The 144,179-nt window shown below is 42.6% G+C and overlaps 3 protein-coding genes and 2 long non-coding RNA genes across 10 annotated transcripts in view; 4 read left to right on the forward strand and 1 right to left on the reverse strand.

Annotated features, from left to right (window-relative positions):
* Positions 1-2,385: 2,385 nt before the first annotated feature.
* On the forward strand, positions 2,386-12,644 carry LOC138951943 (RNA-binding protein lark-like). Of its 2 annotated transcripts, none has more exons than XM_070323507.1 (6): positions 2,386-2,516; positions 4,264-4,390; positions 5,599-5,682; positions 7,196-7,239; positions 8,265-8,687; positions 10,980-12,644. In XM_070323507.1, the coding sequence occupies exons 2-6, from the start codon at positions 4,268-4,270 to the stop codon at positions 11,374-11,376; spliced, it is 1,071 nt and encodes a 356-aa protein (XP_070179608.1). In that variant the 5' UTR covers positions 2,386-2,516; positions 4,264-4,267; the 3' UTR covers positions 11,377-12,644. The 2 variants fall into 2 exon arrangements, with proteins under 2 accessions (XP_070179608.1, XP_070179609.1); XM_070323508.1 differs by lacking the exon at positions 2,386-2,516 and adding an exon at positions 2,726-2,750.
* A 6,499-nt stretch (positions 12,645-19,143) lies between these two features.
* Positions 19,144-86,652, forward strand: LOC138951953 (RNA-binding protein lark-like). 4 transcript variants are annotated; one of them, XM_070323518.1, is made up of 15 exons: positions 19,144-19,303; positions 23,209-23,335; positions 33,846-33,929; positions 35,445-35,488; positions 36,186-36,312; positions 53,955-54,038; positions 56,108-56,151; positions 56,849-56,975; positions 64,191-64,274; positions 65,782-65,825; positions 66,523-66,649; positions 77,106-77,189; positions 82,165-82,208; positions 83,229-83,641; positions 85,042-86,652. In XM_070323518.1, the coding sequence occupies exons 2-15, from the start codon at positions 23,213-23,215 to the stop codon at positions 85,053-85,055; spliced, it is 1,443 nt and encodes a 480-aa protein (XP_070179619.1). In that variant the 5' UTR covers positions 19,144-19,303; positions 23,209-23,212; the 3' UTR covers positions 85,056-86,652. The 4 variants fall into 4 exon arrangements, with proteins under 4 accessions (XP_070179619.1, XP_070179620.1, XP_070179622.1 ...); XM_070323519.1 differs by having other exon boundaries at positions 19,144-19,261; XM_070323521.1 differs by lacking the exon at positions 19,144-19,303 and adding an exon at positions 22,906-22,983.
* LOC138952893 (uncharacterized) lies at positions 40,715-44,538 on the reverse strand. 2 transcript variants are annotated; one of them, XR_011451452.1, is made up of 5 exons: positions 43,821-44,538; positions 43,434-43,583; positions 42,923-42,983; positions 42,303-42,455; positions 40,715-41,922 (listed from the first exon to the last, which is right to left on the reverse strand). It is a non-coding gene; the product is annotated as an uncharacterized lncRNA (long non-coding RNA). The 2 variants fall into 2 exon arrangements; XR_011451451.1 differs by lacking the exon at positions 43,821-44,538 and having other exon boundaries at positions 43,434-43,796.
* Positions 86,653-105,270: 18,618 nt separating the features above from the next.
* LOC138953096 (beta-1,3-galactosyltransferase 1-like) lies at positions 105,271-108,160 on the forward strand. Its single transcript, XM_070324879.1, has 2 exons — positions 105,271-105,955; positions 106,993-108,160. Exons 1-2 carry the CDS (start codon positions 105,344-105,346, stop codon positions 107,755-107,757), a joined length of 1,377 nt encoding a protein of 458 aa, XP_070180980.1. The 5' UTR covers positions 105,271-105,343; the 3' UTR covers positions 107,758-108,160.
* A 30,547-nt stretch (positions 108,161-138,707) lies between these two features.
* LOC138952673 (uncharacterized) overlaps positions 138,708-144,179 on the forward strand; it is a 6,401-nt gene continuing 929 nt past the window's right edge. The window contains exons 1-3 of the long non-coding RNA XR_011451404.1: positions 138,708-139,082; positions 141,677-141,762; positions 142,328-144,179. The exon at positions 142,328-144,179 is cut by the window's right edge and continues 929 nt beyond it. This is a non-coding gene — a long non-coding RNA (uncharacterized lncRNA). The remainder of the gene's footprint in view (positions 139,083-141,676; positions 141,763-142,327) is intronic.

The following is a 144,179-nucleotide window of genomic DNA, read 5'->3' on the forward strand; positions in this document are numbered from 1 at the left end:
TATTTGCGATGTCTGCTTCGTTGCCGAGTCTTTGGTTTTGTCGTCTGCTGTGAAACAAGAGAGTTGCTTCCCTTCCTGACAAATCGAAAATGTATTTTGATTCGCGAAATTTGATTGGTCCGTACTTGGAATTTAGCCAATGAATGAGCTGTTTACAATTATACATCCGGAAGGAGGTCACATGTGTTGTTTGCAAGAGACGCGTTTGCAAGGATTTTTATGTGATCGTCTTTCTGTTTTTTAGTGCGTCGTGTGATTGTAATGTCGTTAATAGAAAGGTTCGGATTCGTGAAAACGAACAGAGGGAGTAGTGACTGTAGTGCAATAGAAGAACCCTGCAAAAAACTGAAAAAAGATGAAGTGTACGACCGAGAGAAGCGATCGAGGCAGTTTCTCCCTTCATGGAAGGATGAGTTCACGTGGTTGGAATTTCGTGAATAGTTTTCAAGGTGATTTTTTTCGAAATGTACAGGAAACCTAAATATTTGGGGGGGAATGTAGAAATTGGATTTACATTTCCCTGGGAAATACAGAAATTTTAAAATTTGGCAAGCCCTGGTCATCATACCAAACTGTCATACATTTTTATTCCTACATTATTCTGATTGATCACAACCAAATCTACTATCATTGGACATATCCAAATGCAAGCGCCTGTTTTTGACAACGTGCAACTTGCTTGGATCTCTTGTTTGGCCTGTAGGTAAAATGTACAATGTATTTTCTGATTTGTGCACAAAAGCTTTTCTTTTTCTTCTTTTTTTTAACATAACAATGTTTAATGTCACTGTATGTTTGAAAGACCATGGTCAAATTTGTAAAACAAATGTTAAATTAGAAAATAAATACCATTTTGGTTCATGATTTTTCCTACACCTGTGCTGAAAATAAGACATAAAAATGTTCGTATATAAGTCACTCAAATACAGAGTAGTACGAATGCTTTGAGTTTGTTGCGGTTAACCCTGCACAGTTCGGCCTATGATGTTTTTGTTGAACAATTTTGCCGTCACCCCTCCCATAGAGTGACGTATTTCACAACTTCCTGTGTTACACAACCTCAGTGATGACCAATTTTGCCTCCACCCCTCCCATAGGATGACGGATTTCACAACTTTCTACTGATGAACAATGTTGCCTTCACATCTCCCATAGGGTGACGGATGTCACAACTTCCTGTGTACACAAACTGATGACGTATTTCACAACAAAATGACGCTGCCCATGGTCAACCTCGAAACTATCCGTATAGAATGGGGGCCTCCTGGCCCCCATAACAAACGTACCACACCGTCTTTGGACTTCTGAAAGAGAAGCTTGCAGAGACCGACGTGCGACTGACTAAACGCAAATCATTTCCGATTTCGAATCGGGCGGCTTGCAATCGCGGCACTCGTCGGGTTCTCAACTGGCAGTCTAGAGCTAGGTGCTCCATGGCCGACTTTTCGGTTCTCCAGCTATGGTTTTGTTATTGTTTTTGTTTGTTTCGACAAAATCAAGTCTAAATAAACTGACAAACTTTGTTCTTTTGAGACTTTCAACAGTATGTTGGGTGAAACGTGACTCGGCCGCCGGTGTAACACGAGAAAATTACTCCCACGAGATTTTTTACTCCGGAGTAAACATTTCGTACAAAAAAGTTACTCTCTTTACGAAAAAAGCACTCCCCCATTGCACGAGAAAATTACTCTCAAGACAGGTGAGTTCCGAGTAAACATTTCGTTCAAAAATGTTACTCCCCTGACGAATAAATAACGAATAAATTACTTCACCCCAACACGAGCAATTTAACTTCCCATGCCAGGTGTACGAAATGTTTACTCCCTTGTCCCCTGTTAGTCTTGGTGGTGGAAGGGGTTGAAGGAGGGTAGCGCGACATTCGTGTGCGCGAGATCACTTCAGTATTGGCATTATCCCTTCGCCCGCATCCCATTTTCGCGTACGAGATTTTTACTGGAAGTAAAAACAATGGGGAGTAAAAATTTCGTGGAGGGAGTAATTTTTTCGTGCCTTGGGGAGTTCTTTTCTCGTACGAAAAGTGTACTCGGAGTAAGAATTTCGTACGAAATATTTACTCCGGAGTAAATATTTCGTGGAGTAAAAATTTCGTGTTACACCGGGACTGGTGGCACACAGTTTGGCAGAATGCTCAGTGAGGAGTGGAAAGTAATTATATGACGTCATCAATTTATCTGTTTATGTTCAAAGATTTTATCGAAATTGCGTGGACGTCACAAGCATGGCGTCAGTTTATAATTTGATGGAAAGCCTGAATGCCCTCAAAGAACAATGAGCTATCACGGACCCATTTGGGGTCCCCGATGTCTCAGAGGAAATAGTCTGTATGACCACGTGATTCAGTAAAGCTTTTCCTTTGTGAGCTTACGGTGAAACTGATTGGCTGGTACCAGCCAATGAAATTCTATCTTCTTTTCATTTTCCATTCTGTGACGCCATTTTCATTCGATAAGGTTGACGACCGGCGTGTGCATCAGCTTTCAGTTTCAGCAAACAAAGTAAGGATTTGTTTTGTAAAATGTCATTCTTTAGTCGAGAACGTTTTCATTTATGAGTGGAAGCTGTCGGAATATTTGAGTTAATCATGTGAAGTGTAAGCAGTAACTGTGATGGCACTGGAGTGAAGTGGTTCCTTGACCTTTTCTTTGTTCGTTTTCCTGGACCACGAGCAACAAATTCGAGTACTACTAGTACTACTACTCAACTACTACTAATCATGGATCACGTTTTCGGTTTCATTTCACTCTTTTGTTTTACCTCGCGGTTTCCTAATCTTATGAGCAGAATGAACTGTGTGTTAGGTTATGTGCGAGTGACTCAGTGAGGTCCTAAAATTTTCTTCCTTCTTCATTCAATCATTGTCTTCAGCAATGTATTGGATTACTAATACTACCCGATTAGTCCATTCTATCTAACGTCTAATTTAAGTAATATGTATAAATTTAGTATACATTAGTACATATGGTAGTAATATAAGACCATGTCGGATCACAGGCGGAAGGTATCGTCCACTGGACGACTACTATCACAGAAAGACTACAAGGTACGTCACTCACCTTCGAGTCTTCTGTGTTCTTGGAGTCGCTTCCTGGGGAAAAATATTGTTCAAGACGGTTTGCCTCTTCCTACAGTCTGTGTAAGGTCAAATAAATACAGTTGAATGATTGTTTGAACTGTATGTACCTTTAATTTTCAGCTTCCGTCCGTTGCAGGTTGTTTTTAACCATCATTTGGACGAATCTTCGTTTGCGAGCCGCTAACATCCACTTTGCGTCAAATCATGCATCCGCACCGAATATGCATACCAGCGCTCATTGGTTAATAACAGGATATTCGATGATTATTTTCCCATGGGTAGCTTCCCTTTGCTGCACAATATTTACATATATATGTTTTAGACCAATGAGCGCTGGTATGCATATTCGGTGCGGATGCATGATTTGACGCAATGTGGATATTAGCTGCTCGCAAACGAAGATTCGTCCAAATGATGGTTAAAAACAACCTGCAACGGACGGAAGCTGAAAATTAAAGGTACATACTGTTCAAACAATCATTCAACTGTATTTATTTGACCTTACACAGACTGTAGGAAGAGGCAAACCGTCTTGAACAATATTTTTCCCCAGGAAGCGACTCCAAGCACACAGAAGACTCGAAGGTGAGTGACGTACCTTGTAGTCTTTTTGTGATAGTAGTAGTCCAGTGGACGATACCTTCCGCCTGTGGTCAGATGTGTGTTTAATGTTTAAATCCGTTGCGATGTGCTTTTTTGTTTGTTCGTTCATGGGCTGAAACTCCCACGACTTTTACGTGTATGACCGTTTTTACCCCGCCATTTAGGCAGCCATACGCCGCTTTCGGAGGAAGCATGCTGGGTATTTTCGTGTTTCTATAACCCACCGAACTCTGACATGGATTACAGGATCTTTTTCGTGCGCACTTGGTCTTGTGCTTGCGTGTACACACGGGGGTGTTCAGACACTGAGGAGAGTCTGCACACAAAGTTGACTCTGAGAAATAAATATCTCGCCGAACGTGGGGACAAACTCACGCTGACAGCGGCCAACTGGATACAAATCCAGCGCGCTACCGACTGAGCTACATCCCCGCCCCTTGCAATGTGCTGATCCTGATGATCCTGAAAATCATTTTATGATTATACTCATACTAGTCAATAGTCATCGTGTTTGTCTTTAGAATTAAGATTTAACACTGTTCTTATTCTTCTTAATCCTACTACAGAAACATGACCATCAAAATTTTCATTGGAAACCTCAGCGGGGATACAAAGCCTGAAGATGTAAGAGTCCTGTTCGAGAAGTATGGAGAGGTGGCAGAGTGTGATGTCCTCAAGAATTATGGCTTTGTGGTGAGTCTGTTAATGTTATACTTATGTTTACTGCCTTTAGTTTGAAAGGGCATTTCCCCCCACCCCATCCCATCCTCCCCAATAAAGAAACAAAGCAACAACAAACAAAACAACAGCAAAAAACACATGTGAAAAGGTTACATTTTTGGAACATTCAATTCACGTTCACAAGAACCTCAGGCTAACAGCCTTTGAAGAAGACAACATAGAGACACAAATAAAAGATGTGTGTGCGTTGATAACTTGATTATCTTGGGCTGTGTCCAAGATGGTCGTAGCAATGACAAGACAAGGCACTTTTTCCAGGCTCCAATTTTGTATGTAGTAATGTGTACACTCACAATACTGACCTGTTGTATTTCTGTTATTGTTCATGTTAGCTACAAGATCTATACATGCTGTGGACAAATTATTTGCTCCTTAGCCATAAGTTTCCTTTACCTAGGTATCTTTTACCTTACTTTGCCTAGGTAGTAGGCAGGGTTCCACATCACGTAGAATTAAGGGTATAATACCCTTTGACCTTCCAAATCACGTACGAGGTGCTCTCTGAAGAGGTATAAATACGTAACTGTTTTCTTCCAAAGAGGTAAAAAAAAAACGTACGAGTCAAACGCTGAAAGGGTATAGCCTTTGCTAGTTTACAAGCACAGCTGAGTAAACTTTCAAAGAAACATTCATCAATTCAGACAGTTCATCATTTTAATTTTACAATCCAAAGAAAATTACACGAAAACTCGCGACATAATAGAAAAAGAGGTATCCATTGAAGTAAAAAAGAAAGAAAAAAGACTTGAATGCATTGATACACTATGATATACATGTATTGTCACAACGTCAAAATGGGAAAGGTGATAACTACCAGACAGGCAATCATATGGGAAAAAAATGATATTTCATGGATACACCGATTGTCACTCATACCCTGTGAAAAATCTGGAAGGGGTATAAAAACCCTTTACTTTTTTCCTGAAAGGGTATGAATACCCTTGACTTTTGGGGTTGTGTGGAACCCTGGTAGGTATCTTGGCATGGTGTGCAACTGCAAGACTGATCTATTCAATTGTACACCCTCAAAAGTCAAATATAAAGCCAAAATCAAATCACATTGATTTTGCACTTTGACGAAAGCCTCTGGACTTCATTCGTTATTGTTGCGAAGGATTAAACAACGGCAAATAATTCATCATCACTTTTCTCTTGTGCAGCATATGGAGAACATGAAAGAAGCCAACACTGCTATTGCCAACCTGAATGGCTACAACATCAAAGGACAGCGAATGAGGGTCGAGGTAAGGGGGTACTTTGTTTAACATCAGTTTAACTTTAAGCGCAGCCCCACGTTTTTTGCATTGTCTAGCAGTTTTTTTTCTGTAAATACGTCATTAAGTAGGACTATGAGGACGATTCTTCATGACACCCTTCTTTAAGTTTAACTGAAAGGATTATTATCACGTTGATCGGCACTCGTTTTGGACTGATCGGTTGATTGTTTCTCTCTTTCCGTCGAATGATTTTTATGAAATGTTAGTTGGCCGGCAGGTGTTAAATAGATTTACAAGGTTTATTTTTCATTCTCTGTCCGTTGGGTGCTTTTTATAGGAAATGTCCGTGTGTAATATTTGCCGAAGTGGTATTTCGGATGGGGACAAGCATCTTGCTGGTCAAATGTAACTTTTTTTATTTCCAAATGCGATACTTTTGCAAAAATGTTCAGGTAGCATACGCAATTCATGTTTCTATTTTCACACCGGAAACCGTCGGGCTATCTTTTTCACATTAAGTCCAGTAATGTAGTGATGTAAAACCGATAACCAGAGAAGTTTGAGATGTACGTTATATTTTTCCTTGGACTTTAAAAAACGATTGTTACTTGGTGTAAGAGCAGATCAATCTGTGTTGTACTAGCGATGGATGTTTGCGTTGTGTTTGCCGTATTAATGCGTGTTTTTTCTCTCATGTAGTTGTGTGAGTTACAGGTCTGTTACAAGCACAAGTTAAAAAGCGAAATCAACATCTTTCCGAACATGGAGAGGGCTTAGACCACAATAATAACATCTTTGGTTACTGTTGGTGTCATAAAAAATAATCCTTGTGCGTGGAGATGAAGTCCTACATTTTTGTCACAAATAATTTTCAATCAAAAACAGATCTCTGTTTTTCAGTTAGTTTTTTTGCTGAGCAATATCTGAATAAGGCATGCAGTTTGTCAATGTCATTGCAGTCAGAATTGTCTTTGAAAAAGACTTGAAGTTTTCTCGTATTGTTTTAACAAGCTTAGAGATTGGAGACAGGTATGATTGTTTTATTACCACGCTCATGAAATGCATTAGTTTAGTTTACAAACTTATCCGTTCCTTTTTTGTTTCAAGCGCTTTCTGAAGACCAGTTACCATTTGCCAACCACTTGTAGGTGTGCTCTTGCTAGAGATTTTGTGCCGCAAAATTTGATTTTGATTCATCAGCTCTATTTGTGTCAAATCTGCTAAGTTTCTTCGGCTGTATATTTTTGCACATGGGAAAGGGGGGGGGGGGGGGGTAAATTTTATTATGTTTTGGTTCCGAGAGCGCAACATGAAATCTGAGAAGAAAGTTTGGGAACTGCGTAGAGAAAACATTCCTTTGGTAGTTTTAACAGTGGTTGGCAAAGTCTGCCTTTGGTGTGGACGTTCCAGTGGCGAGTAGCGAAGACGAGGTAAATTGCACTCCGTCGTGTGCTTTTGCCGTTCAGCTTGCGTTACCCAGCTCGTGGCCGTTCCTGACCTTGACTTCAATAATGCTGTATCCCTCCTCGTCCTGTTGCAGCTTTCGACCGGCAAAAAGGGAAATCCGAAGGGAGACCGCAGAGGGTAATTTTCACATTGGCCATTCCGTAACCTAACCTCATAGTGTAAACCCATATTTTGTGCCTGTAGCTGAACCCGCACACATTTTTACAGAGAGTAAGGTATTACTATAAACCAGATTGCCAACAAAATGCGAACATTTCCTGCGCAAAATCTGTACGCAGTTGTTGATTTATTGTTGATAGTCTCCGAATTCCTATTTTATCTCATGGAAGTTATTGTAAGCATCCTTATTTAAGTCGAAGTTTGACTCTTTGCCTCAAAGGGAACTAGGCTAGAAAATTATGCAGTCTTCGAGATTTTTAGAGGTTTTTAGAACAAATCCTCAGATTAAACAATGTTTTGAGTGAAACTCTGTTCCTCTGCAAGGTTACAGCCAGAAAAGGTAAGTGCTATTTTGTAGGTTAGAATTAAAGTTTATTTTTGCAGTCAAGTTAATGTTGTTTTAGATAGTTGATAACGTTTGATCTTGGGGAGGAAAGATCCAGTTTGTCTTTATGGAAAAAAAAAGAACTGTTCTTCTTGTGCAAGTGATCATGGTTACCGTTACACTCACAGATCTGTTCAGACTTTTACATGGGATAAGAGCATCGTTCAAATAAAACACATGCTAAAAATCAACAGTTTGGCTGGTTACTGTGCAGAGTTGAATTTTTGTGGGAATGAACATCAGAGTGAAACCCATGTAACTGCTGATTTAATAGTAATAATACAGCAAAACATTTCCACTTAGCAAAGAACGCAGCCAGGCTATTGATTTTTGTATTTAACTCTAAGACTAAGAGATAGGATGCTGCTCTTCCATGTAAAAGCCTGGACAGATCTGTGGCAGTGAACATTATCATGTACGACTAACGAATGAAGAGCTGTATCTTTGATATGTGTAATTCTTTGATATTCCATACATTTCCTCTGGTCATTTAATCGCTTGCTGAACAGAGGTTTGTAGAAAATTCAAGTACTTCAAGTAGTTTTGTCAGGGTATTGGATTTTGGGCGGCTCTCTAATCTTCACTGTACAATTTCCAGACCACCAGAACGAGGAGGCTTTCGATCGAGACCTTACCCCCCTGGTCCCCCACGTAGCCGCGGAGGAATGCCCCCAATGCCGGACTACGACCGATTCGACCCATACTACCCCTACCCTGAGAGGGACCCCTTCTACCGCCTGCCACCAGTTGACCGCTACCTTCCATCTCGTCTTCCACCCCCGGGAGATCGCTACGCACCTTTGCCGCGAGAACGCCTGATGCCAGAGGAGAGGGGTCTGTACCCTCCCCCTCCCGATCCTCGTGATCGCTTGATGGCCAGGGATCGCCTGCCGCCCTACCCGGAGGAACGTGCAGCTTACGGCCGCCTGCGAGCCCCGGAGAGAGCCCCCCTGGCTGATGACCCCTACTACAGGGAGAGGTCTCCCCTTCAGGCCAGGCCACCGCCCGAGTACTATGACAGGTAGGCATTGAGTTTGTGTTTCACAGGATTTCTCCCCTGTCAGGTGCACTATGTATGGATTTTTGATTTTGCTCATGCAGTGTGGTGCTGATTTGGATCATGCTCCATGATATCTGCCAACAAATGGTAATGAAAACGCTCTAAAGCAATGTTATATTCTTGGTCAATGGTGGGGCTTAGGTCTGCAGCTCACAGATTGAGATGATACAAAAGCCTGCATGGTCTCAGGCTATTTTTGTTTGTTTGTCAATGAGATGTGATTATTTTGCTTAAAGGCACAGTAAGCCTCCCGTAAACCATCACAGATACGGTCAGGCTTTTACACACAGTACAAACACCCTTTCATTTAAACACTCACCCAGACCTGTTTACCAGTACAATTTGGGCGTATTTTGTACGCCAAATTATTATCGGTACGCAAATACGCGACACACGCACAAAATACGCCTAAGAAAAAGTCTAGAATACGTTTTCCGGTGTTTGTGTGCTGATTACGGAATGGTACAACTGATACCGGTTTCGGTCGAAGGGAGATAACCATGACAGCGAGTCTTTAGCTGTGGAAACCTTGTTCAGTTGTTGGCACGTGCGATCGTCTGGACAATCGTGGCAAAATGAAGCGGAAAAATGTGCCCGTTTCGGATGACTGTACCAAGTATAAACAGCAGAAGCAGCAGATTTTCTGGGAGAAATATAAGAAAGAGCCAGGAATTGTGGAGTCTACTATGGGAAAAAGTCATGCACACTGCAAGTATTGTAAATCAGATTTCTCCGTTGCCCATGCTGGGAAATATGACATCGAACGACACTGCAGTTCCAAAACTCACCTGGACAAGATTGCTGCAAAGAAATCCGCTGAAAGCTGCCAAGGAATTATGAAGTTCATTCCCGAAAAGCAAATCCTGCCAGAAGAAAAGGCTAGTCCGCGCTGAAGCAATGTCAACCGCAGATGTTATTTCACGAACTTCATCTTTTCATTATCAATCTGTTTGGTAGACACTGGTTATAATGCTATAAACTGACAGGTAAATAAAATTGTTTTATCCCTGTTGTATTGGAAGGAGTTAAATTCTGAAGGTGTTCACAAGACATGCTATTCTTACACAAACACGTTTGCACCCACGCGTACATTTTCCCTAGCCCATATGGCTTTGCTTGCAAAGTACACCAACTTTTTGAAAAATACACTCAACTTTTTTGGAAAGTACTCTTGCCTCGGGTTTAGGGTAAACAGGTCTGCTCACCGATTGAGAACATCCTAGGTGCCCTCCGTAAAGAGCGAACAATTTTCAAAGAATTTATTTTTGCGTGGTTTATCTTACCCCTGAGCCATTGTGAACCTGTGTGATCCAGTTTCCCTTTTTCACAATGTAGTCGTCAGTTAGTCATTTGAATGCGACTCGATGTGAGCTTATCTACAATAGCACGTTTTTATGCACGAAACAAACGGCTGTGGTTCACAAGAACTCTAGCGATGGCTTTTGACTGTTGAGAGGAACGGCGATATGCATAAACCGTCGTCTGCTACGACCCTTGCGTGACCCTGCTTCCGGGCTTTTCTTTTTTCAAACTTGCACAACTTCGAATTGTACTGATCTTGTCTTGATGAAAAAAGAATTCTTTTATGATTAAAGAATGTTTGTGTAACAAGCTGTCAATTTATTATTTAGATTTTAAAAGTTAGGTCTAGCGCAAAAACGCACCACGGTCAAAAAACATTCTGATAATCATCGATCCACGGCTATCGCCAGTTTACATCGATAGAATGAGACCCGAAGGGAAGTAACTCATTTTTGACCTGAGTTCAGGATGGGTCCAAAAAGTGTTCGAGACAATCTGCAAAATTAATTCTTTAAAAATTGCTCGCTCTTTAAGTAGGGCACCTAGGATGTTCCCGTTTGGTGAGCGTTCAAATGAAATGGTGTTTGTACTGTGTGTAAAAGCCTGACAGTATCTGTGATGGTTTACGGGAGGCTTACTGTCCGGGCGTGATTTCCGGTATTGAATATTCATAACAGCCGTCCAGCACCAAAACGAGGCTCCATTGTTGTAGAGGAGCAAGTCCACGAAAATAATTTTTTTGAAAATTTCTCACGCTTGACAGAAAGCAGCCAGGATGTTCCCGTTCGGTGAGCCTTCAAATGGAAGTATGCTTGTACTGTATGTAGACGCTTAGGGAGCTCTGTGATGGTTTACGGGAGGCTTACTGTGCTTTTAAGAATATATGGGGGTGGGTGGTGGTCTTTGCTGTCCTTGGTGGGTTTTTTCTGATGCCTATACTTTGTTGTGCAGGAAGCCTCCTCTGATGAGAAATCCCCAGGCTGCTGAAGCCCCAGCCTCTCGTCTCAACACCACCGCATACCCGTCAGCCAATGGCTACGACTACTACCGTCGACCGGCTGCCGCAGAACGCTCCGACTACGGTGCTGCTGGGGCTGGCCAGGACTACTATGGTGCTCCAAGCAGAGGGGGTGGCGGCTTAGGCCGCCCGGGCCAGCAGCAGCAAGGAATGGGTGGTGGGGGAATAGGAGGTGGAGGGGGGATGGGTGGTGGAGGGATGGGTGGTGGAGGGGGGATGGGTGGTGGAGGTATGGGTGGTGGAGGTGGCTACGGCATGCAGCAACACCAACAGCAGAACAAAGGCTATGACAGCCAGTCGGCGCTTCAGACACAGCCCATCTTCTTCTGAAAGACTTGACTTTTTAACTGTTCTTGGCCGAAAGCACTTTCCCATGTCACCAGTGCAGATGAGTTTCTAGTAAACCCTCCCCCCTGCACAGTTGTTGTGAAAACAAATTTGGGAGGTTATCTTGAACTGGTCGACCTGTATGTCTTCCCTGTTCTTGAGACCAGAAGTGTGGTGAGAGAGTGTAGCCCGCTCTCTGAGCGAACATACTTCTGTCATTGTTGTGTTACAGCTGTTGTGGTTGAGTGCGGTGTGCTTGTCACATTCGATGTCAGTAGTTACGTGTTGTCTGTTAAATGATAATTTTTGTGGGGCGTTTTTATCAAAAAGCCAAAATGTGACAGAAGTGCTGTGTGGCGCATACCGAATGAAATGACAAATTTATTTGACCAGTGCAGCACGTAGGAAGGATTTTGGAACTGGAGTTGTAAGAAAGACATTCTTTTTTAACATAGCTTTAACTCATCATCCAGCACTGATCACATAGTATACTTTTAAAGTTTTATTTGGTTTTTTTCCTGTAAATGTATGCTTGACAGGTCAGGATATCTGGGGCAGCTAGTGCTGAGGAGGGAACAGCAAGGTTAGTTCTCTCTCAGCATCGTGAGGTCATTCACCAATATCAATTTTGTCATATGTGGTGGAAAAAAAATACTCAGTTTTCCTCTCCCATGCTGGGTCATTTTCTGTTCAATATTGGAAAATAACAGCATTATATGACATGGTTTTACAGGCTTATTCTGATACCTGTGTGTGTATGTTTTCTTAATTTAGAAATTTTTACAAATGAGATTTTCTGGTTCAATCAAATACAAGTTTTGGGTAAACTGACAGATAGGTCACCGAGATGAAGATAAAGATGTCGCCTCTCATGTGCTGGTCACAGTTCGTTATTCAAGAGGCTAATTGTAGCTGTTGGGGTCCTTGTCTGCGGATCATGATCATCACTTCGCTCTTTTATGTTTGACGGGTTTTTACGTTTACCTTTTTTCACTTGTTGAACAGCAAACTCTTCGTGTTGGAAATCATGTTTGATTTTTTTTGTTACTTGTAGAAGAATACTTAAATAGCAATAGTTTGGGAAAGTGCTAGATTTTTATCATTTTAAAGTTAAGTCTTGTTTGGTACTTAGTTTGATCTGAAGTCAGGTCTTCGGCGAACAAATCATCCTTGCTTTGTACAGTTTTTACTCATTATCATTGTTCACTGTTGTTTCATTCAGACTGCCACTAGTTGTCAACTAAAATCATGTCACTTTGCGAAATATCTTGTTGAACAAATAAAATATGTACGAACAGTCAACTGTTTACGTATTTTTTGTGTGTGTTCTTTTCTTTCTTTATTGAGAATGGACGTTCTTGGTGTGCGACTGAGAGTAAGAGACCAGACAGTAGAAGTATGCTGCAGAACATTACTTAGGCAGTCACAGTGAACTGAGCTGAATTTTCTATAAATCCACCACCCTTATACATTTATGTACTTTGAGTTTTTGAAATGTAACACATTCAGCGATCCTTGCCTTATATTTTAGGTGATGTTCTGCAGCATGCATTTTTTTGTACTGAAGGAGAGCTTGTGTGTGTGTTTAAATAAAAAGAAAACACACCAGTAACCAGGTTAGGTACGTTTATATACACTACTCAAAAGAATTCAAGGGCCAGTGTCATTTTTGACGTGGTTTGAACAAAAAGTGTAGACTGAAGAAAATTTAAATGTGTTTTTTTGCCAAATAAGCAACAAACAGTGTTACGCAATGTTCAAGACAATGTGTTTTTGAAAAGGGTTCAGATGAGCGTTTATTCAAAGTGTTACACGGGGCCACAGAAGAAACGCAAAATTGACGTGAAAATGCCAACTTTTTAAACGCGTCTAGCTGACGCAGCACACCTGCGCAGACTGAAAACTGCAATGCACGTGCAAGCCGTAGCTTTAATGAGCAGACGTCAACCAGTTTTGCAGACCAACGGGTATTTAAGGCCACGTTTCTTGAGCATTTTTAACCATGCCCCCAAGATGCCGACTGAGTGATGCTGACAGAGCCTGAGAGGGATGGCCGTGGCCTGGCTCCAGGAAGGCGTAGCAGTGCGGGAAGTTGGCAGGCGACTGCAAGTGACACATTCTGTCATACAGAGGCTGAGAGACCGCTTCAACAACACCGGAAGTGTGCAAGAACCAAGGAGGGCTGGGCACCCACGAATGACGACCAGGAGAGAAGACCGCTACGTCATCGTGTCAGCTCTGCGTAACAGAACCGCCACTGCAAACACGCTCAGGGGGTAACTGCGAACAGCCACCAACATCCTGGTCAGTAACCAAACTGTTCGCAACCGTCTGCACGAGATGAACATGCGATAAAGGCGGCGAGCGGTACGACCTCCACTCACTAGGGCTCATCGTGCAGCTCGTCTGGCCTGGACCCGGCATCATCTGGCCTGGACAAGGCAGCAGTGGTCCAGGGAGCTCTTCTCCGACGAGTCTCGCTACACGCTGTCCTTCAACGTCAGCCGAATTCGCGTCTGGAGACGTCCTAGAGAGCGCTTCAGCAACGCTACCGTTCTGGAGCACGACAGACATGGTTGCGACTCCCTGGTGGTGTGGGGTGGATTTAGTCTTCACTACAGGACACCCCTACACCGTGTCCAAGGCAACCTGACTGGCATCGCGTACAGGGATGACATTCTGCGTCCCATAGCCATACCAGTCCTTCAGGCCATCGGACCAGGTGCCACACTGCAAGACGACAATGCGCCTGCGCATAGAGCTCGGGTCGTCAATAACTTTCTGCAGCAGCAGCAAGTTATCAGGATGGACTGGCCCTCCCGTTCGCCCGATCTGAACCCAATCGAGCACCTTTGGGATGTCCTGGGGCGACTGATTCGAGCGAATCCTCCTCCTCCACCAAACCTCACGTCCTGTTCCACACTCTGCAGCAGGAGTGGCAGGCGATCCCTCAGAACACTCTTCAGACATTGGTCAGGTCCATGCGTCAGCGTTGCCTCGACTGTATCGATGCCAATGGAGGTCACACTCGTTATTGACTCTTGTGATTCCAATTGCTCTCTGTTCTGAATTTTGAAAATGGGGGTTATGTCCATTCAAATGAAATTTTCTCGATGAATAATTCGTGTTGGTTAATGAAATTGTAACCGATCGAACAAGTGAATAAATTAAACTTCTGTATATGTTTTCTGTTGTTTGCTTTGAATGGTGAATGACCAACTGAGTGGCCCTTGAATTCTTTTGAGTTGTGTATATAGAGAGAATACTAGGGGAAGGGCCCCTAATACGGACCACTTTTTGTTTATTGCTGATAACTAGCTTGTTTTCTTGCGAAGAAGTTTCATTTTGTGGTTGGTAGTCCTTCTCTCTTAGTTTAACCGTCAGGCCTAATTAGAGTGAAATAGCTTTGATATACATTCAGCAAAACTTAAATACAGAAAAAAAATCACAAATGGTCCGTATTAGGAGCCTGGGCGCCCAATATGGACCAGTGAAGCGGCCTTCACGAATCACTGTAAAAAGCCCCCTATACTTCAAAATAACATGATACAACTTAGTGTGCAAGTCAGACAAATTCAAATATGCTTTAGATTTAGCTGTTTCGGGTTGATGAGAGCATTATTTGAAGCACACCAGGAAACTGAAGAAGCTTATCAAAAACAGAGTGAAAATAAGTGAAATTATCAACTTCCACAAAAATGTGTTGAAGGTGGTCCATATTAGGGGACTCGCACATACTTTGAGGTTTTGCTATTATTTTTTGTTTGCAGTAGAAACCCAGGGTACACACTGCTAAAATGTAACAAATACGGTCTTAGCTGTCATGTATAGCCATTTTTGTGTGATAAAAGCTTTGGCTGTGGACAGAAACGAGTTCGTTTTAGGCGGCAAATCAGTTTAGAGTGAACGCTGCCAAAAGTAAAAAAAAAGCGAAAAAGCCTAACGGGTTTGAGGTTTGTGTTTCTGCAACTGTTTTGACATGTGCAACTTATCCAGAGAGGGGGAATAAAGCGAATGAAATTGTTTTGAGCGCTCTAGCGCCGTTAGTTTGTCAGAACCGGAGGTGGTCCATATTAGGAGCCGGTCCATATTAGGAGCCTTTCCCTTACATGGCTTGCTGTGTCGTACCAGATTTAGGCCTACACGAGTGAGTTGTTTTTTTGAGTCACTTGAGAAAAAGTGACTCTATGTAATCGGTCAGTGTTAGTCTGTCCGGCCGGCCGGCCGTAGACACCACCTTAACGTTGGACTTTTCTCGGAAACTATCAAAGCGATCGGGCTCATATTTTGTTTAGTCGTGACCTCCAATGACCTCTACACTTTAACGATGGTTTCGTTGACCTTTGACCTTTTTCAAGGTCACAGGTCAGCGTCAAAGGAAAAATTAGACATTTTATATCTTTGACAAAGTTCATCGGATGTGATTGAAACTTTGTAGGATTATTCTTTACATCAAAGTATTTACATCTGTAGCCTTTTACGAACGTTATCAGAAAAACAAGGGAGATAACTAGCCTTTTCTGTTCGGCAACACACAACTTAACGTTGGGCTTTTCTCGGAAACTATAAAAGTGACCGGGCTCAAATTTTATGTGAACGTGACTCATTGTGTTGTGAATAGCAATTTCTTCCTGTCCATCTGATGCCTCATATAATATTCAGAACTGCGAAAGTGACTCGATCGAGCGTTTGCTCTTCTTGTTAAATATTGAACTGCGAGCTGTTCACTATTTGAAAAAGCAACGAGTGTAAATCTGGTACGACACAGCAAGCCATGTAGTATTCTGTTTATCCTACATACTGTACTTACGTGTATTTTACTGAAAATGTCCTGCAGTCGAGGCAGCTAAATTGAAGACGCTTGTTTTGGAACCTCGATCTCTTCTAAAGCCTCGTGCAATCTATTACGTCAAAGCAAAGAAACGACGGTCACTCTGAATGTGTGGCGTGACGTGTTAGTTCTAAAGATTCATCGAGGGCCGGTAATTAGCGAGCGCAATTTTTGTTTCTATAATGACGTTTGTCTCGGTGACTTTGGTATCATAAGCAGTGGAAAAAACAGGTCCCTGCCAGACCATGACCTCATTTACGTGATATACACACGTGTGATTTGAACGATTATTATCTCACGGGTGTCTCTTTCACGTATGTAGGATAAATCAATATGTCGGCACGTTACTGCGGCTTCTTCAGGATGGTAAGCTTATGGAAAGAATGGAATGACGGCACGTGACATACAGTGTAATGACTTTTGATGATGATTAATGACGTCATATTGTTTCTTGCGCGTTCTTTCTTTCTCTCACGCACACGCATACACAAACACATACACACACTCACACACACGCGCTCACACGTACGCGCGTACGGGTACACACACCCCCCCCCCCCCCCACTGACACACATATGCATATTCACTGTCCATCTCTCTCTCTCTTGTGTGTGTGTGTGTATAATTCATGGGCGGGGATATAGCTCAGCCGGTTGGTAGCGCGCTGGATTTGTATTCAGTTGGCCGCTGTCAGCGTGAGTTCGATCCCAGGTTCGGCGGAAATTTATTTCACAGAGTCAACTTTGTGTGCAGACTCTCTTCGGTGTCCGAACCTCCCCCCGTGTACACTACATTGGGTGTGCACGTTAAAGATCCCACGATTGACAAAAGGGTCTTTTCTGGCAAAATTGCTTAGGCACAGTTAATAATTGTCTACCTATACCCGTGTGACTTGGAATAATAGGCCGTGAAAGGTAAATATGCGCCGAAATGGCTGCAATCTACTGGCCGTATAAAATTTCATCTCACACGGCATCACTGCAGAGCGCCTAGAACTGTACCCACGGAATATGCGCGATATAAGACTCATTGATTGATTGATTGATTGATGCACAGTAACAGTCAATAATGCCAACAATAAACCTGTTTAGATGCAGGCGGCATATCATAATGAATTTGATACTGAATGCTGTTAGTGGCTTTTGTATTGACAATAAAATATAAAGAACGCAAAAGTTTACGGAATACACAGAAATTATCAAGCGAGTTTGTTAATGGATTTTACTTTACAATGATATAACATACTCACTTTTAGATAAAACAAAAGAATTAAGTGCAAATACAATTTCCACTCAGCAAGTTACATTTTTGTGTAAATTAAATGTTGGTCCCTTGACTGCTACTTATACAGTTACCAAATACCTACCCTGAACCCAACTATATACATGCATAGATGTTTGGCATGATGATGATGGTGTGCTTGGGGTGTGTGTGTGCGTGTGTGTGTGTGGAGGGGGGGATGCATAAATATACCCTCACACATACCCAAACCAAGTACTGTTTCAACTTTAACACAGTACATTGAAGAAGAAGACAATCAAGCTCAGATACAACCAGGTTAGGTAAACCATTGTGGCAATTTTGTGTGTGAAAACAGTCTTGAAACGTAAAAAGGCAAGAACAAAATTTCCCGGGGCCAATAGGTAGAAGCGCTGCTGAATCAATGTACTACACCGGAAGGAAAGTGTGTAACATAACGCCGGAATTAATGCTTTCCTCGTGGTCGAGCTACATTAATTGATATTGACTATTGTTATACTCAAAATGTGACTCATTTTTTTTCCATAAACATGATCATTATAAATAAAGGGAGCTGGCAAATGCAAGAAAAGACACATCCCAAAGGGTAGATGTGTATTCGAAATGTAGAGAAAAAGGAACATACATTTAAAAAGTACTTGTAAGTTGTAACTGCTATATATATAAGTTAATCAGATACACACAAAGGAACAGTACATACATGCTGGACACAAAAAACCTTCATCAACATGTATAAATGTTCAAATTTTGTGAAGGGCAAAGCAGGCTGCCAAGCTAAGGACATTCATATAATTATATACTTGTGTGTTTCACTGATTTCTCTGTATCTCTTTTTCTCACACACATGCACATACGCACGCACACCGGCTGACACATACACACGGCATATATACACACACCCACACTGACACTGACACACACACCAGGGTGTGCACACATACACACACACACACACACTGACACACGCACACTGACACACCAGGGGCTGCACACATACACAAACACACAATTACAAACACACCACACGCACTCCACAGACCTATAGGTCCCTGCATATACAGATACGTCTCAGTCTCTGTGGGTTTTTTTTTCTTGAGATATTAAATGTTAACTTAGCGTCAAATTTGTACATGTATACCAAATGACCTATCAAACCTTAAAGTTATAGTCATAACAAGCTTACAACAATTCACATTCGCATTTTTGTGTGATAATTAAGGGCCTGGAGTAATTTTGTCAAAATGAATCATGTTGTTATGTAACAATTACGTTACGCATGAGTGTTGTCAACGTTACTCAAATTGTAAGGGTAAACTTCACTAGCACCAGTTAAAATGGCAAACTGAAGCGCTCGTTTGTTCAGAACGACGTCAAAAAGATCTCAGCCGGCCAGGTCAGTGTTTATTTTCGCCAAGGTTCGTAAGTAAGAAAAATAGCAGTTGGTATGATTTTGTCTGATGCATCTGTTTTATTACAACCAACTATTGATATTTTAAACATACGCTGATCATTGTAGTCCATCAATTATCATTTAATCATCGCATTCTTAGAAAGAGCAAAATTCTCACTCTGCGCGCGCTTTATTTCCAGAATCGCGTAGCGCGAAGTTGGAATTCCAACAATGGCGGCCATAGTTGGAATTCCAACAAAGCGCAGGTCATTTCCGGAAAAGCGCCGCTGACCAGATGGGACGCAACATAAGCAGTAACTAGTGTGATGGCACTGGAGTGAAGTGGTTCCTTGACCTTTTCTTTGTTCGTTTTCCTGGACCACGAGCAACAAATTCGAGTTCTACTAGTACTCTTACTCAACTACTACTAATCATGGATCACGTTTTCGGTTTCATTTCACTCTTTTGTTTTACCTCGCGGTTTCCTAATCTTATGAGCAGGATGAACTGTGTGTTAGGTTATGTGCGAGTGCGAGTGACTCGGTGACGGCCCGACTAAACTACGCGCCAGCACGCGCTAGCACGCGCCAGCACGCGCTACCTTGAACCATAGCACTTATATACTTTATTTTTTATATTTCTAGTTAGTTCATCGTCCATTCTCACATAATACAAAATTTCAAACTTCAATGATGAAAAATACGGAAGTTATGACGAGTTTAAGGAGAGCTAATGCACTACTCTCAAATCCGACGATTTCCGCCATTGACTAAACAGCGCGCTACCACTTTGAAGTAGACGGTACCCGGTGATCCATAACACTTACATAATTTATTTTTATAGTCTATATAGTTAATTGTCCATTCTTACATAATACAAAATTTCAAGCTTGAGTGTTGAGCATTTCAGTAGTTATGACGGGTTTTAGGCGAGCTAATGCGCTACTCTCAAATCCGACAAAATCCGGCAGTGACTAAAACTGCGCGCTACCAATTTTAAGTGGACGCTACTGAGATTCATAGCTGTTATATAATTTATCTGTATGTTTCTAGTCATTCCATCGTCAGTTCTTACATTATTTAAAATTTCAAACTTCAGTGATAAAATTTACGATAGCTAAGACGCGTTATAGGAGAGCTATCCTAAGGCCGTGGCTCCATGTCCGACAATGTCGGATACGGAGTCATTCGTTCCAACACAGTCAGTCGGATGCGGAGCCAGTCATTCCTGTGTGTGTGTGTGTGTGTGTGTGTGTGTGTGTGTGTGTGTGTGTGTGTGTGTGTGTGTGTGAACGCTACCCGTTTGGCTGCTTATTCTGATTCGCAGCTAACCCCCCTGGGACCGTTCCCCTACCCGCTCGGTTGGGGATGGAAGCCCCGACGATACACCCATGTCACCCATGGACACGAGGTGCAAATGAGCATATCGCCATGTTCCGAGTTAAGCATATCAAAGTTAAAATTAAATGACATTCTGCACTTTGCAGCACAGAACAATGGACATGTTCATTACTTCACAGGGCAAAGAAACAACATACTTTTCAGCATGTATTTATTTGGACAAACTTGAAGTCTTGCGTCCTCACAGGATGAACAAGCCTTTTTAAGCCGAATGTTGTTGATATGCTACCGTTCTAGTAAAATTAATTAAAAAAATGATTAAAAAATAAATTAAAATAAGTTGTATAGCATGACAAAACAATCAAAAAGTGCAGGAACAGTTGTTTGTTTGTTAGCTAGCTTTACTTCCCTTTATCTTGGTGTAGATGTAAACTGAGAAGAGAGAGAGGAGATGTATTTGTGTGTGTGTGTGTGTCTGCAGGGGGGTGGGGTGTGGTTGGTGTTATTTGTGAGAGATGGTGAAAGAATAAAGTAACATAAATGATACAGGTCAAGGCAGTGCCTGCTTCAAAGTGGTTGTGCAGTTGGTATGCATTAATGTATGTATTCAGTCAATGTCGAAGTTTTGTCATAACTTCCGTAATTTTCATCATTGAAAATTGACATTTTGTATTATGTGAGAATGGACGATGATCTAACAAGAAATATAAAAATAAAGTATGTAAGTGCTATGGATCACACACACACACAGAGAGAGGAATGACTGGCTCCGCATCCGACTGACTGTGTTGGAACGAATGACTCCGTATCCGACATTGTTTTTTATCACTGAAGTTTGAAATTTTGTATAATGTAAGAACTGACGATGGAATGACTAGAAACATACAGATAAATCATATAACAGCTATGAATCTGAGTAGCGTCCACTTAAAATTAGTAGCGCGCAGTTTTAGTCATTGCCGGATTTTGTCGGATTTGAGAGTAGCGCATTAGCTCGCCTAAAACCCGTCATAACTACTGAAATGTTCAACACTCAAGCTTGAAATTTTGTATTATGTAAGAATGGACAATGAACTATATAGACTATAAAAATAAATTATGTAAGTGTTATGGATCACCGGGTAGCGTCTACTTCAAAGTGGTAGGGCGCTGTTTAGTCAATGGAGGAAATCGTCGGATTTGAGAGTAGTGCATTAGCTCTCCTTAAACTCATCATAACTTCCGTATTTTTCATCATTGAAGTTTGAAATTTTGTATAATGTGAGAATGGACGATGAACTAACTAGAAATATAAAAATAAAGTATATAAGTGCTATGGTTCAAGGTAGCGCGTGCTGGCGCGTGCTAGCGCGTGCTGGCGCGTAGGTTAGTCGGACCCCTCAGTGAGGTCCTAAAATGGGGTCCGACTAAACTACGCGCCAGCACGCGCTACCTTGAACCATAGCACTTATATACTTTATTTTTATATTTCTAGTTAGTTCATCGTCCATTCTCACATAATACAAAATTTCAAACTTCAATGATGAAAATTACGGAAGTTATGACGAGTTTTAGGAGAGCTAATGCACTACTCTCAAACCCGACGATTTCCGCCATTGACTGTACTAAACAACGCGCTATCACTTTGAAGTGGACGCTACCTTGACCCGTTATGCCCCTCAGTTTACGTCAGAATGGACGATGATCTAACAAGAAATATAAAAATAAAGTATGTAAGTGCTATGGATCAAGGTAGCGTCCACTCCAAAGTGGTAGCGCGCTGTTTAGTCAATGGCGGATATCGTCGGACTTGAGAGTAGTGCATAAGCTCTCCTTAAACTCGTCATAACTTCCGTAATTTTCATCATTGAAGTTTGAAATTTTTTATTATGTAAGAATGGACGATGATCTAACAAGAAATATAAAAATAAAGTATATAAGTGCTATGGTTCAAGGTAGCGCGTGCTGGCGCGTAGTTTAGTCGGGCCGCTAAAATGTCCTTCCTTCTTCATTGTCTTCAGCAGTGTATTGGATTACTAATACTACCCGATTAGTCCATTCTATCTAACGTCTAATTTAAGTAATATGTATAAATTTAGTATACATTAGTACATATGGTAGTAATATAAGACCATGTCAGATCACAGGCGGAAGGTATCGTCCACCGGACTACTACTATCACAGAAAGACTACAAGGTACGTCACTCACCTTCGAGTCTTCTGTGTGCTTGGAGTCGCTTCATGGGGAAAAATATTGTTCAAGACGGTTTGCCTCTTCCTACAGTCTGTGTAAGGTCAAATAAATACAGTTGAATGATTGTTTGAACTGTATGTACCTTTAATTTTCAGCTTCCGTCCGTTGCAGGTTGTTTTTAACCATCATTTGGACGAATCTTCGTTTGCGAGCCGCTAATATCCACTTTGCGTCAAATCATGCATCCGCACCGAATATGCATACCAGCGCTCATTGGTTAATAACAGGATATTCGATGATTATTTTCCCATGGGTAGCTTCCCTTTGCTGCACAATATTTACATATGTTTTAGACCAATGAGCGCTGGTATGCATATTCGGTGCGGATGCATGATTTGACGCAAAGTGGATATTAGCGGCTCGCAAACGAAGATTCTTCCAAATGATGGTTAAGAACAACCTGCAACGGACGGAAGCTGAAAATTAAAGGTACATACTGTTCAAACAATCATTCAACTGTATTTATTTGACCTTACACAGACTGTAGGAAGAGGCAAACCGTCTTGAACAATATTTTTCCCCAGGAAGCGACTCCAAGCACACAGAAGACTCGAAGGTGAGTGAAGTACCTTGTAGTCTTTTTGTGATAGTAGTAGTCCAGTGGACGATACCTTCCGCCTGTGGTCAGATGTGTGTTTAATGTTTAAATCCGTTGCAATGTGCTGATCCTGATGATCCTGAAAATCATTTTATGATTATACTCATACTAGTCAATAGTCATAGTGTTTGCCTTTAGAATTAAGATTTAACACTGTTCTTATTCTTCTTAATCCTACTACAGAAACATGACCATCAAAATTTTCATTGGAAACCTCAGCGGGGATACAAAGCCTGAAGATGTAAGAGTCCTGTTCGAGAAGTATGGAGAGGTGGCAGAGTGTGATGTCCTCAAGAATTATGGCTTTGTGGTGAGTCTGTTAATGTTATACTTATAATGTTTACTGCCTTTAGTTTGAAAGCGCATGGTACATTGGGCATTGAATAACCAAGTTACTGATAAGGGTATCATCTCAATCTAATTTTTAATAGGTCCAGAAATGGATGGAGAAACATATGTTAGATTAATGAAAGTTTGATCTGAACATAGGTTTTGGATTTTGAACGTTCTTTTTTAGCTGGTCAGTATGTTACATTTGGTGTAAATAATCATGAAAAAAGGGAAACTATCTTAAAAAAATGTTTCTGGTCAAACTTACTTAAAAATCATTGCAGAGGAAAGTCATTAGGTAGGATGATTGTATTTTTTTTTAAATTGAGCGAAAAAGTTGTGTTTGATGTAATTTAATTGTACTTCTAAGTTAAAAATATGCGTTTGGTGTAAATGAAATTGTATCTACTTGCCCAAACAAGTTTTGTCATAGTCTTTAAATAATGCCATAATACACAAAAGTGTGTGTTTTATTATACCTCAGACACCTGGTAGTTAAACTATGGTCACAGGATTCCTAGTGCTTGCACCTGTTGGCTTGTAGAGAGACTTAAGTGAGGCCATCTGACAAGGGTGTAAATGTAACTAATACTTGAAAATGACAATGAATTTGTTTTAGAGACAGAAGATAACTTATCAGTGCTTAAGAACAACCAGCAAGACCAAACCTTTGTTTCAACATGAAAACAAGCACACTGAATGACAAAATTTACCTCAGAAGGACCACTGTTGGGACATTTTGGTGTAAATGTAACATACATCACTTTGGTTCTTTACTGAGACCATATGCAGCACATAATAATGCTAAAAACAGCACATAACAGTCTGTTGAGGGTTTATGAGCGAAATAAAAAACGCTCGCGCTGGACCCGAGTACTCTTCAGACTGGTTCGCTCCCCCAGTATGAAAGTTTTTGTCTTGTGCACGTTTAAGACCAAGTGATTGCTATGTGTGAATTACAGGCACTAACACATGTGCACAAAATCTTGAACACACACACCGCGCGAGAGAGAAAATGCTACAAGAGGTATGAAGCCGGCTGGCTTCCCTTCGCTCGTTCATAAAATTAGGTCGCGCAGCATACGAACTCAGTGGCACACGCAGCGTATGTGTGCTCAGGCCCAGTGACGCTGTTCTATTAGCCGAACAGCAGTTCTATCCCACCGCGAATTGCGCCCACCGCCAAGAGTCGTTTTTGACTCGCATGCGAAGCAAAAGTGAGTCTATGTACTCACCCGAGTCGTCCGTCTGTCCGTCCCGCCGTCCGTCCGTCCGGAAAACTTTAACGTTGGATATTTCTTGGACATTATTAAGTCTTAGTCTATCAACGCCTGATGTGGCATGGTTACAAGATCTCAAAAAACATGTGCGGCAACTTGACCTCACTTCAAGTTCAAGGTCACAGGGGCCGTAATTGTTGTCTTAAAAACGACCATTTTTCACATTTTCGCATTTTTTTCTGAAGTTATCGAGAATGGCAACCTTAGCTATGTATGCTATACAGGGCAATGTAAGCCCTATCTTTGGACACCAGTTTGGTTGACCTTGCTTCAAGGTCAAGGTCGCAAGGGTCCTTTAAAGTTGGATTGTATACATAGTTTGAAGTGACCTTGACCTTGAACTATGGAAGGTAACTCTTCCAAATCTACATATGTGTGAGGGAAATACATTATACTTACAAAAGTGAGTCTATATACTCACCGACATCGTCCGCCTATCCTTCCGGGCGTCCGGGCATCCGTCCCCCCCCCCCGTCCGTCTGTGAAACCTTTAACATTGTTTATTCCCCCCTCTGCTTCTTTACCTCTGTAAACTTGTAGAGCTAGTTATTTTTCGATAATGACCCAGCAACCAAACAAATAACGAGCCAGCAACAGCCTGAATCCTCGATAGTGCAATGGGTTGAGAAGCTGTTCTGTTTTGGTACTACTTTTGCGACTGAAAAGTTCCGAACGCTCTATACGTACGAAATATACATCTCTGGAGCAAACAATACAAACATACCGCATTTAAATTAACAACTACAGGCCTGAACACATGAATCTCCATATAAAATCCATGAGTTAGGTTGTTTTCTGAATCTAGATCTGCCGTGCACAAACCGTTCATCACAAGCAAATTCCCAAGGCAAGTAACTCATACTCTAGCCGACAAGAGTAGTTCCCCTTCTTTTAACGCAGTTTCTTCGACAACACTGACTGCAATCCGACGGTCAGTTTTCAACAATATTTCATTTTATAAACAGATCACACGCAACCAAATGCACACATCTCATCAATTTAAACAACATAAAGCGGTTTCATACACTATTTTCCCCAGAAAACTGAACTTCATACAGTAATTAACGTGGGAACACGGGTGCAAAAGTTCGTCTGCTAGTTCCATTTGACGAAAGAACATTATCCTATGCGATACTAAAACATAAACAGAACACACAATATCTTCCTTTACCGCCACAGCAGAATAACAGCATATCTGTGTACTTGATTTTAGTCTAAAACAGGGAAACTGACAAGAAGTGTTAACAGAATGGAATGATTTGCACGGAACTATACAACCGCGCATTAATCGATCGCCTGCGCAGGTTGACTGGTTGAGTGATTCGGATTCGATCAAACTTTCGCACAAAAACTCCTGTTTTCTTTGAATAACTGAAGAAAGGAGGAATAAAGAGGTTACACACCTCGTCTCAGTGATTATTAAAAATAATGGTCTCAGTTCGCGGTCATGAAAAAGCTCGCTGAAGCTCGCATTTTTCAGGATCCGCCAACTTCGACCATTATTTTTCATAATCACTGAGACTCGGCATGTAACCTCTACATATTTCTTGGACACTATTAAGTCTATCAACACCAATTGTGGCCTGATGGTGTATGGTTACAAGATCTTCAGAAACATGTTTGGCAACTTGACCTCACTTCAAGGTCAAGGTCACAGGGTCCTTCAAAGTTGAAATGTATATATTTTGAAGTGACCTTGACCTTGAACTATTGAAAATAACTCTTCCAAAACTACATATGTGTGAGGGAAATACATTAGATCTTCAGAAACATGTTTGGCAACTTGACCTCACTTCAAGGTCAAGGTCACAGGGTCCTTCAAAGTTGAAATGTATATATTTTGAAGTGACCTTGACCTTGAACTATTGAAAATAACTCTTCCAAAACTACATATGTGTGAGGGAAATACATTATATTTTCATAATAACTCACATTAGGTTACATATCTTCAAGTTCCAGGTCAGTTTGAGTTAAACTGATATTTGTCAAAAAGAGAAAACAGGCGCCAGACTAGAGAGAAGTCGGAGAACTGACGTTCCTTGTTCGACTCGATCCCCTAATGACCAGCGATTAGCATTTTAGGATGGAGAACCTTTTGACACAGTATGCACCATAACTTGGATGCAATTACTGAATGTGCAACTCACAATGACATTAGTTTTCTGTAATTATTTTCTTTACTGAATAAATATTGTTTTTCTCAGTTTTATTGTAAAATTATTCTGAAAGAAAGATCAAGGTCTGTTCAGCATGTGAGTCGTGTGGGCTTTGCCCTTCTTGTTGTGGATTATTTCGCATTTGGTCACGGCTCAGAAATGGCGTCGAACTCCACCCTTACCCCATTCAAACGCCCCACACGCTCAATTATGGTTTATTCTACCTTTGAAAGTACTGACACTGGGTGCAGATATGAATAAAGTTACTATTCTGGTAGAAACCGAAAGGTTTGATGACTTTGTTTTCGAGCAAGGCGCAATCGTACAGTGAATTTACGTCGATTTTCGGGCCGGAAGTTGGGACACTTTTTTACTTGGTGTCGAAACGTCGTATTTGCGCGTCCTACACACACTGCTTGGATAAAAACTTGATGGAGATGGAAAGAGAAGGTGTTGGTTATTGTTTACATACTGCACGATAACCTGTACCTCACCCCAACAGTCGGCTGAGATCAAGTTTAGACTCCAACGGCCAGTGTGTTACTTTTCGTGTTAGGAGTCACGTAGGCAGTTTTGGCTTTTGCCGCGCTTTTAATAATGATGACAGACGTTGAACTAAGCGATAAACTTGGACAAGAAAGAACAATCTACTACTAAAAAAAAAAAAATATGCACAAACACAGAAGACAAAGCAATGAAAATAAGTCTTAAGTTCGTTGTTGTGTACTATCGTGTTACCGCGAAAAGTAACAACGTAAATCAAAGTTATTTATCGACATGTTCCTGACTTCCTCCGGTGGAAACAACTGTTCTATCGTCTGCTACAAAGTTGCATTCACTGTCTCGAACTCAGAACTCAGTGTGGCATGGAGGACATGGACGATAACGGCCAAGTTAAGAACCACTGGTTTTTCGTTTTCTGTAACACACTCACCTGCAGTTTGAAACACTGATATTTTCACTAAATAACAACTTTCTTCCTTTTTTTTCATCTGAAAGTTAGAAGTGTTATTGTGATTTGTTTTGATAAAATTTGCATTTTTTAGGACAAAGATTTTTCTTTATTTTGATTTTTAAAGACATCTGTTTGAGACGATTCAACCAATTTCCCAAAGTTATTCAGCTTTCATGTCATTGCATGTGTTTTTTTCTGGCCTTTTCTATTGTCTTTCCATACAGTTCACTTTGTGCTTTGTTTTCATACCATTTTAATGAAATGAATGACAGGAAAAAGAAAGATATGTTTTTTTACGTTGTGTGTGTTACTCACACCACTCGCACATCGTGAGAGGTAACACACTCAAATAGTTTGTACAGTTATCTTGAAAATTATTTAAATCTTGCTGGAACAAAGTAAGGAATGAATCAAGTAAACAGAAAATGATGTCTGCGTTTATTGTTTTGAATTGGTTTTTTGTTTTTAGGAACAGTGTTGAGTGCGTTACACACACTAAAACATCACAGGCACAATTGTGTTAAGTAACCTACTCCCAATACCTTGTCTCAGGATAAACAATATGTTTTTTTTATTACCCCTTCAATTTACTAGAGAAATATAAATGTTGAAGTGAAAACTTTTCAATATTCTTATTAGCATTTTTGTAATTAATGGCTGTTGGTGTATAAGTGTGTTACTTACACCAATATGTCAGCTGCAAAGTTAGTGTTAGTAACTCACTCAGTTCTGAAAGTAGGAAAAACGTGTACTAGAGTACCATATCAATTAATCATCACTGAAGTGTGTGTTGTTAAATGCATATTAACCTGACTTTGACATTTTTCATGATGTATTCAAGTTTTACTTTTGTTACGGTGAGTTTGTGTTGGTGCTTGTAACACAAATTGGTGTTGTGTAACAAACTCAGAGACACTTTCTTTGCTGATATGAATTTACCAGCATGCTGAATGTGTCAACAATAGTTTCAATAGTTGTGTAGCAACCATGGTGTCATTCTTACAATTAATTTCACAATTAACTGAATGCACTGAATAGGGACAACGTTTTGTTCATGTTATGACAGTGTTTTGTAACACACTCATTGGCGAATAAACAGCATTTTTCTTGATAACTTCAAAATCCGCCTTCAACCTGAAGATTTTTTGTTGGGTTTATCAAGTTTTTTTTGTACAGTGTGTTGTTTTCATTACCAAGTGGATGGATATATGCTTTATACCCTACAAAATAATGTGAAGTAACACTTTTTTGGTGAAATGTAACACACTCAGTGTCAAAAGTGAGACAATCTTCTCTATGTTGTGAATTGGAGCATGGTAGAAGTCATAATACATCATTGTTAGGTTGTTATGGTTTTGCTCTTTCATTTTTCATTCTTTTGCATGCATTTTTCATGTGAATATCTTGACAGTGTCCTAAAGTTTGATTTTTTTGGTGAAATGTAACACACTCATTGGAAACTTTTAGGAATGACTTGACAGATAACTGATAATGGGAATAACTGGTCCGGTATCATTGATGCATTTCAACTCTTTACTATTATGTACTTGTTTCTCTTCCCATTACATGTATTTCTAAGGTTTTGTGTGTAAAATAAATAGGAATTTTGCAGTTTTGAATGTCTGTGTTGTGAGACACAGAAAGTTGATTTTTGTTTGAATACATGTTCACATCTTGTTCTGATTTGATTTTGTTTGCAGACTGTCCGTATGAAGTGTGTGGAACTAAGAATAGATTGACTGCTGAAACAGTAATCTTTTCAGTTCTTTTCAGTTCTTTGAGTACTTGTTTGATCGTTGTTTTGTTTATTGGTGTTCCTGTAACACACACACATTCCTAGGGTACCTAGATATGCAGATTATTGCTGTCGGGGAATGCCACTTTTCACAAATGAAGATCAAGGTAGATACTAAATAATGCAGTTAACTTTTATTGTGTAATAGGTTTACTGTTAACTGTGTATTAGAAAACAATGTGTGACACTGTGTTATGTAACACACTCCAGTTAAAATTTTAAATGCAATTCATTCCGCAGTAATTGATGAAAATACATTGTTACTGCCCAGACACAAGTAAACACATAAACAGTTTTGCTGGACCCCAAAATGGAAAGTAATCCAAGAGTTTGTATTTGTGACTCAAGTGTCCCACAAATTCGACACCTTTTCTGAGCCATGACCATTTAGGTCCCAGGTAACATTATGAAGTTTTAATACGATCAATCGGACCTATTATCAAGTTAGTGTATCAACTTTTGAACGAACTGCGCCCAGTAGTTTCCCAGCAATAAGCTGTTAAGTCGAGACAGACAGACAGACAGACACACAATTAAAGTCTGTTGGACCCTAGTACTGCGTACTCGGGGATAAAAGATAAATTACCCTTCAAATGGACCTGCAGATCTTCGGAGCCTTCTGTATGTTACTTTACACCATCCTTTTGTGTAAAGATGTACACACAACCAAAAAGGCACAACCATTAATTTAACCCTTTATTTTGACTTGAGACAGGTAGCTTAGAACAAACAAGTTAGAAATACTGTTTAACTGATGTGAGCATAGCCCATTAAATGTAAATTCAGTACCTTGTACTTGCTGTTTGGTGTAAAGTAACGTACAGATCATGGGTAAAATTAACATTTGGTACCGTAGTGGAGAACCAACCTGACTATTCTATCGTGAAAAGGATTTGTTATGATTTCTTGTTTGTAACTCAAAAAACTGCAGACCAAAATAGTGTAAAAATATTTAAAGAGGGTGATTTGATAATAATTTCTACACCGCTGACCGTGCTTTTTTCAAATTAAGTAATAACCTGATGATTGAGGTTAAGGTTTGCAAAACAAATGACATGAAAATTTACTGGAACCTTTTCTGCACTTCCATAGAGAATTTCATTGTTTTAAAAACAGTGTAAATAGGTAAATGTTGAATTGTAACTTTGATTCTGGGCTTTGGTGTAAAGTAACTAACGGATAAATGATTTTGCTTATATTGAGACAGGAGAAACTTTTTTCAAGTGTTGCTTTAGTACAGATCAACTCTACATTCAGCCATCAAGCCATTGGATAGTGAAACAGTTGCCTAAAGCTGAACCTAAGAAAATGACAGCACCTTGAAATTATGTTATGGTGTAAATGTAACATACAGTCATTTGTGCTTTATCTGCAAATATTTGATAAACCGAACACTTGACTGGAAAATAAAATGCTGCAATTGAAGGACAGGAATACCAAGATGTTTATTCATGTAAATTTAAGGAGGTTTAAAAAAAGTCTAAAAATTGTAACACTTTTTGGACTCCTTGACAGATTCTTGGCCATGTAGTAATGTGTACACTCACAATACTGACCTGTTGTATTTCTGTTATTGTTCATGTTAGCTACAAGATCTATACATGCTGTGGACAAATTATTTGCTCCTTAGCCATAAGTCAAGAGTCCTTTTCCTAGGTATCTTTTACCTTACTTTGCCTAGGTAGTAGGCAGGGTTCCACATCACGTAGAATTAAGGGTATAATACCCTTTGACCCTCCAAATCACGTACGAGGTGCTCTCTGAAGAGGTATAAATTCGTAACTGTTTTCTTCCAAAGAGGTAAAAAAAAACGTACGAGTCAAACGCTGAAAGGGTATAGCCTTTGCTAGTTTACAAGCAACGCACAGCTGAGTAAACTTTCAAAGAAACATTCATCAATTCAGACAGTTCATCGTTTTAATTTTACAATCCAAAGAAAATTACACGAAAACTCGCGACATAATAGAAAAAGAGGTATCCATTGAAGTAAAAAAAAAAAAAGAAAAAGACTTGAATGCATTGATACACTATGATATATGGGTCATTCTCAGAAATGGTGGTCCAGTGAGAGTGAGTAGGGGTGACACATTTGAAATCATGAAAAAGTAAATTAAAATTATTTCTACCACGACTTTTTTCATCTGAATCTATTCCTGAGACATTAAAGCATTGTTGTATGTCAATAAAAATGGTTTCTATACGTTGGTGTTGTTTTTGTGTGCTTTTCAATTGCGAAGTTCGGCCGTTTCCGGATCGCCGAAGCGTTACACGACTTTCGTGATCAACAATATGTTCAGTCTCATGGCTAAATGCAAACATGCAAACACCAACAAATTACTGCAATCGACAGTCAGGAGTTCAGTCTTGGACGTAGCAACACATCTTTGCAAAAACTCACGCTGAATTTGAAGTTACGGGCTTCGAACAAAAAATTCTGAATGTCGTAATGCATCGTATCCAAACTCGACGCGCGAACATCGGACAGCAATGTGCTCCATGACTTTGCCACATCACGGCTATTTTTAGCTCTTTGGCGCACAGGAAGTTCGAACAAGAAAATAGTCCTTTGAATCACAGCCAAATATTCACAGAAAACACCAGAATCATATCATTTGCTGAAACTCATGGCGTCGTTTCCCGACCTACGTTACGACTGAAGATAGTTTTTACTTAATTGTCGAGCCTGCAAAGCTTTGTCACAAACTTACACACCGCGGATGGCGACAACGTAGTGTCGGAAGGATATCGAGTGCAAACAGTCTCTCAAAGCGCGAAGTTTAGCGGAACAAAGCAGCCAAGAAGTTTTCGTATCCTCTGATTGTCGATGTTCGACATTCATCAAGTACTTAAAATGGGTAATCTGAACGCAACAGGAACTTTCAACAAATACAGCAAACTCTGACGTATTGTGTTTTGTGTAGTTATTTTGGGTCAGACGGGTTTTGCCGGCAGGAAAGGCCAAACAGTGCAGATTCATGTCTGTCGCACAGGAACCGAAAGTGGTTCAAGCATTTCGTTTCTGTGTTGCGACATTCACCTTAGTCAGTTCCAAATGTCATTTTTTTACCAATATTAGTTGAAGTCCTTACCTTTCATAACTAGAATGTGTTGGGTAGAACACAAAAATACTGCAGAACTGATAAAAAATGCACAAAGGATTGAAGGCTTAGGTGGTTTAAAGTTGGAATTTGGTTTCCATGTTACAACATTCATCACGTAAATACAACACTTTAAAACGTCTCTTATTCAGCAACCAATTACTCTTTTTGTCTAATTTTTGCATTATTATGTATAGCAAACAATAGACTTCATAGTAAAAACAATTATTTTGTATTTCTTGACACTTTATTTTTTACTTTGTATGTAACACTTTGGACCACCATTTCTGAGAATGACCATACATGTATTGTCACAACGTCAAAATGGGAAAGGTGATAACTACCAGACAGGCAATCATATGGGAAACAAGAGGCGAAGCCATCAAGGCTCACGTAAGAAATCGACAAACAGTAACACAAACTCAATCACTCCGTCACACACACACACACACACACACACACACACACACACACACACACACACACACACACACACACACACACACACACACACACACACACACACACACACACACACACACACACACACACACACACACACACAGAAAGAGCATAGGTGAAACTGTGCAAGAAAGCGAGACACTAGATCTAGATCTGTCTGTCTGCATGTAGCCTACTTACAAGGACACGACTGCCAACTAGTCTCGGCGCGCTCAAAATAATAATGACCGAGACTGTCAGTACTTCCTTCGCGTGACGTCTAACCCTCTTACGTCATAATGTGACGTCAATGAAATGTGACGTCTTCAAATGTTAGAGTTTCTACCACAGACATACACACGCACAGACGCACGCACGCACGCACGCACGCACGCACAGACAGACAAAGTTACGATCGCATAGGCTACACTTACGTGAGCCAAAAATGATATTTCATGGATACACCGATTGTCACTCATACCCTGTGAAAAATCTGGAAGGGGTATAAAAACCCTTTCCTTTTTTCCTGAAAGGGTATGAATACCCTTGACTTTTGGGGTTGTGTGGAACCCTGGTAGGTATCTTGGCATGGTGTGCAACTGCAAGACTGATCTATTCAATTGTACACCCTCAAAAGTCAAATATAAAGCCAAAATCAAATCACATTGATTTTGCACTTTGACGAAAGCCTCTGGACTTCATTCGTTATTGTTGCGAAGGATTAAACAACGGCAAATAATTCATCATCACTTTTCTCTTGTGCAGCATATGGAGAACATGAAAGAAGCCAACACTGCTATTGCCAACCTGAATGGCTACAACATCAAAGGACAGCGAATGAGGGTCGAGGTAAGGGGGTACTTTGTTTAACATCAGTTTAACTTTAAGCGCAGCCCCACGTTTTTTGCATTGTCTAGCAGGTTTTTTTCTGTAAATACGTCATTAAGTAGGACTATGAGGACGATTCTTCATGACACCCTTCTTTAAGTTTAACTGAAAGGATTATTATCACGTTGATCGGCACTCGTTTTGGACTGATCGGTTGATTGTTTCTCTCTTTCCGTCGAATGATTTTTATGAAATGTTAGTTGGCCGGCAGGTGTTAAATAGATTTACAAGGTTTATTTTTCATTCTCTGTCCGTTGGGTGCTTTTTATAGGAAATGTTCGTGTGTAATATTTGCCGAAGTGGTATTTCGGATGGGGACAAGCATCTTGCTGGTCAAATGTAACGTTTTTTATTTCCAAATGCGATACTTAAAAATGTTCAGGTAGCATACGCAATTCATGTTTCTATTTTCACACCGGAAACCGTCGGGCTATCTTTTTCACATTAAGTCCAGTAATGTAGTGATATAAAACCGATAACCGGAGAAGTTTGAGATGTACGTTATATTTTTCCTTGGACTTTAAAAAACTATTGTTACTTGGTGTAAGAGCAGATCAATCTGTGTTGTACTAGCGATGGATGTTTGCGTTGTGTTTGCCGTATTAATGCGTGTTTTTCTCTCATGTAGTTGTGTGAGTTACAGGTCTGTTACAAGCACAAGTTAAAAAGCGAAATCAACATCTTTCCGAACATGGAGAGGGCTCAGACCACAACAATAACATCTTTGGTTACTGTTAGTGTCATAAAAAATAATCCTTGTGCGTGGAGATGAAGTCCTACATTTTTGTCACAAATAATTTTCAATCAAAAACAGATCTCTGTTTTTCAGTTAGTTTTTTTGCTGAGCAATATCTGGATAAGGCATGCAGTTTGTCAATGTCATTGCAGTCAGAATTGTCTTTGAAAAAGACTTGAAGTTTTCTCGTATTGTTTTAACAAGCTTAGGGATTGGAGACAGGTATGATTGTTTTATTACCACGCTCATGAAATGCATTAGTTTAGTTTACAAACTTATCCGTTCCTTTTTTGTTTCAAGTCCTTTCTGAAGACCAGTTACCATTTGCCAACCACTTGTAGGTGTGCTCTTGCTAGAGATTTTGTGCCGCAAAATTTGATTTTGATTCATCAGCTCGATTTGTGTCCAATCTGCTAAGTTTCTTCGGCTGTATATTTTTGCACATGGGAAAAGGGGGGGGGGGGGGGGGGGGGGTAAATCTTATTATGTTTTGGTTCCGAGAGCGCAACATGAAATCTGAGAAGAAAGTTTGGGAACTGCGTAGAGAAAACATTCCTTTGGTAGTTTTAACAGTGGTTGGCAAAGTCTGCCTTTGGTGTGGACGTTCCAGTGGCGAGTAGCGAAGACGAGGTAAATTGCACTCCGTCGTGTGCTTTTGCCGTTCAGCTTGCGTTACCCAGCTCGTGGCCGTTCCTGACCTTGACTTCAATAATGCTGTATCCCTCCTCGTCCTGTTGCAGCTTTCGACCGGCAAAGAGGGAAATCCGAAGGGAGACCGCAGAGGGTAATTTTCACATTGGCCATTCCGTAACCTAACCTCATAGTGTAAACCCATATTTTGTGCCTGTAGCTGAACCCGCACACATTTTTACAGAGAGTAAGGTATAAACCAGATTATGCATACCAGCGCTCATTGGTTAATAACAGGATATTCGATGATTATTTTCCCATGGGTAGCTTCCCTTTGCTGCACAATATTTACATATGTTTTAGACCAATGAGCGCTGGTATGCATATTCGGTGCGGATGCATGATTTGACGCAAAGTGGATATTAGCGGCTCGCAAACGAAGATTCTTCCAAATGATGGTTAAAAACAACCTGCAACGGACGGAAGCTGAAAATTAAAGGTACATACTGTTCAAACAATCATTCAACTGTATTTATTTGACCTTACACAGACTGTAGGAAGAGGCAAACCGTCTTGAACAATATTTTTCCCCAGGAAGCGACTCCAAGCACACAGAAGACTCGAAGCTGAGTGACGTACCTTGTAGTCTTTTTGTGATAGTAGTAGTCCAGTGGACGATACCTTCCGCCTGTGGTCAGATGTGTGTTTAATGTTTAAATCCGTTGCAATGTGCTGATCCTGATGATCCTGAAAATCATTTTATGATTATACTCATACTAGTCAATAGTCATAGTGTTTGCCTTTAGAATTAAGATTTAACACTGTTCTTATTCTTCTTAATCCTACTACAGAAACATGACCATCAAAATTTTCATTGGAAACCTCAGCGGGGATACAAAGCCTGAAGATGTAAGAGTCCTGTTCGAGAAGTATGGAGAGGTGGCAGAGTGTGACGTCCTCAAGAATTATGGCTTTGTGGTGAGTCTGTTAATGTTATACTTATAATGTTTACTGCCTTTAGTTTGAAAGGGCATTTCCCCCCACCCCCCACCCCATCCTCCCCAATAAAGAAACAAAGCAACAACAAACAAAACAACAGCAAAAAACACATGTGAAAAGGTTACATTTTTGGAACATTCAATTCACGTTCACAAGAACCTCAGGCTAACAGCCTTTGAAGAAGACAACATAGAGACACAAATAAAAGATGTGTGTGCGTTGATAACTTGATTATCTTGGGCTGTGTCCAAGATGGTCGTAGCAATGACAAGACAAGGCACTTTTTCCAGACTCCAATTTTGTATGTGGTCAGGAATCTGTCAAGGTGTCCAAATGCAAAAATCCTGTTCTGGATACTTTTATTACTTTGTATTTTATTCTGTTTTTAAATGACAATAATTATAAACAATACAGTTATGAAGTATTCCTCATGCAGATTCTATCCATACCAAATTTATGTCTGTCAGTCGTCTGGATGCTGAGAAAATTGACTTTGTTCAAGAAAAAAAGCACCTTTTTGGGCACACAAGGCGTTACGCGAAACGCATGGTACATTGGGCATTGAATAACCAAGTTACTGATAAGGGTATCATCTCAATCTAATTTTTAATAGGTCCAGAAATGGATGGAGAAACATATGTTAGATTAATGAAAGTTTGATCTGAACATAGGTTTTGGATTTTGAACGTTCTTTTTTTAGCTGGTCACATAGGTGTCAACCTATACGGTTTGGCCGTATTGCTGTACGGGAAAAATGCATTTTTTACCCAATACGGTGTATAGGAAAATCTATACGGGCAAAAGAAGAATATACGGCGAAAAGAAAAAATTACAGCAAAGTTAAAATGAATGATAACAATGGAGATTGAGAGACAACGATCGACGCTTTCATGCAGACGACTCTCAAACGTTGTCATTGCGCATACTCAGACTCTTTTTCCACTTGACTTCCTATAAATCACTTCCGGTTTCCGGTACATTCTATCAAGCGTCGATCAACAAGCATGGCATCGCAAAGTTATCCTCCAGCTAAAAAGCTGAAAACTACATCGCAAAGTGGATCCGGACGACATCTTAAAGAGTGGGAGAGCCCAATTTTTAACAACGGTGCATACGCTGGATGGATTAAATCTTCATCAGAAGGCCCAGACTACTCGTTTTGTGTCCCATGCAGGAAACATGTGAAAGTGCGTGCCTCTGGATTTTACGACCTGAAGAGCCATTTTTCAACACGTGGGCACAATACAATTTTATAAGGTCTTGAGCTGTCTAATAAGGTTTTGGAAGGCCTCATATAAGGGCAACACCAATGATAGGTTGACACCTATGTGGTCAGTACGTTACATTTTGTGTAAATAATCATGAAAAAAGGGAAACTATCTTAAAAAAATGTTTCTGGTCAAACTTACTTAAAAATCATTGCAGAGGAAAGTCATTAGGTAGGATGATTGTATTTTTTTTTAAATTGAGCGAAAAAGTTGTGTTTGATGTAATTTGATTGTACTTCTAAGTTAAAAATATGCGTTTGGTGTAAATGAAATTGTATCTACTTGCCCAAACAAGTTTTGTCACAGTCTTTAAATAATGCCATAATACACAAAAGTGTGTGTTTTCTTATACCTCAGACACCTGGTAGTTAAACTATGGTCACAGGATTCCTAGTGCTTGCACCTGTTGGCTTGTAGAGAGACTTAAGTGAGGCCATCTGACAAGGGTGTAAATGTAACTAATACTTGAAAATGACAATGAATTTGTTTTAGAGACAGAAGATAACTTATCAGTGCTTAAGAACAACCAGCAAGACCAAACCTTTGTTTCAACATGAAAACAAGAGGCGAAGCCTTCAAGGCTCACGTAAGAAATCGACAAACAGTAACACAAACTCAATCACTTCGTCACACATACACACACACACACACACACACACACACACAGTAAGCGGCATAGGTGACACTGTGCAAGAAAGCGAGACACTAGATCTAGATCTGAATGGCCGATTTCGAAGAAAAAACTAGTCTCGGCCCGCTCAAAATAACAATGACCGAGACTTTCAGTAATTCCTTCGCGTGACGTCTAACCCTCTTACGTCATAATGTGACGTCTTCAAATGTTGTGACGTCTTCAAATGTTAAAGTTTCTACCACAGACATACATACATACATACGCACGCACGCACGCACGCATGCACAGACAGACAAAAGTTAGCATCGCATAGGCTACACTTACGTGAGCCAACAAGCACACTGAATGACAAAATTTACCTCAGAAGGACCACTGTTGGGACATTTTGGTGTAAATGTAACATACATCACCTTGTTTCTTTACTGAGACCATATGCAGCACATAATAATGCTAAAAACAGCACATAACAGTCTGTTGAGGGTTTATGAGCTAAATAAAAAACACTCGCGCTGGACCCGAGTACTCTTCAGACTGGTTCGCTCCCCCAGTATGAAAGTTTTTGTCTTGTGCACGTTTAAGACCAAGTGATTGCTATGTGTGAATTACAGGCACTAACACATGTGCACAAAATCTTGAACACACACACACACCGCGCGAGAGAAAAAATACTACAAGAGGTATGAAGCCGGCTGGCTTCCCTTCGCTCGTTCATAAAATTAGGTCGCGCAGCATACGAACTCAGTGGCACACGCAGCGTATGTGTGCTCAGGCCCAGTGACGCTGTTCTATTAGCCGAACAGCAGTTCTATCCCACCGCGAATTGCGCCCACCGCCAAGAGTCGTTTTTGACTCACATGCGAAGCAAAAGTGAGTCTATGTACTCACCCGAGTCGTCCGTCCGTCCGTCCCGCCGTCCGTCCGGAAAACTTTAACGTTGGATATTTCTTGGACACTATTAAGTCTATCAACACCTGATGTGGCCTGATGGTGTATGGTTACAAGATCTCAAAAAACATGTGCGGCAACTTGACCTCACTTCAAGTTCAAGGTCACAGGGGCCGTAATTGTTGTCTTAAAAACGACCATTTTTCACATTTTCGCATTTTTTTCTGAAGTTATCGAGAATGGCAACCTTAGCTATGTATGCTATACAGGGCAATGTAAGCCCTATCTTTGGACACCAGTTTGGTTGACCTTGCTTCAAGGTCAAGGTCGCAAGGGTCCTTTAAAGTTGGATTGTATACATAGTTTGAAGTGACCTTGACCTTGAACTATGGAAGGTAACTCTTCCAAATCTACATATGTGTGAGGGAAATACATTATACTTACAAAAGTGAGTCTATATACTCACCGACATCGTCCGCCTGTCCTTCCGGGCGTCCGTCCCCCCCGTCCGTCTGTGAAACCTTTAACATTGTATATTTCTTGGACACAAAAATACTGCAGAACTGATAAAAAATGCACAAAGGATTGAAGGCTAAGGTGGTTTAAAGTTGGAATTTGGTTTCCATGTTACAACATTCATCACGTAAATACAACACTTTAAAGACCAACCAGAGTGCAAACTTTTTATTGTGCCACTGGAAAGGGCTTTATAACAGGACCGCAAAAATATAATTATATCAAGTTCCATCTCCTCCGATCGCGCGTAATTGACTATTGAAAGTGCTCATTCTCACCTGTAATTAACTATAAGGGAAACAATCTTAAAATTTTGCCATCGCTTAACTCCCCTGGCTAGTGACGTCAAACGTGGAACACACTGAGCGAGTAAACATGGCGTCAAGCGTAGCAGAGAGAGACGTTGCATTGCAACTCTCGTGTGAAAGCAGCGATTTCGACTCGGATTTAGAGATGAACGTGTTCCAAACACAATCACAATCTTGTGGAGCCCCTCAACCATACCAGTTTGAGCCTCAGATTTCGAGTAGCCACGATGATGGCAGTGAAGGAGAAAGACAGGCACATGACCAAGTGCCAAGTGGACCCAAGTCGTCTGAACTCGATGGATTGGTAAATTTCACACTGTGCGATTACTTACCATTTTGTGACACTGTTTGCTTACATTATCAGAGATTTTGAAGATCTGAACACAACAAAGCTAGGCATAGAATACCAACTATTGAAAGTTAACAATCACTGTCAACAATCAACTCAGTGTTCATTTCATGTGTTTATTTTTCATCAGTGCAGAACTTTCAATATCATCTCCTCTGTGAATAGCAACAGCATCTTTTTTTTAGTTTGTGGAATTGTAGTACTTGAGTTTGTTTCTTTTTTTCCATAGGATTGTCATGTGTGTGTGTCTTTGTATCACCAGGATTGAATGTGTTTTTTTTGTGTGTGTTTTTTTTTAAAGGAAAGTTGCATGTGAATATTGAAGAACTGACAAAACACATCAGTGTTAAATTGAGCAACATGATTGGAATCAAATTTTTGCACACAGATGGGGAAAAGAATCAAACACAAGTGAAGTTGATTTGATTAAAAGAATATTTTATTGATCAAAAACCAAAACGCAGACTGACAGAGTAAGTAGATTTGTGCAAACAATTTTATTTTCCTCTCCTCTCCTCTTCTTATGCACTAGGTGTCATTGTGACAACTGTGAGCTCATGGACACAATCAAAGAATGTCGCTGTTGCACAGAAATGGAGCAAATGGAAGCCTTCATGAGAAAAGGTGTGAACTGCATAACTCATCACCCAGGATTCCAGTCAGTGTGTCAGGATATCTACTACTTCGTACTTGCTACAGATGGTGCCAGCAACAGTATGGAAGAGATATAGCTGATGAAAACAGGTATATATATAATATATCAAGGAGCAAAATTACAAATCATGGTTCAATGTAATAGATTCATTTACATATGTCGCGCTACTTTTCCTATACTGTCACCTGGTTGTCACGACATATATATGTCGCGTTACTGGCTCAGTCTGTTTGGTCGGTTCCGATTACCTCCCATGAATGCGAAAACCTATATGATCATTTTTCTTTATTTTTCTCCCTGTTAATTCACCAGTGGCTATGTAACCTGTGTTGCAGAATTGCACCAGTGTAAGGGTTTTAAAATAACATTTACACCCAAACCAAATATCTTGCTGCAATGGAAATTTTATCATCGACACCATGTGATACAGTATACATGGGAAAGATGTCTGCTGCCTGATATTCATGCATTTTTAGTTTACTTGGAAAGTACTATGTACATGGACATTACATAGCATGCCTAATTTTGTCTGTGTGCAGTCGCTACCGCTACACTGCATACCGTATGCTGGCAAAGTTTGCATGGGGATGGCTGGGCAAGGATGTACGAGTAACTCTCCCTGCTTCTGCTGTCAGGAAGATCCGGGAAACCTTTCCTAACGCTACAGGCAATTACACAGGATATTTGGAACCCGAAAACTAGTTCTTTTAACAGTTTACTATTGTGCCAGTAGATATTTTGAAGCAGTTGTGAAGGTTAACCATTCACATCTACAGGTCCTGACTACATGTGGTCGTATTAGCACCCCTTGTAGCTGTACCGAGACTTTAGTGCTCTGACTGCCTGTTCTTTGTTAGGCTTGGCATATTGTTCACAAAGGGGCGGAGGCAACTGCTTGATGGACCGTTCCATGTCTTGGATGCTGTGTGTAGAGGCCAAGTCCACCACTCGTTCCATCAGTCTCCCCACATAAGCTGCAAACAAATGAGAACTTTATTAAGTGACCCTCCACCAACTTTGAAATAGGCATAATCTTCTGTGGCTGTTAGTGTTACCTTCCCCTGCACTGTTGTATGGATTGCTCCTGTATGAATGTGTATAAAAATGGTTTCTCTTTATTTTCTTTGAGCAGCCAAAGAAAAAAAAAATGTTGCAATACATTTGTGACATTGATTGCTATTTGTCTTCTTCCTTACTCTCTGATCTCCATTAACTTAAATGTTTGGAAGTTATTCTTCTACCTCTTTCATGCTTATCCAATGGGCCATTATTTTGTATGTACTTGCAAACCGAACAACACAAAAATAACTTTTGTACCAAAAGTCTTAGCTTGTGAGAGCAAAAGAACATTTACCAAAGGTGCAATCCACTTTCACTTCCTGGATGGAATAGTCCTTCTTTGATTTCCTGTAGACCAAACTGTAGCGTTCCTTTCCGGTCTGGTCAGAAGCCTGCAGTCTGTTGTTGTTTTCGTTAAAATGCTGCTTGCAGAGCAGCTATGATTGTCCTGAAACAGTGTTTCATTTGAAAGGTACAGTATTTTGTAATTGCAAGTTCCATATCTCTATTGCCTACCTGCTTTGACACAATTGTGGTAATTATTGACAGAGCACAACATACTGCAAAGAAATTCCTCTTAGTATCTCCAACTGAAATGTGATAGGATGAGTGCACAATACCAACCCCCACACATACATGTACATTTTTGCATAGTGCTAGCAGGTATAGTGCTCATTTTAAGGCTTACTATCATTAAGCAAAAACTATCAGTCTGCTAAAGACATATCATCTCAGCCATTAAAAAACTGCAGATTATGACAGTTGATACTTGATATCCAGAAATAGTCTAAAGTCTAAAACTTTCCTGACTACTCTTGTGACGTCTTGTCTGAAAATAATTAATTGACCCACCACCCATACACACACACCTAAACAGGACCACCACCACCACTTTTTTTTTAATAATTTACTTACTTTTCTGTGCAGCCTTTGGGGTGACTTGAATTTTCTTGTTTCTTTTTATCCTGCGGTGTGTCTGAAGTAAAATATTGTCACCAATTTATGCAAAAAATCTGCTAGAAAATGATGATAATACAATAACAGTTGCTCAATGGATAAGTTAGTAGAGTATGTCACTGACAGATCTAGATATATTTACTCATTCACATCAATTTAATTCGGAACAGCATGTGACACAAAGTGACAATATATATGTACATGAATACAATTACAGGGTCTGCAAGTGCAACACATGTATCCAATGACTTATCAATAAACACTGCTAAAATTACAAACTCTGAATCAGATACAAATGTGTGCCAAAGTGGATCAGCCTCACATTTAGTAGTTACAGTGTCAGCTATAATATGCTTGATAAGAAGTGTGAATGACTAAGTACTGCAATGAATGACTGTGGGATTGGGAACAAGCAGATCTGTACTGTCTATACAATAAAAAAAATTTAAAAAATGCAAAATTTGCCTACCTCTGTCTGAGTGCTTGCATACACTGGCGAAGGTTTGTCAGTTTCACTAGCTCCATCACAAGATCCTGACAAATCAGCTGTATGATGGTCAGATGGTTTAGGTTTTACATCACATTCACAAGGCCCAACTGCCAAAGCATCTTCCAGAATCTGCAAGCACAATGTTACAATCATTCTTTAGTCCTCTATTTCTGTATTTTTGTAAGTTAAAACAATTTTAACACTCAAGAAAACAGAATTTTCTACTCAAAGCTTACAAATGTACTAAGTTTTATTCAGTGAAAGTTGACAAATGCAGTGCCCTTTTATAGAATTTTTCAATAATGGCATTGTCAGTGTCACTGAACCTATTAGTATTCTTCATAACAATACAATTTTCCACCTTACCCTTTGGTGTTCCCTTTTGGCAAAGGCTCCTCTGACTCAGTCGAACACTCTGCTTTGGAGCCACAATGGCAGAGCAAATTGGCGCTGTAACTGCCGTTGTTACTTGTGTCACAGTGCTGCTGGCTGTGGAGACGGATGCCACGCCCACGGCACTCGAGCAAGTCACCGTTGTGACTGTTGTTGGCGCCAGACGATGCGGTTTTTGCACTGTTGGCACTGGTTTATGGTTTAAAACCATCTTCGCTTTAAGTCCAAAACTTGCAGCCAGTGCAATCTTTCTTGGATAGCAATCCGTAGTGAAGTGCAGACTGCATATCCGTGAGTTCTGGTTCGGCGTACCAAAACTTGGTCTGAAATCTGCTCGGCAAGTTTGAACGAATTTAATCCACTGTCGCCGAGTTTCTGCATCAGTAGGAAACTGATGCAATGTAAAACCATCAGCATGCTTGCTGTTACACTCCGCAACTGCACAGTAGTAACCGACTTTCCTTCGCCGCTTGAAAGGGGGAACGTCTGTTTCGGTAGAAGATACAACCGCAGAGTTACAACCGTCCGCCATGATGTTCCACGAGTGACGTCACTGGCCTCAGGGCCGCCCGGTGCAGTTTGATCAGGTGCGCGAAATCGGATTTTATTAAATAAAAAATCAGCAACACAAAATTTTGCAAAATCGTTTTCGGAATATTAACCTGGGTTGTGACAACAATGTTTTGAACAGAAAAAAGTTTTGCTCTCTGGTTGGTCTTTAAAACGTCTCTTATTCAGCAACCAATTACTTTGTCAATATAACACTTACCTCGACAGTACTATTCTTGCACATTATCTATTATAGGCCGAAAAAATTGGACAAAACGCTGCGTGGGTACAATTATCTCCCATAACCATGCGCCACCGTGGATCCCAAGCACTGTCTGAGTGCTTCCCCCTTACAGGATGTAGGTGGCGCGTCCTCTTTCTTTTTTTCGCACGTGACAGTAGGCTGTGTTTCTGCTGCGCTCCCGGATTATTTTGGATTCTAGAGTCTTCTTTTCTGTGTGGATTACCACCTGTTGGATTTTTGTGTGTTATTCCACTTCTGGCTTGAGGCTACGTTGTTTTTCTTCCAACTTGTGCCTCCGTTGTTGTGTGGCGGACTCGGCGTGCCTACCGTCCTACTTCGTGGTGACCGGTCGTCTGCTTCTCGTTTCGCCTCATTCACTTGAGTATTGACCTAATTTTCTTTGAATTTTGTTAATTCTCGATTTTTTAAGGGTACGTACAGGGCGAGGTAGGATGTCTCGTCTTGTTTTGGGCTCTGGTTCTACGGAACCAGAGTCTGCCGGGGGCAACCCTTCTCCGGGCGCACAGCGTCATGTTTTGCGCACGGACAGGGGGACCTTTCGGCGCTCCGACTCTCCCTCCCCAAACGCTTTGCGTTTGCGGCGAGGGAGGGCGGAGAAAGCCTGTTTGAGCAAGCTCAATGCGAGCTTGCTCAAACAGGCTGGGCTTGAACCTGGGACTTCGGGCGGGGCTGCGCCGTCGAAGGTTCGGGGAAGGTCGAGGGGAAAGAAAAAGCTTCTTTCTCCTTCTCCTTCCGTGGAACACGCTTCCCCCCCTTCGACGCCGTTGTCCGGCCCTCAGTCTCAGGCTTCAGCTTCTCCCGGTTTCAAGCCTGGGGGGAAGGTTTCCTTCTCCTCCCTGGCTCGAATCCGGGGGCGGGTCGATTCCCAACCCTCTTTGGGGGTTGGTGAATCTGATCTAGGGGCTACGGGAGAGACTCAGGTTTCGACTTCTTTCTTTTCCGGTGCCTCTCCTGTGCCCTCCTCGGTTTCCACCGCTGTGGAAACCAGGAGGGACACGGGTCCTCCTCTGAACTCCCTCGCTGGGTCGTCTACTGCTGTTTCGACAGTAGTCTCGGACTCATGGGGGGGGAGATCGGAGGAGATGACGGGGTCTATGAATTCCCTCCCCGCTGGGGTTGGGATGCGAATTGACCCCGTTCAGGGCGGTCCTGTGGGGGCAGGGGTTTCAGGCTTCGTGCCTACGACCACTGCTACTACGGTTCCCTCTGACGTCCGTGTGACTGGTGGCTGTCCCTCTATGAAACGCTCCGGCCGACTAGTTACTGGACGTGGAGGTGTTCGACAGAACGTGGTACTTCTGTCGAATGGTCAGGGCGACGGGAACATTGTTTCTGTTGCTCAGACCGACACCTCCGACCGGACCGTCTTGACCCCACGCCATTCCTTAGCGTCTGGTGTTCGGGTGACGGATGGTCCGGACCAAGGGTCCGGAACGGTCCAGGCTTACGGGTCGGGATCGAACCGGACCCACGGGTCCCGACTGGACTTGACCTCCGGGTTTGGTCCGGACGGGACCCATGGTACGGGACCGTACCGGACCTTAGGGTCCGGTGCGGGACAGTACCTCTGGCCCTTGCCGGACCCCCGGACCTACGGGTCCGGATGGTACGGTACGGGACCAGTGGTCCGGTCGGGACCGGACCACCCGACCACCTCTGTTGGTCCGGGTGGTCTGGCACCGAACCGGAACACACCGGACCACCGGACCTACGGGTCCGGATGGTACGGTACGGGACCAGTGGTCCGGTCGGGACCGGACCACCCGACCACCTCTGTTGGTCCGGGTGGTCTGGCACCGAACCGGAACACACCGGACCACCGGACCTACGGGTCCGGGTGGTACGGTGTTTCCACGTCCGGACCGAACCACCCGAACACTTTTGTGGGTACGGATGGTTCTGTGCCGAACGGGACCTCCGGATGGTACGGGACCGGACCGAACCACCGGACCGGACCGGATCACCGGAACACCGGACCACCCGACCGGACCGGATCGGCACCCCCGACCGGACCGGACCATTTCTTTTCTGATCAGACCCGATGGGTCCCTGTTCAGTCTATAAATGGCGGGGGTTCGTTGGCTGGACTGACCCAACAGTCGCAGGGTTTTTGTTGTTCTCTCCCTTCGGCTGCTGGAGACGTTTCGTCTTTGGGGCAGGGGTCTTCGCGGCCTCTTGCTTCAGTGGGCGTTTCGTCACAGCCTACTTCATCACTTTCGGCTCCTCCCCCTCAAGCTTCCTACACTCCTGCTGTTGAGGAGTTGTCGGGAAGTGAAGAGGAGAGTGAGTCAGAGGAGGATGGGGAGGAGGATCAGGGTCGCCCTGAGGTTAACACTGATCCTCTACCCTTGCCGGTTTCTGATGGAACTTCCGAAGCTATGCTTCGTACTTTCCAACAGTACATGACAGACATCACGCGGCGTCTTGACGCCACGGATGCCTCTCTTAAGCGTCTGTCGTCTAGTGTTCCCAACCCTTCGGTTGACACACAGGACGTGGAGTCTGAGGACGAGAGGCAGGAGGCTCTCCCTCGCACAGCTAGAAGGACGTTTGAACAGTTTCAGGACGTCCTTCCCTCCGACGCCCTCTCGTCCTTGGAGTCCGCTTCGGCCCGGGCGCGGGAGGCACACGCCGCGTCTGCTGGCGGCTCGTTTTATGAACGATCCGGCCGCCAGCAATTCGCGTTCCACCCTAGTCTTAGTGCCACGGTGGAAGCGGCAGCACATCGCCTGAGGAGTACAGATTCACGTGCGAACGCGACCTATGTTCCTCGGGAGGACGCGGATTCAGTGCCGTGCTTTCCTTCGGGAGGCGCACCTCCACTGTTTCCTCGTGTCCAATCTGTTTCGTCCCTCCCTTTTCCCTTTGACTCTCGAACTCTCCCTTTCCAGACTTCGAGTGTTCAGGGTGGGGCTGACGGTGATGTGTTCGTTGGGGAGGTGCCTTCGGTCAAGAAGGTGGAACTGAGCTCTGCTTCGTTCCACAATCTTGAGGCCACCGTTTCTTCCATTGTCGAGGCCCAATCACAGGCCTTGACATGGATGAGCACGCTGTCCACACTGTTGGACCCTCCCGATCGGGCAGAGTCCGATTCCACTCGGGTCCTTGACACGGTTCGAGTGGATCGGGCTTTGCATGCCGTGCGATCGTGCGTGACGACTGCGGCAGAATTGGCCATTGGAACACGGGTCCACTTGTTGGCCCTGTTCCGTGATCATTTTCTGGCTACTTCTTTAGTGCCTCCGGATATGAGGAAGAGTCTGAGGAACACGTTTCCTCAGCCTTCTTCCCTCTTTCATCCGGGCACTGTCCGTTCTGTGGTGGAGTCCACACGCCAGAGGAACACTGATTCTCTGATGGTTGGCCTCGCTGCTTCGGCGACGTCGGCGGGGAGTAAGAGAAGTGCTACAGTCACCTCCAGCTCCCAGCCTCAGAAGAAGAAGAAGAAGAAGCCAGTTTCACTGCCTCCTTCTTCCTCCTCTCAGGCGCCTGTCGCGTTCCCCCCTGCGGCCCCGGCTTCTCGTGCTCCCAAGCGCAAGAAGAAGGGTGCTCAGACAGGTAAGGGTAAGCAGCACCACCAGGGGGGTGGTCGCAAGCCTGCGCCTGCCCGCCAGCAGAATTTTCAGTGAGTCCCGGCCCTACGTTGACGCCCCCTCAAGTTGCCCCTCTTTCGTCCGTCGGTTCCCTTTTTCGGGCCCGCGACATGTGGGGCAGACTGGTCTCCAACCAGTTTATCTTGAGGGTGGTGGGGTCGGGGTTTTCTCTACCGCTGTCGTCACAACCTCCATTGTCCGCTCTACCTTTGACGTTCCCCCCTCCTCGAGACCCTGCCAGATGGCAGGCTCTTCAAGACGAGGTGAACTCGTTGGTCGAGAAGAAGGCTGTCTACCCCCTTTCTCAGCCTTCTCCGGGGTTCTACTCCCGCCTGTTCACCGTCCCCAAAAAGGACGGCAGGTTCAGGCCGGTGTTGGACCTCTCCACCTTGAACTTGTACCTTCGCAGGTGCAAGTTCAAGATGGAAACCCCTTCGTCGGTCCGGTTGGCCATCCGGCCAAACGATTGGGCCACGTCTGTGGACCTCCAGGATGCTTACTTCCACATCCTGGTGGCCCCGGGGTACCGACATCTGCTCCGGTTTGTTTGGGAGGGCACAGTGTTCGAGTTTCGGGCCCTCCCATTCGGCCTGTCCTTGGCCCCGCTGATTTTTACAAAGGTGGTCAAGGAGCTGGCGGCGTTGGTCAGAGCTCAGGGTGTGCGTCTGCGTCAATATTTGGACGATTGGCTCACCCTGGCCCAGTCTCGCGATCAATGCCTCCAACACACCCGGCAGGTCCTGGACCGGACCCATGCCTTGGGGTTCCAGATACAGTGGCACAAGTCGGACCTCGTGCCAGCCCAGCAGTTTTGCTACTTGGGGATGGCGTTCGACACAGTGCTTTACACTGTGTCTCCCTCCCCGGACAGAATCCTCTCCCTGAGGCGAAAGATCCTCTCCATTCAGGCTTGCCGCGCTGTTCCTCACAGACGGCTGGCGGAACTGTTGGGTTCCATGGAGTCTGTCGCTCTGCTGCTGCCCCTTGCAAGGCTACACAAACGTCCCCTGCAACGGGCAGTAGCAGATCGGACTTCCAGGCCTCTCGATTACACCGAGTTGGTCCAGATCGGGCCTTGGTTTCACGAGGCTGTAGTCCAATGGCTGGACCCGATCTGGCTCAACTCTGCGGTGCCTATCCAACCGAGACGGCCGTCTCTCTTCCTGTACACCGACGCTTCTACGCGGGGTTGGGGGGCCCACCTGGACCTGCACGAGGCCCAGGGGGTCTGGACCCAGGAGGAGTCCCTCCTACACATCAACTTTCTAGAGTTGGAGGCGGTTCGTCGGGCTCTGCTGGAGTTTCGCCTCCTGATTCGGGATCAGGATGTGTTGGTCCACGGGGACAACACCACATGCCTAGCTTACCTTCGCCACCAGGGGGGCACCAATTCTCGGTCCCTCTCCCTGTTGGCGGAGGAGATTCTGCTCTGGTGCCAGACCAATCAGGTCCGGATGTCAGTCCAATTCGTTCCGGGGAAACTGAACGCCCTGGCCGACATTCTCAGTCGGGGCGATCAGGTTCTCCCCACAGAATGGACCATCGCTCACAACGTTCTACGGCGTCTGTGGGCAAGGTGGGACCGTCCTCTGATCGATCTGTTCGCAACTCGATTCAGCGCTCGGCTTCCCAGGTACGTCAGCCCCTTTCGAGACACGAATGCGTTCCACGTGGACGCATTCACTCTCTCGTGGAGGCTCCTCGATGCTTACGCCTATCCCCCGACATCTCTGATTCCGAGGGTACTGGCAAAGTATCTGCAGGAACGGCCAAGACTGATTTTGGTCGCGCCTTACTGGCCAACAGCTCCGTGGTTTCCAGATCTTCGCGGTCTCACCCACGTAGACCCTCTACCTCTGAATCTGGACGGGGGAAGTCTGCTCCAGCCTCGATCAGGCCTCCCTCATCCACGTCCAGAGAGTCTGTGCTTGACCGCATGGCTCTTGTGCGCTCCAAACTGCTTGCACTAGGATTGCACAAGAGTTCAGTAGAGTTTTCCTTGAACGCTAAGAGGCGATCAACTAATCAGCTCTACGACTTACGCTGGAGAGCTTGGGCCTCCTTCGCCTTGTCCAAGGGGATAAAGCCGCTTTATCCCTCAACACAGGACTTGGCCAACTTCCTGGTGGAAGTGTATCAAAAGAAGAGTCTTTCTTCTAAGACTCTTCTTGGATACAAATCTGCCATCACTTCCACGATTGCGGCTGCTACTGGTCGCAGACCTGAACACTTGATCAGTTCCTCCCTCATCGCTAATGTCCTTTCGGGTATTAGCAATGCAGCGGTGTCTAAACCTCGGGTTTCATTTCCCAAGTGGGATGTCTTCCTGGTTCTCAAACTCCTGCGTAGCAAGGAGTTTGAACCCCTGGCAGGCATTAGTATCAAGTTCCTGACTTTTAAGACTGTGTTCCTCATCGCTTTAGCCACTTGCCGTAGACTCAGTGGTATTCAAGCTTTGAGTGGCCTGGAATTTGACATTGAGTTCACCACACATCAGGTGACGTTGGCTTTCCTACCAGACTTTCGAGCCAAGAATCAGAATGCCTCGGAGTTGTCCAAACCAGTAGTCATTCAAGCCTTGGCTCCCACTCTTGAACATGATGACCCTGATCGCTTCCTCTGCCCAGTACGTGCCCTTAGAGTGTACCTGGATAGAACACGTAGCTTTCGGTCTTCTAAGCGGTCACTGTTTGTCTCGCTTAATCCGAAGTACCAATCGGATATTTCTAGACAAACTTTAGCTCGTTGGCTGACCTTGCTTATCAAACAGGCTTATGTTCATGCTCAAGTGGATGTGGTCCCTGACATCAGGGCACACGAGATTCGGGCTATCGGCTCCTCGTTGGCGCACGTGCGGGGTGCCTCGCTCCAAAGCATAATGGCGGTCGCGTTCTGGAAGACTCCAGCCACGTTTATTAACCACTATATGCGAGACTTTTCCAGTCTCAGGCTTGACCAGTCGTATGGCATTGCCAAAGCAGTGGTTGCCAGCATGGTCACGTCAGTCTAAGGTATTTTTCTTGGGTATATTTTCTTTTACGGTAGTACTGTTCGAAAATTGCCTGGGTATCTTAATCCTTGGATTTAAGTGATTTTGATTAAGGAGTTTAATACTCTACATATCACCCTCACACCACTCTGGTATTCTGTGCAAGAATAGTACTGTCGAGGTAAGTGTTATATTGACTGTAAGGCTTCTTTTTAAGCCTACTGTCTATATGATACTTACCGAGACAGTACTATTAGAGTTTCCCTCCCGCCTCCCCTCTTGATATGTTATGGGCTTTTTGAGGGTCTGCAGCTCATAAAGAAAGAGGACGCGCCACCTACATCCTGTAAGGGGGAAGCACTCAGACAGTGCTTGGGATCCACGGTGGCGCATGGTTATGGGAGATAATTGTACCCACGCAGCGTTTTGTCCAATTTTTTCGGCCTATAATAGATAATGTGCAAGAATAGTACTGTCTCGGTAAGTATCATATAGACAGTAGGCTTAAAAAGAAGCCTTACATTTTGGCTCACGTAAGTGTAGCCTATGCGATGGTAAACTTTGTCTGTCTGTGCGTGCGTGCGTATGTATGTGTGTATGTCTGTGGTAGAAACTTTAACATTTTTGGCTAAACACCGAAATACTCATTTCACGTGGTTAATTTTCAAGCACCATCTTCAAATTATTGAAGCAATGATCAACATTGTGTCGGCATGTGTGTAGTTAAAGCGTGTATCCAAAGAAAACGGGTGGTGGGGGGTTTTGAAGGGGTACAAGCAGTTGACTGATTTGTGTCGTGTTTGGCATGTAGACGGCAGGTCAGGTGTCAAGATCAGGTCAGGGGTCGCGCGAAGGATTGTGGTCCAGTTCTCACCTCGCCGATTCGCCGGGGAAGACGATTTCATGTTGTTCGGTTTCTAAGCTCCAGAAAAGTAAATAAAGAAGATACCAAAGGGAGATTTCCTACAATTTGATCTGCACAGCGTGTTTCCAATGTCCACGCGAGGAAGAGCTGTCGAAAGCGCGGCAGTCAGTGTCGATCTTGCAGCCGTATCCCGGTAAGTTCAGAGACAGATCTAGTGTCTCCCACTCTGATAACGTGTCACCTACTGTTAATCCGTTTTGTTTTAATTTCTTTTTATTTCAGCAGACACAGTGCTAGGCAGTCACCTCTAGTGAAATGAGTTGATCTAAAGTGCCTGTAATGTTTGGATGTCTTTGCTCGTGGTTCGATTTATGTGAATTTCAAGACTTGCAGTAGAGTCTCAAGTTAAGTTTACTCTGCCCGAAAAAAACTGTCCACCATTTACTTGAACATGCAGATATAAGGAAACGGAATGAATCTGTTCTCAAAGTCAAAATGATCACGATTTTTTCCTCAGATTCAAAACATGCACTGTCATGGTTTTGTCTGTACAATTTAGTAAGTCTTAAGTACTTTGCAACAACTTCCTTGAACGTGAAAGACAGTTTTTGAATGCTAGATCTGTATCGCGTTTCATTCCAGACTCGATCCTCTCTTTGATTGTAGATCTACTGTTTGCTGTTTACGCACTATCATATGATTCGCTATGTAACGTTTGGTAAGCTTACCTTGCCACAGCTTTCTTGTCTTTGTTGGCATTTCTGGCTGTGTTGACCGTCAGAATTATTTTAAGAACCAGGCTGCTGCAGTCGACATGTTTCGCATATTGTAGGGTTACCATGCTGCATAGGTAAAGTGGCTTGTATAACCTGACTATTCTGTTTCAAAACACTGTTTATATTTGTGTAGGTTGTAGTCATCATAACTAATCGCATTTTGCCATTTGTTTCAGAAAGGAGGTTAACCTACAACAAGATCGACGCTATGTCAGATATATGCCTCAGCCACATGAAGACTTCCGAATTTAGATCTACTCGGCATGGTGACAAGTCTTGATGAAAAGTATAGGACTGAGGACAGCAGTGGAAAAAGTGCCCACATGGCAGGTACCTAACCTATTACCCTAGTCATTTTATCTGTTTGCCTTCTTTTGAAAATTATACATGGAGTTGATATGATGCGTTAGTTTTAACTGTGTGTGTGTGTGCGTGTGTGTGTGTGTGTGTGTGTGTGTGTGTGTGTGTTTGTGTGTGTGTGTTACGGAGTGAGTGAGTTTGTGTTATGTTACTGTTTGTTGATTTCTTGCGGGAGCCTTGAAGGCTTCGCCTCTTGTTTTTGCATTATTATGTATAGCAAACAATAGACTTCATAGTAAAAACAATTATTTTGTATTTCTTGACACTTTATTTTTTACTTTGTATGTAACACTTTGGACCACCATTTCTGAGAATGACCATACATGTATTGTCACAACGTCAAAATGGGAAAGGTGATAACTACCAGACAGGCAATCATATGGGAAAAAAATGATATTTCATGGATACACCGATTGTCACTCATACCCTGTGAAAAATCTGGAAGGGGTGTAAAAACCCTTTACTTTTTTCCTGAAAGGGTATGGATACCCTTGACTTTTGGGGTTGTGTGGAACCCTGGTAGGTATCTTGGCATGGTGTGCAACTGCAAGACTGATCTATTCAATTGTACACCCTCAAAAGTCAAATATAAAGCCAAAATCAAATCACATTGATTTTGCACTTTGACGAAAGCCTCTGGACTTCATTCGTTATTGTTGCGAAGGATTAAACAACGGCAAATAATTCATCATCACTTTTCTCTTGTGCAGCATATGGAGAACATGAAAGAAGCCAACACTGCTATTGCCAACCTGAATGGCTACAACATCAAAGGACAGCGAATGAGGGTCGAGGTAAGGGGGTACTTTGTTTAACATCAGTTTAACTTTAAGCGCAGCCCCACGTTTTTTGCATTGTCTAGCAGTTTTTTTTCTGTAAATACGTCATTAAGTAGGACTATGAGGACGATTCTTCATGACACCCTTTAAGTTTAACTGAAAGGATTATCACGTTGATCGGCAGGCGTTTTGGACTGATCGGTTGATTGTTTCTCTCTTTCCGTCGAATGATTTTTATGAAATGTTAGTTGGCTGTAGGTGTTAAATAGATTTACAAGGTTTATTTTTCATTCTCTGTCCGTTGGGTGCTTTTTGAGTCACTTGAGAAAAAGTGACTCTATGTAATCGGTCAGTGCTAGTCTGTCCGGCCGGCCGGCCGGCCGGCCAGCTGGCCGGCCGGCCGTAGACACCACCTTAACGTTGGACTTTTCTCGGAAACTATCAAAGCGATCGGGCTCATATTTTGTTTAGTCGTGACCTCCAATGACCTCTACACTTTAACGATGGTTTCGTTGACCTTTGACCTTTTTCAAGGTCACAGGTCAGCGTCAAAGGAAAAATTAGACATTTTATATCTTTGACAAAGTTCATCGGATGTGATTGAAACTTTGTAGGATTATTCTTTACATCAAAGTATTTACATCTGTAGCCTTTTACGAACGTTATCAGAAAAACAAGGGAGATAACTAGCCTTTTCTGTTCGGCAACACACAACTTAACGTTGGGCTTTTCTCGGAAACTATAAAAGTGACCGGGCTCAAATTTTATGTGAACGTGACTCATTGTGTTGTGAATAGCAATTTCTTCCTGTCCATCTGATGCCTCATATAATATTCAGAACTGCGAAAGTGATTCGATCGAGCGTTTGCTCTTCTTGTTATAGGAAATGTTCGTGTGTAATATTTGCCGAAGTGGTATTTCGGATGGGGACAAGCATCTTGCTGGTCAAATGTAACGTTTTTTATTTCCAAATGCGATACTTAAAAATGTTCAGGTAGCATACGCAATTCATGTTTCTATTTTCACACAGGAAACCGTCGGGCTATCTTTTTCACATTAAGTCCAATAATGTAGTGATATCAAACCGATAACCGGAGAAGTTTGAGATGTACGTTATATTTTTCCTTGGACTTTAAAAAACTATTGTTACTTGGTGTAAGAGCAGATCAATCTGTGTTGTACTAGCGATGGATGTTTGCGTTGTGTTTGCCGTATTAATGCGTGTTTTTCTCTCATGTAGTTGTGTGAGTTACAGGTCTGTTACAAGCACAAGTTAAAAAGCGAAATCAACATCTTTCCGAACATGGAGAGGGCTCAGACCACAACAATAACATCTTTGGTTACTGTTAGTGTCATAAAAAATAATCCTTGTGCGTGGAGATGAAGTCCTACATTTTTGTCACAAATAATTTTCAATCAAAAACAGATCTCTGTTTTTCAGTTAGTTTTTTTGCTGAGCAATATCTGGATAAGGCATGCAGTTTGTCAATGTCATTGCAGTCAGAATTGTCTTTAAAAAAGACTTGAAGTTTTCTCGTATTGTTTTAACAAGCTTAGGGATTGGAGACAGGTATGATTGTTTTATTACCACGCTCATGAAATGCATTAGTTTAGTTTACAAACTTATCCGTTCCTTTTTTGTTTCAAGCGCTTTCTGAAGACCAGTTACCATTTGCCAACCACTTGTAGGTGTGCTCTTGCTAGAGATTTTGTGCCGCAAAATTTGATTTTGATTCATCAGCTCGATTTGTGTCCAATCTGCTAAGTTTCTTCGGCTGTATATTTTTGCACATGGAAAAAGGGGGGGGGGGGGGGGGGTAAATCTTATTATGTTTTGGTTCCGAGAGCGCAACATGAAATCTGAGAAGAAAGTTTGGGAACTGCGTAGAGAAAACATTCCTTTGGTAGTTTTAACAGTGGTTGGCAAAGTCTGCCTTTGGTGTGGACGTTCCAGTGGCGAGTAGCGAAGACGAGGTAAATTGCACTCCGTCGTGTGCTTTTGCCGTTCAGCTTGCGTTACCCAGCTCGTGGCCGTTCCTGACCTTGACTTCAATAATGCTGTATCCCTCCTCGTCCTGTTGCAGCTTTCGACCGGCAAAGAGGGAAATCCGAAGGGAGACCGCAGAGGGTAATTTTCACATTGGCCATTCCGTAACCTAACCTCATAGTGTAAACCCATATTTTGTGCCTGTAGCTGAACACGCACACATTTTTACAGAGAGTAAGGTATAAACCAGATTATGCATACCAGCGCTCATTGGTTAATAACAGGATATTCGATGATTATTTTCCCATGGGTAGCTTCCCTTTGCTGCACAATATTTACATATGTTTTAGACCAATGAGCGCTGGTATGCATATTCGGTGCGGATGCATGATTTGACGCAAAGTGGATATTAGCGGCTCGCAAACGAAGATTCTTCCAAATGATGGTTAAAAACAACCTGCAACGGACGGAAGCTGAAAATTAAAGGTACATACTGTTCAAACAATCATTCAACTGTATTTATTTGACCTTACACAGACTGTAGGAAGAGGCAAACCGTCTTGAACAATATTTTTCCCCAGGAAGCGACTCCAAGCACACAGAAGACTCGAAGCTGAGTGACGTACCTTGTAGTCTTTTTGTGATAGTAGTAGTCCAGTGGACGATACCTTCCGCCTGTGGTCAGATGTGTGTTTAATGTTTAAATCCGTTGCAATGTGCTGATCCTGATGATCCTGAAAATCATTTTATGATTATACTCATACTAGTCAATAGTCATAGTGTTTGCCTTTAGAATTAAGATTTAACACTGTTCTTATTCTTCTTAATCCTACTACAGAAACATGACCATCAAAATTTTCATTGGAAACCTCAGCGGGGATACAAAGCCTGAAGATGTAAGAGTCCTGTTCGAGAAGTATGGAGAGGTGGCAGAGTGTGATGTCCTCAAGAATTATGGCTTTGTGGTGAGTCTGTTAATGTTATACTTATAATGTTTACTGCCTTTAGTTTGAAAGGGCATTTCCCCCCCCCCCCCCCCCCACCCTTACCCCATCCTCCCCAATAAAGAAACAAAGCAACAACAAACAAAACAACAGCAAAAAACACATGTGAAAAGGTTACATTTTTGGAACATTCAATTCACGTTCACAAGAACCTCAGGCTAACAGCCTTTGAAGAAGACAACATAGAGACACAAATAAAAGATGTGTGTGCGTTGATAACTTGATTATCTTGGGCAATGACAAGACAAGGCACTTTTTCCAGACTCCAATTTTGTATGTGGTCAGGAATCTGTCAAGGTGTCCAAATGCAAAAATCCTGTTCTGGATACTTTTATTACTTTGTATTTTATTCTGTTTTTAAATGACAATATAAACAATACAGTTATGAAGTATTCCTCATGCAGATTCTATCCATACCAAATTTATGTCTGTCAGTCGTCTGGATGCTGAGAAAATTGACTTTGTTCAAGAAAAAAAGCACCTTTTTGGGCACACAAGGCGTTACGCGAAACGCATGGTACATTGGGCATTGAATAACCAAGTTACTGATAAGGGTATCATCTCAATCTAATTTTTAATAGGTCCAGAAATGGATGGAGAAACATATGTTAGATTAATGAAAGTTTGATCTGAACATAGGTTTTGGATTTTGAACGTTCTTTTTTAGCTGGTCAGTACGTTACATTTGGTGTAAATAATCATGAAAAAAGGGAAACTATCTTAAAAAAATGTTTCTGGTCAAACTTACTTAAAAATCATTGCAGAGGAAAGTCATTAGGTAGGATGATTGTATTTTTTTTTAAATTGAGCGAAAAAGTTGTGTTTGATGTAATTTAATTGTACTTCTAAGTTAAAAATATGCGTTTGGTGTAAATGAAATTGTATCTACTTGCCCAAACAAGTTTTGTCACAGTCTTTAAATAATGCCATAATACACAAAAGTGTGTGTTTTATTATACCTCAGACACCTGGTAGTTAAACTATGGTCACAGGATTCCTAGTGCTTGCACCTGTTGGCTTGTAGATCTGACAAGGGTGTAAATGTAACTAATACTTGAAAATGACAATGAATTTGTTTTAGAGACAGAAGATAACTTATCAGTGCTTAAGAACAACCAGCGAGACCAAACCTTTGTTTCAACATGAAAACAAGAGGCGAAGCCTTTAAGGCTCACGTAAGAAATCGACAAACAGTAACACAAACTCAATCACTTCGTCACACATACACACACACACACACACACACAGTAAGCGGCATAGGTGACACTGTGCAAGAAAGCGAGACACTAGATCTAGATCTGAATGGCCGATTTCGAAGAAAAAACTAGTCTCGGCCCGCTCAAAATAACAATGACCGAGACTTTCAGTAATTCCTTCGCGTGACGTCTAACCCTCTTACGTCATAATGTGACGTCTTCAAATGTTGTGACGTCTTCAAATGTTAAAGTTTCTACCACAGACATACATACATACATACGCACGCACGCACGCACATGTGCACAAAATCTTGAACACACACACACACCGCGCGAGAGAAAAAATGCTACAAGAGGTATGAAGCCGGCTGGCTTCCCTTCGCTCGTTCATAAAATTAGGTCGCGCAGCATACAAACTCAGTGGCACACGCAGCGTATGTGTGCTCAGGCCCAGTGACGCTGTTCTATTAGCCGAACAGCAATTCTATCCCACCGCGAATTGCGCCCACCGCCAAGAGTCGTTTTTGACTCACATGCGAAGCAAAAGTGAGTCTATGTACTCACCCGAGTCGTCCGTCCGTCCGTCCCGCCGTCCGTCCGGAAAACTTTAACGTTGGATATTTCTTGGACACTATTAAGTCTATCAACACCTGATGTGGCCTGATGGTGTATGGTTACAAGATCTCAAAAAACATGTGCGGCAACTTGACCTCACTTCAAGTTCAAGGTCACAGGGGCCGTAATTGTTGTCTTAAAAACGACCATTTTTCACATTTTCGCATTTTTTTCTGAAGTTATTGAGAATGGCAACCTTAGCTATGTATGCTATACAGGGCAATGTAAGCCCTATCTTTGGACACCAGTTTGGTTGACCTTGCTTCAAGGTCAAGGTCGCAAGGGTCCTTTAAAGTTGGATTGTATACATAGTTTGAAGTGACCTTGACCTTGAACTATGGAAGGTAACTCTTCCAAATCTACATATGTGTGAGGGAAATACATTATACTTACAAAAGTGAGTCTATATACTCACCGACATCGTCCGCCTGTCCTTCCGGGCGTCCGGGCGTCCGTCCCGCCCGTCCGTCTGTGAAACCTTTAACATTGTATGTTTCTTAGACACAAAAATACTGCAGAACTGATAAAAAATGCACAAAGGATTGAAGGCTTAGGTGGTTTAAAGTTGGAATTTGGTTTCCATGTTACAACATTCATCACGTAAATACAACACTTTAAAACGTCTCTTATTCAGCAACCAATTACTCTTTTTGTCTAATTTTTGCATTAAATAACATATTCTTACTCCGAATCACATTAGCATTGAGTCACCTGAGATGCTTATCACTGAAAAACGCTTACCCGGCTAAAAATTTTAAAGGGAAGCAACCCCATCACCAAAACGAAAGTGAAAGTAGCTTGGTAATGGGCCAGCACACTGGGAGTTACCTCCCATACGGGTGTGTGCCACGTCACTTCCTCTAGGAACACGTGCCTATTCTCATACGTCTTTTTCACCTTTGGTTTCAGTGCAGCCTTCGCTTCCGCATTGCGCGGTTCTGTCGGCTGCACTACCGGCACTCGCCGGAGGTGATGATCCGTCCACGCAGGCACGCTACGGCGGCTGCGGCAGTATGGAGTTTTCACTGACTTCCGGTCCTTCTGGATCACGAAGTCAACCAGTGCAGCCTTCAATTCCGCATTGCGCGGTTTCGTCGACTACACTTCCGGTTTCGGCCGGACACGCTGCTTCCTCTTCTGGTGCTTCCTTCCGGATATCAGAGGGTGGATTCCAGCGTACGCCTTCCGGCCATTTAGTGCCTAGGCTTGAGCAGGCATCACTCCACTCGGATGGGGGAGTGACGTCAGCTCATCCAGCTCCGGTTTTTACGGATGGTCGTCCTGCCTACCCTTACCTTCACAAGGTTCTGGGTTGCAGGATAATGTTCGTGCACAGGCACTCCGGTTTCCGGTTTGCCAGGGCATGCTTCTGCTTCCGGAACTGGTGGTTTTGGTCATGGTTCCATGTGTGACTATTTTGATGCTCCATCAGTGGTCAACGAGGAGTCTCGGGGCGTGTTTCCGTCGAAGCTCAAGTCTGTTCTTGACATCGCGGCGGAAGTAGCGTCTCGTTTTTTCCCCGAAGGGGTGGTGGCTGCGGACTCTTCCGCTCCGTTCGATCCTTCGGCCATGGCGGACTTCCGGCCGGCACAGGAAGATGTTTCTTCCTTCCGGTTCGCCGAGTCTCCGTCAGTGGCTTACCATCTTTCGCATTCGCTGGTTCGTCCAGCACATGCGGGGAGTGGTATTCGGCCAGTGCCTGTTCCGTTACTGCTTCCTTTTGGTCCAGTTCCGGAATCAGCTCAGCAGTGGGTGGCGTCGGCTTCTCAAGCCTCTTCCTTTGTGCCTACGGGCAATAGGAAGCTTAGCTTGCCCACTCAGAGCCAGAGCTGGCTGGCGTCTTTTGCACTCCCTAGGGCTACCCTTCCGGTTCCCCGGGAATTGCTGCCTCTTTTGGCTAAACCGATCAAGCTTGATCTGGTTCTGCCGGTTTCTGAGGCTTCCCTCCTCTCTGCTGAGGAGGTTGGACGTCGGCAGATCGAACTGTCCTCCGTTGCGGAGACTCTTGTTCGGACTCTGTATCGGGCATTGATCGATTCGCTGGTTCCTTTCACTCTCAGTGAAGAACAAAATGCGGACGATGTCTCTGCGCTTTTTTACCGCCTTGGCCAAGGTCAATGAGGAACAATTGCGTCTTTCCTCTCTACAGTACACCCAAGCGGTCCTCTGTAGGAGGGATCTCTTCCTCTCGCAGTCCCAGTTCACGGAGCTGGCTACTAGGGAGACCTTGAGAGTCTCCCCGGTCTCAGAGGAATCTCGCTTCTGTTCTCTGGCAATGGATGCCAGACAGAAGGAGATTCAGTCGAACAAGGACAGTCAGTTCCTCGACTTCACTCTGCAGGGGGTGAAACAGTCTAAGCCTTCTAAGCAAAAGCAGGCTCAGACATGTCGAACCTCAAGCCAGCTCAGAAGCGGCAGGCTCTGCCGGTCGCTCGTGGCAGGAAGAAGAGGACGGCATCGGGGAGGGGGTGCGGCGGCTCTGGGAGTAAGCCACACCCCCAATGAAGCGCTCCCGATCTCACCCCCCTCCCGCCTTCCACCTTGGTGATGGCGGGAGGCCCCTCCCGTGCGCTTTCTCGTTGGATGTTGGTAGTAGACAGCCAATGGATTGTGGGAGTGGTGAGATCGGGCTTCCGCCTGCTCTGGCGGGAGGAAAAGGCGCCTCTTACCCGAGTGCCACCGCGGTTCAAGCCCATCTTCTCGCAGGAAGCATGTTCCGTCTTGCAGTCGGAAATTGCCTCCCTGGAGCAGAAGGGCGCGGTGGAGAGAGTTCGGGTCCATAGCTCCCTGGGATTTTAGGGCGTCTTTTCGCCGTTCCCAAAGCGTCAGGAGGACGGCGTCCCGTGTTGGATTTATCTCTCCTCAACACTTTCTTGAGTGAGATAAAAGACAAGATGGAGACGCCAGCCTCGGTCCGAGACTCTCTCCGCCCAGGAGACTGGGTGACCTCGATCGATCTCACGGACGCATACTTTCATTCTTATGCATCCGGCCGACCGGAAATGGCTTTGTTTCCGGTGGGGAGATCAGATCTACCAGTTTCGCGCACTCCCTTTCGGGCTGTCCCTCGCACCATGGATTTTCACCATGGTGGTGAGACAGGTCTGTGCACTGGTGAGGTCCTAGGGTATCCGCCTGCGGGTTTATCTGGACGACTGATTCATCATGAACCAGTCCCAGAGCGGCTGTTCGCAAGATACCCTGATGGTTCTTCGAGAATCCAACTTGTTGGGGTTCTCGATCAACCAGGGAAAGTCGGAGCTGACCCCGTCACAGACATTCACTTATCTGGGGATGTCTTTCGACACGGTCGCGTGGACTGTCCAGCCTTCTCAGAGAAGGGTGCACAAGCTCCAAGCTCAGATTTGCTCCACTTTGCCTCTCCTGATGGCTTCCATCCGTCTGGACTTGGTGGCTCGCTCGCATAGAGCGTCCACCTCGTCAGTTTATGCTTCCCACTGGAAGGCATGGACTGCCTGATGTTCAGCTACAGGGGTGAGTTCGGTGGCTCCGCGCTCTATTCAGGTCGCCAACCGCCTCTCTTTCATGTCTTCGCAGGGCGCCTCAGGCTCCTCGTTGAGGGTCCGGCGCTTCGCTATCTCGGCGACTCTTAAGCAGATCGGTCGGTCTGTTCGAGTCGGGGGCGTTATAGCTGCAGTCATTAAAAGGGCTGCTCTTAAGGAAGCGAAAGCTCGTTTGCCCGCTCCCAAGTGGGACTTGTTTTTAATCCTGGAATTCCTACGTTCTGCGGATTTTGAGCCTTTGAGCGAGGCCATTCTGTTCAATGTCACTCGCAAAGCGCTGGTTCTTCTTTTGTTGGCAACGGCCCGACGGGGTAGCGAGGTCCACGCCCTGTCGGGTCAGCCTGGAGATATCTCCTTTTAGTCGGACGGTTCCGCATCTTTGCGTTTCCGGCCCGATTTCCTGGCCAAGAATCAGTCTCCGGGGCAGGCCTCTCCGCTGGTTAGAGTCAAGGCTCTGATCAGCGCGTTGGCCCCGGATGACCTTGATTCGGTCAATTGCCCTGTGAGGGCTCTTCGTCTGTACTTAGCCCGGACTCAGCCGTTTCGGTCTAGTTCTCAGAAGTTGCTGTTTATCTCGCCCTTTTCTAGGCGCGAGTAAGATTTGTCGAAGGTATCGTTGGCCTGGTGGGTGTCCTCGCTCATTAAGCAAGCTTATGAGTGGAGTCGCACAAAGAGGGGGGGGGGTCATGCCCTCCTTGCCACTTGACTCGGCCCGAGCCCATGAAATGAGGGTGTGGGCATCCTCTCTGGCAGTACTGCGCTCCAGATGTCTAGAGGAGGTGCTGACAATTGCGTTTTGGCGTTCTGAAGATGTTTTCATAAACTTTTATCTTCGGGACGTCTCGGCTCTTCGACAGGATGGCTCCAGAGGCCTTCCAGCTCTCATAGCAGCAGGTCAGTTGATGGTGAGTTTTGATTCATTTCTAGCCCACCGCCTTGTTGATGTTATCTGCTAATGTGATTCGGAGTAAGAATATGTTATTTAATGGAAAATTTCCTAGATAAATTTTCATTTAATTAATATACTTACCCGAATCACATACTGTATTCCCTCCCACCTGCCCCGCGTATGGTTTTAAGATTTTTAAAGCCGTATGAGAATAGGCACGTGTTCCTAGAGGAAGTGACGTGGCACACACCCGTATGGGAGGTAACTCCCAGTGTGCTGGCCCATTACCAAGCTACTTTCACTTTCGTTTTGGTGATGGGGTTGCTTCCCTTTAAAATTTTTAGCCGGGTAAGCGTTTTTCAGTGATAAGCATCTCAGGTGACTCAATGCTAATGTGATTCGGGTAAGTATATTAATTAAATGAAAATTTATCTAGGAAATTTTGCATTATTATGTATAGCAAACAATAGACTTCATAGTAAAAACAATTATTTTGTATTTCTTGACACTTTATTTTTTACTTTGTATGTAACACTTTGGACCACCATTTCTGAGAATGACCATACATGTATTGTCACAACGTCAAAATGGGAAAGGTGATAACTACCAGACAGGCAATCATATGGGAAAAAATGATATTTCATGGATACACCGATTGTCACTCATACCCTGTGAAAAATCTGGAAGGGGTATAAAAACCCTTTACTTTTTTCCTGAAAGGGTATGGATACCCTTGACTTTTGGGGTTGTGTGGAACCCTGGTAGGTATCTTGGCATGGTGTGCAACTGCAAGACTGATCTATTCAATTGTACACCCTCAAAAGTCAAATATAAAGCCAAAATCAAATCACATTGATTTTGCACTTTGACGAAAGCCTCTGGACTTCATTCGTTATTGTTGCGAAGGATTAAACAACGGCAAATAATTCATCATCACTTTTCTCTTGTGCAGCATATGGAGAACATGAAAGAAGCCAACACTGCTATTGCCAACCTGAATGGCTACAACATCAAAGGACAGCGAATGAGGGTCGAGGTAAGGGGGTACTTTGTTTAACATCAGTTTAACTTTAAGCGCAGCCCCACGTTATTTGCATTGTCTAGCAGTTTTTTTTGTGTAAATACGTCATTAAGTAGGACTATGAGGATGATTCTTCATGACACCCTTCTTTAAGTTTAACTGAAAGGATTATTATCATGTTGATCGGCACTCGTTTTGGACTGATCGGTTGATTGTTTCTCTCTTTCCGTCGAATGATTTTTATGAAATGTTAGTTGGCCGGCAGGTGTTAAATAGATTTACAAGGTTTATTTTTCATTCTCTGTCCGTTGGGTGCTTTTTATAGGAAATGTTCGTGTGTAATATTTGCCGAAGTGGTATTTCGGATGGGGACAAGCATCTTGCTGGTCAAATGTAACGTTTTTTATTTCCAAATGCAATACTTAAAAATGTTCAGGTAGCATACGCAATTCATGTTTCTATTTTCACACCGGAAACCGTCGGGCTATCTTTTTCACATTAAGTCCAGTAATGTAGTGATATAAAACCGATAACCGGAGAAGTTTGAGATGTACGTTATATTTTTCCTTGGACTTTAAAAAACTATTGTTACTTGGTGTAAGAGCAGATCAATCTGTGTTGTACTAGCGATGGATGTTTGCGTTGTGTTTGCCGTATTAATGCGTGTTTTTCTCTCATGTAGTTGTGTGAGTTACAGGTCTGTTACAAGCACAAGTTAAAAAGCGAAATCAACATCTTTCCGAACATGGAGAGGGCTCAGACCACAACAATAACATCTTTGGTTACTGTTAGTGTCATAAAAAAGAATCCTTGTGCGTGGAGATGAAGTCCTACATTTTTTTCACAAATAATTTTCAATCAAAAACAGATCTCTGTTTTTCAGTTAGTTTTTTTGCTGAGCAATATCTGGATAAGGCATGCAGTTTGTCAATGTCATTGCAGTCAGAATTGTCTTTGAAAAAGACTTGAAGTTTTCTCGTATTGTTTTAACAAGCTTAGGGATTGGAGACAGGTATGATTGTTTTATTACCACGCTCATGAAATGCATTAGTTTAGTTTACAAACTTATCCGTTCCTTTTTTGTTTCAAGCGCTTTCTGAAGACCAGTTACCATTTGCCAACCACTTGTAGGTGTGCTCTTGCTAGAGATTTTGTGCCGCAAAATTTGATTTTGATTCATCAGCTCGATTTGTGTCCAATCTGCTAAGTTTCTTCGGCTGTATATTTTTGCACATGGGAAAAGGGGGGGGGGGGGTTAAATCTTATTATGTTTTGGTTCCGAGAGCGCAACATGAAATCTGAGAAGAAAGTTTGGGAACTGCGTAGAGAAAACATTCCTTTGGTAGTTTTAACAGTGGTTGGCAAAGTCTGCCTTTGGTGTGGACGTTCCAGTGGCGAGTAGCGAAGACGAGGTAAATTGCACTCCGTCGTGTGCTTTTGCCGTTCAGCTTGCGTTACCCAGCTCGTGGCCGTTCCTGACCTTGACTTCAATAATGCTGTATCCCTCCTCGTCCTGTTGCAGCTTTCGACCGGCAAAGAGGGAAATCCGAAGGGAGACCGCAGAGGGTAATTTTCACATTGGCCATTCCGTAACCTAACCTCATAGTGTAAACCCATATTTTGTGCCTGTAGCTGAACCCGCACACATTTTTACAGAGAGTAAGGTATAAACCAGATTATGCATACCAGCGCTCATTGGTTAATAACAGGATATTCGATGATTATTTTCCCATGGGTAGCTTCCCTTTGCTGCACAATATTTACATATGTTTTAGACCAATGAGCGCTGGTATGCATATTCGGTGCGGATGCATGATTTGACGCAAAGTGGATATTAGCGGCTCGCAAACGAAGATTCTTCCAAATGATGGTTAAAAACAACCTGCAACGGACGGAAGCTGAAAATTAAAGGTACATACTGTTCAAACAATCATTCAACTGTATTTATTTGACCTTACACAGACTGTAGGAAGAGGCAAACCGTCTTGAACAATATTTTTCCCCAGGAAGCGACTCCAAGCACACAGAAGACTCGAAGCTGAGTGACGTACCTTGTAGTCTTTTTGTGATAGTAGTAGTCCAGTGGACGATACCTTCCGCCTGTGGTCAGATGTGTGTTTAATGTTTAAATCCGTTGCAATGTGCTGATCCTGATGATCCTGAAAATCATTTTATGATTATACTCATACTAGTCAATAGTCATAGTGTTTGCCTTTAGAATTAAGATTTAACACTGTTCTTATTCTTCTTAATCCTACTACAGAAACATGACCATCAAAATTTTCATTGGAAACCTCAGCGGGGATACAAAGCCTGAAGATGTAAGAGTCCTGTTCGAGAAGTATGGAGAGGTGGCAGAGTGTGATGTCCTCAAGAATTATGGCTTTGTGGTGAGTCTGTTAATGTTATACTTATAATGTTTACTGCCTTTAGTTTGAAAGGGCATTTCCCCCCACCCCCCACCCTTACCCCATCCTCCCCAATAAAGAAACAAAGCAACAACAAACAAAACAACAGCAAAAAACACATGTGAAAAGGTTACATTTTTGGAACATTCAATTCACGTTCACAAGAACCTCAGGCTAACAGCCTTTGAAGAAGACAACATAGAGACACAAATAAAAGATGTGTGTGCGTTGATAACTTGATTATCTTGGGCTGTGTCCAAGATGGTCGTAGCAATGACAAGACAAGGCACTTTTTCCAGACTCCAATTTTGTATGTGGTCAGGAATCTGTCAAGGTGTCCAAATGCAAAAATCCTGTTCTGGATACTTTTATTACTTTGTATTTTATTCTGTTTTTAAATGACAATATAAACAATACAGTTATGAAGTATTCCTCATAACTCATAACTCATAACTCATAACATTTTATTGATCCAACAAAGGAAATTAAATTGGTCATCAGCACATATAGGTCATTAATTAATAATTATAAAAGAATAAGAGAAGAAAATTCATAAAACCCATGATAACAAAAAAATATCTAAAGTAATATATGTACAACTACAATACCCTTTTTACTTGCACACTTGACACACCGACACACCAACACACATGCATACATACCTACATACATACCTACATACATACCTACATACATACCTACATATATACATACATACATACATACATACATACATACATACATACATACATTCCATGTTAAAGTGCAGCCAAGAATATCACAATAACCATATCACTGTTTGGACTAACAGACAAGTCCCCATGCAAATGATGATAACAACAATCATGCAGATTCTATCCATACCAAATTTATGTCTGTCAGTCGTCTGGATGCTGAGAAAATTGACTTTGTTCAAGAAAAAAAGCACCTTTTTGGGCACACAAGGCGTTACGCGAAACGCATGGTACATTGGGCATTGAATAACCAAGTTACTGATAAGGGTATCATCTCAATCTAATTTTTAATAGGTCCCGAAATGGATGGAGAAACATATGTTAGATTAATGAAAGTTTGATCTGAACATAGGTTTTGGATTTTGAACGTTCTTTTTTAGCTGGTCAGTACGTTACATTTGGTGTAAATAATCATGAAAAAAGGGAAACTATCTTAAAAAAATGTTTCTGGTCAAACTTACTTAAAAATCATTGCAGAGGAAAGTCATTAGGTAGGATGATTGTATTTTTTTTTAAATTGAGCGAAAAAGTTGTGTTTGATGTAATTTAATTGTACTTCTAAGTTAAAAATATGCGTTTGGTGTAAATGAAATTGTATCTACTTGCCCAAACAAGTTTTGTCATAGTCTTTAAATAATGCCATAATACACAAAAGTGTGTGTTTTATTATACCTCAGACACCTGGTAGTTAAACTATGGTCACAGGATTCCTAGTGCTTGCACCTGTTGGCTTGTAGAGAGACTTAAGTGAGGCCATCTGACAAGGGTGTAAATGTAACTAATACTTGAAAATGACAATGAATTTGTTTTAGAGACAGAAGATAACTTATCAGTGCTTAAGAACAACCAGCAAGACCAAACCTTTGTTTCAACATGAAAACAAGCACACTGAATGACAAAATTTACCTCAGAAGGACCACTGTTGGGACATTTTGGTGTAAACATCACCTTGTTTCTTTACTGAGACCATATGCAGCACATAATAATGCTAAAAACAGCACATAACAGTCTGTTGAGGGTTTATGAGCTAAATAAAAAACGCTCGCGCTGGACCCGAGTACTCTTCAGACTGGTTCGCTCCCCCAGTATGAAAGTTTTTGTCTTGTGCACGTTTAAGACCAAGTGATTGCTATGTGTGAATTACAGGCACTAACACATGTGCACAAAATCTTGAACACACACACACACCGCGCGAGAGAAAAAATGCTACAAGAGGTATGAAGCCGGCTGGCTTCCCTTAGCTCGTTCATAAAATTAGGTCGCGCAGCATACGAACTCAGTGGCACATGCAGCGTATGTGTGCTCAGGCCCAGTGACGCTGTTCTATTAGCCGAACAGCAATTCTATCCCACCGCGAATTGCGCCCACCGCCAAGAGTCGTTTTTGACTCACATGCGAAGCAAAAGTGAGTCTATGTACTCACCCGAGTCGTCCGTCCGTCCGTACCGCCGTCCGTCCGTTCGGAAAACTTTAACGTTGGATATTTCTTGGACACTATTAAGTCTATCAACACCTGATGTGGCCTGATGGTGTATGGTTACAAGATCTCAAAAACCATGTGCGGCAACTTGACCTCACTTCAAGTTCAAGGTCACAGGAGCCGTAATTGTTGTCTTAAAAACGACCATTTTTCACATTTTCGCATTTTTTTCTGAAGTTATCGAGAATGGCAACCTTAGCTATGTATGCTATACAGGGCAATGTAAGCCCTATCTTTGGACACCAGTTTGGTTGACCTTGCTTCAAGGTCAAGGTCGCAAGGGTCCTTTAAAGTTGGATTGTATACATAGTTTGAAGTGACCTTGACCTTGAACTATGGAAGGTAACTCTTCCAAATCTACATATGTGTGAGGGAAATACATTATACTTACAAAAGTGAGTCTATATACTCACCGACATCGTCCGCCTGTCCTTCCGGGCGTCCGGGCGTCCGTCCCCCCCGTCCGTCTGTGAAACCTTTAACATTGTATATTTCTTGGACACTATTAAGTCTATCAACACCAATTGTGGCCTGATGGTGTATGGTTACAAGATCTTCAGAAACATGTTTGGCAACTTGACCTCACTTCAAGGTCAAGGTCACAGGGTCCTTCAAAGTTGAAATGTATATATTTTGAAGTGACCTTGACCTTGAACTATTGAAAATAACTCTTCCAAAACTACATATGTGTGAGGGAAATACATTAGATCTTCAGAAACATGTTTGGCAACTTGACCTCACTTCAAGGTCAAGGTCACAGGGTCCTTCAAAGTTGAAATGTATATATTTTGAAGTGACCTTGACCTTGAACTATTGAAAATAACTCTTCCAAAACTACATATGTGTGAGGGAAATACATTATATTTTCATAATAACTCACATTAGGTTACATATCTTCAAGTTCCAGGTCAGTTTGAGTTAAACTGATATTTGTCAAAAAAGAGAAAACAGGCGCCAGACTAGAGAGAAGTCGGAGAACTGACGTTCCTTGTTCGACTCGATCCCCTAATGACCAGCGATTAGCATTTTAGGATGGAGAACCTTTTGACACAGTATGCACCATAACTTGGATGCAATTACTGAATGTGCAACTCACAATGGCATTAGTTTTCTGTAATTATTTTCTTTACTGAATAAATATTGTTTTTCTCAGTTTTATTGTAAAATTATTCTGAAAGAAAGATCAAGGTCTGTTCAGCATGTGAGTCGTGTGGGCTTTGCCCTTCTTGTTGTGGATTATTTCGCATTTGGTCACGGCTCAGAAATGGCGTCGAACTCCACCCTTACACCATTCAAACGCCCCACACGCTCAATTATGGTTTATTCTACCTTTGAAAGTACTGACACTGGGTGCAGATATGAATAAAGTTACTATTCTGGTAGAAACCGAAAGGTTTGATGACTTTGTTTTCGAGCAAGGCGCAATCGTACAGTGAATTTACGTCGATTTTCGGGCCGGAAGTTGGGACACTTTTTTACTTGGTGTCGAAACGTCGTATTTGCGCGTCCTACACACACTGCTTGGATAAAAACTTGATGGAGATGGAAAGAGAAGGTGTTGGTTATTGTTTACATACTGCACGATAACCTGTACCTCACCCCAACAGTCGGCTGAGATCAAGTTTAGACTCCAACGGCCAGTGTGTTACTTTTCGTGTTAGGAGTCACGTAGGCAGTTTTGGCTTTTGCCGCGCTTTTAATAATGATGACAGACGTTGAACTAAGCGATAAACTTGGACAAGAAAGAACAATCTACTACTTAAAAAAAAAATATGCACAAACACAGAAGACAAAGCAATGAAAATAAGTCTTAAGTTCGTTGTTGTGTACTATCGTGTTACCGCGAAAAGTAACAACGTAAATCAAAGTTATTTATCGACATGTTCCTGACTTCCTCCGGTGGAAACAACTGTTCTATCGTCTGCTACAAAGTTGCATTCACTGTCTCGAACTCAGAACTCAGTGTGGCATGGAGGACATCGAAGATAACGGCCAAGTTAAGAACCACTGGTTTTTCGTTTTCTGTAACACACTCACCTGCAGTTTGAAACACTGATATTTTCACTAAATAACAACTTTCTTCCTTTTTTTTCATCTGAAAGTTAGAAGTGTTATTGTGATTTGTTTTGATAAAATTTGCATTTTTTAGGACAAAGATTTTTCTTTATTTTGATTTTTAAAGACATCTGTTTGAGACGATTCAACCAATTTCCCAAAGTTATTCAGCTTTCATGTCATTGCATGTGTTTTTTTCTGGCCTTTTCTATTGTCTTTCCATACAGTTCACTTTGTGCTTTGTTTTCATACCATTTTAATGAAATGAATGACAGGAAAAAGAAAGATATGTTTTTTTACGTTGTGTGTGTTACTCACACCACTCGCACATCGTGAGAGGTAACACACTCAAATACAGTACAGTTATCTTGAAAGTTATTTAAATCTTGCTGGAACAAAGTAAGGAATGAATCAAGTAAACAGAAAATGATGTCTGCGTTTATTGTTTTGAATTGGAGGTTTTTTTTTAGGAACAGTGTTGAGTGCGTTACACACACTAAAACATCACAGGCACAATTGTGTTAAGTAACCTACTCCCAATACCTTGTCTCAGGATAAACAATATGGTTTTTTTTATTACCCCTTCAATTTACTAGAGAAATATAAATGTTGAAGTGAAAACTTTTCAATATTCTTATTAGCATTTTTGTAATTAATGGCTGTTGGTGTATAAGTGTGTTACTTACACCAATATGTCAGCTGCAAAGTTAGTGTTAGTAACTCACTCAGTTCTGAAAGTAGGAAAAACGTGTACTAGAGTACCATATCAATTAATCATCACTGAAGTGTGTGTTGTTAAATGCATATTAACCTGACTTTGACATTTTTACACCCCCTGTATAGGGGTGTGTATAGGATTCGGTCGATGTGTTTGTTTGTTTGTGTTCGCATATAGATCTCAAGAATGAACGGACCGATCGTCACCAAACTTGGTGAACAGGTTCTATACATTCCTGAGACGGTCCTTACAAAAATTGGGACCAGTCAAACACACGGTTACGGAGTTATTGCTGGATTAAGATTCTACAAGGACTTATAGAGGGACATATTATCATTTTCATTTCATTTCATTTTCATTACTTTATTGTCCCATCGCTGGGAAATTCGGGTCGCTTCCTCCCAGTGGAAAGCTAGCAGCAACGGAGTCGCGCTACCCAGGTGTCTGCGTGTTTAGGTGTATTCAGCCACCTGCACTTATGGCAGAATGACCAAGGTCTTTTACGTGCCATTGTGATGACACGGGGGTGGGACATGGCTTCCGTCTCTGGGTCTGCACATAAAGTTGACCCGTGTCCGTCCCGGCCCGAATTCGAACCTGCGACCTTCCGATCACAAGTCCAGTGCTCTACCAACTGAGCTACCATATTAATGGTCAAAGGGAAATAACCTTCTCAGTTGGTGGCAGTGAGAATGGTTATTTCCCTTTGACCAACGGGGGTGTTTTTTCTACCTCGGAGGAATTTCTTGTTCATGATGTATTCAAGTTTTACTTTTGTTACGGTGAGTTTGTGTTGGTGCTTGTAACACAAATTGGTGTTGTGTAACAAACTCAGAGACACTTTCTTTGCTGATATGAATTTACCAGCATGCTGAATGTGTCAACAATAGTTTCAATAGTTGTGTAGCAACCATGGTGTCATTCTTACAATTAATTTCACAATTAACTGAATGCACTGAATAGGGACAACGTTTTGTTCATGTTATGACAGTGTTTTGTAACACACTCATTGGCGAATAAACAGCATTTTTCTTGATAACTTCAAAATCCGCCTTCAACCTGAAGATTTTTTGTTGGGTTTATCAAGTTTTTTTGTACAGTGTGTTGTTTTCATTACCAAGTGGATGGATATATGCTTTATACCCTACAAAATAATGTGAAGTAACACTTTTTTGGTGAAATGTAACACACTCAGTGTCAAAAGTGAGAAAATCTTCTCTATATTGTGAATTGGAGCATGGTAGAAGTCATAATACATCATTGTTAGGTTGTTATGGTTTTGCTCTTTCATTTTTCATTCTTTTGCATGCATTTTTCATGTGAATATCTTGACAGTGTCCTAAAGTTTGATTTTTTTGGTGAAATGTAACACACTCATTGGAAACTTTTAGGAATGACTTGACAGATAACTGATAATGGGAATAACTGGTCCGGTATCATTGATGCATTTCAACTCTTTACTATTATGTACTTGTTTCTCTTCCCATTACATGTATTTCTAAGGTTTTGTGTGTAAAATAAATAGGAATTTTGCAGTTTTGAATGTCTGTGTTGTGAGACACAGAAAGTTGATTTTTGTTTGAATACATGTTCACATCTTGTTCTGATTTGATTTTGTTTGCAGACTGTCCGTATGAAGTGTGTGGAACTAAGAATAGATTGACTGCTGAAACAGTAATCTTTTCAGTTCTTTGAGTACTTGTTTGATCGTTGTTTTGTTTATTGGTGTTCCTGTAACACACACACATTCCTAGGGTACCTAGATGTGCAGATTATTGCTGTCGGGGAATGCCACTTTTCACAAATGAAGATCAAGGTAGATACTAAATAATGCAGTTAACTTTTATTGTGTAATAGGTTTACTGTTAACTGTGTATTAGAAAACAATGTGTGACACTGTGTTATGTAACACACTCCAGTTAAAATTTTAAATGCAATTCATTCCGCAGTAATTGATGAAAATACATTGTTACTGCCCAGACACAACTAAACACATAAACAGTTTTGCTGGACCCCAAAATGGAAAGTAATCCAAGAGTTTGTATTTGTGACTCAAGTGTCCCACAAATTCGACACCTTTTCTGAGCCATGACCATTTAGGTCCCAGGTAACATTATGAAGTTTTAATACGATCAATCGGACCTATTATCAAGTTAGTGTATCAACTTTTGAACGAACTGCGCCCAGTAGTTTCCCAGCAATAAGCTGTTAAGTCCAGACAGACAGACACACAATTAAAGTCTGTTGGACCCTAGTACTGCGTACTCGGGGATAAAAGATAAATTACCCTTCAAATGGACCTGCAGATCTTCGGAGCCTTCTGTATGTTACTTTACACCATCCTTTTGTGTAAAGATGTACACACAACCAAAAAGGCACAACCATTAATTTAACCCTTTATTTTGACTTGAGACAGGTAGCTTAGAACAAACAAGTTAGAAATACTGTTTAACTGATGTGAGCATAGCCCATTAAATGTAAATTCAGTACCTTGTACTTGCTGTTTGGTGTAAAGTAACGTACAGATCATGGGTAAAATTAACATTTGGTACCGTAGTGGAGAACCAACCTGACTATTCTATCGTGAAAAGGATTTGTTATGATTTCTTGTTTGTAACTCAAAAAACTGCAGACCAAAATAGTGTAAAAATATTTAAAGAGGGTGATTTGATAATAATTTCTACACCGCTGACCGTGCTTTTTTCAAATTAAGTAATAACCTGATGATTGAGGTTAAGGTTTGCAAAACAAATGACATGAAAATTTACTGGAACCTTTTCTGCACTTCCATAGAGAATTTCATTGTTTTAAAAACAGTGTAAATAGGTAAATGTTGAATTGTAACTTTGATTCTGGGCTTTGGTGTAAAGTAACTAACGGATAAATGATTTTGCTTATATTGAGACAGGAGAAACTTTTTTCAAGTGTTGCTTTAGTACAGATCAACTCTACATTCAGCCATCAAGCCATTGGATAGTGAAACAGTTGCCTAAAGCTGAACCTAAGAAAATGACAGCACCTTGAAATTATGTTATGGTGTAAATGTAACATACAGTCATTTGTGCTTTATCTGCAAATATTTGATAAACCGAACACTTGACTGGAAAATAAAATGCTGCAATTGAAGGACAGGAATACCAAGATGTTTATTCATGTAAATTTAAGGAGGTTTAAAAAAAGTCTAAAAATTGTAACACTTTTTGGACTCCTTGACAGATTCTTGGCCATGTAGTAATGTGTACACTCACAATACTGACCTGTTGTATTTCTGTTATTGTTCATGTTAGCTACAAGATCTATACATGCTGTGGACAAATTATTTGCTCCTTAGCCATAAGTCAAGAGTCCTTTTCCTAGGTATCTTTTACCTTACTTTGCTTAGGTAGTAGGCAGGGTTCCACATCACGTAGAATTAAGGGTATAATACCCTTTGACCCTCCAAATCACGTACGAGGTGCTCTCTGAAGAGGTATAAATTCGTAACTGTTTTCTTCCAAAGAGGTAAAAAAAACGTACGTGTCAAACGCTGAAAGGGTATAGCCTTTGCTAGTTTACAAGCAACGCACAGCTGAGTAAACTTTCAAAGAAACATTCATCAATTCAGACAGTTCATCGTTTTAATTTTACAATCCAAAGAAAATTACACGAAAACTCGCGACATAATAGAAAAAGAGGTATCCATTGAAGTAAAAAAAAAAAAGAAAAAAGACTTGAATGCATTGATACACTATGATATGGGTCATTCTCAGAAATGGTGGTCCAGTGAGAGTGAGTAGGGGTGACACATTTGAAATCATGAAAAAGTAAATTAAAATTATTTCTACCACGACTTTTTTCATCTGAATCTTTTCCTGAGACATTAAAGCATTGTTGTATGTCAATAAAAATGGTTTCTATACGTTGGTGTTGTTTTTGTGTGCTTTTCAATTGCGAAGTTCGGCCGTTTCCGGATCGCCGAAGCGTTACACGACTTTCGTGATCAACAATATGTTCAGTCTCATGGCTAAATGCAAACATGCAAACACCAACAAATTACTGCAATCGACAGTCAGGAGTTCAGTCTTGGACGTAGCAACACATCTTTGCAAAAACTCATTCTGAATGTCGTAATGCATCGTATCCAAACTCGACGCGCGAACATCGGACAGCAATGTGCTCCATGACTTTGCCACATCACGGCTATTTTTAGCTCTTTGGCGCACAGGAAGTTCGAACAAGAAAATAGTCCTTTGAATCACAGCCAAATATTCACAGAAAACACCAGAATCATATCATTTGCTGAAACTCATGGCGTCGTTTCCCGACCTACGTTACGACTGAAGATAGTTTTTACTTAATTGTCGAGCCTGCAAAGCTTTGTCACAAACTTACACACCGCGGATGGCGACAACGTAGTGTCGGAAGGATATCGAGTGCAAACAGTCTCTCAAAGCGCGAAGTTTAGCGGAACAAAGCAGCCAAGAAGTTTTCGTATCCTCTGATTGTCGATGTTCGACATTCATCAAGTACTTAAAATGGGTAATCTGAACGCAACAGGAACTTTCAACAAATACAGCAAACTCTGACGTATTGTGTTTTGTGTAGTTATTTTGGGTCAGACGGGTTTTGCCGGCAGGAAAGGCCAAACAGTGCAGATTCATGTCTGTCGCACAGGAACCGAAAGTGGTTCAAGCATTTCGTTTCTGTGTTGCGACATTCACCTTAGTCAGTTCCAAATGTCATTTTTTTACCAATATTAGTTGAAGTCCTTACCTTTCATAACTAGAATGTGTTGGGTAGAACACAAAAATACTGCAGAACTGATAAAAAATGCACAAAGGATTGAAGGCTTAGGTGGTTTAAAGTTGGAATTTGGTTTCCATGTTACAACATTCATCACGTAAATACAACACTTTAAAACGTCTCTTATTCAGCAACCAATTACTCTTTTTGTCTAATTTTTGCATTATTATGTATAGCAAACAATAGACTTCATAGTAAAAACAATTATTTTGTATTTCTTGACACTTTATTTTTTACTTTGTATGTAACACTTTGGACCACCATTTCTGAGAATGACCATACATGTATTGTCACAACGTCAAAATGGGAAAGGTGATAACTACCAGACAGGCAATCATATGGGAAAAAAATGATATTTCATGGATACACCGATTGTCACTCATACCCTGTGAAAAATCTGGAAGGGGTATAAAAACCCTTTCCTTTTTTCCTGAAAGGGTATGAATACCCTTGACTTTTGGGGTTGTGTGGAACCCTGGTAGGTATCTTGGCATGGTGTGCAACTGCAAGACTGATCTATTCAATTGTACACCCTCAAAAGTCAAATATAAAGCCAAAATCAAATCACATTGATTTTGCACTTTGACGAAAGCCTCTGGACTTCATTCGTTATTGTTGCGAAGGATTAAACAACGGCAAATAATTCATCATCACTTTTCTCTTGTGCAGCATATGGAGAACATGAAAGAAGCCAACACTGCTATTGCCAACCTGAATGGCTACAACATCAAAGGACAGCGAATGAGGGTCGAGGTAAGGGGGTACTTTGTTTAACATCAGTTTAACTTTAAGCGCAGCCCCACGTTTTTTGCATTGTCTAGCAGTTTTTTTCTGTAAATACGTCATTAAGTAGGACTATGAGGACGATTCTTCATGACACCCTTCTTTAAGTTTAACTGAAAGGATTATTATCACGTTGATCGGCACTCGTTTTGGACTGATCGGTTGATTGTTTCTCTCTTTCCGTCGAATGATTTTTATGAAATGTTAGTTGGCCGGCAGGTGTTAAAGGCCTACTAAAGTGCAAAATTTTTATTCGCCGAAAACATGTGTAATAGCAATCTGGTAAATGTTCCGAAGACCATTTTGTAAAATTTTGCGTGGCTGATTTTTTATTGAATAAAAACCGATTCCGCGCACCTGTCTATTCTGCGAGAGACACCCCCGGTGCCAGTGACGTCATGAGTGTAACACGGCCTTCAAGAGCAACATGGCCGACGGTGTTAGTAGCGCTGCCACTGCGAGTACGTATGTTCGAAAAGAGATTCCATCTTCGAAGCGGAGAAGATATGGCTTCGCCTGTGCTGTCGCTGAGTGCAGCAACAATCATGGTAAGGGTCATACCATGCACAGGCTAGGTTTCCTGATGATGCCGACACTCAGAGGCAGTGGGTCAAGTTTGTGCAAACTTGCAGAGCGGATTTTGGTCCGAAGTTTGGGACACCAAATCAAAATTCGAGAATATGCAGTTTGCATTTTAACTCTGACTGCGAGGGTGATGATAATGATGATTAAAATTATGATAATGATGATTATGATAATGATGATGATCGAATGAATGGAGCAAAAGAGAGCGATAACTAGAAACATGAACATCAGCATATACAACAACAACAACAACAACAACAACAACAGTCTGCGTGTGAGTGTGTGTGAGTGTTTGTTTGTACGTGAGTGTTTGTGTGTGTGTGTGTGTGCCTGGTGTGTGTGTGTGTGCGTGTGTGTGTGCCCGGTGTGTCAGTGTGTGTGTGCCCGGTGTGTCACTGTGTGTCAGTGTGTGTGTGTGTGTGTGTGTGTGTGCCCAGTGTGTGTGTGTGTGCACGGTGAGTCAGTGTGTGTGTGTTTGTGTTACTGTTTGTGTGTGCGTCTGTGTTTGAGGTTTGAGTGAGTCAGTGTTTGTGTCTGTCAGCTGTGTGTGTGTGAGTTTGTGTCAGTGTACGCGCGCACGTTCGCACTCGTGCGTGTATGTGTCAATATTCGCAAATAGTACACACACACACACACACACACACACACACACACACACACACACACACATTTTCGTATCGACGTATTTGAGAGAATATTTCTCAGTGAGAATGAATGACTAAATGATCTAAGGGACCAGAACATCAAAATCGCCAATAATGGAGTTACGCAGTAATTCCACGACGACATCATGCATGCAGTATTTGGGCCAGTAGGGTTCCGGTCAATAGAGTTTCGAACGTGTTGGAACCTCGATCTCTTCTAGTAAAGCCTCGTGCAATCTATTACGTCAAAGCAAAGAAACGTCACTCTGAAAGTGTGGCGTGACGTGTTAGTTCTAAAGATTTATCGAGGGTAATTAGCCAGCGCAATTTTTGTTTCTATAATGACGTTTGTCTCGGTGACTTTGGCATCATAAAGCAGTGGAAAAACAGGTCCCTGCCAGACTTGCTTGACATGACCTCATTTACATGATATACACACGTGTGATTTTAACTATTATTATCTCACGGGTGTCTCTCTGACGTATGTAGGATAAATACTAGATCTATACGAATATTGCATGAACATACCGGGCACACACACCACACACACACACCACGGCAGGCACACACACACACACACACACACACACACACACACCGGGCACACACACACACACACACACACACACACACACACACACACACACACAAACACTCACGTATACACTAACAAACACACACACTCACACGCAGACTGTTGTTGTTGTTGTTGTTGTTGTTGTTGTTGTTGTTGTTGTACATGCTGATGTTCATTTTTCTAGTTATCGCTCTCTTTTGCTCCATTCATTCGAGTATCCCCATCATCACCATCACTGATTATCATCATCATCATCATCATCATCATTATCATAATTTTCATCATCATTAGGCCAAAAAAATAATAGGTGTGGTTACGGTAACATAGCCCAAAAAAATAGGGTAGGAAGGTAGGCAATCACTTCTTTTTTTTTTAAACTTTTTTTTCTAATGTGTACAAATTAAACCTACTTGACAGGGAAATAAGTGTGCGACTCGGGCGTTTTCGCTTTCATTGCGTTTTCTGCACTCGTTTTCTTGTTTTTTTGTGTTTTTTTGACAAATGTAATAAAAAGTTATAGGGTCGGCCCCTAAAAATAGGGTAGGTCGGGTTACCGTAACCACACCTATTTTTTTTAAGGCCTTATCATCATATATATAAGAATATTAAACAACCGTACTTTAATTTATGGTCGTGCCTGCGGTTCTAAAAACAATGCGAACATGGTTGGACGCAGATATTCGATGCTTGCACTTTCGCTCGCTAGCTCTTAGAAAATGCATCATAACTTCCTTATGCTTTATTTCTGTGACTTAAAACTCGGTACAAAGTATGATAATATTGTGAAGATTCTAGATATATAAAAATATTACATGAACATTCTTTATTTTGAGGTTGAGCCTGTGTTCTTAGATCAATGCGAACATGGTCGGACGCTGAACCACGATGCTTTCACTTTCGCTCGATAGATCGTCGCAAAATACATCATAACTCCCTTATTTTTTTATTTCTGTGACTTAAAACTTGGTATAAAGTCAGATAATGTTGTGAAGATACTATATATATAAAAAAAATAGTACATGTCCATGCTTTAGTTTGGTAGCGCAAGGTAGTGCAAGGCCGCGTGCGGTCGCGTAGTAGTCAGACCGACCTCTTATGCTGGTCTTTCCGGTCTTTCGTCTTCATCACTCGAACCTTGCGGTTCGAACTGGTATGGCTCTATGCCTATCGCTCCAGAATACGGTAGTTCCGATGTTTCCAACTCCGATTCAAAGTCACTGCTTTCGCACGAAAGCTGCAATTCAGACTCATCCGCGTTCGACATCATGGTAGCCATAAACCACTCATGACGTCACTGGCAGGGGAGAGAAGCAGTAGCAAAAATTTGTCTATTGCTTCCCTTCTCGCTGATTACAGGTGAGATTGAGCACTTTCTCAGGCCGACTACGGGTGATCGGAGCGGAAGAAATTGTTTTGTTTAATATATTTGGTATCCTGATATGCAGCTCTTTCCATATAAGCAATAAAAATGTTGCACTTTAGTAGGCCTTTAAATAGATTTACAAGGTTTATTTTTCATTCTCTGTCCGTTGGGTGCTTTTTATAGGAAATGTTCGTGTGTAATATTTGCCGAAGTGGTATTTCGGATGGGGACAAGCATCTTGCTGGTCAAATGTAACGTTTTTTATTTCCAAATGCGATACTTAAAAATGTTCAGGTAGCATACGCAATTCATGTTTCTATTTTCACACCGGAAACCGTCGGGCTATCTTTTTCACATTAAGTCCAGTAATGTAGTGATATAAAACCGATAACCGGAGAAGTTTGAGATGTACGTTATATTTTTCCTTGGACTTTAAAAACTATTGTTACTTGGTGTAAGAGCAGATCAATCTGTGTTGTACTAGCGATGGATGTTTGCGTTGTGTTTGCCGTATTAATGCGTGTTTTTCTCTCATGTAGTTGTGTGAGTTACAGGTCTGTTACAAGCACAAGTTAAAAAGCGAAATCAACATCTTTCCGAACATGGAGAGGGCTCAGACCACAACAATAACATCTTTGGTTACTGTTAGTGTCATAAAAAATAATCCTTGTGCGTGGAGATGAAGTCCTACATTTTTGTCACAAATAATTTTCAATCAACAGACGGGCGCAGTGGCGTGGTGGTAAGACGTCGGCCTCCTAATCGGGAGGTCGTGAGTTCGAATCCCGGTCGCTGCCGCCTGGTGGGTTAAGAGTGGAGATTTTTCCGATCTCCCAGGTCAACTTATGTACAGACCTGCTAGTGTCTTAACCCCCTTCGTGTGTACACGCAAGCACAAGACCAAGTGCGCACGGAAAAGATCCTGTAATCCATGTCAGAGTTCGGTGGGTTATAGAAACACGAAAATACCCAGCATGCCTCCCCCGAAATCGGCGTATGGCTGCCTGAATGGCGGGGTAAAAAACGGTCATACACGTAAAAATCCACTCGTGCTGAAAACATGAGTGAACGTGGGAGTCTAAGCCCATGAACGAAGAAGAAGAAGATTTTCAATCAAAAACAGATCTCTGTTTTTCAGTTAGTTTTTTTGCTGAGCAATATCTGGATAAGGCATGCACTTTGTCAATGTCATTGCAGTCAGAATTGTCTTTGAAAAAGACTTGAAGTTTTCTCGTATTGTTTTAACAATGTTTAGGGATTGGAGACATGTATGATTGTTTTATTACCACGCTCATGAAATGCATTAGTTTAGTTTACAAACTTATCCGTTCCTTTTTTGTTTCAAGCGCTTTCTGAAGACCAGTTACCATTTGCCAACCACTTGTAGGTGTGCTCTTGCTAGAGATTTTGTGCCGCAAAATTTGATTTTGATTCATCAGCTCGATTTGTGTCCAATCTGCTAAGTTTCTTCGGCTGTATATTTTTGCACATGGGAAAAGGGGGGGGGGGGTAAATCTTATTATGTTTTGGTTCCGAGAGCGCAACATGAAATCTGAGAAGAAAGTTTGGGAACTGCGTAGAGAAAACATTCCTTTGGTAGTTTTAACAGTGGTTGGCAAAGTCTGCCTTTGGTGTGGACGTTCCAGTGGCGAGTAGCGAAGACGAGGTAAATTGCACTCCGTCGTGTGCTTTTGCCGTTCAGCTTGCGTTACCCAGCTCGTGGCCGTTCCTGACCTTGACTTCAATAATGCTGTATCCCTCCTCGTCCTGTTGCAGCTTTCGACCGGCAAAGAGGGAAATCCGAAGGGAGACCGCAGAGGGTAATTTTCACATTGGCCATTCCGTAACCTAACCTCATAGTGTAAACCCATATTTTGTGCCTGTAGCTGAACCCGCACACATTTTTACAGAGAGTAAGGTATAAACCAGATTGTCAACAAAATGCGAACATTTCCTGGGCAAAATCTGTACGCAGTTGTTGATTTATTGTTGATAGTGTCCGAATTCCTATTTTATCTCATGGAAGTTATTGTAAGCGTCCTTATTTAAGTCGAAGTTTGACTCTTTGCCTCAAAGGGAACTAGGCTAGAAAATTATGCAGTCTTCGAGATTTTTAGAGGTTTTTAGAACAAATCCTCAGATTAAACAATGTTTTGAGTGAAACTCTGTTCCTCTGCAAGGTTACAGCCAGAAAAGGTAAGTGCTATTTTGTAGGTTAGAATTAAAGTTTATTTTTGCAGTCAAGTTAATGTTGTTTTAGATAGTTGATAACGTTTGATCTTGGGGAGGAAAGATCCATTTTGTCTTTATGAAGAAAAAAAAGAACTGTTCTTCTTGTGCAAGTGATCATGGTTACCGTTACACTCACAGATCTGTTCAGGCTTTTACATGGGATAAGAGCATCGTTCAAATAAAACACATGCTAAAAATCAACAGTTTGGCTGCTTACTGTGCAGAGTTGAATTTTTGTGGGAATGAAGATCAGAGTGAAACCCATGTAACTGCTGATTTAATAGTAATAATACAGCAAAACATTTCCACTTAGCAAAGAACGCAGCCAGGCTATTGATTTTTGTATTTAACTCTAAGACTAAGAGATAGGATGCTGCTCTTCCATGTAAAAGCCTGGACAGATCTGTGGCAGTGAACATTATCATGTACGACTAACGAATGAAGAGCTGTATCTTTGATATGTGTAATTCTTTGATATTCCATACATTTCCTCTGGTCATTTAATCGCTTGCTGAACAGAGGTTTGTAGAAAATTCAAGTACTTCAAGTAGTTTTGTCAGGGTATTGGATTTTGGGCGGCTCTCTAATCTTCACTGTACAATTTCCAGACCACCAGAACGAGGAGGCTTTCGATCGAGACCTTACCCCCCTGGTCCCCCACGTAGCCGCGGAGGAATGCCCCCAATGCTGGACTACGACCGATTCGACCCATACTACCCCTACCCTGAGAGGGACCCCTTCTACCGCCTGCCACCAGTTGACCGCTACCTTCCATCTCGTCTTCCACCCCCGGGAGATCGCTACGCACCTTTGCCGCGAGAACGCCTGATGCCAGAGGAGAGGGGTCTGTACCCTCCCCCTCCCGATCCTCGTGGTCGCTTGATGGCCAGGGATCGCCTGCCGCCCTACCCGGAGGAACGTGCAGCTTACGGCCGCCGGAGAGAGCCCCCATGGCGGATGACCCCTACTACAGGGAGAGGTCTCCCCTTCAGGCCAGGCCACCGCCCGAGTACTATGACAGGTAGGCATTGAGTTTGTGTTTCACAGGATTTCTCCCCTGTCAGGTGCACTATGTATGGATTTTTGATTTTGCTCATGCAGTGTGGTGCTGATTTGGATCATGCTCCATGATATCTGCCAACAAATGGTAATGAAAACGCTCTAAAGCAATGTTAGTATTCTTGGTCAATGGTGGGGCTTAGGTCTGCAGCTCACAGATTGATATGATACAAAAGCCTGCATGGTCTCAGGCTATTTTTGTTTGTTTGTCAATGAGATGTGATTATTTTGCTTAAAGGCACAGTAAGCCTCCCGTAAACCATCACAGATACGGCCAGGCTTACACACAGTACAAACACCCTTTCATTTAAACACTCACCGATTGAGAACATCCTAGGTGCCCTCCGTAAAGAGCGATCAATTTTCAAAGAATTTATTTTTGCGTGGTTTATCTTACCCCTGAGCCATCGTGAACCTGTGTGATCCAGTTTCCCTTTTTCACAATGTAGTCGTCAGTTAGTCATTTGAATGCGACTCGATGTCAGCTTATCTACAATAGCACGTTTTTATGCACGAAACAAACGGCTGTGGTTCACAAGAACTCTAGCGATGGCTTTTGACTGTTGAGAGGAACGGCGATATGCATGAACCGTCGTATGCTACGACCCTTGCGTGACCCTGCTTCCGGGCTTTTCTTTTTTCAAACTTGCACAACTTCGAATTGTACTGATCTTGTCTTGATGAAAAAAGAATTCTTTTATGATTAAAGAATGTTTGTGTAACAAGCTGTCAATTTATTATTTAGATTTTAAAGGTCTAGCGCAAAAACGCACCATGGTCCAAAAACATTCTGATAATCATCGATCCACGGCTATCGCCAGTTTACATCGATAGAATGAGACCCGAAGGGAAGTAACCCATTTTTGACCTGAGTTCAGGATGGGTCCAAAAAGTGTTCGAGACAATCTGCAAAATTAATTCTTTAAAAATTGCTCGCTCTTTACGCAGGGCACCTAGGATGTTCCCGTTTGGTGAGCGTTCAAATGAAAGGGTGTTTGTACTGTGTGTAAAAGCCTGACAGTATCTGTGATGGTTTACGGGAGGCTTACTGTCCGGGCGTGATTTCCGGTATTGAATATTCATAACAGCCGTCCAGCACCAAAACGAGGCTCCATTGTTGTAGAGGAGCAAGTCCACGAAAATAATTTTTTTGAAAATTTCTCACGCTCGACAGAAAGCAGCCAGGATGTTCCCGTTCGGTGAGCCTTCAAATGGAAGTATGCTTGTACTGTATGTAGACGCTTAGGGAGCTCTGTGATGGTTTACGGGAGGCTTACTGTGCTTTTAAGAATATATGGGGGTGGGTGGTGGTCTTTGCTGTCCTTGGTGGGTTTTTTCTGATGCCTATACTTTGTTGTGCAGGAAGCCTCCTCTGATGAGAAATCCCCAGGCTGCTGAAGCCCCAGCCTCTCGTCTCAACACCACCGCATACCCGTCAGCCAATGGCTACGACTACTACCGTCGACCGGCTGCCGCAGAACGCTCCGACTACGGTGCTGCTGGGGCTGGCCAGGACTACTATGGTGCTCCAAGCAGAGGGGGAATAGGAGGTGGAGGGGGATGGGTGGTGGAGGTATGGGTGGTGGAGGTGGCTACGGCATGCAGCAACACCAACAGCAGAACAAAGGCTATGACAGCCAGTCGGCGCTTCAGACACAGCCCATCTTCTTCTGAAAGACTTGACTTTTTAACTGTTCTTGGCCGAAAGCACTTTCCCATGTCAACAGTGCAGATGAGTTTCTAGTAAACCCTCCCCCCTGCACAGTTGTTGTGAAAACAAATTTGGGAGGTTATCTTGAACTGGTCGACCTGTATGGTCTTCCCTGTTCTTGAGACCAGAAGTGTGGTGAGAGAGTGTAGCCCGCTCTCTGAGCGAACATACTTCTGTCATTGTTGTGTTACAGCTGTTGTGGTTGAGTGCGGTGTGTTTGTCGCATTCGATGTCAGTAGTTACGTGTTGTCTGTTAAATGATAATTTTTGTGGGGCGTTTTTATCAAAAAGCCAAAATGTGACAGAAGTGCCGTGTGGCGCATAGCGAATGAAATGACAAATTTATTTGACCAGTGCAGCACGTAGGAAGGATTTTGGAACTGGAGTTGTAAGAAAGACATTCTTTTTTAACATAGCTTTAACTCATCATCCAGCACTGATCACAGTATACTTTTAAAGTTTTATTTGTTTTTTTTCCTGTAAATGTATGCTTGACAGGTCAGGATATCTGGGGCAGCTAGTGCTGAGGAGGGAACAGCAAGGTTTGTTCTCTCTCAGCATCGTGAGGTCATTCACCAATATCAATTTTGTCATAATGTGGTGGAAAAAAAATACTCAGTTTTCCTCTCCCATGCTGGGTCATTTTCTGTTCAATATTGGAAAATAACAGCATTATATGACATGGTTTTACAGGCTTATTCTGATACCTGTGTGTGTATGTTTTCTTAATTTAGAAATTTTTACGAATGAGATTTTCTGGTTCAATCAAATACAAGTTTTGGGTAAACTGACAGATAGGTCACCGAGATGAAGATAAAGATGTCGCCTCTCATGTGCTGGTCACAGTTCGTTATTCAAGAGGCTAATTGTAGCTGTTGGGGTCCTTGTCTGCGGATCATGATCATCACTTCGCTCTTTTATGTTTGACGGGTTTTTACGTTTACCTTTTTCCACTTGTTGAACAGCAAACTCTTCGTGTTGGAAATCATGTTTGATTTATTTTGTTACTTGTAGAAGAATACTTAAATAGCAATAGTTTGGGAAAGTGCTAGATTTTTATCATTTTAAAGTTAAGTCTTGTTTGGTACTTAGTTTGATCTGAAGTCAGGTCTTCGGCAAACAAATCATCCTTGCTTTGTACAGTTTTTACTCATTATCATTGTTCACTGTTGTTTCATTCAGACTGCCACTAGTTGTCAACTAAAATCATGTCACTTTGCGAAATATCTTGTTGAACAAATAAAATATGTACGAACAGTTAACTGTTTACGTTATTTTTTGTGTGTGTTCTTTTCTTTCTTTATTGAGAATGGACGTTCTTGGTGTGAGACTGAGAGTAAGAGACCAGACAGTAGAAGTATGCTGCAGAACATTACTTAAGACACCAGGCAGTCACAGTGAACTGAACTGAATTTTCTACATTTATGTACTTTGAGTTTTTGAAATGTAACACATTCAGCGATCCTTGCCTTATATTTTAGGTGATGTTCTGCAGCATGCATTTTTTTGTACTGAAGGAGAGCTTGTGTGTGTGTTTAAATAAAAAGAAAACACACCAGTTACCAGGTTAGGTACGTTTATATATATATATAGAGAGAATACTTGGGGAAGGGCCCCTAATATGGACCACTTTTTGTTTATTGCTGATAACTAGCTTGTTTTCTTGCGAAGAAGTTTTATTTTGTGGTTGGTAGTCCTTCTCTCTTAGTTTAACCGTTAGGCCTAATTAGAGTGAAATAGCTTTGATATACATTCAGCAAAACTTAAATACAGAAAAAAATCACAAATGGTCCATATTAGGAGCCTTCACGAATCACTGTAAAAAGCCCCCTATACTTCAAAATAACATGATACAACTTAGTGTGCAAGTCAGACAAATTCAAATATGCTTTAGATTTAGCTGTTTCGGGTTGAGAGCATTATTTGAAGCACACCAGGAAACTGAAGAAGCTTATCAAAAACAGAGTGAAAATAAGTGAAATTATCAACTTCCACCAAAAAAAAGACTATTTGTTATATTTTTTTGAAATCTCGAGGGCTAGTTATAGGTTATTTTAAACAACCTTCGTAATGAATTAATCAAAATTGCCTTTAGCTTTTATTTTCTTCGATTTGTTGAAGGTGGTCCATATTAGGGGACTCGCACATACTTTGAGGTTTTGCTATTATTTTTTGTTTGCAGTGGAAACCCAGGGTTCACACTGCTAAAATGTAACAAATACGGTCTTAGCTGTCATGTATAGCCATTTTTGTGTGATAAAAGCTTTGGCTGTGGACAGAAACGAGTCCGTTTTAGGCGGCAAATCAGTTAGTGAACGCTGCCAAAAGTTTAAAAAAGCGAAAAAGCCTAACGGGTTTGAGGTTTGTGTTTCTGCAACTGTTTTGACATGTGCTACTTATCCAGAGAGGGGGAATAAAGCGAATGAAATTGTTTTGAGCGCTCTAGCGCCGTTAGTTTGTCAGAACCGGAGGTGGTCCATATTAGGAGCCGGTCCATATTAGGAGCCTTTCCCTTACATGGCTAGCTGTGTCGTACCAGATTTACACGAGTTGTTTTTTTAAATATTGAACTGCGAGCTGTTCACTATTTGAAAAAGCAACGAGTGTAAATCTGGTACGACACAGCAAGCCATGTAGTATTCTGTTTATCCTACATACTGTACTTACGTGTATTTTACTGAAACTGTCCTGCAGTCGAGGCAGCTAAATTGAAGACGCTTGTTTTGGAACCTCGATCTCTTCTAAAGCCTCGTGCAATCTATTACGTCAAAGCAAAGAAACGTCACTCTGAAAGTGCCTCGTGCAATCTATTACGTCAAAGCAAAGAAACGTCACTCTGAAAGTGTGGCGTGACGTGTTAGTTCTAAAGATTCATCGAGGGTAATTAGCGAGCGCAATTTTTGTTTCTATAATGACGTTTGTCTCGGTGACTTTGGTATCATAAGCAGTGGAAAAACAGGTCCCTGCCAGACTTGCTTGACATGACCTCATTTACATGATATACACACGTGTGATTTGAACGATTATTATCTCACGGGTGTCTCTTTCACGTATGTAGGATAAATCAATATGTCGGCACGTTACTGCCTTCTTCAGGATGGTAAGCTTATGGAAAGAATGGAATGACGGCACGTGACATACAGTGTAATGACTTTTGATGATGATTAATGACGTCATATTGTTTCTTGCGCGTTCTTTCTTTCTCTCACACACACGCATACACAAACACATACACACACGCGCGCGCGCTCACACGTACGCGCGTACGGGTACACACCCCCACACACACATATGCATATTCACTGTCCATCTATCTCTCTTGTGTGTGTGTGTATAATTCATGCTAACCTGACACGCAAACCCAATGTGATCTTAGCCAAAAAACGAATGATCAAACAGACTCCATTGCATAACTGGTCATGGTCAATACATCTATCAGCTCTGTGTCCATACCGAAACCATAGACCTATATTAGGTCCCTGCCGAAACAAATTGAAATCCTGACAAAGATATTACAGAAATCGGTAACTCTTGACAGCTTCCAGTGACGACTTTACTTTAGGGCCTTGCCTAACACAAGTCAATGGTTGAAAAAGGCAGTGACCACGGTGGCATGAAAGTGTCAAAAACCCGCATAACCGTTCTTTGTGCAGTGAGTGCTTCAGGGGGAAAACTCAAACCACTGATAATAAGTTGGCCGAAGTGCAAAACCTCCCTGTTTCCAGGGACATGACATGACGTCTATTGGAATAAATTATTTTCACACAAAAAAGGCATGGACGACAGGCATTATATTTTCTCACAGTGGGCGAACAAGCTCAACGACAAACTGAGAATTCAAGGAAGGCACATCTTGATGTTTATCGACAACTGCTCTGCGCATCCCAAACTGACTCTGTCAAACATGAAGTTTGTTCGGCTACTGCCCCCCAACACCACGTCCAAGCTACAGCCCTGTGATGCAGGAATGATCCAGACTGTAAAGCTCCATTACAGAAAACAGCTGCTACGTAACATTCTCTTCTTGATGGAGAAAGACACAACTTCGTCTGGTTCCCAGATTGCGAAGTCCGTTAATCTTCTCGACGCAGTGCTGTGGCTGACGAAAGCATGGACTCAACTTCAGTCGAGCACCATTCAACGGTGTTTTGTCAAGTGTGGTTTGGGCCCTCAAGGTAAGTGATTCGAGAGAGAGAGAGAGAGAGAGAGAGAGAGAGAGAGAGAGAGAGAGAGAGAGAGAGAGAGAGAGAGAGACTGTGTGTGTGAGAGAGAGAAAGTGACAGAGAGAGACTGTGTGAGAGAGAGAGAGAGAGAGAGAGAGTCAGTTTTCACAACCACAAGCCTTCTCCCACTCCGTCCCTCTAGCACAGGCAACTGCTATTGGTTTAAACAATGTTTTATTAAATCAAACATACGGTACAGCAATACAACGATAAACAGTAGGGACACGAACTCAAGCGAACGCTTATATTACGCGCCCTACGTAGTTACAAATTAACAAAAATATGATGTCGGACAAACATTACTAATAAACTATGGAACTATCTAGGTCAACAGCATAGTTGAAGCAAACCAAAAAGAACAGGAAAAAGCTAGCAGGAGGAAGAGGGGGAGGGTGGAGGTGGGACGAAAGAATGGTAGGTACATATCAAAGACTAGAGGAATACCCGGCTTCGCCGGGGTGAATCGCGAGACAGAGACAGACAGCGTGGCGGTTCATCACAATCACCTCTGCAGGCGAAGTCCTGTCAAACGGGATTGAGAATTTTAGAGCTTATTTCTTAGCCCTATATTATCTGTTGTGGCTTCTCAAATGCCAGAACATACAGACAGACAAAAGCCGCTAGACCCCATCACAAACAGAACTCTACAATCCACAGGTTTTTGCCCACACACACACACACAAACACACACACAGAGAAGCCGTATATATATATATATGTATATCTATATCTATAAATATATAGAGATAGGTGAGAGTGTATTTTTCGCGTGGCTATAAATTGATTCGACCTTTTCACTTTGACAGTAAGAAGAACTTACGGGTGCAAGGGAAGCGTTCTGGACAGCGCAGTGACATTCTAAAAATAGTTACTCAGAAACGGGAATTTGGGGTGAACGGCGCGAGACAGAGACAGACAGCGTGGCGGTTCACCACAATCACTTTTGAAGGCGAAGTCCTGTCAAACGGGATTGAGAATTTTAGAGCTTATTTCTTAGCCCTATATTATCTGCTGTGGCTTCTCACATGCCAGAACATACAGACAGTTAAAATTAATATTAAAAGTCCTACGGTTTTGAGCCATTAAGGACTTGAGTGTTTGTCCGCTTTCAAAAAGAGGAAAGAAAGAAACAAAAAATAAGGAGAGGAGGGCAGGGGGTGGGGTTGAGTTGATAATGCTCTGTGGAATTTGTTAAAATGAAAAGTAGTTAAGATGTTTCTTGGTAAGAATTATAAGTCTGTATTCTATATCTTGAATAACGGGCTTGTAATATTTTTTTTTTTTATTTCAAATCGAGTTAAAAAGTGGAACCTTTCAGGATCACCAATAAAACCAAATAGATGAGCAAGTAAGAGGAACACGAACAATAAATCTCAAAACTTTTTACAAATAAAAGGATTAAGATGTAAGCCACGAAGGCCGTGGTAATAAAAACAATATGTACAGTTTGGCGACTAGTGGGCCTTGGGTGAGGATATGTTGTCTAGAAGGTAGTCGCTGGAATCAGGAGGGATGGCGGGAGCCACTCGACCTCAAACTGAAACACGCTGATGTGATAATCTGGGCTTAGTTATACCCACAGCCCCATGTCCGAGTCCCTGACCAGTCGGCACAGCAGCAAGCTGTGTGACCAGCCTAGAGAACTGCTACTGCGCAGATAATTCTGGGGACTCAGACCATGGAGCTGCATATGGTCATATAAGGTTTTAAAGGTAATTCTATTTGTAGCGCATGGAGCGAAAATGTGTTGAAATGAATAGGGTTCTCCACAATGGCAGGACTTGTTAAAGATATGGAAGCGGCAGCCGCCGGCACGGAGGCGTCTGAAGATAGTGAGGAGGTTTGTTGGGAGATCGGGGTGTAGATCGTTCATATCAATGGGTTGATAGGACAGAGATGTTACGTACTGACTTCGAATGAGTTTACGGATTTTACTGTAGAACTCGGTTACTGAGTAGCCGATGTTAGTGTTAGCTGGGCTAGATTCTGCCGCTTCTTTGGCAGCGACATCCGCCAGTTCATTTCCCCGGACCCCTACGTGAGAGGGGACCCAGAGAAATGATACGGATGTGCCGGATGAGATTAACTGGTGACATATAAAGAGGATTTCTCTTTGTAGCTCTGCCCGATTTGATGTGTTTCGATGCAGAGCTTGTAATGAAGAGCGCGAGTCAGAGCAGAAAACTACCGCACGCGGTGTGACTGGGAGGTCATTTATAAAAGTGCATGCCATGAGCAAGGCAAATAGCTCGGCTGAGAATATGGAGATGTCTTTATTAAGAGTATATTTCCTTGAGATTTTGAGATCTGGGATCACAAAGGCGCAGCCAACGCTGCCGTCTGCAAATTTGGATCCGTCAGTAAAGACTTTTAAATGCTCCGAGAATTTGTAGTTTAGGGTTTCTTTTGTAACAGTAGCTAGGTAGACGGGGTTATCTTTTTTGGTAGTATTATCTTCACTGTCGTATATGATAGTAGGGGTTTCCTCAAGCCAAGGCGGGTAGGAGGGCGGGGGGACCCTGGCCAGCTCACTGACCTTCACCCCGCTATCGGCTAGAATGCGGTTTACTGTGTCGGATAAGGGTAGCGTTTTGGCCAAGAGTTGAGTGCTATGTTTGGTGTTGGCCTCATAATTTTGGTGCTGAGGAAAAAAGTCAGTCAGGACCTCGCAGGCAGAGTTCTCTACCGCGTGGGCTCTGACAGCATACTGAGCTGAACGGAGTTTAATCTCATCCGCAAGGGGCAGCCACCCACACTCGCTGTAGACTCGACTCTTACTCGCTTGTTGGGAGAGTCCCAGAGCTATTTTGAGCGCCCTGCACTCTATAATAGCCAGTTTTTTCATGAGCGCCGGGCGCGTCGCGAAATAAGCTTCGCACCCGTAAAGGAGGCGGGAGCGAATTAATGCCCGCACTACCTCTGTGACACACTTACGCCCTCTGGCCCAGGATTGGGACGCCAGGTAGCGTATGATATAAAGATCCTTGTTGGCCTTATTGATCAGATGTTCGATATGACTGGTCCAGTTAAGTCGGGTATCGATGATAACGCCGAGGAACTTAACTTCTGAGCTCGGTTTGATAATATCACAACCTATCTTTATACTGCAGTTCCTGTACAGTTGTCTACGGGAGACAACAAGAAAGACTGTTTTATTTGAGGCTAGTTGGAAGCCGTTGGTGTACATATATTGACAGAGGTTGTCGATTTTAGTTTGGTAAGAAGATAAGTCAACAGTGTTGGTAACTCTGTTATGGCGTGGTCTATTAGTGTCTATTAAGGCGAGGTCGTCCGCATACAGAAGTACACTGGCACCGTCAACCTTAACAGAAGTAATGTCATAGAGCATGATGCTGAATAAGTTTGGCGCGATGATACTGCCCTGGGGAACCCCCATGTCCAGCGCATGGGTTTCGGACACCGAAGAGCCCACCCGGACAGACATCTTGCGATTGCTGATGAAGTTTTTGATGAATTGGTACATGTGGCCAGAGACACCGATTCTGCCGAGTTTTAGGAGTAGACGAGCATGCCAGACGCTGTCGTACGCAGATTTAATATCAAAGAAGGTTCCAAGAAGAGAATTATTACTATGTGCCAAGGTCTTTTTGATTTTTTCAGTGACGTGCACAATGTGGTCCGCACACGAACGACCTTGCCTAAAACCTGCCTGGCATGTAGGAATGATATTGTGTTTATTGAGGTGGAACTCCAGCCTCTGGTTCACCACACGCTCAAAGATCTTGCTGAGGTGGGGGGTTAGTGATATGGGGCGGTAACTGCCAGGTAGATTGCCCGGTTTTCCGCTCTTCAATACTGCTACTACTTGTGAGTCTGACCACGCTGCGGGGATAGTATCCTTTAACCAGCATAGGTTGAAAAACTGAGTGAGCAACTTAACAAAGTTAGGTGGTAGATGTTTTATCATGTGATATGATATTGGGTCTAAACCTGTGGATTTTTTTGGGTCTTTCACAGAAGAGATGGCGTTTTGGACTTCTTTTGCCTTAAACATGCAGTTTATAGGCAACTGGTTGTCATCTGGGGGGTATGTGAAACCCTTCTCCTGATCTAACCTATAATTGAGTCGTTCAGTATCTAGGGATTTTGATTGACTATTTTTGGCAAAGGTATCTGCTAATAGGTTTGCCTTTTCAGAGTCAGTTGTGGTCATTTTATCACCCGATAGTAGTGGCTTTTCTTTAGTTCTGTATCTACATTTAAATCTGCGGATTTTCTTCCAGATTTTGCCACAGTCTTTGTAATCTTTAGTTTCTTTGTTGACAAAGTTTTCCCAGTTTTGAAGTTTAGCCTCAGCGGTGATCTGGTTAAATTGTATTTCAGCTGACTTCATATTCGTGAAGTTAGCGTCTGAGCAGTGCCTGAGATATGTCCTAATGTGATATCGCTTGTTTGCCAAGGCTTCATCACAGTCTGCATTCCACCACTCATTCCTTTTGGCCTTACAGTTAGGATTTACTGATTTAAGCGGAATGTGATTATTGGCAGCAGTGAGTATACATTGACGTATGTTATTGTAAGAGGCTTCGATGTCATCCGTAAGGAGAGTTTCCTCCCTGACACCCTCGAGCTCCGCACGGAAGCTGTCCCAATTTGCCTGTTTGTAATTGTACTTTTTTCTGACCTCCGAGTTATTGCGATTAGGGGCGAAGTGGCGGAAGGTAAGAACAATGGGTAAGTGATCGGAGCCGAGGGCGTCCGGGAAAACGTTCCAGTCGATGTCAGTGACTATGGCATTTGAGCAAAGGGAGAGATCGATTGCTGACGGGGAATGGTCAGCCCTGTCTGGAAGTCTGGTTGCCGAGCCATCGTTTAGTATACAAAAGTCAGTTTCCAAAATGACGTCAGCAAGGTTGCTATTGGCATGTTTGTATCTAGGGTTAGCAGAGTCCCACAGAGGGTGGTGATTATTAAAATCACCCATCACGCACCAGTGTGCCCTGCCATGATCCAGGGATTTTAGCCAGTCGGTAGTTCCTTTTTTATTACACCCGTGGGGGTAATATATGTTAACTATGTTGAGGTTTTTGGATCCTTTTATTTCGATTTCAACAGCACATGTACTGAGATTTTCTGAACTAGGGATGAGAGGTGCAAAGGGTTTGTAATTTAAGGAAGACTTTAGATAAATAGCTGTTTGAATGAGTTGCCCTGAGCCCTTTTGCTCTACTATGGGAGGGAAGTCAAAACCATCTATAGAAGGCAGTAGGGAGCGTTTTCTCTTGACTGACTGGATAACTAAGATGTCAGCAGAGTGATTTGATATATAATTATATAGCTGAGAGAAGTTAGAGTTGATAGAGCGACAGTTCCACTGTAATATGATAAATCCGTGACCGCTTTCACCTTGTTCAGCCATTTTAACACGCACAGAGAAGGTAAGTTAAAGGGCAGATTTAAAATAGGTTAAAAAGTGGTTTTAACAGCTTTCATATCCGTCACGGACAACTGCTTGGCACCAGCAAGAGCGCCCAGCGCCAGAGTGGCGCCGCCCGGAATGAAGCGTTCAACCTTGGTGTTGGAGAGTTGTGTGTATGTAGCTGAGAGGGAGTCGATCAGGTCGAGAGGACTCTGCATCTGTCTGGCCTTAACCATGAAGCCGAGGCACTGCTCGATGAAACCTTGAAGGCCTCTTTGTTGTTCATTTAAATTTGCATATTGCTCTCCTGTTTTTAGCTTATCTAGTGCAGCGTCGGCTAGCTCAAGCTCTGCCTTCTCCTGCTCCTCCCTCATCTGCTGCTTTATTTCCTGTTCAGTTTTAAGTTTGTATTCTCTGAATCTGAATCATACAGACAGACAAAAGCCGCTAGACCCCATCACAAACAGAACTCTACAATCAACAGGTTTTTTCCCCCACACACACACACAAACACACACACACACAGAGAAGCCGTATATATATATGCATATCTGTATCTATAAATATATAGAGATAGGTGAGAGTGTATTTTTCGCGTGGCTATAAATTGATTCGACCTTTTCACTTTGACAGTAAGAACAACTTACGGGTGCAAGGGAAGCGTTGTGGACAGCGCAGTGGACAGCGCAGTGACATTCTAAAAATAGTAATAGTAACTTACAACTGAACGGGAAAGCCACACGAAGGAAGGGAGATAAACGCCAAACACTGGAGAAGATAAGGAAGAGTTACTTATAATGGTGAAATGAACACAAAAACCAAAATCAGTTCAGCGCTGCGCGCTGAGAGCACGTGTTGAAATATCTCATCGATGATATTGTGTCCGGGGTGTAGCTGAATACGGTGTCCAAATTTGAAAAAGATCCACCGAGAACTTTGGCGTTGTGATGTGGTGTAGCGGCTATGGTGTGTCGGTATGGGGGCCCGGGTAGCTGAGGTGGAACCAAAATCGGTTCAGCGCTGCGCGCTGAGAGCACGTGTTGAAATATCGACCAGGTTGTGTCCTGAACCGGGTCTACCTGAATATGCCCACCAAATTTGAAGCAGATCCATCGAGAACTTTGGCCGTGCATGGCGAATACACAAACAGATACACACACACACACACACACACACACACACAGACACAAGTCGTATATATATATAGATGAAGGTGGTTAGCGCATACAAAAAGAATACACATAGTAGGGGAGAGTTACTGATATCGTACCACTTAAGGACAAACAGCTCTATAACGCAACCATTTTATGCTAGGCACTTCAAATTGTCCATAAACACTCATCTCCTGTGCCTTCAACGTTCCGTATATTGTTTTCAATGAAAAAAAACGCAAACTTGGTTTCAGTACGGATTTAAAAAAATCATCCAAATGGTACGAATTACAAGACCAGTTCTGTAATGCGTACCTGTCAGTCACTTATAACGTACTAGGGATACGATATTAGTGACCTTGTGGTACAATATCAATAACTCTTGAAGCAGCGCTGAAGCCCATTCCGTTTGCAATGGCTGCCAGACATTTTTTCATGTCCTCTGATGTCCAGTTCGAGGGGGAAAGCATTTTTCTGAAACAACTTCAGGCTTCAGACTTCTTAATAAGTACTCCTAAATGGATCATTTGGCAATTAATAGGAGGTTGTGTCATCCTGCATATCGTACCAGAAGTCATTGTTATCGTACCACCGGTACTATATCAAGACTCTGGCTGGTACGATATGCGTGACTTCGGTAGGCTGGACAATAAGTAGATCTAGCCTTCTACATGTAAAGCAAAGGCCAATGTTTACAAAGAAACTACAATGGGAAAAACACTCAACAAGGTATTAATGTATAGTCAAGTTAATTTGCTCAGTGGTGTAGTCTTTGCATAGTCACACAAATTTGTCACTACGAAAATAACATCAAAATGCGAAAAAAGTGAATTTTTCGTTCTTGCTGGTGGTTTTCTCGCTAGCTGCCATGTTGACACCGGAAGAATGTTTCTTTCCTACGGGGTTCTCCCCACACTTCAGCAGGGGCTTCAGGCATTCGTCATTTCGCGGGAATGGGGGTGGTACGATATGGATAACAGGTACGCAATCAGTAACTCTCCCCTACATTGTAAACTGTAATCCAGTGACAAATAAGCAGCAGTTCGCTGAATATATATAATTAAAAAATGTATATAAAATAAGGGTTGTCGGCATGGATATGCGAACTGAGTCAAATTAACAAAAACGACCAGATTTACAGATAAACGATTGGACACTTTCAAAAATAAGCTTGTTAGTGCGAAGAGAAAGGTTTTCGCTACCATTTAACAATATTTCAACATGTCTGTAATGTCTGCTATTTGTTTCGTGCTGTTGGGAGGCAGGCAGCACTTAGTCTTGAGCGGAAACATGATGAGCGTCATACAAGCACAGAAGAGTAAATGTTCCGTTCATGAATGATATTTTTCTTAACATGATTAAGGCTTTCAACACAATCCTACCAAATTAATGTTTTTGACGCAAACATGCCTCTCTGTCGATGTAAACTATCATATTTAACCTATGATCTCGAGGATCTATCCATGTTTTTACATGAGATAAGCGGATCATCCTTCCACTCAAACATATTCCAAAAGCCAACAGCGTGGCTGCTTCCTGTACAAAGAGAGATTCTTTTTTTTTTAATTACATGTAATTTGGTTGATCGACACGTCACGGACGGTGTCTGTTACAAAGTAAGGCCCCCACCCCACCCACCAACAAAAACAAACAACATCCAGCATAGGCAGGCTGATGGTTAGGTATATATATGTCTTGCTGAAGGATGCGCTTATTTCATTGAAAAGAAAAAGCCGCCTAGACAGACAAATAATGATAATAAATAACAGTTTCCGGTATAGCGCTACACCATTTCATTTTAAAACAAAACTCAAACAAAAAAATAAAGCAAGGATCATTACAAAAAGCATAAAAATAGCTGAATAAAACAGAGCAAACTGGAATTACATAACACTAATAATCAAAAATATAATTGTAAAAAAAACCACACTCGAGAGACTTCTACTGTACTTTGTAACATATCTTTCGTGGTTTGTTTTCCGTTCATACAGTCCTGTTTCTATCACCGCCTGACATTGTTTATCATTATCTCAGTTGGGGGAAGAAAAAAAACAAGCCCACATCTCTTGAGCTTGAGGCCGTAAACGAAGTAGACTCTCCCGCATACTGAAGATGTAAATTGTTACAACATATTAATGGCATGCAGGCCAAGAAATAGATTCCTAATACAGCAGATAATACTGTTTCCTATACAGTATACGCTCTGTGCTCTCGCATACTAGTCAAGAAAAGTGACGAAAATAAGAAACTAAGTCCATCTCACGATGAACACGAGCCGAAATCATATGCACTCGACTTATGAAATAGAAAGAAATCAAATACGACGAAGAGAAGAAAAAGTTTGAAAGTACCATTGAACTTCCATGTCGGCGTGTGGCTGAGCTTAAAATAGGAATGTTGTTGCAATCTGTTTTTGTTGAAAATTGTGGTAGTTGTTATGTATTATTTTAAGAGCAAAGGAATGATGGGAAAGAAGAAAAAAAACCACAAAACAGGAATAAATGTGAAAATAATGTTATTTCGAAATGTCTCTTACAACAAAGTCATAAAGGACAACAGTATTGTGGAAAAAAAATGTACGCATTACTGAATGTACAAGAAAAAACTTCTACACAAATAATGTAGCACCCGTGCACACCATTGTATTGAGATCAATGGTTAAAATAGTAAACGAAGTAATTGCTGTCGAGGACTAACAAAAAGATATTTAACAAAAGATTGATTGTTCAGTCATATAATTAATGACAATTTTTTGGGGTAACCATCTTGGCTTAACCACTTGCACCAGAGAAAGTGAAATGTCACACAATGTCTTGAAAAGTTCAATATGAAGTGAACACAATGTGTTATATATCTATTGATAATAACAACAATTGCATTTAATAAGTGGAAAATAGTGCAAAACATGACATGACAACTATACATTTTAATATGAAAAAAACATCATAATGCAACATGTACATGAAGAACCAAACTGGTATACAGTGAAAAATCATCAAGATGAGAATGTGAATGAACACCAACAGTATGAAGTCTTGAATGGGTTCCAAGTTATTTTGAAACTAAAAAAGTATTACCACAATGACAAAAAGATAACTTTATAACATACTGCATAGATTCATGGCAAGAAAGGCAATGCAAAAAAGAAATGAAATCATTTTGTGACATTACAAGTAAACATAATCAATTCAAGATGCGAAATCCAACAATCAAAATAAGGTCAAGGTAGTCAAAAACATGCAGCAAATACTTTGTATAAGGTCGATCAACATAATGGCCATTTCCTGAGGATTTCATAAAAGATATGAAGTCAAACGCCTTACATGTTTTGTTCCAAATAAAGGACATTGTGATAACACAGAGACAATTAACAAAATGCTGATGCTAAAGTACAGGCACTTAAAAGTATGTAACAGATTGTGTAAGATTAACATGAATACTAGGGTCTTCTGTAGTGTTCCAAAATAATCCTTGCAATCACTTTAACACCATGGAAAAAAACCACTGTTGACTGCAACACAATTTAGATGTGTGAATGTTCATGGACACCAACAATATGAAGTCTTCAATGGGCTCCAAGTTATTTTAAAATAAAGAAGTATTACCACAACAACAAAAATATTACTTTATAACATACTGCATACATTGATGGCAACGAAGGCAATGCAAAAAAGAAATGAAATCATTTTGTGACATTACAAGTAAACATAAACAAGATGTGAAATCCAACAATCAAAATAAAGTCAAGGTAGTCAAAAACATGCAGCAAATACTCTGTATAAGGTCAACATAATGGCCATTCCCTGTGTACGTTTCTCAATGTGATACTGACAATCCATAATGAAAACTCCATGGACATAGCATTGACAATTGCCAGAGGATTTTATCAAAGTAAGATATGAAGTCAAACGCCTTTCACGTTTTGTTTCAAGTAAAGGACAATGTGATTACACGCAGACAATGAACACAATGCTGATGCATACCTTCAGGAAAGTGAATTGAACACAACTAAGATGAAACTACTGTCATCACGTCACAAGTATAATGCAGAATGCTAGAATCCAAAATATTCAAAATCAAATGTTACAAAGTAAATAAAAGTATTCAAAAAAATACTAACGAGTTTGTTTAAGATAAACATGAAGGCTATTTCGTCTGTATTTTTGATAATGTGATGTTGACACTCCATGATAGTCAGATCACGTTTGCTCAATGCTGCGTGAATCATGTAAACTGTGTCAAAACATGAATACACTGCCCGCTAAAAAAAATCCAACATACGAGGAATTGTAACATGTTATCATCAACGTTGCATATGAAGTTACCAATAAACTCCTTAAAGTTACGTTTAAACACACAAATAATGTGTTTACGTGGCACGTTGCCCAAAGTTGTATTCTTGAGGAGCATAAAATAAAACGTGTTACAAAGTTATCTCAAAACTCTGCAGTGACTGCTCGCGCAGCAGGTCAGCTAATTATAGCACGCAGCCTCCACTGTCAGACAGCTCCCGAGCCGAGACCATAACAAGAAATTCAGTTGATCCCAGGATCAACACGAGCCGAAACATTGACAATATCAAAGAAACAGGGAGTTCTACAGCTGTTGGTACAGGTAAACAAAATAATAGTGTTGATGTGTCCTGTTAAATTGTCTTTTCGGCGTTTGTACATAAATGGGAGATAACAACTATCGCAATATCAAGGAAGAAGATTGTTGTGAAAGTAATGCAATAATGAATAAGAGCTCAATAATTAATAAGACCTATTGGCTTAACAGAAAGGAAGAAGTCTACTGTACCTTTATGGAAGTGATGCAATAATACTGGTATTGGTGACAGAAATATGTTTTCCACCAAGAAACCGATCGATCAAGCAAGGAACCAAAAGACAGAGCGAGGGATAGACGTTGCAACAGGTAGGAATGGTATTGTTTTTGTTCTGAATGAGCGTGATACAGTGGCATGTCACAGTGTAGAAGGGAAAGTAGTAAAAGTAGTTATAAATAGAAATGAATGAAATCAAAGTGTATGATGCAAATAACTTTATTTAAAATTATCACTGAGTCACAAAATAATAAAGCAAGAAAAAATACAGTGTTAGTGAAACTGTTGTAAATGGCAAAATGCTGTTGCCATGAATACACATTTAAATGCTAGTAATGTAGCACCAATATATGACATTGCCTGTTGTAAATGGCAAAATGGTTTATGAAAGAGATTTACAGTTTCACTCCAACAAAAAATGTAAGCTTACTTCGTAGCTTTCGGTAGGTGTTGCCATAAATACCCAAAGACACTGGCATACAAATAATATAGCATCAATATAGGACATTGTATTGATATTACCTACAATGATATCTGTCGTCAAGGTTAACAAATGCTGACTAGATGTAACAAAATAGATACAATATTATAATACTAAAGTGAGTGCTTAGTCATGCAGAGTGGCGTTTGCATAGAATTGTGGTAAAAAATGTGATCATCGACACTGGAAATGGAAACGTTGAGGTAATATCCTCTATTTTTGGAAACCAGTTTAAAAAAAACAGAATAAAATGAATGCAAGAAAACTGTATATTTAGGAAAATAAATATACATATGAAACAGGCATAAATTGCCAAATACTATCCACACTGTAGAATTGTACGTAAATAATGGTCAAATTGTGGTGGACAAAGTATGCAACACCAACAAAAGCTACAAAACATCAGAATGTTGTAATGCATGGGAAAATGTGTTCAAGTAACCATATATTGTCCTGGCCAGAGCGATCCATCAGAAGATTTGAGGGAAAAAAAGAGAAGTTGGAAAGAACGACTTTAAGTTTAACTCATAAAATGTAAAATATAATGTGCAGTTGAAAAAAATCACACTTTTGAAAGCAAATATACAAACTGTGAAGGCAAACCTCTACCATACATACTTAAGAGATCAAATATTGCAAACAGTAGGAAATAAAAAAAGTGATCACGGTGGAGTTTAAAGCAGCAAAAAATGCATAGAAATGAACTGTAAATTATCAAAAAGTCCACAGAAATTAACTATCAATTTTCAAAAAGGCCACAGAAATGAACTGTAAATGACAGGCCTGGGAATTACTGAAAACGAAAAAAGAGGAAACTTGTGAAAATTTCAAAATTGGCCTTAAAAACAAAGAAAATTGTAAGAAAATTGTCCAAAAACGCCCCCCCCAAAAACGATTTCAGAATCCAAAAAAAAGGAGGAAATCCTCTGAAAAGAAAATGCCCACCCCTGAAATGATCAAAAAGTCCATAGAAATGAACTGTAAATTATGAAAAAGTACAGACCAAAAAAATCATGTCAAGCATTGTTTAATGTCCAGCAAGCAGCAAAGACTGTCAAACATTGGAAAGAGAAAAGTAAGAAGTTAAGACTGAAAGTTTTCAGCACATTTTGGAAAATCCTATGTAAAATAATGTTCACATTGTGAAACAAACTGGGCAAAGTATGCAACACCGACAAAATCTACAAAACATGAGAATCTTGGAATGCATGGAAAAATGTGTTCAAGTAACCATATATTGTTCTGGCCAGAGCGATCCATCGGAAGATTTGAGGAAGAAAAAGAGAAGTTGGAAAAAACGCTTTACTCATAACATGTAAAATTGAAAAAAATCAATCAATCAATGAGGCTTATATCGCGCATATTCCGTGGGTACAGTTCTTGGCGCTCTGCAGTGATGCAGTGATGGGGATATAGCTCAGTTGGTAGCGCGCTGGATTTGAAAAAAACATATACCATCTAAAGAATGGAAGTAGACTTGATCCGACAACATTTGTGTTGGCCATTGTACCAATCATGAAGTACACGATTTTTTTGCAGTCACTGTCTTTCCCCCAGTAAATTTTCGAGTCAGGCGGACCTTTGACCCAGTACATTTCCTGGTAACAGCCATGCAATTCCAGGAAGCGCTGTTGTGTTGAGGCCTTGTTAAGGTTAATTTTTTTCCAAAAAAATACTTGTTGAAGTTATTATTATTATTATTATTTATGTTGAAGTAACACGCCGTACAAGCTGTTACGCTGAATGCGTGGAGGTGTCGCGGGCGGGGGCGGGGGGGGGGGGGGTGGGTGGAGAGAGAGTTGACTGATATCTATGAGGCCATGTAAGCGTTACACTGAGACGGTTTCGGTTTCCAACAACAAAGCAGAAATAGCTGTAAAAGGCCCTAATAGAAATCACCTCCCCCCCCTCCTGCTAGGTGCACTCAAGTTAACCTCTGCTTTGACCTGTGGCTGTGTGCCAAGAGAAAGAGCAGAGACACACACAGACCGTAGACCAGATTAATAGGTGCTTGATTTTGGTATTATGATTTTACATAACATTAAACCTTTCTTGGGGTTCATGGTCATGGCAACAGCCATAATAATATTATATCATGTATAATATTACATTTCAGCATATGTGAATTACATGTCATCATAACAAACTGCCATACATTTTTATTCCTCATCATTCTGATTGATCACAACCAAACCTACTATCAGTGGACACATCCGAATGCAAGCGCCTGTGTTCTTGACAACTTGCCACAGTGACTGATCTAAAAATATAGGTCCTTTGCCGCCACGGACACTGTTTGGCCTGTAGGTAAAATGTACAATGTATTTTCTGATTTGTGCACAAAAGCTTTTTTTCTTTTTTTCTTTTTTTTAACATAACAATGTTTAATGTCACTGTATGTTTGAAAGACCATGGTCACATTTGTAAAACAAATGTTAAATTAAAGAATAAATAACATTTTGGTTCATGATTTTTTCCTACACCTGTGCTAAAAATAAGAAATAAAAATGTCGGGTATATAAGTCACTCAAATACTGATAAGAACGAATGGTTTGAGGTTGTTGCGGTTGACCCTTCACAGTACGACCTATGATATTTTTGTTGAACCTCGAAACTAAACGGCGACTTCATGTCACGTGGTACATACGTCACAGAAATCGCCCATGAACAAAAATTTCTCCTTGTGCAAGCTACTTACCCGAGGCAATAAGACGACCCGCTGGTGCGGCTCGTCAATTATGACTCGCCGCTCCTGCGGCTCGTCAATAACTTCAAGGAATTATACCTATAGGCACCTATAGGCACTTGACAAGGAGTTTGGGGGAGGGGGGCGAGGGGGATGTTAGGCTAATACTCACTGTACAGTGTACTACTTATTGCAGAGTCAGAAAAGCTCGGGGGGATGTGTTCTTCGTTCTTTCAGCAGGAGACTGGTTCCGCCCGCATTTCTCTCACTTATCATCAGGCACTGACGTATCAGTTATTGTCTATATTGGAGTCTACATTGGAGCGTTTACTTCCCTTTAGTGTTTCTCCAATCTGTGTCACGGTGCGGGTGATAAATACGCAGTGCGGCCTCTCTTAATTGTTATCAGATAGTGTTGCTGAACATGTACAAGGTCGATAGTGTATTTTGTCCCACACATTGTTCAATGCAGTGTTACAGACAGTTAATGCATGGCTACCTACTATAACAGTATGCTTTTCCGTAAGTTATTCAAGTTTTTCATCCACCTTCTTGCCGTTAAAGTATAATGTGAAACAAATCACTCTACGGACATGTTAAAGTCATGACATTCCGAGTATGCATCATTTTGTGTGCGTGGATGATTTTGTAGTGTTTCACATAATTATGGTCCGTACTTGCGGCGTGCCTAGTCTATGTCTCTGTTTGGGACCATGCGCGCCTCTCTCTCTTTCTGTATGTAGGCCTATGCGGCGTGCGTGTGTGTGCGTCTGTCTATCTGTCTATTTACTGTGTTTGTGTGTGTATGTGTGTGTGTGTGTGTCTCTCTCTCTCTCTCTCTCAGTCTCTCTCTCTCTCTCTCTCTCTCTCTCTCTCTCTCTCTCTCTCTCTCTCTCTCTCTCTCTCTCTCTCAGTCTTTCCGAGGCTCTCTTTCTCTTTCCTCTCTTTATCTCTGTCTCTCCGGGTATTGGTCAGTGCACATGTGTACGTGAGTGAATCAGTGCGAGCCGGCACGTCTAGTGCGTGTTGTGTGCGGATGTTCCTTTTGTTTTTGCCTTCTATTATATTCGAATTGGCGTAAAACCATCAGGGCTGAAGCCAAGGGCTGTTTAACAACAACAAAAAAAGCACACATGTTTTTCTTTCAGGCACAAACTTCAGACAACTTCTCTCACGCAGGCGTAACCTTGCTGTGACCTTCACGGTGATGTGCGTCACACTCGTGACCGCGTACAGCGTCATGTACTCCCTCTTCCTTTCATCCCACGACACCATCGCCTCACGAGCCGGATCTGATGGAAGGTATCAGCAAAGAAACGGAGCTGTTCGAGGCCAATTTCCCGCAAAGAACGCAGCGTACTTTGCACAGGGGAACATCGACAACTCTGTGTTCGACCGCTTACCCCGAGGACAACACATTCACTTTCATCCCGAGAAGCTCCATGGAGGCATCGCTGGCGACCAAAGCCGTGAGGACGTTCACAAGGTTCAGAACGATCCCCACGACCAGGTCAACGAGATAAGGAAGACTTTCAACAGAAGGGTGAAGCAGTACCGTGTACCGAGACAGCAAGGCAATAACGCAGGTCAGATTCACTTTCAGTCGCAGGAGGTCAAAGCCCCGCACCCAAACTGCAACAACTGCACGCGATTCCCCATGCCGGGATTCTCGAAGAAGCTTCAAAATCTGTGTGGGGATCCCAGATTCAATGTCGTTGAGCTCGTGGTTCTCGTCTCGTCACGAGTGGTCAGCTTTGACGAGAGGCAAGTTCTGAGAGAGACATGGCTGGGGTCAACTAGATGGGACTGGGCAGCTCGGGTGAGATATGTCTGCATGCTGTTTGGGAGTGAGTCAGGCCTGAAAGTGGCGAGTATCATGGCGAGTAGAAACATGTAAATGGCGAGTAAAAACGTTCATCTACTCGCCAAATGCGAGTAAAGTTACTGAACAAGTTTGTTGGTTTGGCTAGTAAAGTTTGCTCTTTGGCTAGTAAATTTTCAGAATCACTAGCCAAAGGCGAGTACACCATTTGTTGGACTTTCAGGGCTGTGAATGCGTTTATTTTGAACATTGTGACGAAGGTACTCGTCAGTATAACAACCAGGGGGCCCACAACTGAAGTGCATAGTGCTTTTAGTTATGCGCTATAGAAATCTCCTTAATAAATAAAGTGACACTAACAAGCAACTCTCCGGGAATTGAAGCTTTAGCTGCAAGAGTCGGCATAGATAACCAACTATGTTGTTATACTTTTTTGAAAAATATTGTTGAACAACGATTTGAAAGAAACATCAACATAAGCCAAATGCCAAATGATCAATTGACGAAATGACTACAGATCGGAAGTTTGAAGTGATGAACTATTTCAGTCGAAATTGGAAAACTTTGACACGTCTATCGAAACTAACCCACATTTAGACGATGAGTAATTATTTGACATACAGTTCAGAGGCAAGAAGTTGGAAGTGATTTTTAATTCTAAATTATAGTTTGCCAGTGACTGGCTGTCACGCACGCAGCCTTAAGTACCGTGGCTTCAGGGATACGATGCAATATCATGAATTAGACTTTGATAAGTGATGATTGTCACGCATGCAAACTTTTGCAACTGTGACCTAATTTTTTAGTGATACATCTTGATTTAGACTTTAACAGTGACTGTCACGCATGCAGCCTAATTCTTCGGGGATATGCGACAATATCTTGTATGAGTCTCCTTTCATACTTCTGTAATAAAATAGGTTGAATTAGATTTTTTTCTTTTCTTCAGTGATAGCATACTTTGAATTAGACTTTGACAATGACTGTCACGCATGCAGCCTAATACTCTCGCCTCATTCTTGTTGATCACACAGACGAGGCACATATTCCTGGTTGGACGCACCTCCAAGGTGTCGGCGAGCAAGAGACTACTGCGCGAGATGGACACCTACGGGGACATACTGCAAGGGAACTTTCCAGAAGGGTTGCGACCCGAGACCCACAAAACCATGCTGGGACTCACCTGGGTCACGAGGTACTGTTTCCACGCGAAGCACGTGCTGAAGGTCGACCAGGACGTGTGGGTCAACCTGCCAGCGCTCGTGTTTTACTTGCGGCATCACCCTCTGCTACAGCCAACAGCGGTTGGTGGTTTCTGCAAGAACAACGAGATGCCGATCAGAGACCCTCGGTCGAAATACTTCGCGTCTGAAGAGCAGTACCCGGACCCGGAGTACCCCCCTTTCTGCAGCGGCCCAGGTTACGTCACCACGCCCGCCGTTGCCAAGGAGATCGTGAAAGTGTCACGTGGCGTGCCCTTCTTCCATCTTGAAGACGTGTACATCGGATTCTGTCTCCGCAGTCTGCGCATGAACGTCAAGCATCTTCCGGGGTTCAGTCTCGGCAAGCGTGACTTGGCGTGGATCACCGAGCTGTGCCAGTTGCATGACAGTCGGCTTATTTTACGCCAAGGATTTACGCCCGATGAGATTCTCTTTATATGGAATGAGGGGAAATGTAGGAGAAATGTGGTTCCGCGGCGTCTCGGTCTGCCTTTGTCAAAGAGACAACAACAGCGTCGGGACGTCGCAAGGCAAGAAAAGCTACTTCAGCAAAGGCAGAGAAGAAACGGAAAATGAAGGACCTCCCCCCCCCCCCCCTCCTCGCAAAACCCATTCCCTCCTACCTCACCATCATGATCCTCCACGATCCAAAAATTGATCAGGCTCTGCAAACTCAGTGTTAAAGGCGAATTTGCCCGCCTGTCTCACAGCTCCAACCGTACTGCACTTTTGCAGAGATTTGATGACGTGTTACGGTTGTATCAGTCTGTCACGATATGAGTGTGAGTGTGTGTGTGTGTGTGTGTGTGTGTGTGTGTGTGTGGGGGTGCGGTGTGTGTGTGTGTGTGTGTGTGTGTGTGTTTGTCTGTCTGTCTCTCGGCTGTCTTTCTGTCAGTGTCTGTGTGTAAATGAGAGTCAGAGACCCAAGATGGAGAGTTAAAAGGGCATTAAAGTGCATGTACGAGTGACTCAAGTTAAACGACAACGGTGTGGTGTTTCTGCATCAGACATGATGAGAGAGAGAGAAAGAGAGAGTGAGAGAGAGAGAGAGAGAGAGAGAGAGAGAGAGAGATTTTGACCCCCCACACACATACATACACACACACACACACACACACCCGGCACACACTCATTACAACACACGTGGCATAGGCTGAATCATCGCGAGATATAGCCTGCCTGACTTATTGAGGTAAACATACAGATAGGCTACGCATCTGCAGCCGGAAGGTCTGGCCAATTCAACTTTCAACTTTTGTGTACAAACCCGCAAACAAAAAAGATTATTTATATGAGTCAGGGCGTGTTAAAGATGAGTTTGGCCCGAATTACGATAATCTCCGCCCCGTCTAACTTGAGTTTGAACGCCGAATAAAATGAAGTTGGAACGGCTGCACAATGATTCTAAACACAACACAAAGTCACACACACACTCACACACACACACACACTGACGCACGCCACACGGCACGCACAAACACGGCCGTGACACACACAGGCTCACACACACACACACACACACACACACCAGGGCCGGACAAGGCCGGGGGGGGGGGGGGGGTTAGGAGCTCAAGCCCCCGCCCCAGCCCATTAACAAAAAAAAGCCGTTGCATATTATTTCATGCCAGAAAATGGTAACATAAAAAAGTTAAAATTGCTTCCCCCCAAAAAGGGGGTGAAAAAAAAGACAGATTGAGCAATTTCTACTGAAGCTGAACCGGATAGCCCCGTTAACATATTTCGGGGGGAGGGGGGGGCATGCCCCCAGACTCCCCTAGGAATATCGGTCGCTTCGCTCATTCGTCTAGGTCGCTTCGCTCCCTTTACTTGCCCCTCTAACAAACCATAGACCATTTCCGGCCCTGCAAACACACGTAGCCAACTGCACACACTGACTGTGACACGCGCGCGGCACTGACACACACACGGCAGACCCACACACACCAGGGGCGGAGCAGTTAAGCCAGAGGGGGGGGGGGGGGGGTTACAACGGCTGGGGTCCGTTGGGGGGTCTGAAGAGTTTTAGCTATTTTATGAACAATTTATGGCTTATCCTTGATTTTAAACATGATCAACTGGTGTCAGCAGCCACTCATTTGTCTTTTAAAGTTAGTATTAAATCTTTTTTCAAGTCAGTTGGGGGACAGCCGGGGGGGTTCCGGAACCCCTGTAACACCCCCCCCCCCCCCCATCCGCCCCTGCACACGTACGCGTCACACACACACACACACACAGCACACACCACACACACACACTGACACGGTGACTTCAACAACTGCTGTGACGAGGTATGGCCACTGATGGCCGCCGCGCGGCCCAGGGATACTCATGTCAGTTTTGAAAGGAGGGGGGGGGGGGGGGCGATCTGGGCAGTGAAACCGACAACACAGAACTATACTGCAAAAAAATGGATAAAATCAGTGACGGACCAGGCGACACGAGTAGTTGTACGCAGATTCTAGTAGTGGTATCCCAGCAATGCACACACACTGACCGGCAAGGGTCGCTGACGCCCCACAAACACGTGACTCTCTGTGACAGACACCCGCGGCACTCCGTCAGCACCACAGGCACTATGTCGTCACGAGGTGGGCGTGGCCTATGTCTTGGCTGTCACTTGTGATAGACGGGGGGTCTTTTCGGTTTATACATAACTAGATGATATACCCGCTTCGCCGGGTAACGGCTTCGCCGGAAAGAAGTAGAGGAATACCCGGCTTCGCCGGGATGAAAGCGTTGTGGACAGTGACCTTCTAAAAATAGTAACGGGAATACTCGGCTTCGCCGGGATGAAAGCGTTGTGGACAGTGACCTTCTAAAAATAGTAACGGGAATATGGATTGACGCCATACGAAGGAATGGAGATAAACGCAAAACACTGGAGAAGATAAGGAAGAGTTACTGGGAATGGATCTGGGAAGATGAACAGAAAAACCAAAATCGGTTCGGGAGCGCTGCGCGCTGAGAGCACGTGTTGAAAATTCTCACCGATCAGGTTGTGTCCGGGGTCTACTTAAATATGCCAATTTGAAGCAGATCCATCGAGAACTTTGGCCGTGCATCGCGAACACACACACACACACACACACACACACACACACACACACACACACACACACACACACACACAAGTCGTCGTATCAGTATATATGTTAGGCGCGTTTGATCGATCTGCGCGATCGCGCTGCGCGTTTGGTGGATCGATCAAACGCGCACACATCGATCGATGTGTGCGCGTTTGATCAATACAAAGAATACAAGAATCGTTAAAACGCGCAGCTCTTATATACTTGCGCATTTGGACGATCCGTCTCACAAATCACCATACTACGCACACACACGTCTGCTGGCAATGACCGGAAGTTATGACCGGAAGTAGGCCTAGCTATAAGTGTCTAAACAACAATCTGTAAGACATTTTAAAAAAGAAGAAAAAATGGGATTATATTGTACCAAACACTTAGACTACCTCAAAGACATCACATCACAGGTATATATGCGTCGAGGTTGCACCTGATCATCCATTTCACATGTATTAGCTCATTGAGTGTTTAATTGTCCTTTAATAGCAAATGATTTAAAAGTTCAGCTGTTTTGATGAGATGTCAGAGGGATGGACAGAGATGAGGAAGGAGGGATTGGGGGGAGAGACTGAGAGACTAAGAGAGAGACTGAGAGAGAGAGAAAGTGTGTGTGTGAGAGAGAGAGAGAGAAGAGAGAGAGAGAGACAGAGAGCAGAGAGGAGAGAGACAGAGAAGAGAGAGAGAGACAGACTAAGAGAGAGAGAGAGAGAGATCCGGAGAGACTGAGCGACTAAGAGAGAGAGAGAGATGGGGAGAGAGAGAGACTAAGAGAGAGAGAGAGAGAGAGAGAAGAGAGAGAGACAGAGAGCAGAGAGGAGAGAGACAGAGAAGAGAGAGAGAGAGACTGAGAGACTAAGAGAGAGAGAGAGAGAGAGAAACATTGAAACATAGAACTTTATTACAGGAAAGATAGCATTAGGTCCGTAGGACCTTTCTTCCAGCTAGTCCTGATCTAAGCAAAATGGTTATAATCGAAATGGGAATACATAGGAACAAACTTTTTATGATGAAACGCAGACACACGCAATAATAGTAACTTTATAAGAATAAGATCATAAGAGAGAGAGAGAGAGAGAGAGAGAGAGAGAGAGAGAGAGAGAGAGAGGGAGGGAGACGCGGCAGGGAGAGAGAGAGAGAGAAAGAGAAAGAGAGAGAGAGAGAGAGAGAGAGAGAGAGAGAGAGAGAGCGGAGAGCGGAGAGAGACTGTTTGAAACTGAGAGGCGTGACAACAAACAAATCAAAAACGTTGTTGGGGTATATTTCGGAACATTCTTGTATTTGAAACTTTTCACTTCCGGCGTTCGATGTGTGTGTGTGGTAGGGACTTACTTTGTGACAGATCGTCCAAATGCGCAAGTATAAGAGCTGCGCGTTTTAACGATTCTTGTTTTCTTTGTAGCCTATTCTTTGCATCGATCAAATGCGCACACATCGATCGATGTGTGCGCGTTTGATTGATCCACCAAACGCGCAGCGCGATCGCGCGATCGCGCAGATCGATCAAACGCGCCTAACATTTATATAGATGATAGATAGTAGTAGTAAGTTGAGAGCGCACACCGGGCCCCGCCCATTTTGATCCCGACCCGCTCGTGACGAGTGCCTGTGCTCGGCACATAACACGGCTAATGTTTTATTTTTCGTTTTTATTTTTTTGCTCTTTTTTCCTTTTCGTGCTCTTGCTTTTTTTTTCTAGCTGTTCTTTCGTCCATTTTCTAACTTTCTTTAAAAACTGAAAAAATTGCAATGCACACGATCACATTTCCTGCAGAACAGCGATTCGCAGAATTCATGTGGTCACGTGACAAGTTCCCTGCTTCTGCTGCTTTAAAAAGTTCGGTAACTCGAAGTTCGACACATGGCTGCCCTCTCTTGTGCGCGAGATTTGGAACGAAAAACTGCACTTGCACTGAGGAGAATACAGGTACTGCAAATATGCTTTTCTTGCATTGTTGCTGATGCAAATAGATAATTGATGGGTACTTTTAATGATTTATTTATGCATGCCATTTAAGCAGACAGTTCTTTTGAGTCAGAAGTGCAAGAGTGCAGGGGACTAGAAATGCCACTGCCAGTGCCAAGAACAGCACTCCGTTATACTGCATGGTACAGGCACTCCACGAGTTCGCCCTGACAGACTTATTTACCAAAGTAACTTGTGCGAGTTTGTTGACTTGTGTCGTCAGCAAGAACTTACGTCATGTTCAATGATAAAAATTCTGATATTAAAGGGTAGGAACACGTGTTTGTACACAAACATTTTGTGCTACTCTTGGATCCCTATTTAAATTTGCTGTTCAAGGGCTATCAGAAGAATGAATGTTCTGTTCTCTGCATCTTCATGATTTCTCACTTGACATTGATACATGTGAAAGTGCAGTGCACTTGTTTCAAAAGAAAGTTGTCTGGCAGTGGCAGGTGGGGGACGGAATTTTTAGTTATGTCGCATATTTACACATATAGTTACACACAACTTCCATCCTCATACCGCACAATCTAAGAACAATCTGGTAGAACAGTTCAAACATTTATTGAGCTGGTATATACACATGTGTATCCACACATCAACAAACTCCCCTGACTGGGGTTCAAAATTCCACTAGCAACACACTTGCTGCTGTACATTCCTCTTTAAGCAAAAAAAAACCCCTGACCAGGGTAAAAATGTCTATACATGTACACCCAAACATTTAGCTGTTCTGAATCACTATTCCTCTGCCACAAATACAGAAATTCAAAACAAACATTGCTGTTCTATCTGGTTATAACTTTTTGGCATAATCGGGCGCAGTGGGGAGATAGACATAACCACAGGCAATAATTATCCACTTTTTTAAACACATAATTTAGAAATGCACCCCCTCCGCTTCTCTGTATCCTATTGCCCTCATCTGTACCAGCAAATCAGCAGGCCCCTGGCTGACGTCTCAGCTCTGTTTTGCCCATTACGTACTATACTTGCAGAAGTAATCTGGTGGTGTACACCAACCAAATTTAGCACGCCAACCCCTGGCTCTCACAGGGTGAGAAAGACTAGCAATGGATACAGGTCGGTAATGGTGCAGCCACAGGACCCTCCTCCACTGAACCAGACCACAACAACATGGCCTTTTGTAAGGGCTCAATCCTGGGAGGATCCTGCAGATATCGTTAAAGTTACTGAATAGTGTGTGCTTCCAAGCAGAATTACTTTCGCCTGTGGCCATGTCTATCTTATGCCAACAAATTGCTAGCAATTTACCTCACTTCTGCCCGCCCTAATTATACATGTGAGCTGACTCTCTAAGTTCGCAACAAAGAGTTTGTTGCCCCACTCGCTGAGGTGTACACCATCTGCGGCGAGGCACCGGCTGTCGTTGCTTATGTTACAGCAATTGCTAGATTAAATTAAAATGAAAAGTTATTCTATTATACGCCTAACCTACCACCCCCCCCCCCCCTTTCAGGTGAAAACTTGTTATTGTTGCAAACTGATTTTAACAACTTGACCAATTTACGAAACCTGTGAAAATCCGCCATCTTGTGCCCCTGGATCCCCTAAGTTATTCCCTTATGTATACCCATACGGCTTGTGATTTCCACCTTCCCAATGTTTTTACCTCCTCCATTGTCATACCATTTATGACAGCTGTAGTTGCAGCTCCAATACGGAACGAATGAGAAGAAAATCGGCTTACTTGCCAGCCCAGGGTGGCCGCACACTTTTTCAAAACTGCCTGAAATTGGTACCTTGTTAATGGCGCGCCACTAAAATGTTTAAACAGAAGACCTGTTCCGGCTGGCCTCGCACTTAAGTAAGCTCTCATGCACCTAACCGGGCACACCTGGCGATGACTACCTACTGTCTTCAAATGTATCACTGAACCCACCCCTAGCTGATCTGTTTTTGAGCCTAGTATTCTGACAGACAGCTGTGGTGCCAGCTGAACGTCCGACAACCTGAGTCCTTCACGCCCGGAATCCCCTTGGCCGACGATCTCGCTGACTCTCAGGAACGCGAAGAATGCCAGAGTGAAGGCTGCCGCAAACAAGTTTACCTCAAACTGATTCATACATATGCTGGGCAAGATGTTGATCAACTGCTTTAACCTATCAAAAGTGACGGGCAGCCGGCTATCCTGTCGTTGGCCCTCCTTGGCCAACCCCTGCAACAATTTCTTAAGTACAAAATTGTCGGTGGGGTCCTCCCAACCGTTCAGTTTGTGTTTACAGCTTACACCTGCTAAGTAAGTTCTAACTGTTGCTGGCGCACAGTGTTGTAAAGACAGAGACGCTGCAAAATGCAATACATGTGATTCTGGTGCGGGCCAGCTCTGGGGTAGCCCAAGAGAGTCTCTAAATGCCTCGAACCGGTGTACACCTTGTTCATAAGCAGTATGGGTAGATGGCGCCATGGATTTTTGCACTAGTCTTTTTATTTCTGCAGAAGTACCTGCCAGATGTAGTTGGGTACTGGTGTTGCTCTCAGATCTGCTTCTGGCTCCAATAATCTGAACCTGTCCAGCTGCAAATGAGACAACACATCAGCCAAGTTGTTGCTGCGCCCTGGAATATGCTTCGCCTTAAACAGGATGTTTCGCTCCAGACAGGCTAAAACAAAAATACGCACCAACCCCATTGCGGCTTTGGATCGTCAGGACTGCTTATTGAGGACATGTACCACTGCCTGGTTGTCGCAGTGAAACAGCACCTTTTTGTCCTTTAACTGCTTGCCCCACAGCAAAACGGCCACCACTATTGGGAACAACTCCTTAAATGTGATGTCCCCATTTTCAACTAGTCCTGGTGGGAATAACCCAAATATGTCGTCCTATTCTAGACCAAATGCTGACACAGTAGCCTGCTGAATAGGAATAAACCAATTCAGAATACAGGAGTACATCGTTCGCCCGACATAACAACATTTAAGATTGAGGCTTAAATGTCTTTATTTTGAAAAAATCAAGGCAACTTTTATTATATAGCGCTCAAGTAGAAAAGTTGTTCAGGGCTTGTTTCCAGCATTTGCAGTTTGAGCTCTGTACATGTACATTTTCACAAATCAAAAGAAAAAGCCCTCACATTAATACCTGAAGCGATGGACAATCTTGCTGGACCTTGGAGTCCATTATGTCACATTTTAATATATTCCTTTGAACAGTCATGCTAATAGGACTGCACCTGACCGAGGAATGCAGAGAAATGGTATTTGACAGGTGCGAAAAAAACATGTACCGGCACAGTAGCGAGGTCATTTGGGTGCGTTACTGAGGCTAGTTCAGAGTTGAAATTAACCCATTTTTGGTCATACCACTCAAAAAATTACTACGGTAGAGCAAACACGATTAGGGATAGCACTCAACCCTTTTAACACAAGATACTACATATGACTATTTGTCGTTAACAAGTTTTCTTCTTTAGCACTATATAAAAGTTACTTGATATTTGGGGGGAATAATCAAAGGCCGTCCTTATTTGAGTCTGAAGTTGACGTTGCAAAGTCTTTTTACACAAAATTCAGTGCCAAAGCTTTGTGAAGCAAGCTGATTTTGATCTGCCAAATTTATCAGTTTTCATTTTTTATTTCAGGAACTGCATGCATGCTGAGAAGCAATGCTCCTGCTTTCTTCATCTCTTCAGGAGGCTCTACCGAGCAGAATCAAAGTGCCGTGCAATGCTGAGAAAAAATCTTCTCGATCTGCCAGGATATATGACAGTCTTTGCTTTCTGTTACAGTCACTGCTGACAAGCCATACTCCTGCCTTCTTCCCTTTGTGAATGACGGTGAACCAAAAAGAATCTGCAAAGACACCCTCATGGCGTCCGGATTTCTCCACTACCAACATGGTTGCTGAGAAAATCATCTTGATCTGCCAGATTATCACAATTTTTGCTTTCTGTTACAGTGACTGCAGACAAGACATGCTCCGCCCTTCTGCACTTGTGGAGGAGGGTGAAGCGAGCAGAAGCAAAGACTCCCCATTGGCGTCTGGATTTCTCCACTATCAACATGGCGACCTTCTTGACGTCCACCATGATGACAGCAGGGCTTGTTTATCTCCACGAGGCGCTGACTGTTTGCCCCAAGGCATCTTGCTGGACCTTGGGAGTCCATCCCGAGAACTCTTGCCTGCCGATGACTTTACGTGTGGACTCTGCAGCCCGGCGAGGGAGTTGCTCTCATCGACGGACTGTTCAGATGGCTGGGGAAGTCATCATGCTGATGCGGCTGATGTCCAAGAGCTGGGTTTTGTCCATGATTTTGGTTCTGCTGAGTTTGAGGATGGTTCATGTCTTCTCAACGAAAATACTGCTCAACAACGTGAAAGATTTGGGGTTGCAACTGCCTACCAGGGGTTCGATTCAGGCGCACAGCTTGCACCTGTGTCAGTTGGAGCATCCGTTGTTCCAACGAACGAGAGGACTGCAGACGCTGTGGCGGGGTCATATACGGATAAAATCAGTAAAGGTCAGTGCAGAAGGGGTATTTAGGATGTGAACAAAAACCCCACCTATGAGTTTAAGATGACATGGCCAAAAAAATTAGTCGGTGGGGTGGTTATTTTTTTTTTTTTTTTTAGTTTTTATTGAAGACTGTTTTTGGCTCACGTAAGTGTAGCCTATGCGATGCTAAACTTTGTCTGTCTGTGCGTGCGTGTGTAGTCTCCCTGTCACACTCGCCCCTGTTTGAATGAACTTGGTCCCCAAAGTTCCGAACCATGGACCCGCCAAGCTTAGGTCCCTCCCAGGTTCGTGGAATGGGAACAGCACGAAAAATGATTCAGTGGCCATAACGCCATTCCTGAACATATCATGTCGAGTCCCATCCCTGTCAACGACGCCAAATGTAACCGAGTGCCGAAACACCACAATCACCTTTGGAGGCGAAGTCCAATCAAACAGGATTGAGAATTTTAGCGCTTATTTCTAAGCCCTATAAAAAGTGTTATGCATTCGCAAAGGAATCCATGAACATACAGAGAGTCAAAAGCCGCCAGACCCCATCACAAACAGAACTCTACAATCCACAGGTGTTGCCTACTTCAAAGGCGAACAACTCTGCAGAGTCTGCTGTGAAGGGCGACGGTAATCTCCCTGTCACATTAACTTAACCCCCACTCGCTATATTTTTCTCTTTTGCAGGACGCACAGACTCTGCTTCTCACAGAAGATCAAGCAGGAAAAAGAAGCAAGCAACTAGGAAGACAAAGAACTCCTCTTCTAAAACCAGTGACCACAGCAGCAGCATGTCATCTCTCCATGTGTCAGTTGAACAGCCTTGGTTAGATCAGGACCAGAAGTCTGACGATGTGATTGTTGTGACGCTGTCTGTGCCCAAGCCTCATACATGTCGTAATGCGGAGTCTTCGATCCACAGGACATCTGTTCAGCAGTCAGCAACAAATGACCCACAATTCTCACAAGTTTGTTTGGAAGAAACTATTTCGTTACCTGATGATTGTGTGCTAGATCCACCACAGCAGATTAAGTTGGATGAACTTAGCTGTGCAGCAACAAATAGTCTTAACGCAAATGTTAATAGTCCTGACACTCATACTCTGTTGAATGAGTTTGACGGTTTTGTCCCGCAGAGCTCTCTTGAGCAAAGTGACGGTTTCAGCGCAGAGGATCTGTTGGAACATTGCGAAGATCTTGAAGCCTATGACCAAATCTGTGGGGGAGGTTCTGATTACTTTCAAGAACTAGATCTTGGAGAACACTTTGGGAGCAGTGTTGAAACGATGCAAGATGTCGACAGTGTCACAAGAGGACGGAGCATCAGTTATCATGGTGGAGATATGGTTAATCTGAATGAAGACAAACTTCATGTGGAATCTACATCAGAACATACTGATGTCGATGCTGAGATGTTGCCTGAAATTCTCTTGTTGGAGGAGCATTTGGGTGAATCTGGTGTTCTGGAACACTGCTTGTTTGCAACCAGTGAATTGGGACAACTAGCAGGCCAAGGTGATGGGGCTAGTTTGTACAGCAGTGATGTTAGCCGGTCACATACCGTTTCCTCAGCTGCTGAGAGTACTGGACACTCTCAGGAGTCCGGGACAAATGCATGCAACCCACAAAGCTCTGTTAATGCGTCTGTCTCTTTCCAGCCTGGTAAACGTGAAATGTTTCAGTTATTTACCCTGCCTTGCGACGACAGGATAGGGTTTCCTAGAGTGTGGGATTTGACAGTTGATACCGCCAGCTCTGAGGTAATCACACAACAACGATCGCAGTTCGTTGCAGCCAGCCAAAAAACTGTTCCTTTTGACAGTAAGGAAGGGCTGTCAGCAGTTTACGATATTTGTGACATGGGCCAAATACCAAACCACAACCTTCAACATTCCAGCATCACCCTTGCACCAAACTGTAGAAAAGTGCCTGATCATGGTAACATGGAATCAACCCAAGGTTACCCCTTTGACACTGACACAGACATGGCTTCTTCATTTGAAGCATGGGCAAGAATTACCCATTCTGAGGCGTCATGCATTCAGTATGAGACAGGAAACACTCAGTATGAGGCAGTAGGTGTTCCATCTGAAGCAATGGACATTCCATCTGAAGCAGTGTGCATTCCATCTGAAACAAGCCTTCAGCTTGAAGCAGCAGGCATTCCATGTGATACTGTAGGTATTAAAATGATTAAATCTGAGGCAGCAAGCATTCCATATGAAGCAAGTGGCATTCAGTCTGAAACAGGAGGCATTCTGTCTAATGTGACAGGACGTCTGTCAGAAACATTGTACGTCTGTCAGAGAAATTCTGGTAGTGACCTTGACACACCTGAAATCACAGTATTGTGCATGGGGGACAATGTCTATGTCCTTCAACTACCAGAACCTTCACTGAGTAATGAAACAATGCCTTCTGCTGACACTCGAAGTGTGATGACTAATTTTGACCAATCAGAAGAAAAACTTCCCCAGAACAGCCTAAAAAATGTATCACAACCAGTAACCGAAGCAGACGCTTTGCAAACTGTTTGCATCGCAGACATTGAGATGGAGACAGATTTTGAACAAAGTGCTGATCTCTTGCCTGATATTTCATTTCAAGTAAAGGAAAGCGAGACACAGGCAGTTCCCAAGGTAGATGAGAAACAGAGAAAGTGCCAGATGCAATCCCCAGCCCTATTTCGCCTGAATGCAAACAAGAAAAACAGTGCATCGTTAGGAAATGGTGGTGAGCTAGAGGCTAACGATCTGTCTGATAACTGTTCCAGAGGTTTGAAGACTTCTTTCTCCATCCAACAATACCATGACAACATCTACATCTGTCCGTTTGACTTGAATAAGGATGAAAAGAAGCGGGGCACAACAAATGAAAATTTGACCCCAGCACTATCGGATCAAGCATTGGGTAAACTTGCCACTGCTCTTACTATCGAACAAAATTGCTTAGAAAAATCTGAAGAGGCCAAGGCAAAACTAAAGCGCATGATGTCAGCCGATGTTCTTAGCAAAGTGAAGAGCAGAACTGGAGAATTCTACTGCGACGTTGAGTTAATGAAGAGAAAAACGGTCCGGGAGATTCTGAAGGATGCAGGATGCGAACAGGCAATGTCAGATGCAGAACCAAAACTAACAGTGGGAAGAGGATCATTGCGGAGTAAAAGGAAATATGATTCACTGTCTGAGCAGTCCAAAAGATCCAAATCTGGTTCCAGACGGAAAAGAAAAGCTGGCAAAGAAGTCTATATTGTAGATCAACACGCAGATGGCCAACATCAGCCTACAGCTAGCTGCAGGCGGAAAAGATCGCGCCGTAAAAGAGACAGTCAGGCACCAGCAGCAGCAGAATGTCCACAGAACGGGTCTAAAGAGCACAGAAAAACACCAGAAAGTGAACAAAGTTTACAAACTATTGCAGAAAATGCACCTTGTAAGGTAAAGGAGAAATCAGGCGCAGATGAACACGCTGAAAAGGTTGGTGATGCATCACTGAACACACTTTCCGTAAAAGCGTGCATGGGCGAACAGAGGCAGGTGTTGGGTGAAAAACAGTCGACCAACATACGCCCGTCTGGAAATCAACCAGTCTTTGGACAGGGGCATGAAAATGCTTCAGGAGTTTGTGAGCTTGGAGAGCAATTAACGTCTGCCGAGCAAGGAATGCAGACTGGTGAGGAGCAGGCAGCAATTCCGAGCTCATATAGTGAGCAACCAAGTACAGCTGAGCAAAATAACAAAAAGCTAGAAACAAGATTTCAAGGTGAGCTACCCAAGCATAATGGAACACAGGAGAGACGGTTCACGGATCAGTTCATTTCATGCAGCAAACGAAGGTGCGATGTTGTGCAAAACGGTATGCAAACAGTAATAGAAGCTGATGCACAAGTTGACCAATCGTTCACTGGTGAGCAAGGTGCAAATCCAGATGATGAAATTGCAACAAGAGCTGATGAATTTGGTAACGAATCAGTCGTGGATAAGCAGAGTACGAGTTCTGATGAGGTACAGTCGACCACCAATGCTGATCCAAATGATATTCCAACAGTGGCGAATGAGCAATGCACAAAGGCTAAAGAGTGTTTGTGTATAGGACCTGGTGTGAATACTGCCAACACTAACAACAATCAGAGTGACTATTCTACTGAGAATCAAGGGCCAGGCAAGACTACAAGCAACAGCGAGCAAGTTGAGAAATCTGGTGAGGCTCAGATGGCAAACATTAGTACAGGTAGTAGTCGGCAGCTTGAAAAGAACAATGAACAGGAGTTTGAAAGCATAATGGCAGTGCAGACAAAAGTTTCACAATGCACGGAGCAGCCCCATAATAATGGTCATCTTGAAATAGTGGACAAACTGATGCCAGCAAAGGTCATTGAGCATAGCATTGTCCAAGCTGAAAACACTGGTCAGCAACAGCGTTTCTTGCCGGAATGCTCAGCTGCTGAAAATGACAACGAAAGGGAGAATGAACGAGCTGACCTTGAAGGTGACTGTGTGAGAGAAGACGCCGCTGAAGACAGCAGTGATGCCATCAGCATGTCTGTATCTTCAGACGCAAGTGACATGGAAGATGTAAATGACATGGAAGATGTTCTGGCTGAGACCGAAACTTTACAAGATGATGTGGCTGAGGTAGAAACTGTACAAAGTGCTGGCAGGGAATTCCTGTCTGATTCAGTAAAAGATAGAGAAAATCTTGACATCAGCTGTCTTCCTGTTGTAAGGAGAGAAGGAAGGTTCATAGACTCAGAGACAATCTACAACGGTGAGATTAATACCCTGTATCGAGCACCTTTTCTCTTAGTCATCCAAAAGCCAACAGCTTCAAACAGTCATGTCGCCCCCTCTTTGCCTGTCTCCAGAACAGTTGTTAGTGAAACTCTGAAAGACCAGCTGGTTAAAGGAAGAAAAGGGACTGCTGTCACCAGAGAAACGGCGTCCTCCAGTGTGAATCAAGTTCAGGGATCTTCACAGAGAGAATCTTGGAAGGTAGGAATGACTGTGAATTCTGTCTCGCAGTCACAACTTCAGAATAACAGTTCCAAAGAAAAGTCTCTATCTCAGGAAGTGACTGTAGCTCGTGATGACTCGGGTATGTGGCTTGACACTATCGTTCAAAGAGAAAACAGCAGTGAGATAACCGACTTTCATTATTTGAGTAGGTTCCTGGAGATGAGTAATCAGGAAAGTCAGTATCCCCTTGGAACAGGCAACAACCATGCTACAGACAATGCAAACAACGGTGGCCACTTTGCAGGTCGGCTAGAGATTGGGAAGTCTGTAAATTGTACAGGGATCTCTGCAGTTGGCGCTTACTCTGTTGGACCCACTGGCTTTAGTGGAGTTTTCCCTTCTGCATCATCTTCAAGCTTCACCGGAGGAAGAGATTTCCCAGTATCAACTTCACAGACAGAGTTTGTGAAAGACAGTGAGACCATAACGTCTTCAGCAGAAACAGTTTTTCTCCCTCATATAGTCGGTCAGGTATCTCAAAATGGCACAACTTCAGCAGGGAAATACACTTCTTCATTTGGTGACAATTCTCTTGACGGCCTTCACAGCAGGACAGACACAGTTTTCCCAAATGTTGACTTTGTGGAACAAAACTTGGCAGCATTTTCTGGTGAAAATCATTCCAGGGAATGTTCTGGCACTGTGAACGGCAATCTCCATTCTTCCTGTCATGAAAATTACTCAGGAGACATTTCCAGAATCATTAAAGGTAATGATTGGACATGTTTTGAGGAACATTTTTCAGGAAAGTCTTATAGCGTGGTTTCTCTTGAAACCCCTCTTGTTGTAAAACAGGAAAGTGGTATAGAAGATTATGTGACAGTGGCTGATTTTGATAATTTCATTGGAGACTGTTTTTTTGAAAAGCCAGTGAAGTTTGACAGAGATCATTGTTTGCAAGGAGTGATCGATAGTTCTGGTGATGCGTCTTCTCTGCCTTCAGACAAAACTGGACATTATTCAGAAAACTGCAGGTCTTTGACAGTAAATTTGGTAAGAGAAAGTCAGTCTTCTGCATCTGTGCAAGATGTTGAAGCAAGCAGTACAGAACTACTATGTGCCATGACTGCAATTCATGGTCAAACCAGTTGTGGGAGCACAAGTCACGGCGAACACACTGAAGAAATGAACAAAACTGAGAAAACAAGAGCATCACATCCTGTCAATTGTCACACTGATTATTCACATACCCAGGGTTCCATGTCACTTCAGTTACGTCCTTTTGTTGTGAGTGAGAGCAGCGATACGTTTGAGACCAAAGGCTGGGCCGATATGAACAGTACAACACTTGGTATGACAAGCACTAGCCAGGTTGATCAGAATCCCATGCACAGCGCCCTTTCAGTTCAAATTTCCCCGGACTCTGAGAGTAAAAACAGTTTTGTGTTTGAGTCCCGTGATGACATGAACAGACTTACACCAGCCTTGCCTTTGGCAGGCTCACAGAACTATGAACCACTTCCAGAATTCATGCCATCGGGGCAGCATGTAGGATCACTGAATGTTTCTGGAAAAATGGATTCTGCTGTGAGCGGCAGTGGTGTTGCTGACAACTTGAGGGATTTGCAAATCCAGAAAGCGTCAGAAAACAAAACACAGTCATCTGAAAGGTTTGAGATCTCCGATGGAACCTGTAATTTCCTCTCAGAATCTGGGGAGGCGAGTTCACGCTCTGTGCAAGCGGTTTGTGTTAAAATGAAAGATGAAGCTAAACACAGCAGGTTTAAGGCAGACATGGAAAGTAGGCCAAGAGATAATGCTGGAGACAGGCTCGGCACCAATGGAAATGATCTTCTCGAAATATGGATGGGAGTGAATTTGAGTTCCACAGTTAGTGGTCAAACTGCCGATAATAAAACTGTACAGGGTCAGACGTTCCAGAGCCTGGCCAGAGAGAACAGTGTCAGGGTGATGGCCGGTTCATCACAACTAACGGTCATACCAGTGAATCCAACATTGTCAGCTAATCACTGTGACCAAGGCCAATTACCATGGTTGTGGACAAGTGTGAATGTTCCTGAGACTGCAAACTCGGCTGCCGGAAAGACGACGGAAAGCCGTTCCAAACTGTGTGGAGCTGTCGGCAACCTTCAAGAACATTCGTCTTTGGGAAGCACCTCAAATTTTGACAAGCTTTTAGAAGCTCTGAGTCAGCACAATGCCCCAGTTGTAGATGGTGAGACGTTACATGGTGCTGTGAATGTATGCGACAGGAATCAACAGCAACAAACCTCAGATGCTCCTGCCACAAGATGTGGCCAGGATCTGTGTACAGCGTTGCCTGATGTGCAGCAGCCTTGTCCAGTTTCCAGCGTTGCTCAAGATTCTCGCTTCAGAGACATTTCCACGATTTCTGCAGCTAGTCTCGCTCGCTTGTTTTCCAGCACAACTGAGTTGCAGTCTCTCCCGGTACCAGGGTCCAACCTTTGTGAACGTCAGCTGCAAAATTCAACAACGCCTAGTTTTTTTACTCCCAGCTGCACAAATAGTACTGTTGCTTCCGCAGCATCCTTTGATTCTGTGGTCTACAGTGAACATGCAGTCATGCCATTTACCAGTAGTTCTAGTATTTTGCCCTCATCCGAATCTTTGCACATAAACGAGTTGTTACCACCTTTCATCTCAACCACAGCAACATCACAGACTTCAGAATCCGTTGCCGGTGGTAACGGTAATCTGCTCCCCATGGTTAAAACTGTTTTCCAAGAACAGCCAGTGAAGCAAAGTATGCTCTTGCCTGTGTCAACTGTACACAATTCGACAAGCTTCCATGAGCAGGCTTTGCATGTTTCCTTTGCTTCATCTACTTCTACTGCACTCGTCATGGATGCTTTAGCTGAGTCTCCAAAAAGTACTGTCATGCCTGACTTCACAGAAAATGATGACAATTCCAGCTTGTCATGGTTAGCTGATGTGGCCGGTTCTGGTTCTTTAAGCTCTGTGCCAGCAGAACCCCCAGATGTATCATGTTCTTGTCATTCAGATACTCTGCAGTCATCATCTAGCCCCTGTACATCTTGGACTGCCACCAGCCCGCCACAACTTGTGCAGTCCAGTTCATCAGAATGTTCACAGTCATCTCCATCCATGACTGTGGCTGGTTCTGGAATGACCCCAGCAGAGTCTTCATCCTCACTGTCAGCCACCTGTTCAACGACAACGAGATCTTCAGGCTTAGAGATGGGTGTGGGTGGATCTCCGTCGCTTTTGGCATCTTCAGTTGGACTTTTCTCTCAAACGCATCAAAGTTTAGTGTGGGGAGAATGTTCACAAGAAGTTGCAACACAGTCAGCCCAGTCTGACTGCTGTGAAGGGTTGACCTCAGCACCAACCTCTGTGCTGACTACTTCCAGCCCACCTGGCTCAGTGGCAGTGACTGTGCCGTCAGGATCTGCACAACCTTCAGACTCCTCCTGTGGTAGTCGGCACACAAGAATCCCAGTGAGCTGTTCAAGTCCCTCTGTCCTTGTAACTCAACCAGAGATTTCAGTGACAGAAACAGCTTCAGATACAAGAATCTCTGTAAGTTGTGCAAATAACTGCAGTCAGTCTGTATCTTCAGCACCAGTAACACCCTCAGACGCAAGAACCTCAGCAAACTGTACAAGTGCCCCCCACTTCCTTGGTCAACCAACGTCTTCAGTAACAGCAGATGCGTCAGGTTTAAGGGATGCTTCAAGTACCCCTGTGGTTGTGGATCAGCCTGTGTCTTCAGAGTGTGACCTGCACTCTGCCTCATCATCCGAGGCATCGTCAGGCTTGTGGACAGGAGCTATGAAGTTTGTTGTCAGACCTGTTCCGCCTCAGAGGTCAGTTGTAATTATGTCTGCTGATGTGTACTGTGTGTAGATATGCGTGTGTGTGTGTGTGTGTGTGTGCCATCACACATGACATTTCGTTTATGTGTGTTTTTGAGAGAGGGAGAGAGAGAGAAAAGAGAGAGCGTGTGTTTGGTTATGTTTTTCTCGAGTCTGGATGAGTTGTTTGCTATACTACATGTACCAGATTTATGATGACACATGTGGGTTGCCCTTACAAGGATGGTTGGGGAGGGGTGTGTGGCATTAATTTATATTAATGGATGTCCTACTTTTTCCATCTGACACTACAGGTACCGTCTTTCCTGCAACTGCCACCCGATGACAGTGAAGAGTGGGGGTAAGACTCCAGGCCTGCCCTGCATCCCCTTCAGCCCTGCCATGCTCAACTGCCCCACCATGGATGCTCTCCCCCGTGTAGTCGCCAGGCCTGGGGATCTGCCCCAGAACCCCTGTCTTGTCAGTGAAGGTAGGTGATTATCAGTCTGCCGTGCTTGTTCAGATTAATACTCGGTGTTGTTCCACACACAAAGAACACTAAGTCAGTTTTACCTGGATATAAAATATATATTTGTCAAAATGTCAGGGCCGCCAAAATGTGTTGTGTCAAAAGACACCCTGAGTGTCAAAAAAGCTGACAGATATTTGACCGGCCTGGGTTCACAGCAATGCATTAGATTTAAAAAAAAGTGTGCATCAAGGACTCAAGACAGAGGCATGGGAACAACACTAAATACTTTTGCACAACCCTGACTCAAATCTAATCCAATAATTCTAAAATGTCCGATATGAAAAAAGTACATCCAACAGCTTTATCGGTACAGTTCAACCTGTCTGGAGTGATCGCCCATGGGACTGACCGAAAGAGGTCGTCATGGACAGGTGGTCACTAGGCATGGGTGAATCATAAAGAAAAATACTTGTCAAGGATCCTTTGCGGTGGTCATTATCCAGAGATGACATGTCAGGGTAGGTTTAACTCTTATTTGTTTCCATCTGTCAACTTTTTAACATGTTTTTTACATCCATTTGTCAACAAAAATCTGACACGAAGTAATTTGGTTGTGTCAGGTAGCAGATTTTTTCATTATTAGATGGTACAGTATTGGACTAATTAAGATGCAGTCAGTTGTCATATTATATATATTATCATGAAGGTATTTACAAAATAAACCAACTTTAACATACACTGATTTCAATGAAAGCAGACATGTGATAATGATATTTGCAGTGGTATGCAGGTGAAGTGAAGGTACACTCAGAATTCATTGTTGTGCATCATTAGCTTCATACCTGTATTACATATGTTTCAGGTGTGTATGAGTACAGTCCTAGTGCAGCAGACATCCACATGGCTCAGATGCTGCGCACCGATAAGCACCAGAATGACGTCAAAGCGCCATGCCTGCACTGCAAGAATTATCTCCTTGAGGCCATTTGTATTGGAGACTTTGTTGTAAGCGTTTTTCCTCTCATTTCAGTTTTGTGTGTTCATTTTAGGAGATAATGTGTGCACACTTCAAGCATAAATATTATGCACAATTTTGCAGATTATTAACAGCTATTGTGTTTTCAGTGTAGCAATAAGGCCCGATATTTAGACGAGACAAGTATAATGCCGACGAGTCGAAGACGAGTCGCATTATACTTGTTCGAGTCTAATTATCGGGCCCTATTGCTACGATGAAAACACAATAGCGTTTATATAGCTATTCTGACATTAAATTCTGTGTTAAAATCATGTTTTTGTCAGCAACAAGTACCAGAATGGACAATGTTGTTGATTGCAGACGACGGTTCCCTTTCCGCATGAAGCCACGGACATAATCGAACAATGAAAAACCCACGGACATGTATTACGGAGAAAACTCGAGATAACCGGATGTTTAGCATTACGTCAATATGGTAGGAATCATATGACGTCATGACGTATCATGCTTGCCTACGTAGATTGTATGTTCGAAAGTCTGACTGCTGTTGGGAATTCGCGTGGTGAAGACTGCGGTAAATCTGTAGATGATAAGAGAACAAGGATTGTCTCAGAAGAAACGTCTAAATGTTTCAGACCGGTAACTTCATTTCAACATTGCACTATACAATGGACGTTCTATGTGACAGGAGAGTTTGCTGATTTTGTGTTAAACATTGGAGAGATCGTCTACTAGAATCAGAGATAGGTCGCTTCAGATTGCAGCTTCTGGAAATTTGCAAGGTTTGTTGCCTGTTAAAGAACTGGATTTTACACGTAATGTATGTCATGTACAGTTAGCAACAACAAAAACACACACAAAGCAAATGGCATCGTCTGTCGACTAGTCACAGAAACAAACCTGGCGAGGTATGCGTGTACTTTATACACGTGGAAGAAACCGGAACCATGCGTCTTTGTTATTGCCAATATGCTTTTGGATATTGGTAATAATGGCCGACTTCCGTAGCATTATGCTTTGATGATCGGAAAAGGGATGTGTGAGACCATCCAATCACAGCCCCCGAATTCCCCCACGTGTCCATCAGAATAGCTATATAATTTTATATAGGAGCATGAGCAGATTAATGAAAGACTATATCCTTGTAATAAGAGGAAATGACCTGTTTATGTTCTTTTCTCTTATTTATTTTTAGACAGAAAACTTTTCTACTCTTTGCAACTTGTAACTTGTGTGTGTGTGTGTGTTTTATGCAGCATTTTGTTTCCTTAAATGAAGATGCAACTCGCAAGAATGATTATGAAGCACTTACAAATTATTTTCACTGGACGTAAGTGATAATTTGATTCAGCATTTTCTACCATTTTGAACTGACTTTGATTGGTCGTCTGTGTTTGGCGTTGTCTATGTTCATCATTTCTGTTGTCTTTTCTTGTACCCTGTTGTTATTTTTTACAGTTCACAGTCAGTGATGAGAAATACAGCAAAGACTCCCACGTTTGGATTTCTTATGTAAGCAGGTGAGTAATTTACAGATAAATGAGGAAATTGATAAGGGAAGCAAGGAATCCGTTAACAACATGGAGAAGGATCACCTTTGTAAGACCACTCCTCCAAGTGGCAAATCAAACTCGAATAACTGACTGTCGCAATGATCTACACAGAACTACTTTTGTACCAGATGAAGTGTGTGACCAACCTAGACCCTAGCAGCAACAACCTCTCATTCCCCCACCTCCCCCAGCAAGCGCCACACGACGACAACAGCATGGGTGGGCACAGCAGCAGCAGCAGCAAAATCTCATTCCCCCGCCTCCCCAACAGGCACCATAACGACAACAGCCTGGGCAGGCACAGCAGCAACCTCGCATTTCCAAACCTCCCCAACAAGCGCCACAACGACAACAGCATGGGCACAGCAGCAATGTCCCCAGTCACGTGTTTTTTAGTGGGAATGCATCACAAACGATCCGGAGAATAACAAAATGGACTGGGTTCCTCTGCAACCTGACGAGTTTAGGAGCTTTCTTGGGCTGGCTCTTGTGATGGGAGTATTGAGAAAACCAGCAACCAGACTCTATTAGTCCGCAAATCCACTGTTGAGAACGCCAATCTTCGGTGACTTCATGAGACGTGATCGGTTCTCACTCATTTTGAGATATGTGGGCTTTGTAGATCAGAATGAAGACCTGAATGTGGGGCTCCACAGGAATTATCCAGAGTACCAGCCTCTGTGGCATATCAACTGGTTGCCGAAAAAGGCTAGGAAATTTGTGCATGGTGCCTTTCAAAGGTAGACTCAGTTTCAAACATTTCAACCCCATGAAACCCACTAAATGAGCCATCAAGGTTTGGGTTGTGGCAGAGTTCAAAACAGAATAAATTCTGAACGCGAAGCTGTACGCAGGCTGCCGAGGGGTTCCAGGAGTCAAACAGACAAGGAATATAGTTATCCACCTGATTCAGAATGCAGAACTGTTGCGTCAGGAATACACGTTCTCAGACAACTTTTACACGTCGCCTGCGTTCAGGCATGGTACTCTTCCGCCGATTGGCGGAAATCCGCCGAAAACGAAAATCCGAAAAAAAAAGAAGAAAAAAAAATCTGCTGATTGACTTGAGATTATTATTTTTTCTTACTCAAGCCTTGTTATCTTTCACTTATATCCCTCTCAGCTTCAAGGAGAGGGCACTAAAAACATTTGAATTAGTAAAAAGTCGTCAGCTTCAGGGGGCGTTCCCTGGAGCAATTTTTTGATTAGTGCTTTTGTGAACAAGAAACACTTAACAAGTGGCTCTATCCCATCTCCCCCCTTTCCCCTATCCCATCTCCCCCCTTTCCCTCGTCGCGATATAACCTTCGTGGTTGAAAACGACGTTAAACACCAAATAAAGAAAGAAAGAAAGACAGGGGGCGTTGCCCCCTGACCCCCACAAGGGGCACTGCCCCTGGACCCCGCAAGGGGGCCTGAGCGGCCCCCTGGACCCCCGGCTTTATTTCAGCTGAAACTGCCATTCCTTCAGTACCATGCCTGCCTGCGTTATTCCAGGAGCTTTGGGAGATTGACACCCTAGTATGTGGAACAGTCAGTTACACACGGGCATGACTCCAACAGGGCATAATGCAACGACGACCTGTTGGGCTGCAGAACGAGAGGGCTCATCTGTAATGAGCCAGTCCGGACCGCTACAAGCAATTGCATGGCAGGACACACAAACTGTGTACCTACTGAGCACAGTCCAGGAGGCATGCAGCTATCGAGGCTGTAGAGCGCACCGTGAGATAGGATGGGCGAGAAGATTTCCCTTGTCCCAAACCCATCAAGGAGTACACAGCATCCATGGGAAGAGTGGATCTGGCTGACCAGTACACCCAATATTACTGCTTCTTCAGGAAAACACTGAAATGGCCCATTCGGCTGTTTTTCAAACTGGTAGAGGTGTGCAAATTCAACTCATTCTGCCTTTACCAGTGCAGCCCCAACCACCCTGGTCCCCACATGATGTACCTCCAGTATACCCTCACCCTTGCTGACCAGCCCCTGTCGGTTCAACATTTGAATCGGCCGAGAGGTCGACCTGCCCTCATGCCAAGGGTTGCCCGGCTGACCCTGAGATGTATGCCACATGACCATGGCAACATGATTTGTGCTATAATTTTTTTGCACACTGTGGTAAATAATTTGATGGATGTAATCTGATCTGATGGAAACACAACTGTTTTTTGTGTACCACCATTATTGTTTTTTGCAAAAAGTTATGTTATGGCAAGTGCTCAACATAGATTTATTTGTCATTTTTAAGCAAATAGAACATCTGCTGGCCTGTATGCAGGTGAACAATTTGTGAACATACATGTTTACAACTTGGTAGTGCTAGTGCCATGGCACAAAAGAGAGCCACAAACGACTGCAGTGGACACACATTTGTACAGGAATTAGGCTATTTTGTTATGTTCTGTCAACTTCATTTCAACTTGATTTGTACTGGCTGAAATTGACAGACTGCTTTGTTTTTGCTTTTTCCCCCTGCTTTTTATTTGTTTATTTATGTGTCCTGAAGAAGCCTCCATACAATACAGCTGGTGACTTTCCCTGCAGCTGAAATTACATTACATAAAAAGGGCCGCAATGTATTCACGCCTAAAGAATTAACATGGATGAAACTTGCCATCAGAATATCCAGAATTTCCTGGTTCGAATGCTTTGTTTCAAACAGATTTTCTGAATTTTCAAGGGCAAATAGGAAGAAAAAACAATATATTTAGGATATACATGTATACATCTCAAGGTAATGTTTCCTGATCTTAAAGATTCAGGTTTCATCCGTGGAAGTTTTGACCTGATAATTAGCATAAAATAGTCAATACTTTGACTTTTAATAAAAAATGTTAAAAAGCTTGGAAATTGTGTAATTATTACAGTTGAACCTGACCGGTCCATGCACACTGATGTTGTATTTGCGATATAATTCACCTTTCCATAGCAACCACCTGTCTTTAGGAACCTTTTTTGAGTGGTCAGGTTTGACTGTAATAATAAATAATGTGTTTGTACAGAAAGCTGTGCTACAGCATGGTGCTCACAGAACCCCTGAAGGAAGACCACAAACACACAGGTCACCACTCAGTGGTCAACACTGAAATCTACTTCAGCACCATCATAGGCCTCTGGGGCAGCGACAACAGACTGCTGCTGCAACTCAAATCGGCACCAGAGATGTTCATTGGACCGGGTAGCGCACACTCCAAGAAGAAAGCCAGGAGATGTAAAGACATTGACGTCACGGGGGGACAGTTACGAAAAGTGCCCTACCACTTTGTGAGTGGTGATGCTCTTGACTATTATTATATATGTTTGATTTTTTGTTCTTTTGTTTTTTTAGGTCTGAAGACTAAGTAACTACAGGCTTAGGGGTTGTCAGACTGATTTAAGGATTTTTTGTTCTTCTCCTTGTTCTGTGTGTGTGTGTGTGTGAAAAACTGACATCTTGTGTGCAACAGTCTCAGATTTGAAGAAACTGTCCAGGCAACTTTGAGAAACTTTCAGTAGAGGGAGCAAACAAAGGAGTGCTTCAGCCTGCTTACTAAGTGTATTTCTTTCGAATACATCACCTCAATTTAACTATTAGGAGTTACCTTACTTACGAGTGCTAGACTGAGAAGCATCCTATGTTACAAGTACTAGACTGTAAACAAGGTCGCCAACTCTAGATTTCCGTCAGTATACCATTTAGGGGAGTAGTCTCCCCTTGTCGGTAGTACCTCTCTGCGCATGTGCCAATGCCCATAATCCCCAGTTTCAATTTCTTGCTACGGGGAGCTAGACGTGTATCTTACACGTAGTAGTCAGTTGATCTTACAAATTCCATTTTCATGGAGAGTGTTTAAATCAGATATCTGAGTGGTAAAAGATTAAACTTATGGATAAACTCAAGTGTTTGCACTTTGAGATTTACACTCAGCTAAAATCTGTTGATACCACAGTGACCAGGAGACAGCTCTTCAAATTCAAATAGAACAGGCTGCACATATATACTTATGTTCTGTTCCAGTGCACAACAATTGATGTACATTACACTTGAATGGCATGTTATGAATAATATACAGTTGAAACCATGCCTTAGGGGCATGAATAAACTTGGTTGTTAACACATGAGTATTACACTCAGCTGAGTTTTCACAACATGCAAGATCGAGCAAGGCTCTGAATAATACTCACAGGTGAGCTTCCTATAATGTTGTCATGCCTCTACTTATTCCTGGTTCGTAGGCAAAACCTAAGCCTTTGACCTTTAACAAGGCCACATCTCTACTGTTGTCACCTAATCCTACGACTAGGTCTCAGAAGTAGACAACAGGACCTAACAATAAGAGGCCGCCCATAAATAACACTGGCTCTAGTCAGGTTCATACAAGGGATACAATGTTTATCATTCCATATTATGGAAAATATAACATATTTGCTAAACGGATGTTGTTACAACACACAATTAACTCTGCCTCCTAGACAGAGCGGCTACTCTCATGAGAAAGGTACTGGATAAACTCTTGGCACAACCATGCCGTTATCGGTACGAGGGGGAATTAAGTCATATTGACATGTATTTATATATACGTAGACATTACCAAACAGACAATGTCGGGCGCTCTGGGGGAATACCTCCAGAAAGCACAGGAAGAGACAGGCTTCCTTTTCGCCCTAATAACTCCCAGGTCTACAACCTCTCCCTTGAGGTGACCCCGAAACACGGCTGTTGACAGGACTGGGCTCCTCCCACCACTATCTTTGCCAGGGATCCCCATCATGATGGTGGCTTCATGCATATTGACTACCAGTGTTCAGTGCTGCAAACTGCCTGTAGCGATGCATCAGCACAGGAAGGACAGCTCCCGCCCCCCCATTGCCTGTCGACATCCTCCTGGCGGACTGAGGAAGACCTAATGTTTAACGCTCTTGGAACTAGACCAACAGTTCACGCCTGACCATATTCCGAAGTGCCCGACAGAAGTCTGAGAGTGTGAGGAGAATGCCTAGAGCCTCCTGGTTATCTTCATCACCTGGAATGGAGAGCAAATGGTTAGAGGCTACAACCTTCACAGCGGGGAGCCGCCCTACCAGTAACAAGATGGCACCTGCAATCTGCATACAGATCACCAGTCAAACAGCGGTGGACAACTGAACAGGGTATGGTAGTCACATCAGTTTCCATGCATACTGCAAGCTCTCCGGGTCTCTAGATGTCTCCTTCGGATACACAGCTACAAGACAGACACTGCGGACCAAGATAAGAGGAATCAAAGTGTCTCAAGACATTTGCCTGAGGAAACTACTCTGAAGATCACTCACACTTGGAGTGGAGCTTGTTCAACAGGGTAACAGGCCCAAGAATCTTGCCATGCAAGCGTCGGGCAACACGGGTGAGCATGTTCAGGCTACATCACAAGGCGGGGAGCTGTTGGAGATAATGCAGAGACGGGGGAAGAAGTGCTCTGAGAACGTCAAGTACAGAATGCTTTCATGACCTGTGGACGGACCCAGCGTAACAACTTGTAAGAGTGGCCCCTTCTTCCCGAATGTCATCTGACACCCGCCTCAGCCAGGGGATGATGATAGAAATGCCAGATTGTACAGTCGACACTCCACAGAGGATGTCCCGAATGTCATCTGACACCCGCCTCAGCCAGGGGATGATGATAGAAATGCCAGATTGTACAGTCGACACTCCACAGAGGATGTCCGACACCCGTAACAGGTCACATCTCGACTGATAATGGTAACAACTCTGGCAGAAGCATCAACAGGAGAGACGACAGTAGACGTCCTGGAGAAGGGGAGGGCCGTTTAAGATCACTGGGCAGGTGCCCCTGAGATGATCAGCAGCTTTTGGATGACAACCTACTCCAGGGTCAGGCAGTGCTTAGGCTACAAAACCTCATGGAGATTATCCTTGGACCAAGTCAAGGCCCGCCCTGATATGGCCCTTCGTGGTCGGCTGGGCGTTAAGCAAACAAACAAACAAACAAACCAAGTCAGGGCAAAACCCTTCGACAGGGACAGCACTGAACCTACGTCATGCTTCAGAGACGGACAGACTTGACTAAAGAGGGAAGGTCTCCCGAGGTGACTCCGCCCGTTTTCCACGGACTTTCCAGGAAGGACACTGGGAGATAGTCTGAGGTTTGGCCAGCCATCCGCACTAAGAGATCCATGGGCCAGATTTCAAAGATCAAGGAGGACCTCTCAGCCCATGCATATTAATTAGTGCTGCCAGACATCATGGACTGGGTAAAATCATACGTCCCTCCATCATTGAGTCAAAGTTTCCTGGAACAAGAAGAGCTTCCTCTGCCTTTAGGGGTATTGGGTACGGCCACAGACACACTTGGGTTTGGGAAGGCTCAGCCACCCCTTCCAACCGAACCTTGGATTGGACAAGCTTCGTTTGCCTCTTACAACTGGCGCTCTAAGATCCCTGGACCACAGAGATAAGACCTAGAGGTATTCCTCCCCCTAAAGGCATAATGAGTGCGGCAATACCTTTGACAGTGGGTGAATATGTCCATCCCATCCATATGTAGACTCTCAGATGCCTGGACTCAAGAGCTAAAGGAGGTGGAGGTAAGAGACACAGTGAGATCCTAGCAGGAGCTAGGAATACCACACAAGGCTATCTCCCTCGCTCCCAGTCTACGGTGACACAAGGTTATTGGGTGAGTAAAAGTTGTGTCACTATAAGAGCTTGAGGTAGAGACACAGTGAGATCCTAGCTGGAGCCAGGAATACCACACCAGCCTTTCTCCCTCGCTCGAAGAGCTTGAGGTAGAGACACAGTGAGATCCTAGCTGGAGCCAGGAATACCACACCAGCCTATCTGACTCCCAGTCTACGGCTACGCGTCGTTTTTGGGTGAGAAATGTGGCAACTCGGGTGCTGACTAAGACCTTTGTCAAGTCAGAACTTTGCATCAGACCAAGAGAGTACACCTCCTGCCTCAGGCAGGGGCCTGAAAACAACTCTGCATAGTCACCCTAGAGCTCAACTCCACAAACAGCTGAAGTGCCCCAGAGCTCACAAAGCTATGCTGGTCAGACAACGCAACACTTGCCACCCACAGCCACGCCCACTGAAAATCCAGATATGGACTTGGGTGATCCAGGCAGAAGTACTACTGAGATCACAACATAGACTTCTTTGTGAGTTCAACTACCAGGGGGAAGAACTATGCATCAGCCCAAGATAGTGCACCTCCGGCCTATGAACATCACTGCATAGTCATCCAAGAACTTGTGAGCTCTACAGAAATCTGGAGTGTCCCAGAACCCACAAAACCTATGCTGGGCAAACAACCCAGCAGTTGCCACCTACAACCATGTTTACAGAAAACCTAGATCAAGGACCTGGCTGATCAAGCCAGAAGATGGTCCTGCTGAAATCACAAATGGGACCTTGCAGTGAGTTGCATGCCAGGCATGGCACCCTCTTGAGGAAGACAAGAGCGGTCATTCAGCCAATAAGGGCTCAGAGATGCCCATGGTCACTGGGGACCCCCTCACGTTATAAGTGTGGAATTTCAAAGTAAGAAACAGGTTTTCCCCTTGGGTAAAGGCAATACAGCTGGCTGTCTGTCACTGGCTATTCTAGGACAAATGATACCTATAACCATTAAGGGTAGGCTTATAGCCCCCACATGCGTTGAGACAGGCACAGGAAAGGTGCAGACAGTGACCTTACTGTTGAGCGCACTTGCGCTTACTTCCTGTCACGCTGGAGGGACAGCTAAGTCAGCCTGAATTTACACTGGTATCTGAGCCTACCATCTTCATTAGAGAGGTAAATTCAGAGAGAATATATATATTCATTCATGCGACTGGCACAATTTGATAGCCATGGAAAGTGGTGCCTCAGACCAGAATTCTACAGGATCTCTGGGAACTCTGTCAATCTCCCTTAATAGAGGATCAGTCGCAGAGACGCACCTTGGTGATAAGTTCAAGGTATTAGAGGAATTGTATCTCTGATTGCCCCACAGACCATTCCTCATCTTTTTAGGTCGTTCACCTGATGCGCCTGCAGAACTTCACGTTGCTGGGGAGTCGGGTCGCCCAAGGCGCATAATGGCGAGTCATTACCATAACCCAACATTGATAAAGACAAAGCGATCAGAGGAATAGTAACAACCACCGAGTAGAAATCAGCTCTTCATTGACAGGTGGGACTTTCTTTCGATAGTCCCTTTCTGGAGCAAGTTGACACAGTGGCAACAATGCAACTTGCCACTCGCCCGACTCAGGTATTCTTGCTTCTCAGTCCGATGATCTATCCTTTTCTTCCCCCGATTTTACAGGGGGGATTCCGGACAAATGGGCTGAGTCAGGTGAGGTGACACTAGATTTACCGATCGAAAGTCCAACCCTCCAGCCTGTTATCTATTCTCCTAATAGTTAAATTGAGGTGATGTATTCAAAAGAAATATGTATTTCGTACAAGTAAAATGACTATTTCTAAGAATACTCACCTCAATTTAACCAGAGACCCTCCCACCAACCCCGCTATTGACTTAATAGCTTCGAATTGAAACTGGGGATTCAGGGCATTGGCACATGCGCAGAGATCGAGGTACTACCGACAAGTGGAGACTACTCCCCTAAATGGTATACTGACGGAAATCTAGAGTTAGCGACCTTGTTTACAGTCTAGTACTTGTAACATAGGACGCTTCTCAGTCTAGCACTCGTAAGTAAGGTAACTCCTAATAGTTAAATTGAGGTGAGTATTCTTAGAAATAGTCATTTTACTTGTAAAAAATACATTTTCCTTTGAAAGTGTGAAACTCCCTACTCAAATCAGCTGATGTATTCCGCATACATTCCGTATTCTGAGTTGAGCAGAGAGAAATTGCGATTTTTAACATTTTGGTGATTATAGTAATGGTTGGTTCTGGTGCGAGGAAAGCAGTATATATATACTGCTCGCAAAAATGTTGTGATTTATCAAGTAACTTGGTTTGATACAATGCTTTTCTTTTCTTCTTCTTCTTTTTTTTTAAAGTTTTGTTTTAGATAGTGTAGTAATAAACACTGACAATTTTATCCTTCCCAGAGCAATGCATTCTGTTCTTTAAGAGAAATCAAGAAACAGTTCAAGCTAAATGTAACTTGCTTCTGAAGAGGGACTTGACACAAAAGTCTTTCACTCAAAAGATTGGAATCCATTCTTATCTACATATGCTTTTGATCAGAAACCCTCTGTACTTTTCAGGTGACATTTCAAAGCAGAGTAGCGGACACAATTAAGCGCGGTTTGTGCATGGACTCTGCTTTCTGTGATCTCTTGATCCGCCCCCTCACTGTTGATCTTCGCGAGACTTTCCACTCTATGCGTACTGCTGGTAAGTCATTGTTCTTCTTCTGCGTGTGTGGGCTGTAGCTCCCACATACAGTTGTGTTTTTGCATGGGTGGGCTATTACGTGTGTGAATATTCCCCCCCCCGCCTGCAATCAATTAGTTAACAAAGAGAAGTAAGTTCTTGAAACATAATAAGAGTTATGTGGAATCGTGTGTCATGGCATCAAAGACAGAAGATTTGACAAAACGATCAACTTTCACTTTTTTTTTATTTGAAGATTAAAGCCACAGGCAGGATTTATATGTGTAGATCCCATTGTTTACAACTCTACCTGCACAATTTAAAGCATTTAAGTATGGTTCTGTTTGTTTAGTTTTTTATTTGTTTTCTTTGGTAACGTCCCAGTAGTACATGTATTTTTGGCTTTCTTTCTTTTACAGCCACAAGTGTGGAGTAACTATTATTTCCCTGAAAATTAAAATAACTCACTTTCAACATTCTTCAGATTCAGGCAAGTTTTGCAAGTGCAGAGGAAAATGCAACAACCTGAACTGTGGATGTTTCAAGTCTGGGCAACCATGCAGGAAAAACTGCAGGTGTCAGGCCTGCGTCAACCAGTTCAACCAGCTGCAGACGTCGGGGGTTTCCTTGGCTGCAGCACGCTCAGATCGCTGTCTCATGGACACCCTGGCAAAGGCGAATTATTTGAGATAGAGTGTGTGTGTGTGTGTGTGTGTGTGTGTGTGTGTGTGTGTGTGTGTGTGTGTGTGTGTGTGTGTGTGTGTGTGTGTGTGTGTGTGTGTGTGTGTGTGTGTGTGTGCTGCCTTATGGTCAAAAGCGGATTGGTTGAAAGAGAGAGTGTGTGTGTTACAGTGTATGGGGGGGGGGGGGGGGGGGGACAGTCTATTGCCTTTCTGTCAGGGAGACGTATCAGTTCAGTATTGGGGAATTATACAGAAATTCATCAATGAAATGTTCTCGTGAAACCAACAGAAATTCAACTATGAAATGTTCTCGTGAAACCAACATTTTTTTTTAAATTTAATTTTTTTTTTTTTTTTGGTGCAAAAGAACACTATTCATATAGTACTTGTATTTACATTCATTTACTGAATGATTCTTTGCTTAAAAAGGTGTGGGACGTCAGGGGATTTGTGGACAAAGCAGCACAGTTGGAGTGCTGTGGCGCAGACACCACATTTCTGCACTGCATACCTGGTCCTCAGCAATGCCCCAAGTGTTCTGCTTCTCTCCGTCTTTCATGGTGTCTTGGTGTGTATAAAGTGTCTTTCTGTGATTTTTGTAATGTTGAGTTTTGGTGTCTGTGGTTTCACTCTGTCTATTTGTTTGTTTGTCTGTTTGTTTTTCCCGCTGTCTACACTCTATTGCTGATTGAACTGAAATTTGATGTGTACAGACCTGTGCACATCTACAGTTTCTCCGTAATTTCTCCGATTTTTATATGCAGAATACAGTGCTACGGAATTTTACTTAAAATTCCGAAATTCCGATGTTTTACTCACACAAAAAAATGTACTTTTTTTTCTGTTTCAAGATGTTTTGACCAATTAGGTGGCCGTTGCTCTGAAAAGACGTTTTCCGATTTACCGGAAGCACGCAAGTTCTCAGCATTGAGTCTTTGTTCTTAGACTTAGTTCGTCCAGTGTCTGCGTGGCAACTTGTGATTGAAGTGAAACATGGAAAAGAAAAAAAGAGTGCGAGATTCAGATAGTGAAGAGGAATCACCAGCTCTGTCACCAAAGAAGACAACATTGTTGATGTTTCACCTTGGCTTGTTAATAAATAGTCATTCCCATTCTACTGCGTCATAGTGTTTCAGTTTGTGTGTTTTGTGAGCAGAATTATGTCTTGAACTGTCCTTACAGCTTAGTACTGAAACATTTTAACAAGTCGCGTAAGGCGAAAATACAATATTTAGTCAAGTAGCTGTCGAACTCACAGAATGAAACTGAACGCAACGCAACGCAGCAAGACCGTATACTCGTAGCATCGTCACTCCACCGCCCGTGGCAAAGGCAGTGCACGTGGAATTGACAAGAAGAGCGGGGTATTCGTTGCGCTAAGAAGGATAGCACGCTTTTCTGTACCTTTCTTCGTTTTAACTTTCTGAGCGTGTTTTTAATCCAAACATATCATATCTATATATTTTTGGAATCAGGAACCGACAAGGAATAAGATGAAAGTGTTTTTAAATTGATTTCGAAAAAAAAATTTTGATAATAATTTTTATATATTTAATTTTCAGAGCTTGTTTTTAATCCGAATATAACATATTTATATGTTTTTGGAATCAGCAAATGATGGAGAATAAGATAAACGTAAATTTGGATCGTTTTATAAATTTTTATTTTTTTTTACAATTTTCCGATTTTTAATGACCAAAGTCATTAATTAATTTTTAAGCCACCAAGCTGAAATGCAATACCGAACCCCGGGCTTCGTCGAAGAGTACTTGACCAAAATTTCAACCAATTTGGTTGAAAAATGAGGGCGTGACAGTGCCGCCTCAACTTTCACGAAAAGCCGGATATGACGTCATCAAAGACATTTATCAAAAAAATGAAAAAAAACGTTCGGGGATTTCATACCCAGGAACTCTCATGTCAAATTTCATAAAGATCGGTCCAGTAGTTTAGTCTGAATCGCTCTACACACACACACACACACACAGACAGACGCACATACACCACGACCCTCGTTTCGATTCCCCCTCGATGTTAAAATATTTAGTCAAAACTTGACTAAATATAAAAACTACTGAAATTTGGTTTGTTTACTACTGATGAGCCTTTTGAGTGTGCACAGGTCTGTGTGTAGCTTGTTTAGCTCTGAAATGAGAGAACTGGCACTGACAGTTTAGCTTCAGTTTAGTATTTTGAACTGTGTGTTCTGACTGAGAAAGACTGTGCTTGTTTGTGTGTGTGTGTGTGTGCGTGGGTGTGCATGTGAGAGTAGAAATACGTGTGCTTGTGTGTGCGCATGTGCGCAGATGTGCGCTAGCCGATTTCTTTTTGAGTCACTTGAGAAAAAGTGACTCTATGTAATCGGTCAGTGTTAGTCTGTCCGGCCGGCCGGCCGTCCGTAGACACCACCTTAACGTTGGACTTTTCTCGGAAACTATCAAAGCGATCGGGCTCATATTTTGTTTAGTCGTGACCTCCAATGACCTCTACACTTTAACGATGGTTTCGTTGACCTTTGACCTTTTTCAAGGTCACAGGTCAGCGTCAAAGGAAAAATTAGACATTTTATATCTTTTCTCGGAAACTATCAAAGCGATCGGGCTCATATTTTGTTTAGTCGTGACCTCCAATGACCTCTACACTTTAACGATGGTTTCGTTGACCTTTGACCTTTTTCAAGGTCACAGGTCAGCGTCAAAGGAAAAATTAGACATTTTATATCTTTGACAAAGTTCATCGGATGTGATTGAAACTTTGTAGGATTATTCTTTACATCAAAGTATTTACATCTGTAGCCTTTTACGAACGTTATCAGAAAAACAAGGGAGATAACTAGCCTTTTCTGTTCGGCAACACACAACTTAACGTTGGGCTTTTCTCGGAAACTATAAAAGTGACCGGGCTCAAATTTTATGTGAACGTGACTCATTGTGTTGTGAATAGCAATTTCTTCCTGTCCATCTGATGCCTCATATAATATTCAGAACTGCGAAAGTGACTCGATCGAGCGTTTGCTCTTCTTTTTTATTTGGTAAATTTCTCAGGCAGTTTCAACATTATGAGGAGTTTGAAATGTATAATATGAGTCAATGTTTTGGCTGCTTTAAAATCCACTGTACTAATACAGGAATCATAGTAAAGTGGATGTATTTTTGTTGTCAGGAAAAGTGATGGTTAAAGACTCCAGAACTCACAAACACTGTGAGAAATGCAAGAAATGTGTTACAGCTTCCCTTGGACACTGCAAAGTAAGTTGGGGGAAGTGTATTACAGGATTTCTGTGGAATTGGATTGAAGAATGGAGGGAACGGGAAGAAGAAGGGTCGTTGTCACACAAAATATGTACTACTTTTCTGTCATGTCTGTGTAGGGCATAAACATAAGACTCGAGATTGTTTATTGTCAGCTTTGTTGTCTTTTTTTTCTTCAATTTTCCATGCAATACACGCAACTTATTTATCAACTGCTCTGTGAAAAATAAATTGATATATAAGCAGAGCAAAAGGATGTCTTGACATACTCAAGAAAACTCGCCACTCTGTTCACATTATCTTTCAAAATTGTGTAAACCTGTACAATTTTATTCAAATTGTTTGTTTGCACTAAAGGAAACAAAATCATTAATTTGTTTTAAATTAATTTGTTTTTGTTTTGTTTTTCATGTGTAACATTGTGAACTTTTTAAACTTCTTTATCTGTGCTTTTTAATCTCATGCACAGAATGGTTTTTACATGAGCTGAATCACTTCATGAAAGTAGTCAAAGAGTTTTGATACCTGCAGCCTTTTTTAACGAATGATCTTTTTGTTTCAGACTTGCAAGCGATGCACCAGGATGGACTCGAAGGGAGACTGCTTGCCCTGCAGAAGAGAGGCCGAGTTCCAAAACGCTGTGGCAGGAACTATCAGTAATGCTGAATGATGATTGTCTCTGTAGGGGTATCTTTTGGTGTGGATTCTGCGTTTTGTTTTGCTGTTTCTCCAGTAGCCTGTCGGGCGGAAGGTTGTTTGGACATATGTCATGCAGGGATCACCAGCACAGTTATTCAGTGTTCGTGTGTTAACCAGATATTTTTAACATATCTTCTACTCTTTGTGTGAAAATACTCGATGCGAAATCAAACAGTCAATCCTACCGGTGTTCATAGCATTTGACAGTATTTCTGACGTGTTTCAAGCACATGCTACGTTACCATGGTATTGTTTGACCAGTTGCTGTGACCGGTTGATTGGTTCTTTACACCTGACTGATGACGGGCGCAGTGGCGTGGTGGTAAGACGTCGGCCTCCTAATCGGGAGGTCGTGAGTTCGAATCCCGGTCGCTGCCGCCTGGTGGGTTAAGAGTGGAGATTTTTCCGATCTCCCAGGTCAACCTATGTGCAGACCTGCTAGTGACTTAACCCCCTTCGTGTGTACACGCAAGCACAAGACCAAGTGCGCACGGAAAAGATCCTGTAATCCATGTCAGAGTTCGGTGGGTTATAGAAACACGAAAATACCCAGCATGCTTCCCCCGAAATCGGCGTATGCTGCCTGAATGGCGGGGTAAAAACGGTCATACACGTAAAAATCCACTCGTGCTAAAAACATGAGTGAACGTGGGAGTCTAAGCCCATGAACAAAGAAGAAGAAGATGACTGATAATTGTTGAGAGTTGTGACCTGAATCAAGGTGAGAAGTAAAAATGTCTGTGTCAGACTCAGAAATGACAAGAACTGTTGCCACATAATTGTTTGTTTGTTGTGATTATTGTCTTTCATTGCAAGTTAGCCAGGTGTACCAGCAGACGGTATATGTCTGCCTTTCTTCTTCAGTATTATGGAAATAATTAACTGTTGCCACCAAGTCGTGCCTTTGTTGTGATTGTTGTACTAGCTTCTTCAGTATTACTTATTTTTTAGGAGTGCCAGTGGAAAGTTACTATTTTTGTTCATGTGTGTGTGTCATTATTTGCAATCAGTATTTTTATGTATTGTCATTCCAAAGCTGAAACTTTCAAATTTAACACTGCCAACTAAAACGTAAGAAAAATGATGGATATATTTTAAGATGTTAATGTGTTGTCGGGGTCTCTGGTCCCTAACACAGTCATACTTGATCCATTCCAGAGAAATTTGCTCTCACGATGTGAGCAGTGACTAACTACCTCATATCTGGTTGATGCAGAGACTGTGCCCATACATACAGGGTGGGCCATAAAAAGTGTCCACATTTAATTTGTTAATATTTTTCCTGTAAAGTGATATTTTCTTTTCTGTTTCAGATAGAATTTGAGACAAGCATCTTAGAATTCTTTTAAAGCCTGAATGGATCGCATTCCAGTACAGGAAAGGACCAAAATCGTTGAACTTTACTTTGCTACCAATTCTGTGGTTCTCGCCCAGCGCGCTTTTTGGAGAGAGTTCCCTGGCACACACTGTCCATGTGCGAGAACTGTGAAGTGCCTCGTGGATAAATTCAGGAACACTGGTAGTCTCGCAGTGGTTGCTGGATGTGTTCATGGGGCTGATTAGGTGCCCAAAATCTCATGTTTTGTTTGTTGACATGTCCACTCAAATGAAAATGGGCTTCATCGCTGAAGAAAATGAGGTCGAGAACTCCTGGGTTGTTTTCAATTCTTTCAAAAATGCGTTGACTGAATTCTAACCTTTCTCTTTTGTTTGCA

The sequence above is a fragment of the Littorina saxatilis genome, linkage group LG17 (genome assembly GCF_037325665.1).
Source record: "Littorina saxatilis isolate snail1 linkage group LG17, US_GU_Lsax_2.0, whole genome shotgun sequence".
Classification (NCBI taxonomy): Eukaryota; Metazoa; Mollusca; class Gastropoda; order Littorinimorpha; family Littorinidae; genus Littorina; species Littorina saxatilis.

Coding starts and splice junctions, on each gene's coding strand:
- LOC138951943 (XM_070323507.1), top strand. CDS start 4,268: ATGACCATCAAAATTTTCATTGGAAACCTCAGCGGGGATACAAAGCCT. Junction 4,391..5,598: donor TCAAGAATTATGGCTTTGTG/GTGAGTCTGTTA, acceptor TCTCTTGTGCAG/CATATGGAGAACATGAAAGA. Junction 7,240..8,264: donor CCGAAGGGAGACCGCAGAGG/GTAATTTTCACA, acceptor TACAATTTCCAG/ACCACCAGAACGAGGAGGCT.
- LOC138951953 (XM_070323518.1), top strand. CDS start 23,213: ATGACCATCAAAATTTTCATTGGAAACCTCAGCGGGGATACAAAGCCT. Junction 35,489..36,185: donor CCGAAGGGAGACCGCAGAGG/GTAATTTTCACA, acceptor ATCCTACTACAG/AAACATGACCATCAAAATTT. Junction 77,190..82,164: donor GACAGCGAATGAGGGTCGAG/GTAAGGGGGTAC, acceptor GTCCTGTTGCAG/CTTTCGACCGGCAAAGAGGG.
- LOC138953096 (XM_070324879.1), top strand. CDS start 105,344: ATGTGCGTCACACTCGTGACCGCGTACAGCGTCATGTACTCCCTCTTC. Junction 105,956..106,992: donor GATGGGACTGGGCAGCTCGG/GTGAGATATGTC, acceptor TTGATCACACAG/ACGAGGCACATATTCCTGGT.